Source organism: Zootoca vivipara, chromosome 4 (genome assembly GCF_963506605.1).
Source record: "Zootoca vivipara chromosome 4, rZooViv1.1, whole genome shotgun sequence".
NCBI classification, from domain to species: Eukaryota; Metazoa; Chordata; class Lepidosauria; order Squamata; family Lacertidae; genus Zootoca; species Zootoca vivipara.
This window is the reverse complement of record NC_083279.1, coordinates 79,461,671-79,605,849: the sequence shown is the minus strand read 5'-3', so window position 1 is coordinate 79,605,849 and position 144,179 is coordinate 79,461,671. Positions and strand designations below refer to the sequence as shown.

At 41.2% G+C, this 144,179-nt stretch overlaps 3 protein-coding genes and 1 pseudogene across 8 annotated transcripts in view; 2 read left to right on the top strand and 2 right to left on the bottom strand.

The window, feature by feature from the left end:
• Nucleotides 1-45,118, top strand: part of TNFRSF19 (TNF receptor superfamily member 19) — a 52,871-nt gene extending 7,753 nt beyond the window's left edge. Inside the window, exons 1-10 of one of the 4 annotated variants that reach the window (XM_035115255.2) lie at nucleotides 1-1,107; nucleotides 8,370-8,468; nucleotides 11,047-11,157; nucleotides 19,355-19,533; nucleotides 21,361-21,446; nucleotides 38,275-38,439; nucleotides 39,393-39,518; nucleotides 40,844-40,946; nucleotides 42,034-42,431; nucleotides 43,370-45,118. The exon at nucleotides 1-1,107 is cut by the window's left edge and continues 742 nt beyond it. In XM_035115255.2, coding sequence (XP_034971146.1) covers nucleotides 8,403-8,468; nucleotides 11,047-11,157; nucleotides 19,355-19,533; nucleotides 21,361-21,446; nucleotides 38,275-38,439; nucleotides 39,393-39,518; nucleotides 40,844-40,946; nucleotides 42,034-42,424 — 1,227 coding nt within the window. In that variant the 5' untranslated portion in view covers nucleotides 1-1,107; nucleotides 8,370-8,402 and the 3' untranslated portion in view covers nucleotides 42,425-42,431; nucleotides 43,370-45,118. Of the gene's footprint in view, nucleotides 1,156-8,369; nucleotides 8,469-11,046; nucleotides 11,158-16,957; nucleotides 17,032-19,354; nucleotides 19,534-21,360; nucleotides 21,447-38,274; nucleotides 38,440-39,392; nucleotides 39,519-40,843; nucleotides 40,947-42,033; nucleotides 42,432-43,369 lie in introns of those variants that run through there. The other 3 variants (XM_035115253.2, XM_035115252.2, XM_035115256.2) reach the window with 3 other exon arrangements.
• A 24,236-nt stretch (nucleotides 45,119-69,354) lies between these two features.
• LOC118085631 (rRNA-processing protein FCF1 homolog) lies at nucleotides 69,355-70,060 on the top strand (annotated as a pseudogene).
• Nucleotides 70,061-77,480: 7,420 nt separating this feature from the next.
• MIPEP (mitochondrial intermediate peptidase) lies at nucleotides 77,481-132,266 on the bottom strand. Of its 3 annotated transcripts, none has more exons than XM_035115151.2 (19): nucleotides 131,932-132,265; nucleotides 129,593-129,766; nucleotides 128,866-128,954; nucleotides 128,263-128,349; nucleotides 126,541-126,604; nucleotides 126,023-126,205; nucleotides 125,143-125,299; nucleotides 123,894-123,942; nucleotides 123,312-123,372; nucleotides 121,703-121,755; nucleotides 114,550-114,703; nucleotides 112,945-113,022; nucleotides 112,221-112,425; nucleotides 110,112-110,221; nucleotides 102,828-102,902; nucleotides 97,646-97,765; nucleotides 88,514-88,635; nucleotides 86,114-86,187; nucleotides 77,481-82,275 (listed from the first exon to the last, which is right to left on the bottom strand). In XM_035115151.2, the coding sequence occupies exons 1-19, from the start codon at nucleotides 132,115-132,117 to the stop codon at nucleotides 82,178-82,180; spliced, it is 2,139 nt and encodes a 712-aa protein (XP_034971042.2). In that variant the 5' UTR covers nucleotides 132,118-132,265; the 3' UTR covers nucleotides 77,481-82,177. The 3 variants fall into 3 exon arrangements, with proteins under 3 accessions (XP_034971042.2, XP_034971044.2, XP_034971043.2); XM_035115153.2 differs by lacking the exon at nucleotides 131,932-132,265 and adding an exon at nucleotides 131,716-131,914; XM_035115152.2 differs by lacking the exons at nucleotides 77,481-82,275; nucleotides 86,114-86,187 and adding an exon at nucleotides 86,196-86,929 and having other exon boundaries at nucleotides 131,932-132,266.
• A 1,935-nt stretch (nucleotides 132,267-134,201) lies between these two features.
• On the bottom strand, nucleotides 134,202-136,745 carry LOC118085117 (complement C1q and tumor necrosis factor-related protein 9A-like). The gene is made up of 3 exons (XM_035115430.2): nucleotides 136,543-136,745; nucleotides 135,679-135,741; nucleotides 134,202-135,013 (listed from the first exon to the last, which is right to left on the bottom strand). The coding sequence occupies exons 1-3, from the start codon at nucleotides 136,706-136,708 to the stop codon at nucleotides 134,220-134,222; spliced, it is 1,023 nt and encodes a 340-aa protein (XP_034971321.2). The 5' UTR covers nucleotides 136,709-136,745; the 3' UTR covers nucleotides 134,202-134,219.
• Nucleotides 136,746-144,179: the final 7,434 nt, after the last annotated feature.

The window sequence follows — 144,179 nt, the reverse complement described above, 5'->3', positions numbered from 1 at the left end:
TCTTACTTTAAATGTTGTGATGAGCCTATGCCCTTTTAAAAATGTGGTTTGGGGGGGTTATTAGGGTTGTTGTTTTTATTTTGATGATGTATTTTGTGGTTTTATATTTTGATTCTATTCTGTGAAGTGTCTTGAGACTCCAGGGTATAGGGTGGTATATAAATTCAATTAATAAGAATAAGAATAATAATCCCACTTCCCACCATACACAAGCCCCTTTTTGTCGGTTTACACTGGCATGATTTGCACCAGCTTTCTTTCAACTAGCATAAATAGATAAAACTGGAGGCGCGGGAGAGAGCCGTAGAAGTGAGAGAAAAGAAACAGACATCCTCTCCCATATCCTATCCCTTCCTGCAGCACTACTCAGAAGTAAATCTGACTCTGAATACTCGCATTTACATAGGATTATCGTTGCAGCAGGAATTATATCTTTATATTGCTTTTAATTATCACCTGCCCCAAGAAGGTGACCTTTGCGAAATGAAATCGCAAGGCTGCCGTTGCAAGATCAGAAATTCCGAATATAAAAGTGGTAGGCAAGGGGTGAAGGGTGGCGACAGATGGCTGGCAATGCACAAACTACCGATGCTTCATCCAGCCCACATCACAGAAACGGCTCCCCCTCCCCTTTGCCTTTTAATGTTGGGGGGAGCTGGAGACCCTTATCAGCCACACTCAATAGAAATCATACCCCACCACGTACCCGGCTTTCAAAACTCCCGCTTGCCAAGCGGCGCGTGGTGGTGGATAGGCCCCAACGGCTCCTCCCACCCCCCTTTCAACCGTCACTGCGGCCGCCTCGAGTTTTAAGCGTTGCCGCCTCCCGGGAGGGTCACGTGGCGTGACGGCCTGCGATTGGCCCGTGCTTCCCAGCGCTGAGAAGGAGGTGGAGCAGCAGCGGGTGGTTGCCTAGGTTACGAGAGGGAGCTGCGGGGCAGAAAGAGAGGCGGCGGGTGGGCTGGCGAAAGCGGAGGAGCCACTGTGGGGCTGGATGGGAGCCTCGCGCAGCGGCAACAGCAGCAGCCGGTGGCGGGCGGCTGGCATAACCGTCACGGACACCCCGCCGCCTCTAAGCTTTTTCTTCTTCTTCTTCTTTCTTTCCTGGTGGGTTTTTGCTGCGCTCGCCGAGCCAAGTGGCGGACCACAATGACGGTGAGGCACACGCCGCCCTGGAGCTGAGGGAGAGGGATGAGAGCCCTTCTGCTTTCGCGAGGTGGCCAGAAAGGCGTCGGCAGCAGGCAGCGGGGCTGAGGGAAAGGCGGAGGCGGGAGGGAGGGGTTTGCCTTGGCTGAGCTGCTGGATATTGGGATTTATTTCCCAACTTTTGTATGCCGCCTTTCTCCCGCTGCGCAACCCAAGGCGGAATACACTCGGATGTCCAGTTCTCCTGCCCAGGCGCTGGCGGTTCCTCGTCCCGCTTAGCCCCCTAGAAGGTAGTGGGTGATCGTCGTCACACCGTGCTCTTTGATTGTGTTATGCCAGCCAGGGGAGGGATGTGGTTTCAGTACCCAGGGTGGTTTAAAATCTGTTAAGGTCACCTAGTGAAAGCCTTGTTTGTGGTGGCGCCCTGACTTGAGAAGTCCCCTCCCTAGGGATGTTTCCTCAGTTGTGCTTGATTTCCTCTTCTTATTCTGAGCTTTTAATTTCCGACAATGTTTTTATATGGCTTTGCTATTGTAGTGCTATGGTCTTACTATTGTTCTGCTGCGTGGTTTTGTTTGGGGGGATGTGTTAATGTTTAACCCCAATCTCCCATAGGTTTACCCCACAGCAATCTGTATTGTAAGATGCCCTGTGGGTTCTTATGCCCCCACCTTTCAGTTATATGTCTGTACAATCCTGTGTGTGTTTTCTTGGTATTAAGTATCAATGTGCCCAGTGGGGCTTGCTTCCGGATAAGGATTTCAGTGTGTAACTCTTAAATAGTTGAAACCCTGGTGTGTCGATGCAGTTTGCTGGTGCTGCCTGCTGAATTCTCACTTAAAGTTGCTCTCTTTCCAGTCAAGAGACTTTGAGTGGAATTGTCCTTTCTTCTTTTTACTGTGCTGTGTGACTCTTCTGCCCATAACAAACAACCCCAAAGAGGAAAATATAAATTATACTTACAGAATTATACCCAGTCAAACAAAGACTGTCAATGTACAGATAAAAAGGCAGGTCTTAAATACAGAATATTGGAGTAAGGGTATAACTATACTGTACTATCAAACAAGATAGATGCTTAAGAACAGATAACTTCAGAACTTTAATTTAAACAGAAATGCCTGGATGGAGCACCAGAAGTGGCAAAATTACTTCAAGCAAGTTCAAATAAATGAAGGATTATTTGGCTTTCCAAATGAGACAATGTTGCAACTAGATAGCAGTTAGCCCTCAAATAGTGCAAATTAGCAAAATTGTGTCGAGGGGTAAGAACCACCGATCCAATTGGAGATCTTGTAGCACATAAAGCCTCCCAAACAGGTTGCTTCAAATTGGGCAGTCCCTCCCATGCCAGATGTCCACTGGGAATGGTGTTGGTGGGTGTGGAGAAGACCTATAACTTAGTCAAATAGAGGGACCAGGAATATATGCCTGTACAGAAGAAACTTGACCAAAACTTCCATAGGTATGGTATACCCAGAGCTATGGCGATGGCAACAACAAACCCATGGTTTGAGCTTAACAAAGATAACAGACATGGGTGCCTTCTGTTCCTCTGCCCCGTGCCTTAAATTGAAGGGTTCAAAATAGCTGACATTTGAAATAAGCTCAAATCTGTACATAGATGTTCCTGTTATACATATGCAACCTCCCTTACTTTGAATGTTGAATTTGAAAATTCAAAAGTATCTCTAATTATAAAGTAGACTGCTTTGCCTCTTTTCTTTGGGAGAATGTTTTGTGCCACTGGGGAGGTGGTAATTCTGTATTGATTTGTTATGGATGTTTGTATGTGATGCCAATAAAAGGTATGATGATGATGATGATGATAAAGTAGCCTTTAGTAAATCGGCAGTATTGTCATGTCACTACTTCAAAAGTAAGAAAGAACTGTTTGAATATAGGAACAAAATAAGAGCTTGCTGGATCAGGCCAATGCACAAGGTTTATACCTTATTTCATGGTATGATAAATCATGGTAACAGCTGGGAGTGTATGCTAACTGGCAAGAACTTTACCAGTTGAACTATGACCCATGTGTTGCCAAAGCTGCTGAGTTTTTTTCCTTGCCCTTAACTTGTCAGGAAAAGCCTTAACAAAGTAGTAGTGCTTGGTTAGCTATTTTGTCTGTGCTGGTATAAATAAATCAGACTACACGGAAGTAAGTTCTAAAGGTCTGTGGCCGTGTGGGATCTTGATGTTCCTTCTTTTGGCTCAATATGCTACTTGGCATTACCCTTAATTGCAGATTTATTAGAAGTTGATTCAACAATTTTCAGTTGACTCTTTGCCTTTGCATATTTGCCTAGGTCACCCATTCATTTACCTTTCATTTCTGGAATGGGTTCTCATATTTAACCTAATTTCTTGGAATTTGGAAATTATGGGGGAGTAATTCATTAACTACCTAAAACTTTATTTGTTCAAAATACCTTTATACTTTTTAGCATAACAAAAAGAGGAGCAGAAGTCTTTTGCCAATCTATCAATATAACGCATTAATATATTTTTCATGTGACCTCATATCAGAGCTCAGGTTACTTGAGATCTAGCACCCCAAAGCGTAGGAAACGTGGTAGGGTAGACATGTTTTTCCGGATGTGCTGGGAGTGTTTTGGAAAAAAAGGGATTTGGTATTGGCAAAGTGGGGAAATTTTGAAGTGTGTTGTTTATGAGGAGTGTATATTCATGCAATTATATATTATTGACACTGGCCATCTTCTGCACTTGCGTTGTTGTTGTTTAGTTGTCTTACGGTATTCTTTCCCCCCCCCCCCCTGGTGCCTAAAATAGTATGGATAAGTGAAGGTTTCAATCTTTTCTCAAACATAAGGAATTGATGGGGAAAGTGTGAGAGGTAATAGTTTATCAAAAGCTTATGTGTCAAGGAGGCCAGGACTCAATAGTCAATTATCTTTTTATTATACATTGTTCCTCTTCTCTTTACATGTGAAATCTAAAGAAAATACGTTGGTGATATATGAATGTAGGAGCCTTTATTGATGTCAAGTTTGTGCAACTAGGTTTATAAGTTGAGGAGGCTGGGGGAAGCAAATAGGAGGTGCTGAGTGGGATAAATTAATGCTTTATTGATTTATTACACATTGTATTTTGCTAATTGCAGAAGCTAATCTCCATTACCGGTACATCTGTTTATATTTTCTTGTAGCTACATAAATACATATGTTATCCACCTGAGCTGTTTTGATCTAATAAGCCAGACAACACAACACATAGTGTTTTCCTTGTGTTAACTGTATGTAATTGACATAAATACAAAATATATTGACTGTATTCTGTAAAGTAAGATCAGGAAATGCATAAAGTGAAATTATACCAAATTATCACACATGAATAACTGAAATTAGATGATGGCAGGAACATTTTAGAGTGACAGTACAGTAATTTCAACCATTAATGATTTCAGTGTAGCTAAGCCTATCCAGAACACACTAATCAAGAAACAGTACAGCCATAATAAACTTCCAATACATTTGAAGTTGTTCATATTTACTGTTTCCTCAACAGTGAAAGCTATCCCCTGTTATTTAACCCAGTGTTGTTGTTTTTAAAAAATGTGATATGGTATAAGGGTCTAATAAAAAAAAATTGCAATCCCACTGGGGATGCCAAAGACTTTGGGCATCCCTAAAATACCAGTAGCTCTTTCCTGTGGTCTAAACCACTGAGCCCTAGGGCTTGCCAATTGCAAGGTTGGTGGTTCAAATCCCCGCAACGGGGTGAGCTCCCATTGCTCAGTCCCAGCTCCTGCCAACGTAGCAGTTAGAAAGCACATCAAAGTGCAAGTAGATAAATAGGTACTGCTCTGGCGGGAAGGTAAACACCGTTTCCGTGCGCTGCTCTGGTTTCACCAGAAGCAGTTTATCCCTTGGTAGGGGAAAAAAGGTTATATATTTTTAATTAAAACTCATTATAAATATTAATAAGTAGAAGCAAAATGTCTACATTAGTTGGATTTGGGATACACCATTTCTGGACATATTTTTCTCTCTGTATACACAGGAAAAGGATAGACTGAATGGCTTGTGTCCAACTGACATCAGTACAGTGCCACTTGATAGCAGCAGAGAACAAATTTGCCCAATAGCAGCCTATTATTAAGTGCAGTAATGTCTGTTTTTAAACCAGAAATGTTTGAACTGGAGACAGAAACAGGAAACACGCAGTTGGCACAGTTTCATTCCTTTCAAGATTTGCTTCCAGGCAAGTCAGTCAGTTATTTCTATGTTCCAGTTCTTTAATTTTTTAATCTAATTTTCTTTGTGAAAAGCACTATGTTATTTCTGTGTATTCTGATTCAGGGATCATTACTGCATGCTACATTGAATACTCTTCCTATGTATATTAGCTGAGCCGTCTCCTGAGGTGTTTCTGTGAATTGAAAAGTGCCTATAAAACTTGTGTGATTAGAAAGTTCAGACATAACTGCTGTAAAGTACTGAAGAGAATTTGCAACTGTTGAGGCTAAACGAGTTCTCTGAAATTTAATATCCAGATGTTTGCAGACTTCTTTTTGGAGGTTCCAGCAGTTGTAAACTTCAACTCAGAGCCTTTTGATGAATTGCTGTATTTTGGAGGCTGAGTAATTCTTCAATATATAGATGAGGCAATCGGCTTAGAGTGTACAGCAAGATGAACAGAAGTACTAGGTAGTAGTAGAATTATGTGATGTGAAATGTTTGGCTTTTGAAGGTTAAGACTTAGTTTCTGCATGTGGAATTCCTGACACTGGTATTGGGTTTGGCAATGTTCATAGGAAAATGTTAGATTTGCTATTCAATATAAAAATACTCAAAGAATTGCATAAGAAAAGAATATGTCTGTAGAAAGCTTCATAAAAAATATAAAATAATATGTACATATACATATAGCTTTTTGTATTATTTTGCTGGAATTTGGTAACAAGAGATAATTGGGTACAGAGATGGATTTTAATTTTATTATATTTAGATCCTTCCCTTAGTTATTGATTGGAAAAACTTAGAGCAGATGGCACAAAAAACTAAAGTACAAATGTGTCAAAGCAGGCCAGTGGAAAGAGCCTTTCTGTCTGTCCGACTATCTGAGAAGTGACTAGCCTATTGGGGGAGGGGCACTGTGGATCAGCAATGGAATGATTAGCATTATTTTGTTTATTAAATTTATACCCTGTCCTTCTTTCTGCTCTCCAGAAAGTACCTGATAGAATACTTGCTGTGATGTTTTTTCTATACTAGTTTAATTTCTGATTCTTTTAATATATTATTGGTTAGTCCAAGCCTTTGGATGGGATCAGAAAATAACTGACAGATTGCAAATCGGCCCCCCAAAGTTGGTTACCTCTCTTCTGTTGTACAGTTTTATTATCATAATATTGCCATATATCACAATTGTTCCTATTTAGTTTAGTTTATCATTACCAGCTTTTGGATTCTCAAATAACATAATTAAGCATATAAGTTGTAAACATGCATCACAGTGTGCTGTACTATGAGGATTTTATGAAAGGCCTCTTGAAACTGGAAACCTAGAAAAAAGGAGTGCATTTGGACATTATAATAGTGATTCGTTTTATTTTGCATTACAGTAATTATCATCTAGTCCTTGGGATCAGCAGACCCAGAAATCAATCACATAATCATGTGAGCTGTGCACATAGCTCTTCAGGCAAAAATGAGATGAATATTTTTTTGAGTAGGCCTTGTGGGGGCTATTTTGCATATCTGAAGTTATATGCACTTGTGGTTCTTTGAGTCATTGGAAGTGACTGCTGCAGCTCACCTTGAACCCAAGAGCCCTAAGTCTGAGAGTGAGGAGGAGATAAGTGACTGAAGAATGGGACAGGTACCTGGTATTCAGACATTATTTACATGGCTGCTCTTTTCCAGCCTTGGATATACATATATAAAAGTAGTATATCTGGATCATAATAAAAAGCTAGCCTACCCAGCTTTTAAAGTGTATGACCGATTATATATAAGAAAAGCTGTATCAAAATTGTTGTCCCTAGTTTGCTAACAGTTTTATTCCAGTATACAATAGTTAGTTGTTTTTTTGCTTCCTCCCACATAGTTTTTGCTGCTTTTGCAGCACCAAAATGACCTATCCAGGGAGCAAGCTAAGACAGTGTGTATGGAGGTACAGGGCTGCCCAGATGACAAGCCCCTCTCCTTTTTGCTCACCAACCTCACCTATTCCTCTTTACACCTTGGCAAAACAAAAAACAAAAAACCCTTAGCTCTTGCCATTGCTCCTTTGCTTGCCTGAGCCACTTGCTTGCACATGACTCCCTTCTCTTCTTTCCTCCTCCTCCTAATTTTGTCTTGGCTGCCTGCCCATCCATATCTCCATCCTCCAGATCCCTCCTCTGCACCTTGCCTAGATCACCCTCCTGCTCACATTTCCTGGGTCTCTGTCCTTTGGATCCTCCCACCCACCAGCTCAGCAGCTCAGCACACTGTCATTTGCAGTGCCACTTGTCTGTAGCCAAACTGCAATGTGACAACATCCTTAAGATTTTATATATTAGAGAGATTTGCATGCCAGTCTAGCCAAATGCTGGCAATGAGTTGCTTCCCAAACCAAGTGCATGTGTGCACCTTTAGCTAGGTTCCTTGTGCATCAGGCAGACTTTCTATTTATGTTTATGTCCAACATAGGTTTTAAAATTAGAATTGGGGTTTTAAATTGGGAAAGAGAAAGATTCTGTGCTGAGTTTGGTTTAAGTTTATGTTTGGCTTGATTCTTAGCTCCAAACAAATTCTTTTGTTCATAGCCTGTAGAGATTTACTTTTGATGAGCCAGTGGCTGTGACTGGATTATTGGAGACTTTGCTACAGTTCAGAGTTGCAGTAACTTAGATAGTAATGCTGATTAGGATGTACCACTTTGGATCCCAGGTGAGAGTGAACAAATGACTGAATGTTCCTTCGTACAAAAGCATTTACATGTAGAAAACTATAATGGAGGGCAGGGAGAAAGCTAGGCTAAAAACCCCTCATTCTGTCATTTAGTACATATGTGGAGGAATGTATTTCTCTATGGAGCATGGAAGACTAAAGTAGCATAGCCAAGCACTTCTTTAAGGACTAGGTCAGATTTTCAGGAGTCACCAGTTTTCCCATACAGATATGTGATTACTCACCATTGTGCAGGCCTAGAACCTAGATGCAACACTGCTAGTTCATCCACCCTGAAGTTTTAAAATTATTTTCTTTTTTCAGATTTAGTACTTCGTTAAAGAAAAGACTTCAGAAATGGATACAAAAAGGTCACAGTGGCATTCTAGCATGCTGAAGTTGCTGATACTTCTAATATGTTTTGTAAGTAGACAATTTCTTGATGTGTGTTGTGAATTTATGCACCAGTGGGTTGCACAAGTGGTGGTAGTAGATGACTCCCTACTGAGGGAGTCAGAGACAACAGTGTGCCGAAGTAACAGGAGGTCCTGGGAGGTTTGCTGTCTTCCAGGTGCATAGATTTACAGTGTGATGGAGTTGTTGTCAAATCTTATAAACCCCACTGACCACAACCCTTCTGATTTGTGTGGGTACAAACAATACTGCCAGACACAGCCTTTGACATATAGCATGGGCTTTGAAACTCTGGGCAGGAAGTTGAAGAGCCATCTTTCCTGCTGACATTTGTGGCCTAGGAAGAGAGAGGAAAATACTGGAAGTAAACCACTGGCTGCGCAGGTGTTGTTGTCAGGAAACGTTTGGCTTATTGGACTATGGTCTCCTCTATTTTGAGGGACATCTGGCAAGATATGGGTTGCACCTCACAGCGGTTGGCAAGAATATATTTGCTTAAGAGTCTTGCAAACCTGATCAGGAGAACTTTAAACTAAATCCTTATGGGGAGGGAGATAATTTTGCAGACAGCAGGGGAACACCTGGTATTGGGTATAATAGCCTCATTGATACATAGGAAACTGAGGTGGTGCTCCAAAAACTGCTTAAAGGACAAGAAACTACAAGATGGAAGCAGCTGGAGGGAACGACTCATGATTTCAGTTATTTCTATACTAATGTTCACTATATGGGAAACAAGCAAGACAAATTTGAGCTCTTAAAACAGGATGGCAAATATGACCTGAAATCTGGTGGGATGAGACTGATGACTGGAATGTAGAAACTGCAGCATATAACCTGTTCAAAAGGAATAGACCAAACAAGAAGGGAGGAGGAGTAGCATTGTATGTAAAGGATGTATGCACTTGTGAAGAGATCCATTATCTGGAAGATGGAGGGCAGATAGAAATTATATGGGTAATAATTGTAGGAGAGGCAAGCAACAGTTACCTTAGTGTCTGCTGTAGACAGCCAAGCTAGACTGAAGACTTGGATGCCTTCCTAGAGTAGATTACCAAACATTCAACAAAGAGATATACAGTAGTCATGGGAGACTTACACTTCTCCGATAATTGTTGGAATGCAAAACTCCACCAAGAATGTACGGTCCAACAAATTCCTCCATTGTCTTGCTGACACGTTTATTTCCCAGAAAATGGAAGAAGCAACATGAGGATCATCTATCTTGGACCTGGTCCTCACCAACAGGGAGGAACTGATCAACGATGTGGAAATAATGGGAACCTTAAGAGGAAGTGTTCATGTCCTCTTGGAAGATATTGGATATATTTTTTCTTAGTAATCAGTGTCAATTACAGAAAAGCTGGTCAGAACTAGCATCCCTAATCGTTGACCATGCTGGTTGGGGCTGTTGTATAAAACATCTGAAGGTCAACAGGTTGGGAAGCCTCTATAAGATTATTGATAAAATTCAGCTGATTAAGATATTGTGAATTAGCCCAAAGCAGTTCATGCTTCACCAAGAGGCAATGAATGTAGGATCAGTTCTGAATGTGGTGGTGTTACAATCTTAGTTAAGGTTAGCAAACCTCTAGCTCATATTTGCAGAGTAACAATACTTAGAAGTCACCACCCACCACCCATGTTGAAGTAATATTGAAAATGATGTGTATTTGTCTCACAAATGTGTGTAGGACTTAAACACATAGTTAATTTAAGTACCACTGGTTTTAAATGGGAGTTGTGTAAGGCTGTAATTCTAAATAGATTTCTCTGTAAGCCTTAGTGAATACAGTGGGACTTATTTCTGAGCAAATACATATTTTGCACAATTTCAAATACTAAGATGTAGCATATTGTTTTTGTTTTAGTGATTTTTAATTTTTTTGTAATTTTAGCTTACATAGTTTGTCAAAAGAATTTTGATATTTGTATACTTAAAAAAATTAGTGCCTAATAGTTCCAACTTGCTTCAGTGAGGGGTGGTGTATTTCTGTCAATAGCATCTACTTCCAGGAAAACACTTCAAAAATACAAATGTTAACTATATTTTAAGGTACCACAGATACATATCACCAATTTGACTTTGCTTCTAAACCAATTTACTGTAATTAGATAGATAAAAGTTACAACTATTTCAGTTACATGTCTTAATGTTAAAATGAATCTAAGCACAGATGTTGCATCAGTAATTTGCTTTCAAAGATTTTTCCTACTGGAGGTGATTAGGATAAAGCATTGGTTTATCTATCAGTAAAGAGAGCTCCAATACTTATAAGGCTACTGTTTCAACCAGCAAGATTGGAAGCTACTGCCAATGGTCCTCCCATTGACTATAGCCTGCAAAAAGGCCTGAAATGGAGTGTTTCACAGGGTGGGGTGCCAGAGGCTCTGGATCCTAAGAAGGGCCACATGCCAAACGTTCAATGGCATTTAATCCCAAATAAGTGCATACAGGACTGCAGCCAGGGAGCGCAATCTCAACACCTTGAAAGCACCAGGGAGGAGGAGCAAGACATGTAGGATTACACCAATAGAAACAGATTAACTGAAGCACTATTAATTAAATTTATATTTTCATTTTTAGACAAATACTGTAATTTGTGAAACTGGAGACTGTAGAGAGCAAGAGTTCAGGAATCATGATGGAAACTGTATGCTATGCAAACAATGTGGACCTGGCATGGAACTGTCTAAGGTATGCATGTTTATTCACATTCTCTAAACCATTTTTCTTTTGATCCCATGTTTCGCAGTTATTGAGATTAACTTGAGTATTATGTATTGAGTCACTGAGGGTTGTGAAATGGCACTTAGAAATGACAAGCGTTTTGTTAAAAATATTTAGATTCCCAGTATTAAGAACTTCAGAACAGCCCTGCTAGGTTAGACCCAAAGGCCCATCTAATGAAGCATTGCTTTCCCATAGAGGCCTACCAGATGTCTATGGGAAGCCCACAAAGATGACATGTGCACAATAGCACCCTCACATTTGTGTTCCACAGCAGTTGGTATTCACAGCAACCAATATTCTGTGATACACTTTGGCAGTCATTTTATATAGTTATGAGGCTATTCATAACTTTTAGGCCATTCCTTTCTATACAAAAACATGAAATATGTGATTATATTCTTAGCCGTATTTGGTTCTGGAGTAAAAATGTTAAAACAGAAGCTTTGTGGTTTCTGCTTTCTTTGAACTGATTTGCTCAGAGCATCCACAAACTTAAAATTTAGTAGGAGATTTTATTCTTAAAGAACATTACACCCTTTCTTCACTGCTTTTAGTTAAATGAGAAGCTGTGCATCTTATGAGTGTCATAAATAATGTTTAATACTGCTACTATGTGCTTTTTGTCACTTGGAAGAGCAGAAAGTATTTTCATGCTACGGACTGGTTGCATTTGCATGTAAAGCTAAATTATTATTTGTTGTGACTTGCTTGAGCATCTGAACCCACTCTAGGCAACTTGCTGTTGTTAACAACAAACCAAGAAGTGAATCCATGGTTTGTTGTTAGCTTACAAATTGTGTCTTTTTTAAACTAAAGTTTGGGGTTGTTGTCAAACCCAGCAGTTTTTTCTTAACCATGGTTGGTTTGCCTAATTTGAGCTCAACAACAACAAACCCAAATGCGGATGAATTCTGATAATAGTCGTTTAGACAAGAAGTTTCCCATAGAAAGCAGTGTACACTGAGAGTTCATGACAGAAGTTGAAATATTCTGGTGGTGACTCAGATGGTTGTCTAACCATCTTTTGTGAAAGCCTCTCCCTTGGTTAACTGCTTCTTTTCATCTTTTATCTTTGGATAGATGGTAAATATTAGCGCTTCAGTTTCTGACACCTCAGAGCAACGTTGCTCATTAAAATCTTACCTGATTTTTGTCCGACAACCTATGATACTTAGATCTCCAGGCGCAGAGTCTTCTCCTCCCATTTGCTTGGGTGGCCAAGTGCCTGTAAGTTTGGAAGCAAAACAGGACCACCCAAATATAAAGCCATTACTTCACACCTGCAGGCTATGGTGGAACTCAGGGAATGGTGTCTTTCTGCTCTCCCTACTTCTTCAGAATAAATAACTATTGCTGTTTTACCTGTCCTTCCAATTTCTACCTTGTCTAATTTCCAAATCTTTCTACCGTACCATTGCATAATCCAGACTCTTGTGGTACACAACTGCCTCCATATTAAACATATCCAAAACCACATTCTTGAAGCTACGAACATGAGTTTGTCCAAACTGCGGGAGGCAGTGGAAGACAGGAGTGCCTGGCGTGCTATGGTCCATGGGGTCACGAAGAGTCAGACACGACTAAACGACTAAACAACAACAACAACAACAAAACCACATTTTATTTATACTTGCATGTGAACATGTATATTACAGTGAATACACATGTAAGATACATCTTCACATGCAAGTATAAATCAAAACATGGGCTGTTCTTGTAACATACCTTCCCTTTCCTGCTGGGGCAGGACAGGAGTTTCATTCAGGCTGCAGCTTTCTCCTTTCCCAGCTGATTTGCTGCTCCTCTCCTATGGGCTCAGGTGGAAGCTTACTAGAGAACTCAGAGATTTGGGGAGGCAAAATGAGGAGGGGGCTGTTGCCTTGGTTCTCACACGAAAAGACTTAGTTGAAACAAAATTTAAAAATTCCTTCCAGCAGCACCTTGGAGACCAACTAAGTTTGTCATTGGTATGAGCTTTCGTGTGCATGCACACTTCTTCAGATATACTGAAACAGAAGTCACCAGACCCTTATATATAGTGAGAGTGTGGGGAGGGGTCTTACTCAGAAGGGTGGTGGGAATGGGTGATTGGCTGATAGGTGTGGTAAACCTGTTGACGACTGATAACGACTGCAATTCATCTTATAGGAAAAAGCAAGGGGTGAGATGGCTAAAAATAGCTTTATCATGTATAATGAGATAAGAATCCAATGTCTCTATTCAGACCAGGTCTCTTCATGGTTTTAAGCTTGGTAATAAGTTGCAATTCAGCAACTTCTCTTTCCAATCTCTTTCTGAAATTCTTTTGCAATAAGACAGCTACTTTGAGATCTTGTATAGAATGTCCAGGGAGATTGAAGTGTTCTCCTACTGGTTTCTCTGTCTTGTGATTCCTGATGTCAGATATATGTCCATTTATCCTTTGGTGTAAGGGTTGGCCTGTTTGTGCAATATAGAGAGCTGAAGGGCACTGTTGGCATTTGATGGCATACACAATGTTAGAAGATGAGCAATTAAATAGCCCTGAGATGGTATGTTTGATGTTGTTGGGGCCAGTAATGGTGTTGTCCAGGTGTATGTGGCAGCAAAGTTGGCATCTGGGTTTATTGCAGGCTCTGGTACCAGTGTCCATGTTCAGTCTGGTGGTTGTATTATTGTGGGTGAGGAGTTGTTTAAGATTGAGTGGTTGTCTGTAGGCAATGAAAGGTCTTCCTCCCAGAGCTTGAGAAAGAGAACTGTCATTGTCTAGGAGAGGTTGTAGATCTCTGATGATGCGTTGTACTGTTTTAACTTGGGAGCTGTATGTGATTACTAGTAGTATTCTGTTATTTTCTTTTTTGGGTCTGTCTTGCAGCAAGTTCTCTCTGGGTATCAGTCTGGCTCTGTTGATCTGTTGTTTAACTTCATCGGGTGGATATTTTAGTTCTAAAAAGGTTTGCTGTAGATCTTGGTGAGAGTCTCTGTCTGTAGATTTGGAACAGATGTGGCTGTAACATAGGGCCTGGCTATATACAATGGATTGTTTGGTATGTTTGGGATGGTAGCTAGAAGCATGTAGATATGTTTGTTGGTCATTTGGTTTACGGTATAAGGTGGTGTCTATATGCCCATCCTGTATTTTTATAGTACGGTAGTGTCCAAAAAAAGTATTTCTTGCATAGATTGGTTCATTGTTAGGTTGATGGGGTGAAAGTCATTGAATGTCTGGTGGAAGGTGTCCAGGGTCTGTTGACTATGTGCCAGATAATAAAAATATCATCAATGTATCGCAGGTACAAGAGAGGTTTGAGTGGGTAGGAGTTTAGGAAGCGTTCTAAATCTGCCATGTGGGTGCCCATTGCTGTGCCGCTGATCTGGAGGAACAGGTCATCACCAAATTTGAAGTGGTTGTGGGTAAGGACAAAATGGCAGAGTTTGGTAGCAAAGCCCACTGTGATTTTATCTGAAATGGTGTTCCTTATAGCTTGTAGACCATCGTTGTGTGGGATGTTGGTATATAGAGATTCCACATCCATAGTGGCTAGTATAGTGTTGTTAAGAAGATTATTCAAAGATTGTATTTTCCTCAGAAAATCTGTGGTGTCACATAAGTAGCTGGGAGGACTGATGGCATATGGTTTCAGAACAGAGTCCATATAGCCAGAAACACCCACTGTAATAGTGCCAACACCTGAGATGATGGGGCATCCTGGATTTCCTGGTTTGTGTATTTTAGGTAGAAGATAGAAAGTTCCTGGTTGAGGTTCCGCTGGTGTGTTTGTGAGGATCTGTTCTTGGATGTGTGGGGGTATCCCTTAACAATCTTGTTCAGTTCTTTTTTGTATCTTGTGTGGGGTCTGAGCCCAATTTTATGTAAAAGGCGGTATTGGAAAGTTGTCTGTGAGCCTCCTGGATGTAATCAGTTTTGTTCATGTTGATGACAGCTCCAACCTTGTCCACCTCTTTAATTATAATGTCTGGGTTGTTCCTGAGATTATCTATGGCTCTCCTTTCAGCATGGTTTAGATTTTGTTGTAAGCTATGGTGTTTTCTGGTCACATCCGTTTGGATTCTGTGGTGGAAGCAATCAATGTACAGATCTAGTGTGGTATTACGTCCATCAGGAGGGGTCCATGTGGAGTCCCTTTTTGTGTAACATTTTTTCGGTGGTAGTTGGTGGTCAATGTTCTGTTCATTAATGTGTTAGGAGGGTGGTGGTTCCCCAGTAGGCTGAGAGATGTTATGTTGTGAATATGTTGTTTGTTTTACTTTGTCTTGTTCTTGTGTGTGTTGAAAGCACTCCTTCAGGCGTAAACAGCGGGAAAATGCTTCACAGTCCCCGCAGAACTGAATCATTTGTGGGGATTTGGCAGGGTAGAATGATAGTCCACGTGAAAGGACTGGTTCCTCAGCTGGGCTGAGTGTTTGCTGTGAGAGACTGACAATATTGTTGATCTTGTTGTTTTGATTAGTAGCCTGTAGTTTGGAAAGGTAAGAGAGTTTTTTGTTTTTCTGTTTTTTCAGTAACTCCAGTTGAGAGTGGTAAATGGTTTGTTTTTCCTTGTGGAGCTCTTGCCAGGATCTGGTGACTTCTGTTTCAGTGTAACTGAAGAAGTGTGCATGCACACGAAAGCTCATACCAATGACACTTAGTTGGTCTCTAAGGTGCGACTGGAAGGAATTTTTAAATTTTGTTTCAACTATGTCAGACCAACACAGCTACGTACCTGTAAAGAAAAGACTTGTCATTCTCTGTCCAGCTTCCTTGCTGGAGCTGCTTCTGGGAAGATCACATTTGGTCCTTCATATTCGTGCCATATCCCCCTTCTGCCAGCCCTTTGTGGCCTGGGATATTTTGGTAAGAGAGCAGCAGAAGATTATGAGTCAGTAAGGCTTACTGACTTAAAGGTTATGCCTCTACTCCAGTTCTCTGTTGGATTAATATATCTGAAAAGTCTTGGGGGGGGCATGATACCCCCAAATAAAATACTCAAATGCTTAAGAATACACAGGGTTTTATGTTTTCTTTTACTTTGTCACATGAAGCACTGAGAAGGGGCAGAATGTGGTTGCAGAGAGAAAGGAATGGGGTGGCTCGCCCCAGGTGCCCGAGTGGCTTCCTCCACTGCTGTCTCCAGTTGGTAGATGACATCTTCCAGGGTGGACCCTTGTCCTAGCAATGAAATGACTAGACCAGGCCCTGATAGAGAAGCCAGTAAAGTGGAGTATGGGGAGAAGAGACAGGGCTGTTTGGGAGAGAAAGGCAGTGAGGGAAGAAGAGGAAATAAACTTCATGTGTGTTTGTACTATTAACTCATGGTTATGGAATTCACCAACAATTCATTTTCCCTTGTTCGATGGAGTCACTGTTAGCAGTACACTGTTAGTAATTCACAGCTTGTATCTGTTGGTTCAAGAAAATACAGGTTAAAATTCCTGGTTGCCAAGATCTTAAGTTTGGGGCAAGTACTCTTTGGTGAGAGAACCCTTAGCAGAGATTTAAAATCACAAAATATGCAGCAAACTAAAGCGTGGAAATAAGGACTGTTAGACCTTTAAAATATGCCCTTGTGAGTTCCAAAACATCTCTCTATCCCCAGCATAGGAAAAGACCACAGGTTTGGTAAGTTAAGAATTGGTTTACTTACAAACTGTCTAAAGGTCAGATTCATGTCCCTCCCACAGTTTTTAGCAGGCTTCATTTTGGGAGTGGTTGATGAAATGTGAGCTCTTGAAGAGCCATCAAGGTGGCAGCCACTGTTTTTGTTTCCCTCCCTTAATACAGTGCCTCTTTCTTGGTGATATGGAGGTTGGGGAAGGAATGGCAGCCACTAGCCTGACAGAACTTCAAGAGCGCCAGTGAGTGTTTTCCTAAACCCCAAAAATAATGCCCACTCAAAATACGTTGCCTTTAATGCCTTGTCAAATATGCCTGTGAAATTTGAGGGGCCATTTGGGTTTAGCCCTAGTTATAGCTCATTGCTTGCATCAGTCTGAAGGCTTATAGATAATTTCTAAAGAAATTATTATACTCTGTCCAATTCTCTGTCCATTAAATTAGATACACGTTAGATCATCTTGCTTGCTTTTAACATAGTAATCAGGAAACTGGTTTGTTGTATGTGCTATTTAAAACATATCTTCCATATCTTTGGCAAGTCTTTCAAAGAAACTATTTTGAAGCAGTTACTGGATAACATTTTGTTATCTCTTTCAAACAATATGCTTTGCAACTCTTAACTACAATATGCACATTTCAGAATATGCTTTTTAAAAAGAAACAAATTACTTCATATAAAAATGCTATGTTTTAAGTTTATCTAGTATTTAAGGGAAGGATGTGGGAGAAGTGTCTGTTTCTAAAACTCTTGTTCCTGATATCACCCCTTTCCACTACCATTTGCCAGAACAATATAAATGCAGATATCCCTTGCAGTTTGTTTATGGAATATATTTGCAGTCATGACATACTGGTGGTTATTATTGCAAGAAAGACACCAGACTTGGCAGGTTTTGGCAATAGAAAATTGCAAGGAAGGAAAGGGTTTCCCCCCCCCAAAAAAGGAAAGTATGGGATACACTTGCACTCCCTTTTTAGAGTGAGGACAACTGGAGAACTCAGTGACATCACAGGACCATATCTGGTTAACTACATAGCACTTGATGTCATCATGCTTACTGTATGACCACTAATCATTTGGTACCACACAGTGAAGAAACCAATTCATTTTAAATTTCCACTGAAACTGTAGCTGCAAACCGCCACAAAGATATGCAAGGAAGAGGGTAAGGTAAGGCTTTATCATGAGCACAGGGGCGTAGCAAGGTGGGGCAAAGGGGGCGGGTCACCCCAGGTTCCACACTGGAGGGGGTGACATTCTGCACCCCAGACTCCCAAGCCAAGCACCGCGGTGGCCGCTGGTAAAAAGCCTCGCTCGGCGCGGCAGCAGCTAAAAGCCACCCGCCACGGCACCAAGGGAAACATTTTACCGGGCGGCGCCGCAGCGCTCAGCTTGGGAGTCGCGGGGGGGCCACCCCACGACTCAGCATCGCACGACATCTGCGCATGCGACGCACATTGCAGCGCCCCGCCCCCAGGTTTGCCGCCCCAGGTGCCGCTCTGGCTTCCTCCGCCAGTGCATGAGCACTTTGAAATAGCAACATGGTGGACTCCCACATAAACTCCATGTTTATCTTCAGAAGCCCTCCCCAGCCATCTAAAATGAGTCCCTCCCCTAAAATGGTGACTGGGGAGAAGGCCTTCTTGATAGTGGCACCTTGCTTAAATAATTCACTTCCCAAAGCGCTATAGGTAATGTATCATTCACATCAGTCAAATACCCTTTTTATTTTCTCAAGAATTTTAACTTAATGGTATATTTTATGTTGCTGTTTTTATTCAGTTTTACTTTACTATTTTATTAATGTCATTGATGCTGTATTGTATTTGTTATATCATTTATGTGAACCACCTTGGAAATATTGAAGGAAGGTGCACACATTCCTTAAATAAAGTAATTTGCACTCCAATTTTGCTAAATTAATTACCATAATATTCTAGCTATTATAAATACATAGCACCAGCTCCTCTCTATGTTCTCAGTGTTGCTAATAAACATTGAAAACATGTTAATATTGGTAGTTAATATTTGGGTTTTTAAAAATTGGATCCATGATGCCTTGTCTTTTTAGTGAAAAGCAGGGTTTCGTACTTTATTATAGAGATGAAACATGCATATTTCAAACAGCAAATGGTTATTTACTTTCTTAGTTTAGCTACTATCATTTGATACGCTTTTATTTTTCCTGTTTTGATGTAAGTGTCTAAGAACTTAGAGCTTCTGCATTTTCACATACAGTACCTAGCTTAATTAATAATGGACAGCTCAATAATTCCCATAAGCCTGTAATAATGTAGCAGTGGGAGACCATGGAGTCCTTTATCATTCAAATGCTTAGCCGTTTCTCAAATAAAGTAGATGAATAAGTATTGCTTATAGAAGTAAGGGAGATTATTAGTAGTGGAAGACACATTTGAACTTGCTGAAAGGATTGCTTTTGTCTCTAGAAAGTCTTATTCTCGGAAATAATTACACTGAGTCTTTGCTTCATCCTTGCAATCTCCCTTTATTCACGCTTCTAAATTTCTGAATAGTGTGTTCTTGCTTGTTAATCCCTACAGGAATGTGGCTTTGGATATGGGGAGGATGCCCAGTGCATGACATGCAGACCAAACAGATTCAAGGAGGACAGGGGCTTTCAGAAGTGCAAACCATGTTTGGACTGCGCTCTAATAAATCGATTTCAGAAAGCCAATTGTTCTGCTACCAGCAATGCTGTTTGTGGAGACTGCTTACCAGGGTGAGTTAAGGAATCACAAGGAAACTAGAAATAACTTGTCTGCAGGGTTAGTACAACACAGTTCAGATTTAGAAAACCCTACAGTCTGAGACTTGGCTGGCTTTCCCATCATAGACTGATGACTCTACCTTTTTGTTTTGCTGATTATATCTTCAGGACTGATTTCATGTCCTTGATGAATACTTCAGTGCTTCAATGAGAAACATTACGTTATTTCAGCACTATGAAATCCATTAACCACATGTACAGTAAACCCTCAATTTATGCATATTTAGCTTGTGCACATTCAGCTTTACACACTTGGCAAATAAATAAATAGGGGGTGGGCATCCAGGAAAAAAAGACTTTGGCAATCCCACCTGCCATTGAACCCAGTGTGTTTTGACTAGACACAATTTTGGCTTTAGGCACGATCCCCAGAACATAACCCAATGTAAATTTCAGTCTTACTGTATTCCACATGCTTTTATGGTCATTTTAAAAAGTTGTAAACATAATATCACTCGGACATGAAAAATTCTAATTTTCATGCTACCATGCTTAGCTAGTGCTGAACCAGTTGGTTTATTTCACAGCACAACACGTAGAATTTTATCAGAAAGATGGCACTACTTTTAAAAAGGTAGATATCTGTGTTATCTGAGTGACCACAGCTGCAGAACAAGAGCTTAAAATATTCTCATATATGGTTAAATGTAAGACTTGGTCTTATGTTTGCATATACACAAAACCATGGTTTAAAAATATGTGGATGAGCCTCCATGAGCCCCTAAACAAAGTTTCAAACTCTATTATTTATTCCTTTCCACTCCTGTTCTATGGCTGGAAGAAGGATTTCTGCCAGGTTTGGTTTCAAAGAATCTCAGTTTACCATTACTTTAAAAACATTAAATCATATACAGTGGTACCTTGTTTTGCATATGTCTTGGTTTGCATACATTTTGGATTACAAATACGTCAAACCCGGAAGTGTGTGTCCCAGTTTGCAACCTTTTTTTGGATTACAACCCATTATTTTTAGATTACGGGGGGGGGGGGAATTGGGAGGCCCCATTGGCGAAAGCGCACCTTGGTTACAATCTGTTTTGGTTTACAAACAGACCTCCGGAACGGATTATGGTTGTAAACCAAGGTATCACTGTAATGGTTAGTTGCTAAACAAGCAAACTTCAAACCATGAATTTATTAAGATGGTTGTTTAACAATCCATTTTCCATGAATCACAGTTCCCAGCTTGTACATAACAGTTAACCCAAGATTATTTGAATTGAAACTTGGTAGAAGTGCTCCTCCCAGCTGCATGGGAAGACAGATGGTAGAGTATGCTAGCCTAGTGCTTCACATGGTGTTTATAGAGGCTCACCCACATAACACAGCAAACCATTGTTTATCATTATGTACAGACTGTTGTCGGGGGGGGGGGATGGGCAGAAATTCCATACATAAACTGTTTGGAATGTTGTATAGGTCCCCACACTCATCAGAACCTTTCTCAGAATGCTGTTCTTTAGTGATGCAGTGTTGGAAATTGACTATTAGTACTGTGAAACAAATGGTGGTGGGGAAATAGCTAAAAGGAAAGCTGGTTTCATTGCTCCCTTCTTCCCCCTCCCATTGAGAACTTTAATATCTGTCCTCGGTATTAATAGACATTGGATTTTATCCTCTTAACTTAGTCACTGATTTACTGCATGATGTCACTTTTTTCAGAGCTGTTCTCTAGGTACAGTACACTCTTCCCATATCTATGAAATATATCCGTTTGTCCTGCTATTAAAATTATGTAGACATCATGTGGAATGTGTGATCTGTTCCTCTGTCTTTCAGATTCTATAGAAAAACCAAGCTTGGGGGCTTTCAGGATATGGAATGTGTTCCTTGTGGTGACCCTCCACCTCCTTATGAACCTCACTGTAAGTGCTCCTGACAGTAAAATAGTATGATATTGAATTCAGGTTTGTTTGGGGTTTTTTGAACATGTACAGCTGAATTGAATTTGATAATTGAAATTGATATGTTGCCACAAATACCTCGCCTGGAAAAGCAAATGGAATATCACTAAAATAAAACTGCTTGATAATCCTAGCCTTTTAAAAGAGGCTGTCCAGCCTAGGCCCTGCTGATTTCCCAGTGCACTGTCCCAAGTCTTAACATGGGACAAACACTAGGCAGCCCTTCCCCAGGCAGAACTGCTGGTACTTGAGAGCCTTGTCCCTTGCAGAATGGGGTGCAAGCTTCAGCCACAAATGGATGAATAGTGTTCAAGCATGTTAACCAGTAATTGTTTCTCTCAGAGTGGTTTCCCAGCCCTTGTTCTTGTTGACTTTGGCTCTTCTTCACTTCTGAGCAGAACGATCCCAGATTTGAAGCTGAACCTGGCGGTTGGGATAATCCTGGAGTTGTTTGTATGCCCTTGCTTCCTTGTGGTTTTAATGGATGCCTTCTTTTTATGGCAAGAGGAAGAATGAAATGGAGTAGTGTGCAGAAGGGCATGGCTAACCAACTGGAACTGTGAATGGCTGTGTCCCACACTGCTAACATTTTGCTATGGGTCACATGTGTTATGTTTTAATATTGACATGAACCAACAGTGCCTGTCGTTCTGTTTAATACATCTGTAGTTCTGTTTAATAATGAGTTCTGGTATCAAACTATCTTTCTAGTATTTTGATGCCTTTCATGGTGCAGTTTTCTAATTTGTTTTTATTTGTGTGAAGAACAGTATACATACGTGCAATAAAAATAATAAATAAAATAGTAATATGTGAATAAAATAATGCATTTTTAGTAAGAACATATGTTTTGCATAATAGTTCAAATTCATTCAAGTATTAAGCATACATTTGTACACTGCTAATTCTTTATCTCAAATAGATAAAAGTTGCAAATATTAAGGTTATGTGGCTATATAAATTAATCACAATGTGTATGCTTTGGCAAATTTTTGTTTGCTCTTGAATACAAGTTGAGGCTACACTTCCAGAGTTAAAATCCCATAATATGGTGGGGCATTAATGAGGACTACAGAATGCTGGAAGCAGTTGATTATTACCCAGCTGGCTATAAATTTCAGGGCTAGCTTTCATCTTCACTCTCTCTGTAGACCTCTTTAAAACATGGTTTAAATATTTACTCATGGAAAACCTGCTTGTGAGCTGTTAAAATACCATCAGAAAGTTGAAAGGATTTTGTAATGATCAAGTAAGGGGTGTAAAAGGCCAAGAGAATTGTTATCATTCTTAGGTAAACTTTATAGGGTAAACAAAAAATTCTGTGTCATATGATAATAGCAACTGAAGCCTATTCATTCAAATTCATTCAAAATAGCAAGTCCAAATATTTGCATTTACTTACAGAGAAATTTGATTGTACAATGGCAGTGCAAGTTTTTAAGCAGAAATTAAAACAACACTAAATTAATGTACAATATATTCAATTATTTCTTTCTTGAGGAGAGGGAATAAGGAATAACTATTAATAAAGGTAGGAAAGTGTACAGAAAACCTTGCATTTAATTTTACTCCGTTATCTTCTGGTGGATTTTATTATTTATTTAAAACTTTTGAAAATCAGATGGAATTAATTACAAAAAATAATAATCAAGCCCTTGATAAGTCTTGGCTCTCCAAGACTGGTTGCAGAATGGTTAAAAAATAGCAAATAGCAAAAATAGCTCATTGAGAATGAGAGCTGAACGATTTCACTGGCAGTGCCTATTTTGCATAGCTTCTTTTAGTCAAGATGTGGGCTAATCTTATTTTCACCCCCAATTGTGCAAAGCTGTATAAAACATTTGCTCTTCCACAGTTTTTGATTGCTTCATATTTCAGTGTCTGGAATAAAAAACCATTGATTTTCTGCAAGATTTTCTAACTGAACTATAGCAGTGTTTTGAACTTTAGGCCAGAAGATGTTTTCCTAACACATGGCTCTTGCCAAAAACAGCAGCTGCATGTCTAGTTTCCTGACTCCCTGTAACTTCTAGTACAGTTTCCCTGTTTTCACGACATCAAGACATTGTGTGTTTCTCTATTCCATCACTTTTGACTGCTGGTGATAAAGTCTTTTATCTTCACATAATGTGTTTGCAAGACATACAGTTCCATAATACTATTTTTATATGAAGCAGTGATGTTTATTTTTCCCAGCATTTTGAATTCTGAGGTTGATATGTATCATCTTGTAAACAAATGTTTTGCCACATATCAAGTATATATAGCGGTTTTAGTGAAGGTAAGCTTGGCATGCAAGAGAGGTTTTAGAAAGCTGAAATAACAATATTAAGCAGTTTATTACTTATCTTTTGCTTATTAAATAAGAATGTTAAACAAGTGAAATCAGTTTGATAAATACAATCAGTTGCAACTAAATTGAATTTTAAAAGCATGCCTTGTCATCACTAATGGTTTAATTATACATTATTAGTGTTTAGTTACGAGAGGAATAAATGTCACCTCAGATATTGTAATCATATTTGCCCTTTGTGTGATGTAGTAGCTAGGGTTGCCACATTTCAAAAAGTGAAAATCTGGAAACAAAAGTTGTTGAGCTTTGAGCTTTTTTTGTGGCAAAGTTGAGCTTTTTTTGTGGCAAAGTTGACAACATATCTGTTGCCATTCACCCAGATTTTCTGATTTTTGCCTGGACACTGCTTCCGACTGCAGTCCTAGAGTTCTAGGACTAGGGCCTGGGAGATCAAGTTTCTAATTCCCATTTCACCATATTTCAGTCTAACCTACCTCACAGAAATGTTGTGAGGATAAAATGGGGAGAGGGAAAACCTCTACAGCACCTTGAAGGAAAGGTGGAAAATAATTATTGCTTTATATCAGTCTGATTAGAAGAGAGTCTTCGCAGCATTTTATGTTGGTTACTCTGCTGTTCTATCACATTCAGGTAGGATTGTGAAATATACTTGGAGTCCTTTAGTGACTTCATGCTCTTTATTGCAGCTTGTAAAACAGCAGGGCCAGCTCTAGGTAGATCCCCCGGTGGCGCAGGGCACCGGGCCAATAGGCTGGGCGGCGCAACCATGCTGCGCCCTGCGACGCCGGGGGCGCCGGAGCGATCTCCGCCCCTCAGCGCCAGGGCGCACAACCTGCTCGAGACTGCCCTGTAAAACAGTGAATGGGATGCCCCCCAAACCTCATGCTTTTATATAGAGTGGTAAAGGTAAAGGGACCCCTGACCATTAGGTCCAGTCATGACCAACTCTGGGGTTGCGGTGCTCATCTCGCATTATTGGCCGAGGGACAGCTTCCAGGTCATATGGCCAGCATGACAAAGCCACTTCTGGCGAACCAGAGCAGCACATGGAAACGCCGTTTACCTTCCCACTGTAGCGGTACCTATTTATCTACTTGCACTTTGATGTGCTTTCGAACTGCTAGGTTGGCAGGAGCTGGGACTGAGCAACGAGATATACAGTGGTACCTCGGGTTAAGTACTTAATTGGTTCCGGGGTGGCATTCGCTCCCCGAAAAGTACTTCATCCAGGCGGTAACAGCATGCGTGTGCAAAGCGCCAATAGAGCGCTTCTGCGCATGCGCAAACCACACAAATCACTGCTGTGCATGCATGCGTGGCGGAACTCGGAAGTAAACACTTCCGGGTCCACAGAGTACTTAAACTGAAAGTACTCAAACTGAAGCATACTTGAACCGAGGTATGACTGTACATTATTTACACAACAAGTGCCGTCTGGTTGGCTGATTCTGCTTCCCTCCTGGAGCCTGATTGGTCTTCTCCTGCAAGCAAATCAGTTGTTGCATTCTAGGATCCTACTTGCCTATTGTTCTAGGATCCAAACTTAGTATATAACAGATTACATAGGTCTGTATTTAGTGAGCTGCCTGGAATGGAGTAGCAGTAGTCTTATATTTGGGCTGCACTGAATTTTTGGAAGAGTCATATAAAGTGCCATAGACCTTTTTTAAAAAATCCCAACTTATAAAATCAATCAATATGGCTCTTATAATGGCAAAACTAGAACTGAATTCTGTAGCCCCAGTTCAGAGGCCCTCTGCTTCACCAGCAACACTGAAATACATGGTGGTGGTTGTTTAGTCGTTTAGTCGTGTCCGACTCTTCGTGACCCCATGGACCATAGCACGCCAGGCACTCCTGTCTTCCACTGCCTCCCGCAGTTTGGTGAAACTCATGTTCGTAGCTTCGAGAACACTGTCCAACCATCTCGTCCTCTGTCGTCCCCTTCTCCTAGTGCCCTCAATCTTTCCCAACATCAGGGTCTTTTCCAGGGAGTCTTCTCATGAGGTGGCCAAAGTATTGGAGCCTCATCTTCAGGATCTGTCCTTCCAGTGAGCACTCAGGGCTGATTTCCTTCAGAATGGATAGGTTTGATCTTCTTGCAGTTCATGGGACTCTCAAGAGTCTCCTCCAGCACCATAATTCAAAAGCATCAGTTCTTCGGCGATCAGCCTTCTTTATGGTCCAGCTCTCACTTTCATACATCGCTACTGGGAAAACCATAGCTTTAACTATATGGACCTTGGTGCTGTACATGGTACAGTTTCACTATTCATTGCAGTGTTGCCAAAATTTCTATACGCTCATTTCCTAAGGCCTATCCTATGCTAGCCAAAAGCACAGTGTGCACCTAGCTGACTTCAACTAGTTTTTCCACAACATTGCCATTTACCTTGGGTGGGGGAGAGAGAGAGAGAGAGAGAGAGAGAGAGAGAGAGAGAGAGAGGACAAACCTTCCAAGGCTCCCCTTGGTTTGGCTCAAGTTTCCCAAAATAAAATTTGATTGCCTTGGGGAAGGTTTGCTTACCTCCATCGGCCCCTGCCTGAGCCATGTGCCTCAAACATTCCCCTTCCATCTCTTTACCTGGTGAATTGGCTGGGTGCAGGAGCAGCAAAGGAGAAAAAGGTGGCATCCCTCTCTCTTCTCATTTCCCTCAGTCACTTGTCATCTAAGTGACAAAATGCAGTGCACTTGAGGATCATGCTCCATCGTGGCTTCCTCATGCTGTTAGCTAGATTGCAAGGTGATAGTGGGATGGTGTGTGGTGCAAAGTGAAAAGTGTATTTCTTTCAAGGGCTCTTAAAAGCCAGTTGAATGGGCTTTTAAATGTTTATTTTAGAGGGTTTCTTAAAATGTGAAACTGAATAAATAAATTGAACTAGTAATGCTGTGAATTGCACCATGGGTCCTTCTGCTTCCATAGCATGTCCTTTGTCACAGAGCTGTAGACTTTCCATGTTGGCTGTTCATGGATGATGCTCATTTATGTTGCATTTTTTTCTCCAGCTTCCTTTTGGATCCATCTGGTTGTACTATGGGGGTTAGGAAGCAGGTTTGTATTTTATTAGAATTCATTTTACTAATTGCAGGTAGTAGAGATATTATCTTTTAGGTGACATTAGTATTCCCTTTTACTTTCCCCCTGTGACCTGCCAGTCACTGGTGGCTTTATATTTTTCTCAAGGAAATAAGGCACAATGAATGGCTAGTTTGTTCACTGTACAAACCTCCCTTCCTGCTAGTGTTTTCCTCAAAAGGTCTACAAAAGTCAAAGAAAATAAAAAAATTCCTTCAGTAGCACCTTAAAGACCAACTAAGTTTTTATTTTGGTATGAGCTTTCGTGTGCATGCACACTTCTTCAGATACAGTGAAATGGAAGTTTCCAGGCACTTATGTAGAGAAGGGGTGGGGAGGGGTGGGGATGGGGAGGGGGGATCACTCAGAAGGGTGGTGGAAATGGGTGATTGACTGACTGATAGCTGTTGATGACCGCAAACGACTGCAAATGGTTTTGCATGAAAAAGCAAGGGTTGAGATGGCTGAAGATCGCTTATCATGTATAATGAGATAAGAACCCGATATCTCTGTTCAAACCAGGTCCCTCCATGGTTTTGAGCTTGGTGATAAGTTGCAATTCACCAAGCTCAAAACCATGGAGGGACCTGGTTTGAACAGAGATATCGGGTTCTTATCTCATTATACATGATAAGCGATCTTCAGCCATCTCAACCCTTGCTTTTTCATGCAAAACCATTTGCAGTCGTTTGCGGTCATCAACAGCTATCAGTCAGTCAATCACCCATTTCCACCACCCTTCTGAGTGATCCCCCCTCCCCATCCCCACCCCTCCCCACCCCTTCTCTACATAAGTGCCTGGAAACTTCCATTTCACTGTATCTGAAGAAGTGTGCATGCACACGAAAGCTCATACCAAAATAAAAACTTAGTTGGTCTTTAAGGTGCTACTGAAGGAATTTTTTTATTTTACTTCGATCCAGACCAACACGGCTACCTACCTGTAACCAAAAGTCAAAGACACAGCCTATTGCCTCAGGGCGTAAATAGGTAAAAGGTATTCTTAGAGACTTCTGCATTAGCATTAATCCTTTTGTATCAAGACTCAAGAGTCAAGAAAGAAAAAAAAGGAAAAATAATACGGTATTATCAGTAAAGGAAGGGAGGAAAATGAGTAGCTCAATGCATTAAAGAAATAGAGAAATAAGTAGTCAGATGGGTAGGGTACAAATAATAAATTGTTGTTGTTGTACTTAATTGTGCACAATTAATAACAACAGGAAGAGAATTTTCCCTATTTTTTTCTTCCCTGTGTTTGTAGCTAGTTGCTTTCTCCATATCAATCAGTACACACTTCAGAACCTTGTAATGCCTAGATTATAGCTAGTTCATCTGCCTGGCCTCTCAGAGCTATCAGGCAGAAAGAGGTGTGAGAGAGCATTAGGCAGAAATGAAATGTTTGTGTCTGTATAACAGAAACATGTTCAGAACATTGGATGATGTTTTACTCACAGAACCATTGAAATTAATGAGCATGCCTAAATTAGGTTCATTAATTTCACTGGGCCTGCTCTTGTTGTAAGCCAAAAATGGCTCATCTTCTGAGTTACGCCAATAAAACTCAGAGACAAGGAGTTTAGGAGTCCATTGTTGTTTACTGCAAAGCAATAGGTTACAGTCGAATCTTTTTCGCAAAACTGCAACCCTGCCCAAAGGTCCGGGCAGGGGTATTTATAACATTTCAAACAAAGAATTTAAATTTTAACCAATCATGTACATCATTATCTCATTTCATGTTTAATACGCATGCGCAATAAGCATTGCTAACCAAACTTTGATTCTCACCATGATCTATTACATTGTGTTAGTGTGCATATTGGGAACCTGTGTTACGTGTACCATGTATCAACTTAAGTTCTAGCTTATGAGCTGTATGTTTGTGATTGACATATTAGCTGTCCTTCTGTCCCAGTGGGGGACGAAATCATCAGTTTCATAAAACAACAGGTTACCATAACTTCTCTATTAGAAGCATATTCTAGGATTTATAGGGGTTCACATTATTACATTCATTATAGCCCTTAGGGCAACTACCACACTCTGAGTCAATCTAAGTTGAATACTACCCATTCCTACTGGTTTCTTATTTCTATTTTCTTTTAAAAAATACATCCACGTTGATTTCAGCTGGACACACTTTGAAATAAATGTTCTGCCCAAGTCTTTTTGTCCCCATTATTTTCACCAAACTCCCTTGTTAATAAGTAGCCCTGTTTGGAGGCTAAAAAACACAAGTCAGTGCTTTTCTTTTGACAACCGAGGTGCTTTATTTATCATGCATCATACTGAGTTCCCTCCCCCCCCCCAAAAAAAATTGTGTCTAGACTGCTCCTTCCCTGGAGCTCAGAAGTCCTCTGAAGCACCTCTGAGACAATCAGCTAACATATTTTTGCTACTCATGCTTTTGGCTTACTGGCTTGACTTCTTTCCCTCCAGCTTCTCTTAAAATTACCTTTAAAAGTGCTGCCTCAGTATTTTATTCTCTGACTAGGCCTCACCCTCCTGAGGAGACTCCAGATGACTGAAAACAGTGCACCCCAGGGTTGCCCCATTACGTTTATCAAGCAGGCTGCATACTCAGTGTTTTGCAAGTCAGCTTTGTACATGTTTATTCACACTACTTGTTTAATTTTACCTTGATGGAGAAAAAAGAAAGGTCATTCGTACATCAAAGCTTTGAAGATAGAATATATTCTTCCTGATCAATCTGTAAAAAATGTGCCTTTTTCTGACTGGGATATTTTGTGTGGTATTCAAATATTGTACAACGTACATGAAGCTGGCTAATTTCCAATTTCTTTAGGAATGTTTAAACTGAAAACTGAACTCCTCTTGTGTTTGAATCTCTTTCCATTGGCATATAAATACAGTTATGTTTATTATGTATAATTGTGGATTATTAATATGAATAAACAGTCAGTTCCTGTTTATCCATATTAATTGTTTGTTTAGTCGTTTAGTCGTGTCCGACTCTTCGTGACCCCATGGACCATAGCACACCAGGCACTCCTGTCTTGCACTGCCTCCCGCAGTTTGGTCAAACTCATGTTCGTAGCTTCGAGAACACTGTCCAACCATCTTGTCCTCTGTCGTCCCCTTCTCCTAGTGCCCTCAATCTTTCCCAACATCAGGGTCTTTTCCAAGGATTCTTCTCTTCTCATGAGGTGGCCAAAGTATTGGAGCCTCAGCTTCACGATCTGTCCTTCCAGGGTGCACTCAGGGCTGATTTCCTTAAGAATTGATAGGTTTGATCTTCTTGCAGTCCATGGGACTCTCAAGAGTCTCCTCCAGCACCATAATTCAAAAGCATCAATTCTTCAGCGATCAGCCTTCTTTATGGTCCAGCTCTCACTTCCATACATCACTACTGGGAAAACCATAGCTTTAACTATACGGACCTTTGTCGGCAAGGTGATGTCTCTGCTTTTTAAGATGCTGTCTAGGTTTGTCATTGCTTTTCTCCCAAGAAGCAGGGGTCTCTTAATTTCGTGACTGCTGTCACCATCTGCAGTGATCAAGGAGCCCAAGAAAGTAAAATCTCTCACTGCCTCCATTTCTTCCCCTTCTATTTGCCAGGAGGTGATGGGACCAGTGGCCATGATCTTGGTTTTTTTGATGTTGAGCTTCAGACCATATTTTGCGCTCTCCTGATTCCATATTAATTACTCAGATACATATATTGAGCCCAGAAGATACATATAGGCCACAACAAATCCCTGTCTTATTGCTTCTTTCTCATAAACCACTTATGGCTATTGTGGCCTATCTCGGGGTGTGGGGTATGATTTAACCTCTTCCCTCACAGTGTGATTAAAGAAATCCTAACCATGTCTACTCAGAAGTAAGTTCTTTCGAATTCAGTGGGGCTTACTCACAGGTATGTGGGTTAGTTTTGCAGCCTAAAATTGTGAGAATCCAAGGAGTTTCAGTTGTCCAAATTTCTCCCATCCTACCTGTGAGTTTTGTTCTCAGACTTGCTGTCATACATATCATTTTTATTTCTTGTTCTGGTTGTTGAAGTGGTGGGGTTACCTTATTTTGTTTTTGTGTGTTGACTTGTCATTTTTATTTTTATTACGGATATGGGCTTCAAAAGGGGAAGAAGCCTGGGCCTCTTTAGACCTCTGAGGGAGCCTAATTCTGTCTAAAAGGAGGTCTCTGATATCCTGGCTCAACTTTCTCCATTCTGCTCTAAGACCGTAGAGCCGCACTCCTTCATGGTCAAACTGGAAGGAGATACAGGATGCATACACAGTCCTTCCATTTCCCCTAATAGGCACATCTTGGTGCATATAGCAAAGGTAGAAACATGAGTTTTATGAACTAAAAGGATTATACCAATAGTCTGTAATGTTTTAACTTTATTATGTGGAAAGGGTGAAGAAGGTGTTAATTTGAACAACAGGGATTGAGAATGTCAGTATTTCTCTTAACCAGCCTTCTGCACAAGTTAGCACTAGAAGAAACCTTTCATCTCTTGAGTCAATCCTATAATTAGCATCATTCTTTGCCAGAGGCTGAGTGAGTGTTTGTTTTAGGTATAATATGTCTGCAAGATATTTAACTTAATCATTACTTTTTATTAACAAAGAGCTAGCTGCTCAGTTATCAGATTTAAGTGAACTTGAAATTCCTCAGACAAAATGGGATAATGATTGACCTATGCTGTGTGGATGCTCTTTGTGGTCGGCCTTGTATATTTATCAGTAGGCTGACCCTTAAGGCGACTTACAGTATTTATGCTTTGAATTTAGAAAGCAGTATTGAAGGCTAAGTAGAGACTAATCTGCTAGATGCAGCTCATTGAACAACTAGATTGCATAGATCTTATCTACATATATTCTGTTGGGTTTGTTCTCTGAATTTACTGTATTGCCCATCTCAGTAAAGGAGCATAATTTTTCACTGGCATTTCATTTTTGATTGCATGAGAAGCTAAAATGCCTGAAAACCAGAAATATTATTTTGCTCAGACTGTACATTTCAAACTGCTTAGCTCCTCAAGTCTTTACTTCCAGATTTCTTCTTTTCTGACTTACCAGTATTTGGAATGGAGAGAAGTCTAACATTGCTCTACTTTCTCATCAATTTACTAGCTTCTGGATTTCCCCAGTGAGAAAATATGAGTATTTTGTTGTTGTTTAGTCATTTAGTCGTGTCCGACTCTTTGTGACCCCATGGACCAGAGCACGCCAGGCACTCCTGTCTTGCATTGCCTCCCGCAGTTTGGTCAAACTCATGTTTGTAGCTTCGAGAACACTGTCCAACTATCTCGTCCTCTGTCATCCCCTTCTCCTAGTGCCCTCAATCTTTCCCAACATCAGGGTCTTTTCCAGGGAGTCTTCTCTTCTCATGAGGTGGTTCTCAGAAGTTGTAGGACAAGGTAAAACCTTACTGGCTTCACATGCATAGAACAAATGTTGCACCAACCCTTAGGAGCTAGTTTAGCAATGTGTTGTATTCATGTTTAGCTGCTAATATGCTGCCAGGTGTGCAGCAAGTCAGTAGAATCCAAAGTAAACTTTCAGCACTTCACTTGGGAGCATGCAGCAGCTTGTTCTGCCTCAGGAGCCCAGTGCGTTGGCTAGTCCTGGAACAAACACGTAGATCCTTGAAGAAGAACAAGTTTTCTAGGTGCTCTAAGGCAGGTGTAGAAGGCCTCAACTTGGAGTGTGGAGACTAGCAGACAGTGAGAAACATCTAACAGTATGCTGTAAGCCTGCAGAGAGGCAACACAGCAGGGAAATAGCTGTTGTAGTAACTTCTATAGGATATTGTTCTGTGTCTGAGGGGCCAGCAGGATTACACCCATGGCTGTAATATTTTTTGTGTTAAGTTATTCAATATTCATCTATGTTCGTTCTATTTAATTATATAAAATGATCAGTGCTTTTTGCCCCCGTTTTTAGGGACTCCGATTTAATAAAATGGGGGGAGATACTATCCGTGTATGTATAAGGCGAGCCCAGATTTTGAACATTATTTTAGAGTAAAAAAACATAGTCCTATACACAGAAAAGTACGGTGTGTGTGTGTGTGTGTGTCTGTGTGTGTGTGTTTTTTCAGGGTTTGCAAACACACAATACATTCTTATTTTCTTATGAACATTCTTACAATTTAGAAATAAGACTTCTAAGTGAACATAGTAGACAGTGGAAAGCATAGTCTGATGTAATAAGCAGTTGGATGTGTTCCTTGAATGGCTTTGTGTGTAAAGTTATGAATACTGGAAAGTACATGGCCCCAAAGGAGTGGAGGGGAGAGAAAGAGAAAATAAGATAAAGTAAGGATTTGTGTGTGTTTTATTTCTAATCCAATATATGCATACTGTATTTTTAATAAAATAAAAAAGCTGGGGAAATGTCAACGGTTCTGTATATTGGCAACTGCTTATATTATACAGCTGGGATTACTTAGTATAACCACAAATATTGCTCAGGTTGTTTTGGTTGGTGTATTTGAGTTTATTTGAGTTTATATCGAGATTGCAAAAATGTTATTGGTTTGCAGAATAAAGAATTTTTATTTGAAATAATCCGAGAAACAATCTGAAAAATATTTATTACTAATATTATGTATGTACAAAGAAAAATAAATGTTTGCCATCAATAATAAATCTATCTCACTACAACCACAATTTCACTTAGTTTCATTTCTATAATGAAATAACAACTCAAATATTTCCTTAAAAAGAAAAGCTTTCCAGTGTTTCATTGGTCATATTTTTTTCTGTTCCCTTTATAAACCTAAATAAAAAGTAATATTTAAAACATTTTAAAAGTATGAACAGAGCAAGATGAATTATGTACTAAGGACTCATGAATCATCCCTTTTAACATATCCGTACAATATTAGTGTGGGCAACTTGGATGGAACTTTTGATCCAGGCATGCTCTGTTATTAACCTGAGCTGCCTTTCACATTCTGCAGTTGTCTAGTTACTTCCTTTTCTTTCCTGCCCTTTCATTCCTTCACCCTTGTTTTCCCCAAACATATATTTTTATTCTTCTCTTGCTGCCAGGTTGCACAGGGAATGTAGGAGTTCATAATAGAGGTCATCGCATGAAAATGACTCCTCACTTCAATTCAGTACATTTTGTAGGCTTGGCATAACAGCTTGTTTTTTTACATGTAAGAGTTTTATAGTTATTTTACCATATTTTGGCAGTGCTTGGTCTCCTAACTAGCCATTATGACTACAAAGATCATTTTTCAGGAAATTATAGACTTTCAGTCTTGTTCAGGCATGCTTGTGGGAACAAGCAGATTTTACATGTTTTCAGAAGCTAATATGTTTGGGTTGCTTTCTTCTGATCTTTTGTCTCATGAAATCTTTGTTGTTTTTTGCCTGTGAAGTTGCTGTACTGATGTGGGCTTCTGTAAGCACTGCAATTCATGGTGTTGAACTGTCAGTTGCAAGAAATAAGCCTCTTCCTCATGTTTTTTGCTGCAAGGAGTGAACCCATTTGGGCTGGAGACAGATTATAGCTTGCTTCCAGAGAACTGAAGGCAGTCTGAAAGAGGAACCAATAGTTGTGTGCACAGTCATCTTAGTTTGCCACTGGTGAACAGGTTTTTCATATTTTTATAGAAACCTCTATGAACAGTGGTAATAATAGCTAGCCTTCTTCAATCATCCATCATTCACAATGAATGCATGTACAGGGTGGCATTATGGCAATAGGATCTGCCCTTGACTAATGTTCATTATAACATGTATATACCAACTGTACATACGAAGAAGTGGTCTGAACAACTAAATATGAACATGTGTAGGTTGGACATGACACTTGCACCTCTACATACATTATAGATTCTGTTAAATGTCTGATGAAGGCTAATGAACAAAAGAAAAATGTTTTTTATCTATTCGCAAAAATGTTGTATCCAACTAAGTTCTCAGAGGAGACACAGCTGAAATTAATTTCAGTGGATCTACATCTACGCAAAGTATTTATAAACCATCTTATACCAGCAAGACACTGTACAAATTACAATGAATGCATAAATGAACAGAAAATTAACAATACATTAATATACCAATAATAATAAAATGCAGCCCTAAGTCAAGGGCACCATTAATGAATTATTGACATGAAATGCCAGAAAGGCTTGAGTTCAAAGGGAAATTTTTAACAAGTGCCAAAATATTCTCCCTTGCGCTTGTCAGAACTCTGAAGTCAAGTGATTCAGTAGAAAGCAGGCCGCCACAGAGAAGGCCCCCACCCCAATTGCTGCCAATCAAAATTAGCACAATAAGAGAGTCTCTACAGCAAAGCACCATGCTCTGACAGGACAGCAGAAAGCAAGGCACTCCTGCAGGCATCCTAATTATAATAATAATAATAATAATAATAATAATAATAATAATAATTATACTCCGCCCATCTGGCTTGGTTTCCCCAGCCATTTGGTTCCAAGTTGTTCAAGACTTTATAGGTTTAAACCAAAATGTGAACTTGATCTGGTAGCTTATTGGCAGCCAATACAGGTCCTTTAGGAGCAGTTCAATATGTATTTGATAGAACACCTCCAAGTAACCTTGCTGTAGCATTCTGCACCAACTTCAGTGTATGGATCCAGCTCTGAGGAATCCCCATATAGAGCACTTTAAGGTAGTCCTGTCTAGAGATTACCAGTGCATCAGACACAATGGCTAGATTATTAAAGATTGTTAAAGAATGAGCATCATCATCATCATCATTTACTATTTATACCCCGCCCATCTGGTCGGGTTTCCCCAGCCATTCTGGGCGGCTTCCAACAAAATATTAAAATACAATAGTGTGTCAAACATTAAAAGCTTCCCTAAACAGGGCTGCCTTCAGGTGTCTTCTAAAAGTCTGGTACCTGTAGTTGTTTTTCTCTTTGACATCTGATGGGAGGGCATTCTACAGGGCTGGTGCCACTACTGAGAATGCCCTCTGCCTGGTTCCCTGTAACTTGGCTTCTTGCAGTGAGGGAACAGCCAGAAGGCCCTCAGAGCTGGACCTCAGTGTCCGGGCAGAATGATGTGGGTGGAGACGCTCCTTCACATAGTTGGTATACCAGCCACTGAAGCCACTTTGGCTTCCAGGAACAAATAAGAATTGAAAACTCTCAAGCTGTGTACCTGTGTAATCTAAAACATGCACATTACTCAACCCCCAGACCTGGAAACCACCCACCCACAGGAGCTCAGTCTAGCCAGGATTCATTTTCAACTTATTGACCCTCACTCAACCCATTACTGTAAACCAGTACACAGTCTATAACAGACAAATAAAACTGGGTATCATCTGCATAATGCTGACACTATGCTCCAAACTTCCGTAAGGATCATTACAAGCAACTTCATATAAACATTAAGTAACATGGGGGACACTATAGCCCCCCCCTGTGGCACCCCATATTGCAAGTGGCAGGGACTGAGGTGCAGTCACTCAATGTTCTTTGATGCCAGTCCAGTGGATAAGAGTCAAACCTCTGCAACACAGTGTGCCCAACTCCCATCTCACACAACCAGTCAAAGAGTATACCTTGGTCAATGATATCAAAAGCTGATGAGAGAACCAGCAAGAGTTTACAGGGTTGAACTCCCTCTGTCCCTCTCCTGGTAAAGGAGTGACCAAGGCCAATTCAGTCCCAAAAGCAGGCCTAAGCCTGTGGCTGGAGCTGAGCTGTCACCACTCTCACAAGTGGTCCAGAGTAGGAGTTTTTAAGCAGCCATCATTGCACTACCTTTTCAAGATGGCTGCTTCCTCATTAAATGACACATTCATAACTCCCTGGACCCACCTGGATAATACCCCCCAGCAAGTACAAATAAGCAATGAAGGATCAAGACAGCAAGTTGACTGAACAGCTACAAGCACCTTATCTACAGCCTCAAGCCTCAATCAATGAAAATAATTCTACAGTGTCTGAGCAAATGGTGCATTGGACATCTCTCAATGGCCTGTCACAACTGTGGCATTGAAGTCATTACAGAGACAAACAATTTTGCCTTTGAAAGTGCCTCTGCAGATTTGTCACTCATGCCTCTGAGGGCTGTAAAGCCTCATGTATCAAATCAATGTCCATTGCTTTACACCTGGAAAAGCTCTGTTGGACTACTTAACAATGCAAAGGAAGCTAAGAAGTAGACTTTTTCAGTCTGCAGTAGCATTCAATGATATTGTGTGTGTGTGTGTCCTTTGCTGTTTATACTCAAGCCATCTTTCAGTCTGATTCATTGCATGCAGCTCCCCAGGATACTAGTTTATCTATTATGAGAGAGAATGCTTTTCAAACGACTTTCACCGATCTCTTAAAAACACTATTTTGTGTTTTAATATTGTAACATTTTAATTAACAACAAGAAGAAAGAGAGTTCACGTTTGCAGAATGGAGCTTTCCAGCTCCTTCCTTTTGCAGCCCCTTGCATGCCCTGAAAATCTGATGCTGGGGCTTGAAAGGTCCTTGGGAATGGTATGGGATGCAGGCAGAATTATTGCCCCCCTTACGTGAATTGAGGAACAACTTCAGATCCAAGCTCTGTTTCCAGCTTTAAACATTTTCAGCCCCTGTTGTTTGTGGCATGCTGAAAATAATAACCCCCTTTATTTCTGGCCTCTCACTGAATGGCCCAGATCATTTTCTTGCTTGGCAGGGGGTTGGACTGGATGGCCCTTGTGGTCTCTTCCAGCTCTATGATTCTATGATTAGTATTCAAAGTTGGCAAAAGGTCCTTGGATGAATTCCTTCTGAGGACATTGATCTCCATTTGCATCTTAAGACAAAATGACTCTTGGAACATCCCAAGTATTTTAATAAGTTTCCTTAGCATGGAAAATATGTATGTTACACTCATCAGCTGTGTGGCATATGAATCCTTCTAGTTGTTAAGTCTCTGTGCATAGAGGCTTCCACAGTTTCAATCCACTGTCTTGGATTCTTTTTCTGAAATTGTGTATGCTGTTTGTTCCTCGGGGTTAACTTTGTGGCAAAATATCTGAACATTTTAAAAATGAAACTTTTAATTTAAGTTTTAATAAATGGTGATTTGTGATAAAGAAAACCTTTGGAAAACATACTGTGGCGGACTCTACTTAATATGCTAGATGTAGAAAACCTTTAGCAGATATGAGTTCTAAATACAACTCAAATCAGTAATTGAACCACTATATTTTGGACCACTTGAATTTCTGAAGTAACAAGGTTAAATCCAGGAGCACCCCCAAGCTGTTTTGAAAACAGTTATGCCAAAACAATTTATGTCTGGCATTACATTTATGAATAAGCTGTATTAAATATGCTCATGTTATATTTGTTGTTGAGGATGTTGTTCCTCAGTCTAAGCACTAAGTGCTTCTTGGATGTTCCTTGCATCTGATTTCATATAGCTAAAAAGTATGAGTATGTACTTATCTTTATTTAGGCACTACAAAAGTGAATCTGGTGAAAATCCCATCAACTGCTTCCAGTCCACGAGACACTGCTTTAGCTGCTGTGATATGCAGTGCACTGGCAACTGTACTGTTAGCACTCCTCATCCTTTGTGTTATCTATTGTAAAAGGCAATTCATGGAAAAGAAGCCAAGCTGTAAGTTTTCCATATTATATGTTTAATAATGTTGCCTTTGTTTTCTTTCCCTTTAAAACCAATCACTTTTTCACCTGAATTGTCATAATGAGCATCTTATTATACTTTCGAACTGTTCCCAAAGTATTTTCTTCACCTTGAGTGATTACATCATAGACAATAATTGATTGAAAGGTTGTTGTGTGAATCTGATTAACATACGCCCAACCACCGCATGTCTAGATGCTTGCTAGTCTTGCCTGGCATATGGTGAACCCATTCACAAGACTACACAAACATGCATCAAAAAATGACCCAAACCAAAATCATGTGTGAAAGATGTTCTTTAAATTAGCAATGAGCCAAATAGCAGCAGGTGGACCATAATTTCCTATCAGACAACCAAAAGTAATCCATGCCTGGATTTTTCTTATAGGGGGAAAAAAGCAGACAAAGAACACTTCTTATTCAACAACTTTTGATTGCTTTCAGCTCTACACTAGAATTGGGGTCTACCCTGTACTTCTGGTTGGAAAGAACTTCAGCTTTCTTCCTCTGCAAATGGTTTCTATTACACTTCTGCCAGACTACGGCTGGGTACACACTATAACTTTAAAGCACACTCAAAGCACATTCCCCAACAAAGAATTCTGGTTTAAGACTGTTAAGAGTTGCTGTGAATTGTAATTCTGTGAGGGGTAATGTACAATACCCAGGATTCTTTGAGGAGCAAAATGTGCTTTGAATGTGCTTTAAAGGTATAGTGCATACTCAGCCTAGATAGTTACTTCACAATGCTTTAGAATCTTAACTGTGGACCCAAAAGCAGAGAGATCTGAATGATTCATAATGAAGTGCTTCATCGCTGAATATATTTTGTACATGAATGCGAAATTATGCTGGTTATGATTAGAAAACACTGTAAACAAAACCAAGACAATTTAACCATTTCAAATGTCTTTTCTATTCTTAAGGGTCTGTGAGATCACAGGATATTCACTATGAAGGCTCTGAGCTTTCATGTTTTGACAGACCACAACTTAATGTGTATGCTCATAGAACATGCTGCCAGTGTCAGCAGGACCCATCACAGATATGTCGTAAGTACATTCATTTGGGGGGAGGTTTATGGGGAAAGGAATAGTGCAGGCAGCAGGGACATAAGAGATAAAGAGAAAACTTAAATGACCAAATTCTGAAATTATCCCCTTCATAGGAGTTTGAATCTCTGTAACCAAACATTGCTACAGGGATCTCAGTATTCTAACATAACAAAAACAATTGGCATTATACTTCTGAGTACAGTTCGTTGTGTAGATTCTCAGGAGCATATTTTTACCTGCCTTACATCTTAAGCTTTCCTAGCATTCACATTCTATATGAATATAGGGAATGGAAAAAAGAAAAATATTAACACATTTCTTCTGAGGGTAGTGGAGAATGATGTAATTTCAAAAGGTATCTGGCAAAGAAATAATAATAAAATTGTAGCATATAATAGTACTACATACGGTAAGTTACTGGCAAGCACTTTAACAGACTGTGCATTAGATTTTTATTCTAGCAATTAAGGATTGGAATTCAGATTCTCTATATTAAAGAAGAAATTGGGTCTCTGGTGTCTGATTAAAATGAAACTGAAAGTTTGCCATGTTGAGACAGCTGTTACGTTATATGCTACAAGTGGAACCTGCAGCAAAATATTGTAGTGTGTGGTTCTCCTGCACAGGTTTCCAGTTACTCCATTATTTCCTCCTGTTCCCTGATTTTCAGTCCTCCCACACCAACATTTAGGCAACATTCCATGCCCATCAAACGTGCTTAGTCCTCATTGGACTGTTGTTATTGCTTTGCCAGTGGTGGGGCAAGGGAGTTTTTGTACTTCTGTAAACTTATATGATATACTACATAATTTTGTTCAGGGGTATCTGGTTAGTGCTGTCACTTTAGCTATGACCTGGCTGTAGATATGCTTTACAATCATATTCCCTAAGTGTGGCTACAGAGAACCTTTAAATAGTTGTGTACATGGCTCATGTGGTCTTTCATCTAGAAATGGCTATGTGTCATCCTTCATGGTTGTAGATAGAATAACACTGAATGACCTTTTAAACAGGAAATCCGATATGAAATTTTAAAATGTTAAGATATTACTTTTAAGCACACATAGGGCTGTAACTGGCATCAAAGACCTACACATTGTCAGGGGCAGTTGTGAGCTTTAACTTGTCATAGGTGACCAATTTTATGTAACTCATGCTAACAGTATCCTGCTCCCCCCCCCCCCGCCCGCAAAAACTGTATACTGTAGTTGTTAAAAGCAGTGGCTCTGCTTGTGCATATGAATATTGTTGCACATTGTGTTCCAACACATGTTCCCAGAAGATCTTACATCTGTTAAGATAAAAGTTTTATTTATTTTTAGGACCAGTGCATTTGATTCCATCCCTGTGCTGTGATGAGACATGTAGCCTGGAACACAGCTGCCATAGCTGCCCTTTTCACTCTCGGAATACACTTCATGAAAGGTAATTCAGGACCTTTCTTTGTGTCCGCTGCTAACTAATCTGTTCTTATATCCTGTCATAAATATTAAATGAACTAAAAGAGTGAAGTGAAAAACTTTGAATTGACAAATGTTTGCTGCCAGCTTCGTGGAAAATTCATATTCATGGCAATATCAATATTACTTTTGCTCACTAAATAAAAACTGGTTGTGGGCTACTTTCTGTGGTGTGAATGCTAGCAACTTAAAAAGAAGTTAATTATCTGTTTCTGGGTGGGTATCCATATACCCCTTTGAAGACCCTGAGGTGATTTCTTAGTACTTGATCTATAAAATACTATGCATGCTCATTCTAACAGGCACCTTGCTTGAAAAAAATGTCATTGCCGGTAACTGAAGTTCTAAGAGTGTTTCCAAACAATAATTTTCAGAATTGCTTGCTGACTCAGTTGCAGACATCTTATCTCAATGTAGCACTTCTGTTGCAAGTATATTGCATATTTGTACCACTAAAGCTACATGATTTTGTCGTATGAGAAAATACAAATCTCTTGCTCACCTTGGTTTGCAGGCATTTGCAGCTGAGAGTGCTGTATGAAACATGGTTGCATATCACTGATTCTGCCATATTTGAGCAAAATATTGTTGGGCCCCACCTGCCCTTCTTCCCCCTACCCACACTTCTGTGGAGCACATCTTCCTCTGGGTGCAGGCCTCCCCTTCCCTTCTACCTGTTCACAATACGTTTCTGCCAAACCTCGCCTGCCCCCCACCCCTACTCACCTGCTTGCCTCTCTTACCGTCTTGCCTACCTGTCTCTCCCCAGCTGCCCTGGTTCAGACGCGCTTGGAAATGGCGCCAAAAGTCAGGAGGAAAGCTGGGAAAAGAGGGCGATCCCAAGGGAAAGAGGGAGGTGCCAACTTGCATAAAATATTGGAGGGGGCTGCCCCCCCTAAATTGGGGGAGCTGAAGGGATTAAGATCCCTAGAGTTGACACCTGTGAGTCACAAGTAACATAAGAACACTAGTTCTTACTCTACTTCTTGATTTGTAGTGTTACTTTTTGAACCTTATTAAAGTCATCCTTTATTTCCTATGACTTCTTGCAGGAATTCTAATTCTGTTGGGGAAATGATTCCAGCATTTCTCGGTTCTCTTTCACATTCAACCTGTGGAGATCTTTCAGATGCCTGGCCTCTTATCCAAAATCCAGCTTGCTGTGATAGTATTTCTTTCTGTGAGTCATACCCTGAGCTAACAGGAGAAGATGAAAATTCTTTCAGCCTAGAGACTGAAAAAACAGCCATTGTGGATTCAGATAACGAACAGGATTTAAGGGTTTTCATGTCTACAAAGTCTCATTTTGGAAGCTTGACAGAATCAACTGAACTTTCCAGTAAGAGTCCTTCCAGTATCACTGCTTCATTAAACCAGTTCTTAACTGCTGAACCACTGTCAACAACAGAGCTTGACCAAACAATTAGTGATTCTATAAATTGATGGCCAGGTAAGAACAAAGCAATAGTTGTCTATCAGGTGAAGTACTATGTAGTATCAATTAAACTTTTACCAATACTATCTAGGATAGTTTGTAAATTGTCTAGTTGAAATTAGTGTCTCAAAGATCCTTCACTAATAATTCTGCCTCCTCTTGTATATATTTTACTTTACTGTATATGCTTTATAAAAGCAGATTTATGCAAATTCCTAACACTTTTAAAATCTTACTCTGATTTGCATAGCCAATCCTATTAAAGTCTATGACCCCAGCTCCAGTCACATGTTCACAACTAAGAGCTCCCGAGGAGGGTATGGATCACTTTCTGTGCACCTGAAGTTGAACTCAGCTCATCTGGATGAGCACTGGTTCCACGTCACTTGCATATGGATCCCCCTTGCTGTTTTAAAGTCCATATTCCTGATTTCAATTGTTATCTTGTATTATTTTTGAACAATACTTAAGCCCTTTATATCAATATTATATTTATTATAACTTTAAAAAGGATGTGACAGCATAATACATTTGCAGGCTTATAATGTATAGGCCCTGAATTTAAATAAGATAGTGACAAGATGGCAGACTTAGGAGGGCTGCTGCCTGGACAATCCCTGATTCCTGGACAATCCCACCAGCAGGGGACAGCAGGACAGAGACTGGATGGGGTTGTCAGAAGACACTTTGAATGTCCCCAGAGGGAGCTGGGGAAGCAGTATAGACTTACTCTGTGGGCTGAAAATATTTTTGTTCCCAATGTTTCTGATTGGAATTAACCGGCTGAAAGTACTTTTCCTATTAATTAGAATATAATTAGTATACAAAAGCTTGTGTTCAGCAGTAAATAATAAAAATGACAAAGGCATCTTCTTATGACAGTGACATCTAGAATGTGGCCAGTTGTAGGTTCTGTGCATATGGCTAACACCTGCCATCTTGCTCTCTTTTAGGAATCTAAAGGACCTTTCTTGGCAGCCTTTAAACTGAATGCTTCCCAACGTGCTTCTCTTTGAATGCTTGTGGATGGAATGTGGCCTGGATCTCGATGTTACAAGGTTTCAGAAACAGCTGAACTAAATTGGCAGCATTTCAAAGCTCTCTCGGGCAGTTGCATTTGAAATACAGCAGCTGTATGAGAAAACTTCAAGGAGCAGCTTGGTACTCTGTCTCTTTTCTAAACAGCAAGCTTCTGTGTCTCATTGACACAAGGAAAGTTTGCAGGACTGATCTTACTGCTAAGCAGATTATGTAAATATAAAGAGCAATAGAATTGTGTGTGTGTGTGTGTGTGTGTGTGTGGCTACTAATAGCAGGTGTTTGTCATTTTTTCTGTTAGCAAAAGGAAGCATTTAACAGGATTTTCAACAAGCTGTACTGAGTTAATACATAATAGGCCAAATATACAACAGTAAAAAGAATCTCATTTTAAAAATACATAAAATGAAACTTCATTGTGAACTTGGGAACTTTGGGATCTGCCTGTTACAGTACAGAATGCGTAAATACTTGTGTGGAGAAAACATGCTGTGAAGATTGCAAGACTATACTAAAGTGCTTTTTTCACAGCTATTTACAGTGCAATCCTATGCATGTTTACTTAGAATTCTAAGTCTCACTGTATTCAGAGATGCATATTCCCAGATACATGTGCAGTTCTAATGTGGCAGCAACTTTGCTTGCCAAAAGTTGTTAACTCCAACTCCCAGCCAGGTATTTCTCCCATACTTTTTTTGCATTTCTATGATGGTGTGCTAAAACTGTGGGTACTTTGGCAGGAAAGTTAAATACTTTTAAGTCCTATTGATTTCATTTGGAGTGCTTATGAGTAGTGCTGACTCTCACAATAATACCAGGAGGACTTGAAGTGTTTGCTTTTGGCTAAACTATATCCTGTATATTTTTTAAACTTTGAAACAAAGAACCGAGACTTTTGTGTTATATTTAGTGGAGAATCCTTTAGTACCATTGAAAAATTAAGGCTGTAGTCCTGTATACACACCAATGTGGGAAGCAAGCCTCCTTGAATCATAGAATCAGAGTTGGAAGGGACCTTGAGGATCATCTAGTCCAACCCCTTCCAACTAAAGCATCCATGACAGAAGGCCATTCAACCTCTGCTTAAAAAATACGTGGAGTTTAGTTTCAAGCAAACATCCAATGAAATTATACTATGTTAGAAAACTGTTACAAAATTCATGTTTTTATGTGCTAGTGAAAACCTGCAAATAATACATATACTTTTTTGCATGAAGAACCATATATGTGTGTAAACTTTGTAAATAAAATAATCCAATGTGCATTTCAGTATTCTGCAAAATGGTTAAGACTATGCGTGGAGACTACTGTTTACCTCTAAAAACTGCTTTCAAAAGGCCTGTGGTATGTGCCCCATTGTAATGAAGATCAAAAGTTTGAAGCAAGAACAGGATTTTAAAATGTGCATATTGTGTAAATGCAGTTTACAAAATGTTTGATTCAACCAAATTGGTCTTGATTATGTTGCCTATGGCAAGCAATTTTGTATATGCCAATAGAAAACATACACTGAATTTTTTATACTATTTGCTTTCAAACAAAAATGCTTTCCCAATATTCTTTTACATGCAGGAATTCAAAGGGGTGGACGAAGACTGTAAATTACAATTTTGTGTATATGTTTATATATTTTTCTATTTGTTAATAAATAGTCATTTAAATACTATTTGTATATATGTATGTTTCAACCATAGATCTTCAACTAAATAATCGTTATATTTTAGAAACATGTCAAACCATCTCAGTATGATTCTGCCTACTTTTAGTCTGTTTTTATTTCTTTAGGCTATAAGACTGATTCATGCTTCCTTTATTGCTGCTTCCAAATTTGGAGCACAGCAGGGAGATGCTTGTATCTTCTGTGTCAAGATGCACACTCTCCCTCAAATATAATAACCTGTGCATATGTACACCCACAAACTGGAAGTGACGATGGATAAGTAAGTCACTTAGTTTCCTGTGTTGTCACTTTGGGTGACCATTTGAAACAATCCTGTGTTCACATTTCTTTAGCTTGTGGCCTTCAACTGCTTTTCTCAATTAGAAACTTAGAAGAGGACCCATGTCCGCACATAAATCATTGCCGTACAAAAGCAATGCAGTTAATGAGAAAAGTTTGTACAAAATAGTAACAGAACTGGTGTAATGCAGAGCCTGGTCTCCTTGAGCACACATTACATCACTTTAAATGGAAGGCTCTGCCTGCCAGTGAGCAGATGCACTCACCTAACAACTTTTAGGGTGTGGTAGCATGCTCACCAAACATACTAACTGAAACTGGGTATTGCTTGTCACTAAGGTGGGCTTCTCCTCTGACCACCTGCTCCCCAGCATATAGATCAGTGCCTCCTAGGCCCCTTTCTAGGAACCAGTTCTGAACTCTCGGCCCGTTCCTCCCTCCCCACGGTGATCAACTCAGCCATCTCTGTGGAACTCGTGACAGCAGTCTTCACAAGTCTTGCCCCAGGTCCCTTTGTTTAAACAAGTACCGTATATCCAGTGAGAAGATCTACATAGGAGCCCCAAAGTGTCTGAAGACCCTTCCTAAAGTAGCATGTAGACTCATAGAATAGTAGGGTTGTAAGATGCCAATTTGAAGGCTATTGCAGCAGATCTGCTTGCATATCATTCATAGATGCACACAGTTTTGGGGCTCTTATGAAACTCTGAGCAAACAAGTACAATCCCATAACGAATTCACGCTTGCCTATACAGTACACCACAGTAACATCAAATGGTGTCTTGCATATCTGAAGCAACCATCACAATCAACACAATATTTTGCACCTTGAATAATGTGGTGTTCTCACACTGTAACTACTTGCAAGCAGGATAAATTACTAAGTTGTCTGTACAAGGTGCAGCAAACCATAATGAGATAAAAACATATGAAGCGCCCTGCTAGATCAGGCCAAAGGCCTTTCTAGTCCAGCATCCTGTTCTCACAATGGCCAACTGGATGCCTATGGGAATCATGCAAAGCAGAACCAGAACATAACAGCACCCTCCCTACCTGCAATTCCCAAGCAACTTGTATTCAAAAGTATACTGCCTTTGAAAGAGGAGGGACAACACAGCCATTGTGGCAAGTACCGGTAGCCATCCATGGGCTTATCCACCATGAATTGGTCTCCTCTTTTAAAGACATCCAAGTCGATGGCCATCAGTGCCTTTTGTGGGGGCAAATTCTGTAGTTTATGCGCTGTATGAAGAAGGATATTTCAGTGTCCGAGATTGGTTAAGCACAGTTAACATTTCTCCTTTGTTGTGGAACCTTTTGCGGGCTTTAACTTTGCCTGCACCAAAGTCTTTATGAGCAATATCTCCTGTAGATTAAATTAATCCTCTCGCCTCATCTCTGAGCCTTATGACTAGAGGTTTAGATTACAACCTGAAGCACATTCCAATTCAGTCGCTGTTTGAGTTTTCTTTTTTTTAAGGGGGGAGAAAAAAACAAAGACCCCTTATTTGAGCTAGTGCATGCCCTCTGCAAGAGAATGCAACTGGTATAACTTGCATAACAAAGGAGCACAATGCGCACACTGTGTTAGCAGGGTGCAATTTAATCCATACTTGCTTTAGGCATGAGTGTTGCTGGCACACCGTCCTTGGCCCTTGCAGCACACAGGAGCTCCTTTGATTGTGTCCTGCAAGGCGGCAGCCCCATCTATAGAATGAAAAGGGCTGCAGGTGGATTTGCCAGCAGTCCTGCTGTGGATCACATCAGCAGTAAATGATGGGATTAGAGGAAATGTTCCATAATAGTGTACTGACAGGGAGAGCTGATTGAGGGCATACTAAGGATCAGGGTAAGTGACATCATTTCTCCAGCGAGTTAATGTTAAGATTTCCCTGTAATTTGGTTTTGATAACACAGGGGGGGGGTTGGTGGGAGGGGAAATTATTCTAAAAGGAAATGTGCACTGCTGGGCCCAGTTGACTCAGGTCACAAATGTCTGGAAAAAAACTACCTCTCCTCAGGCCTTTTTAGCTCTTAGTGGTTCCACCCCCCTCAGAAGATGGGTAGTCGTCCTGGGAGAGAGCATTCTCTGTGGCAGCCCCTAAGTTGTAGCACTCACTTCACACTGGCAACTTCAATATACAATTTTGGGCAAATGTTGAAGACATTCCTCTTTAGCCTGGCCTTTGACACCAGAGATGTATATTTACAAGGCCCACTCTATTTTTCTGGTTGTGGGGTTTTTTATTGTAATTTTTAAAATTGTAATTTGATTTTTTTAAAAAAATTGTAAGTTTTTAAATTGTTTTAAAAACCAATTGAGTGACTTCAAGGGCACAATCTCAGAAGAACAGGATCTTGGGTGAGATGGGCCCTTGGCTTGATCCACTAGGGTTGATCTTAGAATCATGGAAGGGACCATGAGGGTCATCTCGTCCAAACCCCTGCAATTCAGGGATCTCTTTGCCCAATGTGGGACTCGAACCCACAACCCTGAGATTAAGAGTCTCATGCTCTACTGACTGAGCTATCCTGCTGCACCATCTTCTGCTGCACCACAAAGTGCAGACTTCCATGAGTATCTGAAACTGAGGACGATGGGGTTTGACAGTGCAGAATGCAATTACTTGACTTATTGACAAGTTCAGAAACATTTTTTACTATTTTTTATTTTAAAAAAAACCTCAATATTGGGCTATTGCCTTTTTTAAAGCATCACCCCCTCCTTTCCTGATTGCAGGTGACCAATAGTTAAACAGAGTCACATTTAAAACTGAGCAGCCTTCTCGCCTGGCGAATGTGTGAACAGAATGTGAAGGCTCTGAGACAAATTCTCTCTCATTTCAAGAACACTTCCTTACAATCATACCAAATTCAAAGGGATGAGAACAGAGATAACGTTCAATTTGACTGAGCTGATTAGTGTCAAGGCATATAAAAAAAAAGTTCAAAGGCATCATTTGTCCAGGGCCTGCGATAAAACTTTGAAGGGAGATTTTGAAAAGCCCAAGAAAGAATCCTCTCAGCTTCCATCCGGCAGATAAAAAGGGGATTACAGACCCATGCTGTCCTTTGAACCTTAAAAAGTCCTGCTGGCTAACAGAATAAGACAGGGTTCAGAATAATCTCCCACTATAAGCTGTTGCTTCACTGACTTCATTTCACTTCTTTAAAATTTATTTATCTACTCATTTGCAGTTTTTCAAAAGGCCTTCACAACCTAAAGTTACCAAAGCGGTGCATGAAAAAATTAGATAAAATACGAAAAGTTTGCAAGCTCAGTAAACTAAAAGCAACGAAACCTTTTAGCGAATGGTGCTCCATAAAAGGACTAGGTCACACTTCCAGGAAAGTCTTCTTGCTAATCTCATAACGGCCCTGATTCCAAGGTATCTGAATGCAGCAGATGCAATGCTTTAATAGACCTGTGCATGAGTTGGTGTGGATGGGCAAATTATGTGGCCACAAGTACTAGGAGAATACACATTTTCATCTGCATCTACAGATCAGCGCATAAAGAATAAGAATGTATATTTTTGCTCTCCCTCCACCCTCAAATACTAAGCAGCTGTCCACAAATGCAACCTTCCCATGCCCACTTACTAACACCTTTTCCTGATGATCCAAGTAATAGTGAAATTGCCTAGACATCTGGTTGGTCATTGTGAGAACAGGAGGCTGATCTCATTCAGCAGGACTGATCCAACCAGATGCCTATGGGAAGCCTTGCAAGCAAGGACAGGAATGTTACATCTCTCTCTCCTCACTTCTGATTCCCAGTATCTGGTACTCATAAGCATACTGCCTCTGACACTACATTTACTCAACGGTTAAGTGATACTCGTTCCCAAGTAAGTGGGTTTAGGTATGCAGCCTAAAATAGGTATTGCAGCTTTAGAAACACCGGTATATAGAAAGCTGCCTTATATTGAGTCAGACCGTTGGTCAGACCGTTGGCAGCAGCTCTCCAGGATTTCAGGCAGGAGTCTCTCACAGCCCTAACTTGAGATGCCAGGGACTGAAGCTTCTGCATGAAAAGCCAAGCCTCGAACACTGAGCTATAACTCTTCCCTGTAACTAAAGCTTAAGGGTGCTGCTCGTCCATTTCTTCTCTGGGAGTTCTGGGCAAACCATGCCTGTCCTTGGAGGCCTTCCAAGTTCTCCTGACTGGAATGGCTGTCTGCGGAAATTAACTTCCATCCTTTCCCCCCACATTGCAAAACGGATAAAGGAAGACTAAAATACTCATCTCCTTCATGGATCACTGCCTTCATGGATCACAGAAGGATATGGCTGTCTCGTACACCCCAGGTAGTGTGGTTGCTGACCTTGAGGCAGACATCCTGGAGAGTGAAGTCAAATGGGCCTTAGAAAGCACTGCTAATAACAAGGCCAGTGGAAGTGATGATAATTCAGCTGAACTATTTAAAATTTTAAAAGATGGTGCTGTTAAAGTGCTACACACTTTTGAATTATGGTGCTGGAGGAGACTCTTGAGAGTCCCATGGACTGCAAGAAGATCAAACCTATCCATTCTTAAGGAAATCAGCCCTGAGTACTCACTGGAAGGACAGATCCTGAAGCTGAGGCTCCAATACTTTGGCCACCTCATGAGAAGACTCCTTGGAAAAGACCCTGATGTTGGGAAAGATTGAGGGCACAAGGCAAAGGGGACGACAGAGGACGAGATGATTGAACAGTGTTCTCAAAGCTACGAACATGAGTCTGACCAAACTGCGGGAGGCAATGAAAGACAGGAGTGTCTGGCGTGCTCTGGTCTATGGGGTCATGAAGAGTTGGACACAACTAAACAACTAAACAACAACAAAATACTCATATTTTCTCACTGGGAAAATCCAGAAGCTAGCAAATTGATGAGAAAGTAGAGCAATGTTAGACTTCTCTCCATTCCAAATAAGTCAAAAAAGAAGAAATCCAACAGCAACAAAAAATCTGTCTGCCAAATGATGTTTCCAACGTATGTTGAACAAACTTGTTCTATTTATAGGCAATTGTCTTCATTAACCACCTTGAGTCTTCTCCTCCCCTTTTCTTATTGTCAGTCATGCCATCACTGCCTAGTGAATTCCCTTACAGTAGGTGCCGGTAGAAAAAGAAACATTGGATGAAAAGGTCAATCAGTTCCCAAATTACACACAGTGTTGTTGCTTTTTTCCTCACAAGGAATGAGTTACAACACGTTACCTTTCATTTCTGCAAAGACAAAAGCACACAGTGCAGATTACTCAGCTTCAGAGAAATTATATATAATTGTACCCTGAGGCCTGGAAATCCTGAAAGATGCTGAAGCACACACGAGCTTGCTCTTTGCAGAAACACCCAATTTAATTTCTCCGTGGAAATAACAGCTTTGATATACTTTTGTGCACCGTGTACCTGCGATCCTGGAAACTGACTCCAGGCTCCTACTGTAGTGACTGAAACATACTACCACCCAAGGAACGTTGTTGTTGTTATTAGGCAGCCTCTGTAAAAGCTGTACTGTGGTACCTCGGGTTACAGACGCTTCAGGTTACAGACTCCGCTAACTCAGAAATAGTACCTCGGGTTAATAACTTTGCTTCAGGCTGAGAACAAAAATCGTGCGGCGGTGGCATGGCGGCAGCAGGAGGCCCCATTAGCTAAAGTGGTACCTCAGGTTAAGAACATTTTCAGGTTAAGAACGGACCTCTGGAACGAATTAAGTTCTTAACCCGAGGTACCACTGTATACAGTAATACTTTAAATCTAAAAGAAATAGCTAAAACCAAAAGTTGCTGCTTTTTGCTGAGCCATGGAAGTCAATTAGGATTCATGCATTTGCACCTTGCCAGGACTGTCATTCACACACACACACACACACACACACAGAGAGAGAGAGAGAGAGAGAGAGAGAGTACTTCCAAGTAACCAGATACAGGATTACTCCCAAGTACCAGGGTATATGACTGCAGCAGCAATTAGGATCTTACCTTCCAAGTCCCGGACTGCAGAATCCGGGACTGGCAGCCGTGTGACACCGGAAGTTGCGTCGACGTAACTTCTGGTGTCGCTTTGCCCTTCTATGGGCACCAAAAATGGCCACCGCCTACACCGGAAGTCGCGTTATGCACTTCCGGACATGCGTAGATGCGACTTTTGAAGCCGGCGGCGGCCATTTTTGATGCCCATAGAAGGGCAAATCAGAAAGAAAAAAATGGCCGCCGGCAGGAGAAAATATCGGAGAAAAACGGGAGATGAAGTGATACGGGGGACCACTGGGAAAACATAAGTAAAAATGGGGGTTTCCTGGGGAAAACGGGGTACTTGGCACTTATGATTAGGATGCAATTCTGTACTGACGAGTCTCAGTTGATTCTGTGGGACTTACTTCTGAGTAACCTACGTAGGATTGCACTGGCGAAAGAGTTGCCAACAATGGCCCTACGGACCCAAAAAATTAATCAAGGAAATGCCTGTTAAAGTGATACAAATGTGCTTTAAATGTGTGGTGGGGGATGCAACATTTGACAGTATTAGAGTGCAATTCTCATCTATATATTTGTGTCGTGGATGAAGAATGACTCATGGATGAGTTCACCCCTTTGCTGAACCACCACTTGGTACATTCCACCTCAGTTCCAGCTGGAACTGATCAACAGCTTCCACAGAGACCTGACAAAACCAAAACAAAAAACCGTGACAATAAACAATGAAAATATATTTATATGCTAAACAACAGTGAAAATAAATACTACAAAATACAAAATGTAAATGCAATGGCCTGACATATATGCTCAATAGTGCATAAATACTACTAACAAATACCAGTCCATAGTGCAATTAAGCACATAAAAATTCATCAAGTGTTCCAGGTGGATGTAAAATTGGTATACAGTACTTTAATATTCTGCTTCAGGTAAAATTCTTCGTCCTTCCTGATGGGTTACCAGCTGAAAATACTCCCGTTTCACTGTTAAATGTCAAGTTTCCTCAAAGGAAAAAGCTATACCAAAGGGAACAATATATAGACATTAAACAATGGCCAAAAGCTCCTGTGTTGCATACAATCCTCAAGGTCGGCAAATGACTCATGGATGAGTTCACCCCTTTGCTGAAGCACCACTTGGTACATTCCACCTCAGTTCCAGCTGGTACTGATCAACAGCTTCCACAGAGACCTGGGCTGGTGTTACAAGCAAAGGAGGGGTCAAAATGCTGTTGCACCTCTTGGGTGCATATGATGCCTGAATAAAGACACGGGCTGTCTCAAGGCAGTTTGTTGCCTGAGGTGAAGGACAAGATGGCGGCCACCAGTGTTCCACATACAGAAGCCGTTTGCAACAGCAGTAAAATCTTACTTCAGTACCGGCAATGGCCACATTCAGCTCTGTCCTCCAACAGATGAATATGAGTAAGGGGGCTCAGGACATGACGTTTCCCCTGCCCCCCCCGGTTACCTCACGCTGTCTAATAGTAGGGCTGGTCCTGATAAAGAAGGATTTTGAGGCAACAGGGAGTGAAGTTGGAGAAAAGAAAAAGTCTCAGCTGCCTGCTGCCAAGGTAAATAATACATCTTAACTATATCCTACAGATGTGATTCGATATTTCCTTCTGTTGGTTCAGTTTACTGCTTTTGTGGCCTACCTTCTAGAATAGAATGTTCTGGAGCAATTCTGCCCCCCCCCCCGCTTAACCAGGGGAGAGACAAAGAAGCACCACTGTAAACAAAACAAAACAAAACAAAACAAAAAAAGATGAACCTCCAGCGTGTTGAAAAACAGTTCTTGAAAATGTTGGCTTGAGGATGGTGGAATTTCCCTTGATTGAAAACCAAAAACTTACTGTTGCCCCTGAGGAAGAGCACTGCTCAAAACATGTCAAGCACAAAGGAGGTTCTTCTGAACCTGCATATATTACAGCTTCCCCCTTAACCAGCATTTCCCTAAATTGTGGGTGCAGGCGGGGAGTGGAGAGAGAGGGTGGGGGGAGAGAGAGAAAGAGAGGGAAAGAGCGCTGTGGGGCTCTGTTCTTCTTCTCCACACAGTTACAATAAGGTAGGGAAACATCTGAAAAAGGGTACATTTCCATCTGTGAACTGGACTCTGATAGCCATGTGTTCAGCATCCTTTCTGGGAGACATCTGCTTCTAACTAGCAACTGCTGGTGGATATAACTGGCTTGCCCTTATTGTGAACCTCTCTTGGGCGCTGCATTGGCTACTAGCAGCAGATTACTGAGGTAGCGGACTGACTTCGTGGCTTTCATGTTTTTCTAGCTCTAGAGAGCCTTTTACTACCATGACTTTGGTACCAAGAAACCCTGGGGAAATCTGCTGAGGAAACTTTGAATATTGCAAAGAGCTGTGAGACAGGGTGGAAAGGAGGTAGGGTGAGATCTAGTGGTAGATTCTGGGCAATCAGCAAGGTTTTCTGATTCATGACTGTGTGACAAAAAAAAAAATACCAACAGCAGCAAAAGAAACAACAGTAAGGTTCCCATCTAATCCTAAACTAGATTGTTAAAATTAAGAAGTGAGAAGCTGTGAAGTCAGTTCTGCTTAGGGGTGGGTGAATTTGGATTTCTCTCATTTTGCCATCTTATATTTAGTTCTCCAAATTTCCACATCACTTTGCGATATATATATATATATATATATATATATATATATATATATTCCACATGAAAATCCATTAGCATCTTAATGCTAATGTCACCAAACTGTATGCAAATATTCTTTCCCCTAATATAATGCATTTTTTTGCATGTTCTCTGTGATTTTTTTATGCATACTTTACCCTGATGTACACACTTTTCCTACACACTGCTTGGCTGGGGAACTGCGTTGCAAAATTTGAAGAAGTGCAAATTTTGAAAGATGGCTGTGTTCATGTGTTGCTTTTGGGACGTGCAGATTTGCTAGGTTCACCTTTAAATGTCAACTGAATTGAATTTCTCCTTTAGCCCTAGTTCTGGTACTGAATACAAAAAGGTACCCTTTTCGTTAATTCCGTATTCCTCCTCTCTCTGTATTTTGCACCTTACTCTGGCTGGTAGATTTTGGGGGTCAAGTAAAAAGACAAGATGGTGGTGCTGCAAACTTGACATCTGCCCACTCCTGTCCTTGGATTTTTGCTGTCACCCTAACATGAACAGAATGCGACCTTAGAAGGCACCCAACCTTCCCATGCATTTGTGCATTTCAGAGGGAGTTTGTTGTTGTTGCTGGGCAAGCTGCCTTTCAGGAAAGCCGTTCTACCATTACTGATCTTTCCACTGATGAAGGAACCTGGAACACAGTGTGAAAACCAGTATTCTAATAAACACCTTTGGTGTGTTACCTGTTGGGGCAAGCCACAATACGGATTATCCTATCGTTTTCTGTAAAGTTGCTGCACATTTTCTGCTCAGCTTGGTGTGCCAAGAATGCTACAGGCTGACCTGGGCAGGTTTTTAAGAGACCTCTTGCTGCTTATTGCCACAGCTGGTGTAATGTGTGGTGTAATGGTTAGAGTGTTGGACTAGGACATGGGAGACCAGGGTTTGAATCCCCACTCAGCCATGAATTTCATTGGGTGACCTTGAGCCAGTCACCATCCTTTAGCCTAACCTACCTCACAGGGTTGTTACGAGGATGAAATGGGGAGGGAAGGGAACCATGTCCACCACCTTGAACTCCTTGGAAGAAAAAGGTGGCATATAAATGCAATCAATAAAAAATAAATACAACTTCTAATATTGGTGGTACCAATATCATGGGTAATGGATTTGAGGCCATACTGACTCTCCAAACCCCTCTGTCTTGCCCTAGGGGCTTTTGCCACACCACACCCCCACTTTGCAAGCTCTCTAGCTGTCTTTTCCTCACTGTAATGTGTCACTGAACCTCTTGCTTCCCTGGATGGAGAATGCAAGTCCCAACACTCCCCTCCATTGCTAGTAAGCAAAAACCACAAATGTAGGAGCTGCTGCCAATCAGTTTGGGCAATACTGAGCTAGAGGGAGCAATGCGCCAACTCGGAATTAATACCCTTCAACATTTCTCTGATGAAAATAGGGACATCCTAAGCGGGACATTACGAGATCAAATCAGAAACCAGGATGGCTTCTGTAAATCCAAGATTGTCCCTGGAAAATAGGGTCTGAGGCCACTGTCTGTTCCTGTGGCCTCCTAGTGCCAATTACAGAATGTTTATTCATGCTATTAAAATAGATTCCGTTTTGATCGTATGTCCCTTTTGGATGCTGAATATTAGAAATGGAGAGAGCTGGGCTCGGAGTCTCCTTCTAGCTTTCATTATGCCTTTCATAACACTTCGCTCAAACTGTGTTGCTCTCTGTTGTTGATTTAACCTTTGTTGGCGCTAAGAGCTTTAATTGGCTGCTCATTTGGCCCTTTTCTTAGAAGCTAATGCACCATTACTGGCGCAGGAAGAGGGGCTCTTTGCCAGGCTAAACAGTTGGGAATTTTCAAAATGACAAAGCATATTACCAATAGTTTGTGCTTTCTACACAAAGGGGCTCTTCATAAGTTATTCCCAGGGCCAAGAAGCAGCAAAAGACCTGGATGTCTCAGCAGCATGTTCACCTTGTTCTGCTGGCTGACACATCACTGATGTGGTCCAAAAGGAAAGCAGAGCAATACGTTTGGCACCAGCTTGGCTGCAGGAGTCGACAGAAGTTGTATAAGGCACCATCCAACCATCTGAGGGACTCCGCCCTGGATTTGTGTAGGGTTTATTCCTTAGCTCTTTCTTCTCTCAAAGATATTGCACAAGGCAGCAGAGGTTTAGGATCAGAGTTTTCCTTGTCCTGGATGGGCTACCTTCCCAGGTTGACAAGCCCCATCTGCCTCTCACTTCCCTCTACAACACATGCAAAAGCCACCTTCTTGACCGTTGAACCCACTATTGGTCTCATCCACTCAATCCGCTGGAGCCTGTCTTTGCATATAGGAGAAGTCCCTAACTCACCAATGGCTTGAAACCCATCAGCTCCCCTCACCTGGTTCAGCCATTTCCCAGAATGTGGTCACTGTCACATGCTAACAGCTTCTAGGAGCCACAGGTGAGAGCTCAGTGCAGGGTGGAGACCACAGGTGGGAAAACTACCCTAGAAGGAGTATGACATCCCCTACCCCTACTTGTAGATTTTTAATTTTAAAATGGAATTTTAACATTGTATTAATCTGCATTTTAATTGAATTGTTTCTTTTATACCTGCATTGATATTTTTGTTGTTAGCCACCCTGAGCCCGGTCTTGACTGGGAAGGGCGGGGTTTAATATTATTATTATTATTATTATTATTATTATTATTATTATTATTATTATTATTTACCAGAGGCACCACCCCTCCCCTTACACCCCAATCATGTGGGTGGATGTCATAGGAGCCACCTCCTATGGGGCCAAGGTCCCTTTGCCTCCCCACCCATAGATTATTTGAGGGGGCTGGAGGCCCTCAAAATTCATGGGCATTGCCACTCAAATAGTGTCCATGTGCTGCATCTTGTGCAGGGTGGGGCTTACCTGCCGCCCCCAATTTTGTATTCAAGTTGACACCCTTGGTGGATGTTAAATAATTCTCCCTTGCCCCCCAAAAGGCAAATGAAAAATGTAAAGCCTTTGCAAAGCGTCGTGACTCCTGCCTCTTTGCAAAAGTTTAACATACTAAGGGCCATTTACTCACCAAGAAACTTGCCTGGTTCCTTCAACCGCTCAGAGATTGGGGTGGCAGGCCACAATATTATTCTGCTCTGCAAGAGTTGCATATGTTCCACATGCCTCTGGAGCCCTACATCTCCTCATAGGAGAGAGACATGAATTGCCCTTTAAGTATCCGTTTTTCACTTTTAATTGCACTATCTGTAGGGCGAACCTATAATAAAGTGAAGAGAGAATGAAATTATGGGTGGATGATCCGCCACTCCAAATCCCTGCTGGCTAGTTTCGTGGGAGCAGATCTTTGCATTCTGAAATCCACTCCTGTTGAAACCAATGGGCACAAATTAGCTACGTAAGCTCCAGCCTTAATATAGTTGATGGGCCTGATCCTGGGGCCTCTTGTGTGAATGAAAGAAGCTTTGGCTCCAGCAGATGCAAGACCACCGGCAACCTGTGCTAGAATGCCTTGTTTTGGGGCTAACTGCTTGTGGAAATATCGCAAGGGGCAGGTTTGCCCCTGCCGAGATCTCTGCAGGCATACAGAGACCTTCTGCGATGAGTGCACACAGATGCATATTTATGGAAGGGCAAACACAGAAGTTGTCCATTGTGCCAAATTTGAGGCAGCAGCATTTTCCTGCCTTACTGGCTGCCCTCCTCTCAGACTAGATATATGCACAGGAAGGCATGTGTTGTTGTTGTTGTGCTGCTGCCACCATTGCCATTGAATAGGAGCAATTTGTCTCCAAGGGGAAGCATAAAATTACCCATCGTGCAGTAACACACATTGCATGCTGGTTGACTTTGTGCCCAGCCACCAATGGGCAAGGGATGCCGATCGCTCATATTCCAGAAGGGCAGCGACTGCACTGCACACCTTCCCACCAAAAATTAATGGTGAAGGAGCAAGTGGCATAGATCACTTGCTTGCTCACTCCTGTTCAAGAGCATTGAGAGTGGAAGGACAGATCCTAGTGGTGGCTTTTGCACAGGCTGGTAATGCATTCTCTTTCTCCCCTTGCTGGAGTGATAAACACTTCAGGGTTCAGGCGAAGAAAAGGTCCGAGAGGATCTCCTCTCTCCACCCGTCCAGGACAGCTTGTTGAAGAGTAGGAAGAATCCCTTTACTTGTGTAGTCTTTGAGATCAAAATGTGGCATAACACTATTATAAAACCTTTATGGGAAGGTCATCCCCCCACCCAAGGCCCCTTGAATGCTCAACTTGGCTCCCACCCTTTTAAGTGAGTAATTCCACAATGGGGCGTCATGCCACAGTTAAGAACTGCAGCTAACTCCAAAGGAAGTTGGGTTTTTTCTTGGATTAGCTGCAGGTGTAACCTGTTATCCTTGTTTCACCAGCCTTTAGCCATCAATCAGCAGATGAGAGAGATGGTTACAGGTAGGTAGCCGTGTTGGTCTGGATCGAAGTAAAATAAAAAAATTCCTTCAGTAGCACCTTAAAGACCAACTAAGTTTTTATTTTGGTATGAGCTTTCGTGTGCATGCACACTTCTTCAGATACAGTGAAATGGAAGTTTCCAGGCACTTATGTAGAGAAGGGGTGGGGAGGAGGCAGCCTTCATTGAAAAGGACTCGTTTAAAACTGAAAATATGAACAGAGAGTGTCAGCTACTGCTTTGGTTTGTTTTTTGTTTAAAAGATCACTGTAAAAGTGTAGGATCGGTTTTAGTGTGTTTGTTTTGTTGTGCTTTTACTCTCTTTCGTATTTGCATTGTATCTCCCCTGTAAATTACAGTATATTCCTGTGTATAAGACTACTTTTTAACCCAGGAAAATATTCTCAAAAGTCAGGGGTCGTCTTATACGCTGGGTCATATTTCTTATACAGTGAGTATATCCCAAACTCTATATTTTAACTGGAAAAGTTGGTGGTCGTCTTATACACCCAGTCGTCTTATACGCCGGAATATACGGTACCTATTTTTCTCTATATCATGATGAAGAAACAACAATAATAACTGAAGAAGTGTGCATGCACACGAAAGCTCATACTAATGACAAACTTAGTTGGTCTCTAAGGTGCTATTGGAAGGAATTTTTTATTTTGTTTTGACCACGGCAGACCAACACGGCTACCTACCTGTAACTAGAACAATAATAACGACGATACATTTAATTATTAATATGACTAATAATGAAAATAAAATACAATAATAATATTCACAATAATGTATATGGTTACTTCCAGAAGGTTGTCTTGTTTGCCTGAACCTCTTACATGCCCCACATTTTAATAGTTCTTTCGTACATTCCAAACTTATTAGGTGAACATTTGCTCCTTTTAAAGATGTAACATCAGAATATAAATGTCATAAATTAAAGGATATGAGGGAGACATCTAAAAGACATCTGCAAGCCTTCACAATCTCCCTTCCTATCTCCTCCTGCCCTTAACACACTTATTTGAATACAATTTTTCAAACTTTTCCTCTGAAATGCTGCATAATACAGTATATGCAGAATCTTAGCCGTATCTTTCTGATACATCTTGAGATGTTTTTAATTCACAAGTAGAGAAACCCTTTTCCAGGTACTGCTGAGCTGCCTGACAGATTTAATTAATTTACTGACAAGGGCAAAGACAATAGCTGTGTGTTGAGCAACTTAATGAAAGCTGGATTATGTGACGTCTGCTCTCGGGTGGGTTATATTGATGCCTTTTGCATGGGGGCACGTCAAGCAGGAGACCTTTGGCCCTGGAATCCCTCTTGGGGGGAATTCCTGGGGTTCTTCTGATAGCTGGAGAGAGGACAAGTAGTGACCTGAGCTCTTGCCTGAAGCCATCGCTTTGAAGAGACTGAACGTCTCACCCCTGTGTGAATCCAAAGGGAACTGGCCTCCGTCGGAGGGTCTCGGAGGGTAGCAGCTCACTAGCACTGGTAGAATTGACTAACCAAGATGACAGTGGCCACAATAGGTGAGGGCTTTCTATTACCTTTACATCTTTCATAAATACACACACACACCTACAGGGGTACCTTGGTTCCTGAACGGCTTAGTTTATGAACAAATCGGCTCCCGAACTCATGAACCTGGAAGTAACTGTTCCGGTTTGCGAAAGTTTTTTGGAAGCTGAACGTCCATTTCGGCTGTCGGCATTGTTTCCGGAGCCAATCAGAAGCCGCGCCTTGGTTTCGAGCATTTTGGAAGTCAAACAAACTTCCAGAACAGATTGAATTCAACAACCAAGGTACCACTGTATAGTTACATAGTTATAGGTAAAGGTAAAGGGACCCCTGACCATTAGGTCCAGTCGTGACCGACTATGGGGTTGTGGCGCTCATCTCACATTATTGGCCGAGGGAGCCGATGTACAGCTTCCAGGTCATGTGGCCAGCATGACAAAGCCGCTTCTGGCGAACCAGAGCAACACACGGAAACGCCGTTTACCTTCCCGCTGTAGCAGTACCTATTTATCTACTTGCATTTTGACGTGCTTTCGAACTGCTAGGTTGGCAGAAGCTGGGACCGAGGAATGGGAGCTCACCCCGTCGTGGGGATTCGAAACGCCGACCTTCTGATCAGCAAGCCCTAGGCTCTGTGGTTTAACCCACAGCGCCACCCGCGTCCCTATATAGTTATAGATTTAGGATAAACCCTAGAAATTAATAAATTCTAGGATTGTGATTATTTGGGGTGGGAAGGGAGAGAGATAAACTGCAGAGGAATTCCTGGCTAAACTGGCCAAGCTAGGGCCATTGAGGGGCCATTGTGGGTTGTTGCCAATGCAAGAAAACTCCCCACACCTGCTCTGAGGTGTGAACAGAGATGGGGTTTGAAAGGTTTGAGAGGTGATGGGCTGTGCCTCTGAGGGGATAGAAAAAGGGTTTCCTGGGAGGAAGAAACAGGAAAAAGTGGGATTCATCTTGGGGAAGGCTGGCAACAGGCAGCTTACACTGCTGCCTCTGGGAATGACTATGCCGTAAGATCTAGACTCCCTCCATGCAGACTGAAGGTGTAAACAGGTGAATAAACTGTATTTCTTAAAGCACGACAGTCTCCGCTGTGTCTTCTGTTCTCCAAAGTGACACAGTGTGCTCTTGCCATCCACCGCTCGGCGCAGAGAGGAGCAGGCACCCAACTTTCATAACAATATCGTGCAAGAAGGAGCTAGTAATATGCTCTGTGAGCTTCATCCATCAAACCAAAACTTCCCTATACAAGGTTGCCTTCAAATGAGCAAGGTTGAAAATTAAGATAGGAATCTGAGCTGAAGGGGGTGTTTATATGCTCGTTGTGAGCTGCTGTTGCAAACAGCCGGTGTTAATGATGCAGTTGCGAGTCCTGTACTGTCTCTACTTACGGTAATTTCCATTCCTTCTGACCTTGCTGACTCCACACACACACACACACACACACACACACACACACACACACACACACACCAACACTTAAACTGCTTTACACTTACTCTTTCAGATGCCACAAGATAACCTTGCTTCTTCAGAAAAAGAAAAAAACACATTTAGGAGTTCATAGGAACATTGATATCAACTTAGAAAAGGTCACTTGTACAGCCAGTGCTATTTTTCTAGAAAAAGGGGAGCTGGAACTCGCTATGGAAGGCCTCCCTTGTTCTCTTAGAATGGCAATGGCACCCACCTGAGAGGTGCCAGAACTGAGTTCCGGCTGGGGGGGGGGAAGCCCTGTGTGCAGCGTTACTTGTCTGGCATATATAGCAATTGAGGTAGAAGTGGGGAGCAATGTGCCACAAATGGGGAGCAGGGACACCGACACAAAGCAGGTTAGCTTCCCCAGTCTCTGCTTTAAATCAACACACACACACACACACTTTGTTCCCCAATCTCTGTACAGGCATTTAAGGCACAGGATGTGATGGGAAGTTGCAGCCCACCAAAGTAAAAAGCAGAAGGATCCTCTCTTCACACCAAGAACACACCTTTTCAAACCCCTACTTTGCATACAGACATTATTTATTCCCCAAGCTCTGCACTGTTAGTGAAGAGTTTCTGGAAATTGTAACTCTTGTGAAGTATAAAACGCAGTGCCCAGAATTCTTTGAGGGAAAGCATGTTTGTTTTTAAAATATATATATGAATGAATAGTCGTTACACAGGCTAAAATGTCTTATTTCCAGCTTTTGGAGTGGTTCCATCAAACAGTAGACCACTGCCATTCATGCATAGAATGAGTCATAGCATAAGACAACCTATAAAACGTTTAACACCAGTTCAAGAGGATGGAAGGGCGTGCCTGCGAGCCACACCTGTGTATTATTTACCTAGACTTGTGTGGATTCCTCCCCCGCCCTGGTTTCACTTACAATTCAAAAGTATCCAGCAGGCAGGAAGGTTAAAGACACGGGGAGAACAAGCCATATCCAAGGCTGGCTTTGAACTTAGCAGCCCCTCTCCCTGTTCCCGCCCCCCTCCGGCACTATCAATAAGCAGCAGACATGTGCAGTTAAAAGAAGAAAGGTATAATTACCATTCCCTCTCCCTATAATCTGCCTCTCTCAAGGTGCAATTGGTTTATACCTTGGTATGTAAATTACTAGTTAAAGACGTTTAAACTGGTCACATCAAAGATCTTGCCTAAAAAGAACATCAAAAGAGACTCTTTCAAAATTAGTACTAGAATGAGATGTTCCCTTTTAAAAGGGAAAAAAAAAGAAAAGATGGAATGACTTGATCCCATGAGCTGCTTCTTGCTCGGGCAAGTAAAAATGCAGGGTAGAATAAGCCTCCACAATGTGTGGGTCTCTGGACGTTGAACAGAGCCCACTAGCCACAAAATAGACTTACTCGCCAAGGGGCTGATGAATGTCATATGTTTTATGCCTTGCATGGGAGGATGAAATAAGAGTGTTACAAAAGTTGGCTGCCACCTGCACTCTACCGAGTGATAGCAAAATTCCAGGGGGTTCCAGGCACTCACCCAGGTTCTGTGTTCCTTTGGAGAATTGAACACGGCGGAGACTGTCATAGTTTTAAGAAATGTGGTTTATTCACCTATTTGAACCTTCCGTCTGTGTGGAGGGAGTTCAGATCTTATAGCATGGCCATTCTGAGAGGGGCTTGCCATGGAGTCATAAAATCATATAATCATAGAGTTGGAAGAGACCACAAGGGCCATCCAGTCCAACCCCCTGCCAAGCAGGAAACACCATCAAAGCATTCTTGACATATGCCTGTCAAGCCTCTGCTTAAAGACCTCCAAAGAAGGAGACTCCACCACACTCCTTGGTAGCAAATTCCACTGCCGAACAGCTCTTACTGTCAGGAAGTTCTTCCTAATGTTTAGGTGGAATCTTCTTTCTTGTAGTTTGAATCCATTGCTCCGTGTCCGCTTCTCTGGATCAGCAGAAAACAACCTTTCTCCCTCCTCTATATGACATCCTTTTATATATTTGAACATGGCTATCATATCACCCCTTAACCTTCTCTTCTCCAGGCTAAACATACCCAGCTCCCTAAGCTGTTCCTCATAAGGCATCGTTTCCAGGCCTTTGGCCATTTTGGTTGCCCTCCTCTGGACACGTTCCAGCTTGTCAGTATCCTTCTTGAACTGTGGTGCCCAGAATTGGATACAGTACTCCAGGTGAGGTCTGACCAGAGCAGAATACAGTGGTACTATTACTTCCCTTGATCTAGATCAGGCATCCCCAAACTGCGGCCCTCCAGATGTTTTGGCCTACAACTCCCATGATCCCTAGCTATCAGGACCAGTGGTCAGGGTTGATGGGAATTGTAGTCCAAAACATCTGGAGGGCCAAAGTTTGGGGATGCCTGATCTAGATGCTATACTCCTATTGATGCATCCCAGAATTGCATTGGCTTTTTAAGCTGCTGCATCACACTGTTGACTCATGTCAAGTTTGTGGTCTACCAAGACTCCTAGATCCTTTTCACATGTACTGCTCTCAAGCCAGATGTCTCCCATCCTGTATTTGTGCCTTTCATTTTTTTTGCCCAAGTGTAGTACTTTACATTTCTCCTTGTTAAAATTCATCTTGTTTGCTTTGGCCCAGTTTTCTAATCTGTTAAGGTCATTTTGAAGTGTGATCCTGTCCTCTGGGGTATTAGCCACCCCTCCCAATTTGGTGTCATCTGCAAACTTGATCAGGATGCCCTCAAGCCCATCTTCCATGTCATTGATAAAGATGCTGAATAAGACTGGGCCCAAGACAGAACCCTATGGCACCCCACTAGTCACTACTCTCCAGGATGAGGAGGAGCCATTGATGAGCACCCTTTGGGTTCGGTCAGTCAGCCAGTAACAAATCCAATGAATGGTAGCATTGTCTAGCCCGCATCTTCAGCCAGCATGCCCAAGACAGATCGCAGCCTTTTTTCTTCTCTTCTTCTTCCCAGCACACTTTGCTCTAAAGCAGGGGTCAGCAACCTTTTTCAGCCGTAGGCCATTCCATCGTCTCTCAGACCATGTGGTGGGCCGGACTATTGGGGGGGGGATGAACGAATTCCTATGCCCCACAAATAACCCAGAGATGCATTTTTAATAAAAGCACACATTCTACTCATGTAAAAACACCAGGCCGGCCCCACAAATAACCCAGAGATGCATTTTAAATAGAAGAACACATTCATGTAAAAACACACTGATTTCCAGACCATCCGTGCGACTGGATTGAGAAGGTGATTGGGCCGCATCCGGCCCATGGGCCTTAGGTTGCCTACCCCTGCTCTAAAGACTCTATTTTCATGTCATTGCGAACTCATACCCCCATGGAGACACCTGGTATGAACAGAGACATAGGATTCTTATCTCATTATATATGATCAAGCTTTCTTTAGCACCTCAGCCCTTGCTTTCCCCCCCCCCCCCCGCAAGATCAATTGCAGTCATGAACAGTCATCAACAGGTTTACCACTCCTATCAGCCCATCACCCATTCCCATCACCCACCCCCCCACCCTCTGAATATACATAAGAGTCTGGTTACTTCTGTTTCAGTGTATCTGAAGAAGTGTGCATGCACACGAAAGCTCATACCAAAATAAAAACTTAGTTGGTCTTTAAGGTGCTACTTGAAGGAATTTTTTAATTTTGTTTCATACCCCCATGACAACCTTTGTTTGCCCCGGCTCTCAGATGAGCCATCAACACCTTTTGTCATGTTAATGCCTCTATCCCAGGTGAGGCCCTGTCTTGGAAAGGAAGCTTAGCCTGTAATTTCCACTGGCCTCCAGTCTTCCCTTCAGTACTCCAAATAATCAAAATCATTTATCATTTATTATTTTTCTGTTTTTCTTGTTTTCTCATGAGCCACAACCCACAATACATTGGCTGGATTGCAATGGTCTCATTAGGTCATAAATTGGCATGGGGCTCGGTTGAAGGCTCTTGTGTTGATATACAAAGTCCTGAACTTGTGGTGTGTCCAGGATACCTTACGGACTGCCTGGGCTCTTATATCCCTGATTGATCAACAAGTGTTGCTGGTGTCCTCCATGTTGCAAAGGCCCGATCTGCCTTGACTAGAAGCTGGGCATTTAGTGACGCCATCTCAATGCTGTTGAACACTCGTTTAGCCGAGATGCAGCCTGCATCCTCGCTTTTGACATTCAGACATTTCATGGAGATTTTTTTTATGCCTACATGCAACTGTTTAAAACCTTTTGATCTACTGGTTATTTTAATTATTACTTTGTTCTGTTGTTAATGGCTGTTTCTTAATGGCACACAGCTTGTTGGACACCGCCCTGGTATAGTAGGTAGCTGCTTTGTGCGATCAGACACCCCATTCGGGTGGATCTTCTCCTCCTCACCCAGGTGAATGGAGAAGTTGTTGCTAGGAACAGTCCTGGGCGCATGTTCGAATTCCTGCATTCGAATGGCCTGATTTACAAGTTTTTGGAAGTGATCTTTTACACTGGGATTTTTGTTGGCATCCATCTGCCTCGGGAGACAATGAAGGAGTGCACCTTTGGGATGAAATCAAACTGTTGGGAGATTATGGTGTCTGCTGTGGCTGAGAGACCGATAGGGGAGAGACATGTTTTGCTGCAACTGGGGCAGATGAAGGTGTCTGGTTGTGCTGCTGCAGATGCACCATGGTGTTTCTTCTCTCTGAGCTCCTCCCAGCGGTCATTCCTCCTTTTGTCACTGGCCTGGATGTACAACCGGACTTGTCTATCTCCAGGCACTGCAGTCGTCTACAAGGGATTCCCGCACAGCAGGGTTGATGTTGCCAGCCCTCATGTCACATTTGCAGACATCTTTATAACCCAGAGCTGGTCTGCCTGAAGCCAGCTCTCTGTAGAGCACATCCTCGGGGACCCTGCCATCTTCCATTCTGTGGAAACATCACTAAGCGGGCTTGGGAGAGCAAATCTTGGGAGAGACGCTGTTCTGCATCTGGAAGGCATTGAGGTGTCGCTCTTGATGGTTGTAAGTTGCTCATGTCTCACTTCCATAAAGCATTGTGCTCAACCAACAACCTTGGTAGACCTTCTTTCTTGGTATTGGACATTAGCATCACATTCTTTTGCAAGGCAGGAATTCTTCTTCTTCTTCTTCTTCTTCTTCTTCTTCTTCTTCTTCTTCTCCTTCTCCTTCTCCTTCTCCTTCTCCTTCTCCTTCTCCTTCTCCTTCTCCTTCTCCTCCTCCTCGATGCCATTATAGCTAATGTATGTCAGTTCAAGTATCTTGCTGCACCATCTCGTTTCTTTTTCTTTTTCTATATACTTTTTTTTAAAAAATTCTTTTTTACAAATTAGAATATTCATTTATGCAACCTTAAAATATCAACGACTTCCCTTGGTTCATTTTACATAGCATAAATCCCTGCATACATTTTATATAAACTAAACCATTCAGTATCCCATTGCTACTTCCATCAAAACTTATTTACACTGTTGAATTTATCTTAACACTGCCAACTTTTTCAAGTGTACACAATTTTCCCCCCATAGATTCAGTAAACATTTCCCAATCTTTTTAAAATGAATATTCTTCTTGTTCTCTTATTCTATACATTAGATCTGCAAGCTGCACATATTCCACCAGTTTAAGTTGCTATTCTTCTTTGGTAGGAACCATGCTCGTTTTCCATTTTTTTAAACAATACACGGGCCGCCATAGTGGCATACATAAATAGCCATTTTTTTGACACCTGGGAATTTCCATCTGAATTATCCTCAGCAAAAGGACTCTAGTTGGGTTTTTTGGGGGGTTGGGGTTGGGAAGGTGCTTTTGAACTTTTTTTTCAATTTGTTTTAAATTATTTCCCAATACTCTTTTACCCTTTTACCGGTCCACCACATTTCTCGTAACATTAAGAACTGGTGCCTGGGTTTGCTTGCATTCCTCTTCCCTCCTCTTCCCTTTCCCCTTTTGTGTCAGGTCTTTAAAAAAACATTGTATGCCTGAGGGCCGTGACTCTATTATCTTCATCAATTCATAAGTCATGGTTGAGAGCTTTTCTTTCTGAAGAGTGTGGTAAAAATGCTCTGAATGAATGAATGTGTTACAAGGTTAGCATTCCAGTGAATTGTGTTCTCTGCTTTGATTATAATTACGTCTAACAGCTTCAACTGGTTTATTAAGTGATTTGAATCAACAAGGCCAATTTATCAGTCCTGATTTTAATTGGTTCAGCTGTGAATTAAGGACACAACCCTAATTTCCTAAGCCGTTTTTTGTGGGGTTTTTTTTTTTTTTTTTTTTGGAGGGGTCCGTTATTGAAGTTGGGCATGAAAAATAAAATCTTTAAGTGAATTTTCCTTCTAACAATGAATGGTATCATTTGATTGCTGTTGAATTATAAATACTTTTGACACTTCATTCAGGATCTCAAAATTAATGCCTATTTAAATTTAATTCATTAATGAAATAATCCAACAGCTGAAAGGTAGACAATTGATCAACTTAAATAGTCTAGCTGAGTGACAGCTCCAGTTACACTTAATTGATTTTTTTAAATTTTAATTAAGGCACAATCCTTCAATTTAATTCAAGGAAACATAATGTAATGTCTAGTTCCCTCCAGCTAGTTTGTAACAAAAGCATTTTTTCTGACTTAAACAGTTTTTTATTAATTATTATTATTCTGGGATTCAGAGTTTCCTGGCTTAGGTCTAGGGAGTGGTTCATTTCTGTCACTGTCAGGTGCATTCCTGAGTAGGTATTAATCAGGGCAGGGAATAAAAATCCTGGCTATAGGCAGGAATATATTTGTGTACTAATAATAGTTCTGGCATTACTTGACAAAAACCAGGAAGAGGAGAGGGATGGAAATCCAAGGGGAGCACAACTTCTCTGGCCCTCTATGCTTTAGATTCCCCCATTGCATATACATATTGTTAACTTTCCTGTATTTGGCACTGAAGCTAGACTTCCTTCTCCTCAGGTAAATACCGGTAATAAATAGGGGGTTTGTCCTTTCTAGTTGACAATGGGCAAGGGTAGAAGGTAGATCTGGATCTACTGGTAATAGAGCTCTATGCGATTTTCAGGAAATCAGCAAATATTTCTGATTCCAACTTAGCAACACCCAAATTACTCCCTCCCTCTTAATTATACTGCTGAAATGAAGAAAGTGTGGTGGTCACCAAAAGTTAACTCAGTTGTTGTTGTTTAGTCATTTAGTTGTGTCCGACTCTTCGTGACCCCATGGACCAGAGCACGCCAGGCACTCCTGTCTTCCACAGTCTTGGTACTCAACATGAATTCTTGGGTTGGGATTCCTCAATTCTAATTTTGTCTTTTGCACCAAGCACTGTTCTAGTTAAATCAAAGAAACCGCAAAGGAAATCGTAGAAGCCTTAAGTCTGACCACCCCTAATCTAAGCAATCTTGGTCCTATTCAGGTGTTCAGTTCCTGTTGTGGGTGCCAGATTTAGTTGTTGGAGAAATCCGACGAAAATGGAGACAGGAACAGGAACTGTTGGTGTTCACTTATTTGTCCCATTTCCAGAATGTAAATCAATTCAGCTAAATTGGTTGAGCTGTGATTCCTGCATTGCAGGAGGCTGGACTAGATGACCCTTGAGGTTCCTTCCCACTCTACAATTCAGTGAATACAATTGGTATTTGCTGTGGGTTGTTTTCCGTTTGCAAATGATGCGGAATTGTTTATTTCTTCCTCTTTGCAGTGTGTTTCATTTGCATTGAAATGAATGCTACAATGAAACAACATAACAATAACGCAATTAAAGATGTAAAATTCTGCCATAACAGATAAATAATGTAGTTTCTGTTGGAAGCTGAATTGCAGTGGAATAGAAACAGTGCTGCATGTGGTGAACATGGGTCAGAATAGAAATCAGTGCGGGGGCTATCAAAATGGGAAACAAAAGAAAGCAAAGAAATATGCTGCCATGAAACACATTATCAGCCTCCGTGACCAGCGCATCAAAGAGGCAGACCGAGCAAAACCTAAAGAGAAAAAGGATGATTCCAGTGCAATAAGAGAGGTCCCTAAATATCCTTCCTGTTTGTTCTTCCAATATAATACACAACCGGGGCCTCCCTACTCCATCCTGGTTGATACCAACTTCATTAATTTTTCCATTAAAGCCAAACTGGATGTGGTGCAGTCCATGATGGATTGCCTCTATGCTAAGTGTATTCCGTCTATCACAGATTGTGTCATGGCTGAAATTGAGAAACTGGGGCAAAAGTATCGGGTTGCCCTAAGGGTAGCAAAAGACCCACGATTTGAACGCTTGCCCTGCACTCACAAAAGGAACCTATGCTGATGACTGTTTGGTGCAGAGGGTCACTCAGCACAAGCGTTACATAGTGGCTACTGTAGACAGAGACCTCAAGTGGAGAATGCGGAAGTTCCTGGGAGTCCCAATAATGTATATATCAAACCACAGATATAACATTGAGCGAATGCCTGATGACTATGGAGCCCCCCGATTTTAACCACCTGTTGAAAAGCATCCAAGATAAGTCTGCTGGGTCCAACTGCCAATTTTTACAACACTGGGCCTGTTTCAAGGTTCCTATTTCTAATTTATTTCCTGCAGTGTTTGAAGCTGAACTGATTTCAAACTTTGGACTAGATCAGGCATAGGCAAACTTGGCCCTCCAGATGTTTTGAGAATACAACTCCCATCATCCCTAGCTAACAGGACCAGTGGTCAGGGATGATGGGAGTTGTAGTCCCAAAACATCTGGAGGGCCAAGTTTGCCTATGCCTGGACTAGATGACCTTCATGGTCCCTTCTAGCTCAACCATTCTGTGATTCTTGCATCCTTAGTGACAAATGTGCAAAGAAGCTAGTGAGAATAGCTGAGCTACATCCCATGAATCTAGTTACAGGTAGGTAGCCGTGTTGGTCTGACGTAGTCGAAGCAAAATAAAAAAGTTCCTTCCAGCAGCACCTTAAAGACCAACTAAGTTCTTAATTTTGGTATGAGCTTTCGTGTGCATGCACACTTCTTCAGATACTTTCTTCGGATACTTTCATCCCATGAAAATAACAAAAGCACCGGCTTAGCCTCTTGGCCATCTGCATGGCGCCACTTTGAAGGGATGAGAGCTTTCTCTGCAGGGATGGGGACCCTAACTGAGGGAGGCAGACCCCTGCACCTTTCAAACTGCTGCTGCACAGGCACCAGGTGTTATGCGTGGCATTCTCATCTGCACGCCCTCACCAGGCCCCTTCAGTGTGGTTGATTCCCTTTGAGAGTCTCACTCAAAAAACAGGCCGCCTCGTGCTTCTTTCCCTTCCAGCCTGCAAAGAGAATTTGAGGAGGAAACAGTTGGGGCTTCCTTGTTCACGCACCATGTTTCCCCTCTGAGGATGGGTGGGGAGGGCCTTCCCCTGTAATTGCATCGAGTAAATTAAAATCCTTCTTGATTTTAATAAATAATCTCTGGGAGGGTGGTGGAGACTTGGGAGGGAATGGGAGCTTTTCCAGCTGTGATGCCTTTCTAAAAGGATTAGGCCTTGAGCAAGCCTAGGGCTTTTTTTTCTGCATGGTGCATCCCATCATTCAAATGTCCCAGGGAATGCACACGATCCAGCCAGTCCCTGTTCCACAAGAAAAGGCTCCTTCATAATTTCATTTATGCTGGGGGGGAGGAACATGAGGAATCAGAGGTGGGGTTTTGATGAGTGGAGCCATTCCCAACACACACACACACACCCCGACTCAGCTTGCTCACCCTTAACCCATGTCAGGTGCCCGGCTGTAAAAGGAGCCAGGTCTTTCACAGCTGCGTTTGAGGAAGGAATCTCAGCACCCAGCGCTTCTCTCCTTTATGCATGCCAATGTTGCACACTTACCAAAACAAAGGAGAAGCCGCTGCCCATTTTTGCTTTTGATCATTCCAGTATCACAGCCTTAGGATCCCCCCGTCCATTCTTTTTACTAAACCAAAGTAAAAAGACCCGAGCTGCAGGATTCCCAATCCTGTGGTCTGTATATTATAAGCAAATTGGCATGATTTCTCTTTACTTTGCATTAACTTATTCTGCAGTTTAAAATTGTTTTTAAATTAAATATTCAATAAAAACAAACATTTTTTTTAAAAAAAATAACCACCAAACAATAATAAGGAAAGATTTTACTTCGCTGGAGCATCTAGCTTCGTATCTATCGTCAGCTCTAATTGGTAGTGGTTTTCCAAGGTCTTTCGCACCCCTTGCTACATAACATTTTGAATGGGAGATGCTGTGGATTCAGCCTTCAGCCTTCTGCATGCCAAGTACATGTCCTAATTCTCATATCACCTGTATGGGTGGCTGGGGAAACCCAGACAGATGGGTGGGGTATAAATAAATTATTATTATTATTATTATTATTATTATTATTATTATTATTATTATGGTGTGAAATAGCACACTGAGTGTCCATGCACATGCATTTATACCTATTTGCATTAGAGACAGGATTAGGGTTGCCAGGTCAGAAGCATCCCTGATCCTGAGATTTCAAGGCCCAAGCCTTAGACCAGGCATATAGGCAAACTCAGCCCTCCAGATGTTTTGGGACTACAACTCCCATCATCCCTAGCTAACAGGACCAGTGGTCAGGGATGATGGGAATTGTAGTCCCAAAACATCTGGAGGGCCGGGTTTGCCTATGCCTGCCTTAGACCTAGGGGAGGCCCCATGTGATGTCATGGGAAGGTGACTGAAAGCATGGCACTATCATCAGCGCTGTCAGGTGCATGGCATGTCTATCTTGGGACCAAGTTTAAAAGGGAAGACTCTAATTTTGCAGATCTAGCCATGACTTGAGTTCAAACTGCTGCAATGGGAGAGAGTCTTCCTTGTTCCCACAGCTTGAATTACTGCTGCAAAATTAGAGGGTGCTCCCAATGCATCCATTTCCATTTGTCCCCAATATGGTGTTTCCTGCTTGGCAGGGGGTTGGACTGGATGGCCCTTGTGGTCTCTTCCAACTCTATGATTCTATGATTTACTGCTAGGAAGAGTCCCATGGATGCAGGAGACAAAATGGATTTGCTTAAGGATTGTCCACATTTGAGCATTATTTAACGGCCAATCCACCCCCTGCCCCCCCAATTCAGATTAGGCAGTAGCAGGCCACACCCACAGGTTTTTGAATATGTATATGAGGAGCAACTTTGATCCTTCCTGTTCATAGGCTTTCTCTTTTGTGTTTGTCGCTGCCTTCTAATCTGATTGTTCTATTATGCCTGTTAAATAACAATAGGCATGAGGACAGAGATAGCTGTGAGCACATATTAATCAATCAATCAATCAATCAATCAATATCCACCCCAAAATGTGTGCAAAACCATTGCAAAGTTGCATGTGCAAATCTGTGGGCTCAAAAGAGGGGGAGGGGCTCAGTTCGGGAGCAAACCAGAATTAGTTCACGGTCACAGCCAGACGGGAAAGCCTTGAGGAAGTAGTGGGCATGGAAAGGGGAGTGGCAGAAAGTGATGGTGGATCCACTTACCCCATAACTCCAAAACAAGGTAGCTCAGTCTGTAGCATGAGACTCTTAATCTCAGGGTCGTGGGTTCGAGCGCCACATTGGGCAAAAGATTCCTGCATTGCAGGGGATGGATTTGATGATCCTAGTGGTCCCTGCCAACTCTACAATTCTGTGATTCTAAATCATCCATGAGACTGTGACCCGAGTGGGACAGTTTGGAGCCCAATTTCTCCCATCTTATCTTATTATCCCCACTATCAGGTAAACCCAGGTTTTAAGAGAGAGGGCACTCAGATTGTGTTGTTTGAGGGTAATATCATGTGAACCACACGAAGTAAATGTGAATGCAAACAGCTGCAAACACACAGTAAACTCTGGTGGGCAACTTTTCTGCTGGAGCAGCACCTGCACTACAGCTATTTCTTTAAACTGAAAATTCAGATTTATATGTTCTGGTGGTGGTAGCCAGCACACAAGCTGTGTGAGAGAAGGATGAGTTCAAAATTATAGCTGCAGAACAGGACGTCTGTGGATGATGGAGGTGTTAAACATAACAGACTTTTACTGTAGCCAGTAAAAGTCTAGTATTTCTTTAACTAGCGCTTCGATTGCCCTTAAGCATGCAAAAATATATACAGGTGCTTGCTTGATTTATATCCCTTCCAACAGGCTATTCGCAAAGCACATAAAGCTGAGCAGCTGTTTAAATCTTTGCAGGATCTTTGCCATTGTTCCCTTTAGCTTTGCAGCTGTATCAACTGATGGCAACAGAAGGGATTTTTAAAGATGTTTTAAAATGACCCCACTGAGAAAAAGCTTTACCAGTTGGAGGGCTTCAAAGCACTTCTAGAACGTAAAGAACAGCAACAGCTTCGAAAAGCTGCATGAATCATAATATTCCTTCACAATGTCATTACACACATATAATTTACTTTATTGCAGAAGAGCTTTGAACCCCCTCTCTCAGTAGCTGTTCCCAACAAGAGTCCAGCTAATGAAATCATGGTGCCAAGCAGGAAAACTTTTTTTGTACATACATAAAGCATATGTCCATAAAGAAATGCAGTGAACTCAGCTGACTACCCTTTCCTGTAAACACCATTCATGGGAAAGATTGGCAGGACCAAGAAACTTCCCAAACCTTGAACTGTTTCGCCAGCAAGAGAAGCAGGTAGCAGGTAGGGTGAGCGGAAACGGGCTTGGTCTCCCTTTTGTGACTTTTTCGGGAGCTCGAACTACCGGAAGGTGGTCACCCACCCCCCCATAACCGAGAGATAAATAGCAACTTCTAACACCTGAGTGTCAAAAATGCTGTTAGTAGGGGCGGAGGAGGAATCTGTTTTAAATGTATTTATACACAGAATTGGGTGATTCTGACTAGTCAAGCTAATAATATGCAAGGTCATTGACCACCACTAGTCATGATGGCTATGCTCTGTCGCCATAAGTTGGAAGTAGCAATGTTTCTGAATTCCAGTTGTTAGACGCCACCGGAGGAGAGTGTTTTATGTTCAAATCTTGCTTGCAGGATTCCCATAGGCCTCTGGTTGGCCACCATGAGAACAAGATGCTGGATTCGATGGGTCATGGGCCTGATCCAGCAAGCTCTTAAGTTCTCACATTTTTATGCCCTGAGTGGTACTATATATTTTCAGCAAATTATTTAAAGTATTAACACATACATATTTTAATACAGCTAGATGCATTGTTATATCTCTTTATGTGTTGGCTACTTGAGAAAACTTTATAGTGCCAATGCATATAGATATGACATTTTTATTATTATTTTATTAGTTAACTTTGTATACCACCCTTCACCTGAAGGTCCCAGGGCAGTTTGCAACAGAAAAATACAAAATCAGATTACAAAGTATATAATAAAAAGCAAAAGCAAACTGATATCCAGCAATCCCATGAATACATTTTAAAAGTCCTAGAACAGGTATCCCCAAACTGCGGCCCTCCAGATGTTCCGGCCTACAACTCCCATGATCCCTAGCTAACAGGACCAGTGGTCAGGGAAGATGGGAATTGTAGTCCAAAACATCTGGAGGGCCAAAGTTTGGGGATGCCTGCCCTAGAATGTTAATCAGCCTAATGCCTGTTAGAAGAAAAAAGTTTTCACCTAAAGACGTGTAATGAAGGTGCCAGGTGAGCGTCCTTGGGGAGAGTAATCCACAAAAGGGGAGCCACCACAGAAAAGGCATTGAGAAGTATTCCTATCTTTAGCAGAATTGGTAAAAAACAAACAAACAAACACCTCCCTTGCTTTCTTATTGAGCTCAAGAAAGAGAAAGGGATGGGGGGGGGAAGACGACTATGTGCATAAGCTTTCATGTGGGTTTCAGGAAATTCCATCCCTAGCTGCCATTTGAGAAGCTGATAACCATAGTAGCTAACGAGCTCCCTGGCTTTTTTTTTTGATGCTATGGTTGAAGCCCAAGGTGCAAAATCCCATTTCCCCAATGTACTGTATGGGAGATGATTTCTGGTGGGTGGGCTGCAAGCCATATTATTCAGATATTTGTTTTATATCATTATGGAAGGTTCAGCCTAATTTATACACAAGAGGTAGGACCCTCTAGCCCAGGGAGCCCCAAACTAAGGCCCGGGGGCTGGATGCAGCCCAATCGCCTTCTAAATCCGGCCTGCGGATGGTCCAGGAATCAGCATGTTTTTACATGAGTAGAATGTGTCATTTTATTTAAAATGCATCTCTGGGTTATTTGTGGGGCTGCCTGGTGTTTTTACATGAGTAGAATGTGTCCTTTTACTTAAAACTAGCTGGCCCTGCCATGCGTTGCTGTGGGTTGTTTGTGTGATTTCCCCTCCCCTGTGCCGATCCATGATGCATCCCTGTGATTCCCCCACTCCTCTCCTCACCCCCGGCTTATCCCTGTGATTGCCCCCTCATCCCTGTCAACCCCCCAACTCTGTCCTGATCAATGACCTATTATGCCCCCTCTTCCCCCCACCCCGTTTATCCCTGTGATTTCCCCCCTCTCCTCCACCTAACCCCCCCACTTACCTGTGATTTCCCTCCTCTCCTCCGTCCAAACCCCCCTCCCCGGTTATCCCTGTGACCCGTTCATTTTGCAGACAATCATTCCCCAAAGCGGGTGTTCTGTAAAATTTTGCCCTGTCCCAACCCTGACTCCCCTGTGTTTTATGTGAAATAACATTTATTCTACCCAAAGGCACGGCCCTGTAAAAGGCCCATATTCAGTTGATTCTATGCTGTGGCCTATTTGCCCCCCACCCCCACCCCAGGCAGGCCCCTAAATCCACTCAGCCTAGTCTGCAAAGCCGAGGCGAGATACTGTGGAGAGGGCAGGTTTCATCCCTGTGTCCCCCCCCACCCTGTTCTGACCCATTACCTATCCCTGCCCCCTATTCGGCCCCCCCATCCCCCCCAGGCAGGCCCCTACCTCCACTTGGCAATGTTGGGCCTTGTTGCTGCAAAAGGCCTGTTTTCAGTTGGTTTGGCCTTGTTGCTGCAAAAGGCCTGTTTTTTCAGTTGTTTGGCCTTGTTGCTGCTTACCTTTAATTTCCATTTTTGATTGTAGAAGTTGTAGTATTGTAGAGGGAAAGGATCAGAGGACGTTGCTGTAGAGGTTTGGAGGACGTTATTTTATAGTGGAAGGGGACGACAGAGGACGAGATGGTTGGACAGTGTTCTCGAGGCTACGAACATGAGTTTGACCAAACTGTGGGAGGCAGTGCAAGACAGGAGTGCCTGGCGTGCTATGGTCCATGGGGTCACGAAGAGTCAGACACGACTAAACGACTAAACAACAACATTTTATAGTGGTTTAAGATGTCGGAAAGAGTCTATGTGGTGCTGTGGGGAGGGGTTGAGAGGGAAAGACTCAGAGAATGGTGGCAGTGAACGGATTGGAGGGTGCCCGTGTAGAGGATCTGAGGACGTTGGTTAGAAGGATATCAAAATGGCGGAATGGGTATTTGAGGGCCTGTGGGGGGGTTATGATTGTGAGAGGGTAAGGAGCGGACGACAGTGAGAGAATTTAAAGACGTATTAGGATGATTGAGGAAGTGTGAGAGGAAAGGTTTACTTCTGGAAGATTTTAGGAAGCTCGTAGGAGGTCAAGACGTTGATGTCGTGTGTTTCTGCTGAGGTCTTCGACACCTCTGCCGGATGGATATATGTGAGTGGTGGATCTCGTGGTGGAGGTGGGGTTTGTGGGTGTGGTGTAGATTTCACAGGAAGGGAGGGGGTGTACTGTGGGAGGAAATCCACTTGAGGGCGCTGTTTTACTTTGTTGAAAAACAGGTTTTTACCCGTGGAGGTGTGAGATGTGTGGGTTTCTTTCCTAACAACACTTGGGGAGTGGCCTGGATCATTGTGTCAAAATTTCAGGACGATCCGTCAAGCGGTTACGGAGAAAAGTGGAGCCCACACTTTCATTATTTTTACATTTTTATGTATATAGATGCATCTCTGGGTTATTTGTGGGGCATAGGTATTAGTTCACCCCCCCCAAAATACAATCCAGCCCCCCAAAAGGTCTGAGGGACAGTGGACCGGCCCCCTGCTGAAAAAGTTTGCTGACCCCTGCTCTAGCCTATGCCATTTAGGGCAGTCACTCTACTCTAGTTCTTTGCCCAGTGCTTTTTCAAAGGCTATAATAAACCATAATGTAAACATCCACTCTGCAATAAACACCTTTTACCACTGCCTAGTATCAATTAATCTGATATAACTTATTTTATTGAGGGTTTTAGTGTGGCATAAAAGTTGTTAGTTCACCTGTATTCCCAAAGGCTCCAGTGGAAAGTGTTGCAACAAATTTCCTTCTGGATTTGACACTTAGGCATGGTATATAGGCTGCTGCAAAAAGACATGCCCTTTAAAAGGACCTTGGAGACTTTTAAGAGCATGATCCAGCAGTTTCAAAAGGAGAGATTTAAGCATTTGCTGGATGGTTATCCCACTGAAATCATTGGGATGTAAAACACCCACCCACCAACCCATCAAGCAGCTTACATGCAATTCCAAGGTGACACTTACTGGGCCAGATCTGCTTAGTTTCAGCAGCATAACCTTCCATCAGATCAATATATGATCTGCACAAAATTTGGTGTTGGCCAGCAGCAACCCTAACCCCACTTACGTGAGAGTAAGATCCATTGAATTGAATGGAACTTAGAAGTAGACATGGTTAGAATTCATCCTTAGCCATTTTTACCCCGTTTCACCTGCTGTTTTATATGGTTGGGTTATTGAGAGTGCTGTTACTTCTTACTGCTTATATTTTAAGATTCCTGCTATTGCTTTTGAAGAGCCCTTTGCACCAAATGACAATATTAAAAGTAAAGGACAATTATAATTGCTCTTTTGAGAACCCAACTGAGACAATAAGACAGGAGTGCTACAATATGACTCCTTCTTCCACATGGTGCTATTTGCCAAGAGTTGACTGGGCAAGCACAGACTGTGGGTCACAAGAGATTGCTCCCAGATCTGTAGCTGTGCTCACACTTTCATGGGGACACATGTAGTTGCTAAAAGGCTCGTTTCTGAGAATTCTCAATATTACTCTTAGGACATTTACTAGAAACGATTGCATGCACACAGAATTGCATTGAACTTGATGACTCTGCTTAGTCTGGATGATTGATCAATATTAGTGTGCTTGCCCCAGAGGACCAGCAACAATGCTAGCACTGCAACTGTAAATTAATAGGTGTGAATAAATGTAAACTGGGAAAAGATGAAATCCCCCATCTTACACTAGTGCTGACTAATTGCCTATCCACCACAATGATACTTGGATTGCTTACAGCAAAGCCAAATCACACACACCATTATGGGGCATGTGCAGAGTTTCAACTGAATGGAGCTACTCAGTAAACATGGTCTACTTACAATATTATGAAGACCTGGTTAGCATGTTGCGGGAAATTTTGCAGTCAAACCTAACAACCCATGTCTATGCTAGTTAGTAAATGTAGCTGTTAAGGACCACAGAGCTGTAAATTGCTAGAGAAGGCTCAGTTTGGTCATGACCCGTCAACCCCAGAGAGGGAGGACATAAAGTTTTATTTTCTTGTTCTCTCCCTCTCTCTTCTTCTTGAAACATGTAACTAACCAGACATATTATGCTTGAGTTCCCATGCCCAGACTCCATGTTTAAAGATACTTTTTGTATTTTGTACTCAAGAAGTTTTTGCTTGTGTTGTTTCTGCTGTAGCACTGAACGATGCTTCTGCTCTTGAGGGTAGTATCAAACCAATGGCTTCAAGTTACAAGAAAGGAGATTCTGTCTAAACATCAGAAAGAACTTTCTGACAATAATATCCTTGTGGTCCCTTCCAACTCTACAGTTGGAGTGAGTGAGACCTTTGATTACTGTAAGTAAAGCATTTAAACTTAAGTAAGTTTGTAGTCTATTCACTGCAAGAGGGATAGAGATGTGGGGAGCACATTGTGAGCACTTAATACTGGGACATTTAAAGTTCTAACAACCTAGATGTCCTGCACTTTGCAAATGCTGCATATTTTAGTGCTGGGAGTTCTTTTGACTAGAGAGTGAGTCAAACACCACTCTTCTTGAATTCAAGCAGTCAGCCATTTTTTTCTTTTGTGGCTTCCCACACATGTGGGACCTCAGAATTAATTGGTATTCCCTAGTTATTTCCCAACATATGTAATATGAAGACCGTGGCTTGTTGCAAATGGACAGCCTGCTTATGCAGGCTGCTCATTCACACACAACCCCTTCCTCCCTGGACTGCATGGGAGAGGAAACAACCCAGAGCTCTGGCTTAGTTTCATGCAAGCTACTGCTTGTTTCTCTCCAAATAAGCCGTGAGTGTCCGTTTGCACATAACACTAAGCCAATCTTCTGATTTGTTTCCACCCTTGCAATGCATGGAGGTGGGGGCAGGAGCAAATGAACAGCATCCGTCAGCACACTGCTCATTTGCAGTAAGTCTTTCACTGTTTTAGATCATGACTTTTGTTGCATGTTAACCAAGCCAGTTTCAGTGATCTCTGTAAATCTGCACAGAATAAATGGCTAATGTAGTTATGACATCCAAACAGCTGGAAGCATTTTTAAAGCTAGCAGATGACGGAGAAATCTTTTCAGAATACTGTTTCCTTTTGAGTAAGACAACAAAACAATACATTAGCAATACATCAGCAAGGAATTAGTTTCAGTGCCATGTATATTTCATAGATAAAAATAATTTGAACTGACAAATCTTTTGTAACATTTGAAAGATCACAGCATATGGTCCTGAAGAAACCTTGCTAAAGTTAAGCAGGATTTGGTCTGAGTTGATGCACGGGGAGAGGACCATCTGGGAACCTTGTACTTCTGACTATAGTAGGAAGTAAAACAGAGCCCCACCTCTACCATCAATTTTTTTTTCTAACAGGTGCCCCTCATTCATGTGGAGGAACAGCTCATAAATTGAATAAATAGATTCTACTTTTTTTCTAAGCCATGGCTTCTTAATAAGCCATGACTTTAACCACACATAGTCTCACATATAATCAAAGAAACCATGGTTTGCTTCTCCAAAGTTTGGTTTCTTTTCCAGCTGTGCTTGCCTTTTTAGTTTAGAGAGCACCAGGGGTGAGGTGGTCAAGCAAACATGTGATGCCAAGGCAACTGCAGGCTGTGATTTTTTGGACATAAACAAACCATAATCAAGCTACTTGTAAGGGTTCACACAAAACACTAGGCAATGGTTTGATAAACGGAGTTTAGAAAACCATGGTTTATTATGATGTGCAAACCAGGCCCTAGTATATGGGCTCTTTTAATAACAGTTAACCTCAATAAACTTTCCTTCTTCCAATAGAGAATTACAGAAAGTAAGTTCTCCAAGAGCAAGGAAAAGTCCTAGGTTAATATTCCAGTAAGCGGGATAATTCCTTTTCTTTATCTGTATTGTAACAATTCTTTATTGGCATCTTAATCCAGAGCAATTAGTTTAGAGTGCATTTTACTGTTCATAAAAATGTAATGCCTACAGGAGGATACAATCTGATGACTTTTCCACACTCGTGTGGTTAGAGCCAAACAAAATGCAAAACATTAATGTGTCAAATTACATCTTAGTTGCAGGAGTTAGTACAGTGGTACCTCGAGTTACAGATGCTTCAGGTTACAGACACTTCAGGTTACAGACTCCGCTAACCCAGAAATAGTACCTTGGGTTAAGAACTTTGCTTCAGGGTGAGAATAGAAATCGTGCGGCAGCGGGAAGCCCCATTAGCTAAAGTGGTACCTCAGGTGAAGAACAGTTTCAGGTTAAGAACGGACCTCCAGAACAAATTAAGTTCTTAACCCAAGGTACCACTGGCACAATGGTCAAAACACACTCCTTAAATGTCTGATAAATGTCTGACTTTTAAATTAAAAACACCAAAGCAAAGCAAAGCAAAGCAAAGATGGTTTAAGGATAGCACTATAACAACTGAAAAGCGTATCCTAAATTATTGTGCATTTTATTTATTTATTATGCATTTTAAAATCCCAAGTTCTTTGGGAACAAAGACTGAGGTATCTTGAGTCTATTGTAGTTTTGCCTACTGGCTCCTGCTCCCAAGGTTTAAACAGCAGTTTGATACACAGACATCAGCAATAAATAATGCTTATCTTATGCTATGAAAACATTCACTTCCTGGTTTTTGTCATATCAACCTCTCCCAGGCCATTTTTGTTCCTCTTTTCTTCTGATTGGTTGGCAATTCTTCACTTCCCATTTGCAAATGTTACTTGCTTTCTGTTAAGTTTAAAATCATGGGTAAACAGACAAAAGAGGCTTCCAGTGTAATCACATAAGAGGTTTGTACCCTCCCAATGCATTCAGTGAACTCATAGAAGGGTGGCCATGCCCATTACAGCACATACCATTAGTACCTACTTAAGGCTGTCGAATGCTATCGGCTGTATGCATACTAATGGCTAACATGCAGCACAGGGCGAGCAGAAACTCACCTGCTCACTCCTCCTACATTCACTGAACACACGTGTTCATATAAGAATACGTTTTCAAATAGGTTAACAGGAATGCAAAGCATACCTGTTTCAAAGCCTTGGCTATGACGATCTTTCTGTAATGAAAAAACATTCTGCTCTTCAGGTAAACCATTTATTTTACCCACGCACTCGTGAGGATGCAGCAGTGCAAGCCACAAGAGTTCTGTGTACACTGTTGATGGTACACGACCTTTCAAAATTATTCACCGGAATGTTTAATTTTCTTCTCTTGCTATTCAGAATCCATGAAGAATGTTTCAAAATCCTGATCCAAGTCTGAAACAAGGGCATCCACAAAGTCTTCCACTGATGGACGTTTCTGAAGCATACCTAAGGGGGGTGTAGTGGAAACACAGGTCAGGGAAAAATGGATTTCACAAGCAAGGCAGCCCTGAAGTGGAAGGAAATTGTGTCACATCGAACCACTCCAATATAGCTGTCAAGAGCATCAGCCAAAATACATGGACTCAGATTATATGGGAATTGATTTAGAAACACCACATGATCAATCAGCACTTCACCACTCCCCTAAGTATGAAAGGAACAATGTTTCTATTTGGAAATGCCTACTTATCCAGTAAATGTCCAGCAGATATGTATATCTAAACACATACATACAGTCATACCTCAAGTTACATTTGCTTCATGTTACTTTTTTCAGGTTGCGTCCCGCGGCGACCCGGAAGTACCGGAAACTGTTACTTCCGGGTTTCGCTGCTTGCACATGCGCAGTAGCACTAAATCGTGCTTTGTGCATGCACACAAGCGCCAAATCGCGCCACGCACTTACGCAGATATGGTGCTTCAGGTTGCGAGCTTTTCACGTTGCAAGCGGGCTTCCGGAACGGATCCCATTTGCAACCAGATGTACCACAGTGGTGCCTCGCTTAACGAATGGCCTGCTTAACGAAATTTCTGCTTAACGAAAGAATTTTTTGAGCAGAGGTTGCCTCGCTAGACGAATTCGTTTTATGAAAAATTCATCTAGCGAATCACGGTTTCCCATAGGAATGCATTGAAATTCAATTAATGCGTTCCTATGGGCAAAAAAAATTCGAAAAAATTCAATGCATTCCTATGGGATTCACTAGACGAATTTTTCGTTATAAGAAAAGACCCGTGGAACGAATTAAATTCGTCTAGCGAGGCACCACTGTATATCAGAAAGCGTAACCTACATGTGTACTTACTGCTGTGGTTTTAAACAGCCATGGATGAGTTTGTGTGTGTATGTTTTCTTTCCCATAGGGGAAAAATATACAATTGAATATATACAGTTTAACATAAGGATGTGTCTTTTTCATGTCATTTTAAGTGTCAGATTAGGAACTTTCCAATATTGTTTTGCACTGGACAAAGAAAACACTCAGTGTAAACTTGGCTCTTCTTTTAGGTAAATCACTCCGCCAGAAGTGCCAATGTAAATATGACCTTGCTGTACCCTTTTACTGTAGGAGTACCTAGTACAATTACTTTATACTCCTAACATGCCTCCATCTATTTGGTTTCCATTGGAATAACAACAACAATACTTGCTGCATTTAGGGAAACTGAAATCTTTCACATGAGCCTTTTAATAAGTTTCTACAAGAGCCAACTGGTTTGATTAGGTATTTTTTGATGTACAGTAACAGTTCGCAAAAAAGAAACACCCAATCAGGGAAAGAAAGAGCCCAGATCTTGAGGCAATTTGAAGTTCCTTGCTAGGATCTCAGCACATCGTGATTTTAATTAAGCCTAAAATATGTACACTGCAAGTAACAACAAGAATGCCCATAAAGAAAGTTGATGAATAGTGCAGAAAAAGAAAAAGGAGATTTAAAATTTAGTCAGATCAAATTTCATCGTCAAATGCCTTTTGGTAGAATAAAAAAAGTTAATACCTAGATGATTAAAAATATGACATGCTTTAATACAGGCATTTAGTTATCTGAGGAGGAATATTAAGGGAGCCTGTATTTCTAAAACTCAAATGAACTGCAATAAAGATGGGGAGGGGAATGGACTCGTGAGATTTTTACAGAAGCCGGCAGCCTGCATCAGCTATAGGGCAGTGATGACTCTTTGAACCCCCTTCACTTTTGGTAACACTTGTGGTCTTGACAATAAATTTCCATTTGACACTGATAAAACAGTTTTGTAATTTCCAAATACTAGTTCTGCCCACAGCCATTTCCCCACTTTTTCACAATATGCCACTTCTCTCCTGCCCCTGAAACCACTGCTCATCACTCCTTGTTTCTCTCTAGAAGTAAAAATCTGTAACAGAGTTTACAAACACAGCCAAAATGAGGACGTCTTGAGCCCTGTAGTATGTGTGGGACGAATGAGGGAAGTTGTTTCTTTTAAAAAAAAGAATGTTATTGATATACAGTAAAATTTTAAAAATCATACTGAGTTCCAGGTTAAACAGCTAATTGCAGGTACCAGTATATACTGTACAGTATGCCATATTATTCAAGTCAGTGATAAATTTATCAACATAATCATTTTACAATCCTAAAACTGAACTAAATTAGTCTCCTGTCAGATGTACTTAAATCAAACATTTTCTCCATCTTATCTTAATTGCAGCCTCCAGTTATCAAACTGCTGATAGCATAACATAATTTTAACAGTCCCTTCGGGGAATTACAGGCAATCCTCATTTTGCATAGGGGTTACATTCTGGAACTCCACTTTTGTGGAGCACTTAAGCCTGCACCACTCGCCCCTTTTCATTGAGTCTTTATGACATTTGGGGGCAACTTCTGGGTTCGGCACTGTGTACGTGTGTGCAATAAAGCATCATTCAGATATGCCTAAACCAGGAGTTTCCTGTACAGTTAGTTAATATTTTTCACATTTATTTAAGGGCTTGTATATACAGTCATACCTTGGTTGTTGAATGCCCTGGAACTTGGACTTTTTGGCTCCCGAACGCCGCAAACTCAGAAGTGATCGTTCTGGTTTGTGAACGTTCTTTTGGAACCCAAACATCTGACGGGGCTTCCACGGCTTGCAGAAGCTGCAATTTGGTTTTCAAACCTTTTGGAAGTCGAACGTTCAACGTCCAAGGTATGACTGCATTGCTAGTTCTAGTAATGCATCAAAACCAAAACCCTGTTTCTTCTTCCTCAATCCCAGTTAAGCTTCTGACCAGCTACAGCTCTGTTTTCTGCACTAAGAGGTCTCTTTCCTAAACCTCAAATGACCCAAGGCAAACACTTCCATTGTCTCAACAGAGAAACACTGAGAGCAATGAACAGCCTGCACTATAGTCATATTTACGAAACACTCTCTTCAGTCTTTCAAACTTAGGTTAATGTTACAAATTCATGATTTACCAGACACATAAAAAAATCCACACCCTCCAAGCCAACATTCCTGCTGTTTGAAAACACAAGGATCAAATGTCTACAGTAACAACAATAGTTCCTTAGGGACTATAATGTATGTGATATATACAGAATACATGGCTCTTGAGTTCCAAGAAATCTAACAAAGGCAGCTGCTGTTTTTAAACCTGTGAATTTATTTTAGGCATAGGTCTGACTGTAATTTTGACTCAGTCCCTCCCAAGCCTGGGGCAAATATGGAAGTCGCCTTCTTTGAAGTCCTGCACCTTCCATATTACAATACTAGGGTTAACCACACCTTTCCTAGCCTTCAAACGCCAGCAATTGGAATAGTGTAAATACCATGGCGAAATGTTGCTGTCCTGTTCCTTTCATTACTTCATAATGATTTTGGCTCCGTTAGCTTGTTTCATTAAGTTGGTGTTATAGCAACTTACAGCTAAGGCTGCAATTAGCCATTACACCTGCAAAGTAATATATCACATTAAAGTGAATATTCACAACGTCTAACATGACATTACTCAAAACTGTATTAATTAGCTTTATCAAAATATTGAGGACCAGTTAGGGGCCAGCTCCCGTATTCAGCTTCCTCTAAAAGCAGATAGCTCCATTCATTCCTCACCAAAGAAGAGTTTTAAGAACTGGATGGCTGTATTGTGTGTGCCCTTTTGCAAATGCTATCTAAAAGAGCAGTGAAAAGGGCACAGTGGTAAAAAGTTTACTTTGCAGGGTTATTGTTGTTGTTTTGTTTTTAAGTACAAGCAGTAGTCTTTGCCCAAATAAGTGTACTGGGGGGAAAACCAGCCTGTGACAATATTTTATATTACCTTGAACCATGAGCATGGGTTCTTTTCCTCCACCATGTGCTAGCATTTCTCTACGGTAACGTTCACCCATTGCCCTGAAGGAAGAGATGGTATTGTTATTACAGCCACCTGCAATCACAACCAGCTCGGATTCCTGTCACACCTGTCTCCGGATTCCTTGCAGATAAAGATCTAATGAAGCCTGTCGCTTCAAACTCACATGTCCAATTTCAGAAACGCACACTATAAATAAAGTTACACTAGAGCAAGCTAAGCTTGAAAGATTGGAGTTGTAACCAAAGCTAGCTATATATATATATATATATATATATATATACACACACACATACATATTCATTTCATTCATATATATATTCATTTTGTTGGTGTTGCCATTCGCAACACATACACCAAACAGTAAGCTTTCATTGTGTTGAATCGGAAAAGTGTGACACGTCTATGTTATCTTTGCTTTACAGAACTGTAAGAAATTCAGAGGCTGAAATTTCACGTTTCAGTACACAATCGTATCATTCACACTAAAATAGGCAGCAGAGAAAAGACCTGGACCAGTTCCAACATTAATAGTCATGTGGTTTTGATTTTGAACACTCACCGACAGGAAGTTCTTTAAATGACAGCAACTTATCCCCTAGAAAAATCCAGGTTGAGTTAATGGGATTAAGAAGGAATGGATGATTGGCATGTGCATCACCACATGGGAACTGCATTTCTGTAAGCAGATAGGCATCCAAGCAGGTGCAGGTTTCCATGCTATGTCAAGGGTAAAGTCAGAGAATCCCAGTCTGCCTCCAGAGCTTGGAAAACATGCTGCTCCTAGCAGGAAGAGAGGCCCCTTGAACATGCTCTTCAGACTTCCTCCAAGCTTCTCAACTTCCTACAGAATTTTCTACCTGCCTCAAACCTTCATTAATTTGAGGCATTTCCCATCCATTTGGGGATGGCTCCTCAACATGTGTGCACTGGTGAGTTCTGATGTGGCAAGTTTAGCTGTGCAAAATATGTGTCTTTGTTAAATGAAGTTGAACAAGCCTGTTTCTTAAGAGTCCTAAAGGTCCACGGGTTAGAATGACAAATTCCACACGGGACAAACTTCCTACAATATTCACAACTGACTGTAATGGAGGCATGCAGCCTTTCAGCAGGTGCTGCTTTTGTGGCTGTACTGCTGCAATGGCAGCCACCTACGAAAAGCACAGGCCTGAGAAGGAACGATGCATCATGTATGGATGCGGGGAAATAAAAAAATTCTGGAGTAGTATTCACATAGAATTAAAAAAGATGTTTAAAACATCATTCGAGGAAAAAGCCAGAAAGGTTCCTATTAGGTATGTAGTCTCAATGGACATACCTAATGACAAGAAAAAAGTGTTTTTATGTGCTACAGCTGCCGCCATAATATTGATTGCTAAAAATATTGATTGTTTTGCCACTCAATAAGGGAGTGGCAAAACAAACTCTGTGAGTATACAGAATTGGCCAAAATGTCGGCAGCTATTAGATTTCAATCCAATCAGAAATTGAGGAAAGAATGGGAATGTGTAGAAGAATATATGGCAAAACATTGTTCCAAAACAAAGATATTGATATGCATTGATAGAAGTTTGTAAAGTTAAGGTTAAAATATGGAAAGATGGTCATTGGGGAATATGTAAACAATATGTATAACACAATATAAAAGTAATGAAAAACAAAAGAAGCCAAGCTCGGGTGGACGGAAGTCACAAGGATAGGAATGAGGAAAATATATAAATACACATAGATATAGATAGGTGGTATAATGTGGAATAAATAATGAAAAAATGTGTAATTGAATGAAACAATGTAAAAAAATGTGTAAGCAAAGCAAAGCAAAGCACAGGAGGCCTGTTCAGAAAGCTATCAATCAAGCGTACTGAAAATGGTTTTACTTCACAACTCAACAATGGCAACTACCCAACCCTCTAGCGGACGGCAATCCATAGCACTCTATTGTCATTAGCGGTTCTTAATCATGGACAATGGAGGGATATTTATTCTCTGGTGCTCCCCCATTCCATTTTATCCCCTACCCCATCATATCCGCAAACGTCAGAACGAGAGGTACAAAAGGTGGGGAAGCAAATCTGGTGCCAGAGGTCTAAACTGACATCTACCAAGAGTGCAAGTATGGTTCCCTGGTCATCCGGAAAATGCTCCTGCTCTGCTGTGCCCTGAATGTGTGCATACACTGGCTGAGGTTCCAGTCTGCTCTTCCCGCAGTCCTTACCTACTCATAAACACAGACAGGAAGCTGGAGAACCCAATGCATTTGCGATTCTTTAAAACAAACCACTCCTCATCTCTCCACATCTATCGCAGGTAAAAGAACCGTGGCAAAGATGGAAACTGCACAGCAACACACTTTCTTTTCTTTTGTACCTGTCAAAGGGATCCTGTACGAAACATTGTTTCCAAACCATGGATGCGACAGCCCTGGACATGAGGTAGGAATAATACTTGGCCCCATAGCCCACAAGATGGTTGAATCTGAGTTGCCAAGCCTGTATGCGAGGGGAGGAAAAGAATAAACTCTGTCATTCTTCAGAAAGTTTGTTTGAAACTAAAGCATCAGTTTAAAAAAAATGTTATATCTCATGGGTGAAAATCACCCTTTAAGTCGTTTGTGTGTGAGGTTTTTTAAAAAACAAAATGGCAACACCTCAGCTTTTCTAATCTTAAGGAACCATTATAAACAGTGCAAAAGGTACTGAAGAACAATTGGCTTGAGAACTGCAGGTGCATTTCATTATAACCATCTTTGTTTCTTTTGGGGGATTAAAGAAAAACCACAGTTTACATGTTATAAGTGTCACTATGTTTTATTTTCCATCTAGGTACATATAAGGTTGCACCTGGAAAAGGTAAGCCTGCAACAGTCTGCCAAAAACAAAATCACAGCAGAGACATGTCCTGTTTTCCAGAACATCTTCCCACATGTCAAAATACAGACTCAGAGGTAGGCAAGATGAACACACAACATGCCATTTTTCACTGCTTTGTTTGTATATTTAAAACAGATTACTATCATCTGTAATTCTGCTGCTATTTGTCCATAAACTGTCAGGGATTTATGATTCATGCTTTGATTTTTTCCTCTAAGTACTGTTGTTAAATAGCAATGAGTGCTATGCTATTAAAATGAGTAATATCTCTCGTGGATAAGGGGGTTGTGACTTTGCAGAGTCCAAAAAAAAAAGGCTCATTGGCTTGCCCAAGTTTCCACTGAATCCAAGTGGAAACAATGAAACTGGCACCCCGAAAATTGCACACAGGCTCCGGAGCTCTTTGAATTACTTAATGAAGAACAGACTGGAGTCGATTTACAGAGATGACTGGTTAGAATTACTGTTAGGGTTTGCATTTTATAAAAGCCAGAAAGGTAAGCCTGCAGAAGACCACCAGAAACAAAACAAAACAAAACAAAACAAAAACCAGATTGTCTCTCAAAGGATTTTCAGCACATTTAGTAATGATTTATAATAAATCTTACTTGGCATTTATAAAGAACAAATTCATATATACATTTTAATGCACTTATTTGGTTTTATTTTAAATCTTATTTGAAGCTAGCTGGGTTAGTATACTAGTCAATTCATTCAGAATTTATTTTTCTAAAACAGAATATATATTTAATACATTATTCTTTAGGTGATGTGAAGCACAATCCTATGTAGATTTAACTGGAAGCAAGTCTGATTCTATGCAGTGAAGCTTACTCCTAGGTAAGTATACGCAGGATTGTACACGCTAACGAGCTAGAACTCAAATAGTCGCTCTCAAATAATTAATGGGAAAACGCATCTCTTTTCTTCCTACCAAGCAAAATTCATGCTCTGCCACAAAGGGACTAGATTATTCCTATAATTGTTTGCAGGTTATATGCTACACTAGAAGAAAAACATGTAATGAAAATGGTCCTGTAGCTTTTAAATTAAGTTACCAAACTTCAAGCTATACCCTAATTCCCTCTAAACTAGATCTGAAAAGGAGTTAACCTTCAAGTCCGATTATTCTACATACAATGAAGAAGTATTTTGGCAACAACATTTGAACTTAACATCTCCCCCCCAACAAAAAAAAACCCCTCCACTCCCTTAGCTATAATCCACCACACAAAACACATTTAAAACATATTGGGAAGATAGGCTGAATTATTAAAACATGTTGGTCTTTCATCTGAGGATTTGAAGTTTCAGCTTGAAAGGTTTCAATAGAACTATTCTTTACATGCCCAGGATCTGAACTACTTCCAAACAGACCTTCTTACCAAAGTGTGAAAGAATATAGATGTTTTCCCTACTATTTCAGATTTCTCTCTCTCTGAGCCTCTAAAAAAGGATTATTCTGATCTTCTGGTGCTGTGGTTTTCAGCTACCTACATACTGTGCAGGAACTTCTTCTTTCAATACTGACTTGCCTGCGAGGAGCCTCAGCATATCTACATTCAAGTATTGCAGAAGAGTCTTAGGGAGGTGTATGCATGCTGTTAACATAGGACATTGGTTGAGTTGTGTTATCACTCTGGATACACATTTTTTGAAGTTGGGCCCTTCTTATAAATTGGCATTGATTTATGGGGAAACACCTTCCCATCCCTAATGTGGTGTTTCTCACTTAATGTGAGAGACTGCAGTTTAATTGTTATTAAAAGGCACTGAAAGGGGATAGGAGTGCCACCTCCTTCTCATCTGTGTTGGCCCCCTTTTTCTTGACTAACAATAGGACCACAGGTTTGCTGCTATATGCACTGACTGGAAAGACAGGAACTGATCAGCTCCATACTCCAGTTGAGAAGGAAGAAGAAGAAGAAGAAGAAGAAGAAGAAGAAGAAGAAGAAGAAGAAGAAGAAGAAGAAGAAGAAGAAGAAGAAGAAGAAGAAGAAGAAGAAGAAGAAGAAGAAGAAAGTACAGTACCTATCTATTGCATTCCATTAGCAGTGGATCACTTCCGAAGTCCTGGCATTTGTGACTTCGTCCAACTGATTCCAGACAAACGCATTCTCATGAGGAATCTTGATTGCAACCAAGCCCTCAGAATGATTTCAAGGGAAGAGCTTTTGGCTTGATCCTTTGATTAATGTGAGACAACACCTGCTTCACTAGTGTGAAATATGAATGTGTTGCAGGTTGAGTCAGTTTGGCGCACCGTCAACAGCCAGAGTCTCCAGATGCACCACAGTGATATCACACAAAACTGTTGTATTGTATGAAACTAGATATAGACATGGACACGGACAGGATGGGGATCTTGCATGTCACAACATCCTAAAGGCATTTTTTATCATCACAGAACTTTTTCATGCATGTACTTTTTTTATTATAACCATTCATTTAGAGTATTGCAGATTAATTGGTTGTGCTGCAGGATTCACTTCCCTCACTACACAGCCGCAGGGTATGATGCTAATGTCACCATGATTAGGCAGCCAAGAGCAAGCTGTTGAATCACATACTGTACTTGCTCCCACCTAGCTTAGCACTGAAAAGTCTATAGAGCTGAAGGAGGAAGTGCGAAAGAGTGGTATTCTTCCCATTTCATACTTTAACTCTCATTTCAATTGCGGCTTATATTCCACATTTCTGTCACTGCACAATGTGATCTTTTCAACTATAAAAATAACCCTCATGTTTCAAATTCCACTTGGGAACTCACCCAGCCTGCAGCTACATGCACAAATAAGTAAAACCTACACCTTACCGAAGGTCATGTTTCTAACTTGCAAGCAAGTTGATGAAGTCTTCAACTATATCAACTGCTCCGTTAAATATGTAATAAGTATTGAAAAAGCTGCAGGAAAACATTCCAGGAGTTTATTAAATCGTGATGTGCTCTATAGCATAGCCATGGGGTTGTGATAACATGCCATTTGCAGGTCATGTTCCTTCCTGTTTTTTCATATAGTATACCAGACAGAAATAAAGGTGCATGACTGAGCTACAAAAATTAATACTTAAAGATGCCTGCTTCCCATCAACATACCATCAATCCACCAATGATTATCTTGTCTGAACGTTTTCCAAAAACTCCATACATGATTTTTATTAGAAAGGATGAAAAGCTAACTGCTCTCTTGTGGCCAAGAGTCTTAAATAAAACACACATTTGTTATATTCTAGGACTATAAAACATAATTATAAGTGCATTAATACAATACCCTACGTTCAATTTAGCACACACACAAAAAGCTTTGATTCAAACTGCAGCCATATGCTATCTAAAGGGGTCAGTTAAACTTTAAAGCTGTAAGCAGTCTGAGTTAGTCAAATCTTGATGGAATTATGGAGCAAAATGTTGGAGATCACTACATCAAATTATGACCTAACATTTGCAAAAGCAGAGAGATTTTAAAGGGAAACTTTAGCTGAAGATAGCTGAAGAACTTAATACAGACCTACTTAGGGCTGTGTGCTGAAAGTACTAATTGCTTTGCATGAATCTTTTCAACTGTCAGAAAATGATGTTTGGTAATTTTCTGATTCCTTCAAGTATATGCTTATTCAGGAAGCACTGCTCTCACTCAATTGGCTTGAGAATTTAGGGAAGGAGAGAGTTGCCTGCTGTGATTTTAGAACTCTAAAGCCAATTATTTAAAAATAAACTTTTTTTAGCCAAACATGCTTGTGAAAGAGTTTTCTACCCTTCAAGTTAAAGATAATTAGTCCAGAATGAAAAATATGCTAATTTCAGGTGAGCCAGAATGCTTTTATATGGAAGCAAATCTTTATTCACATCAGTAGAATGTTTATTAATATGTACGGAATGGGGCTTAACTATTTAAGCTGGCAGGCAAATCAAAAGTAACAAGACTGTAAATCAGAAGCTATAATTTCTCCTAACATGACATCTCCCTATTGATCTTCATTCATAATGAAAACTTCGACAATATCCTTAAAGGGTGTCCTGGGTAATTAGAAAAAAGTACTGTACCACATGAAGTATGGTTTAAAGAGAAAGGCTTTGAAACTGGGTGTACAGCCTCCTTCAGGATAATTAATTGTATGTCAAAATGTTTTGATGCATGAAAACGTTTTGGGGCTACTTTACTGTTTTCATTAAGGAACAGGTAACATGAAAGCAAATGTAAGGACAGGCATACCAGCAGATGTGCCAGTAACATAATGGTATTGTGAAACTTGTAGAATACTGTGGGTGATATTCAATCAAGTTTTACTCAGAGTAGACCTTTTGAAGTTAATGGACATTAGCCACATTCATTAATATCCATGGGTCTCTTCTGAATAAAACATAGTTCAATACCTTCCTATGTTTTGCAATGCAGCGCCTGCAAAGGGATGGTCTGCTTCACTATGTCTTGGGCTGTAAAGAGAATTGCATTTCATTAAAGGTAACCTGGCCCTGTATGTGATGTACGGAAAAGGCATTCTAGCATAACTTGAGATGAATGCTTCAAACTCAAGGAAATTCATGAATGCTATGCTTCAGAAAGCAGGAATGAACAAGATGAATCAGACCAGAGATACATGCCTTAGGCAAGTGAACTAAGAAGGCAAATGCTGTAAAAGCAAGTTAAGTTACAAGTAAATAAATGATAAAAGCCACGGTTGCTGGCAAGGACCGCTTTCCCAAGCCAAAAGATGGCAATCTGGTAGAAAGTGAAGCAAAACCTATCCCGAGTTACCTAAAGGAGTGAAAATGTCCTTGAGTCTCCTAGAATCCCACCCTGTACAACATTCCATTAGACGAGACAACAACAAAACTGCTTCCTGGTCTCTGATCGGGGGGACGAGGTTGCCTCTGATGCTATCGCTCTCCTTGTGTGAGTGCATGGGCATACAGTATTATTAAGTTATTGCAACATTTTATAATCCCCTGTGGGTCATCCTGTTCTGTATGTTTATGAAATGGTAAAGATTTTGTGATTAGCTTGCTCATTCTCCCTGAGAGTCTTCTAGGTAACTCAAAGAAGCTTACATGTTTAATGAGGTACTTTCCCTTAGCTATTTTATAACCCAAAGATGGTGATAAGCACAGAATATCTTAAAAATGGGAATTCTGCCTCTTCAGTAAATGCCCTGTTTGCCTATAGGGAAAGCAATCTACTCACTGGGATTGTTTCTAGCCATGGTGGCCATATGGTGTCTCCAGATTGAGAGGCAGTGTGTCTCTAAAAACTAGCTGCTGGACAGCAAGAGCAGGAGAGGGCTGCTGCCTTCATGTCCTGGTTCACAAAAGCATGGGGTTGGCCATTGCAGGTGAGAGGATGCTGGACTAGACGGGCCTTTGTTCTGTTCCAGCAAGGCCCTCCTAACATTTTTATGTCCTCTTAGTCATAGACAGTGGATTTAAGCCTCCATTTAAGTCTTCTGGGCAGAATGGGTTATCAGCAGAAGCATGGCCCCAAGCATTATTTTCCATTTTCTGCTAACTTGAAAAATTGCCTTTTAACAGTGCAAACCCATGCATAGCCAGTGTAGAGTAACAGTTATAGAGTGTTGGACTATGACCTGGGGGCACTAGGGTTCAAATCCCCCCCCTCAGCCATGAAGCTCACGGGGTGACCTTGGGCCAGTCACTGCCTCTCAGCCTAACTTACCCCACAGGATTGATGTGGGGATTGAATGGGGACGGATGGACCAAGAATGCCACCTTGAACTCCTTAGTGAAAAGGTGAGATATAAATGCAATGAATAATTGCATAAATAATTTAAGTCCAGAAGTAAGTCCAACTCTGTTCTATGATGTGAACAGATGTGAACTGTGCACACAAAGGTAAGTGTGTACAGTTGCAGCTTAAAATAATACAGGAAGGAGATATTCTAAAGTCAGGAATAGGAAAGTAAAAAACAAAACAAAAAAAGCACCCTGAGATTTTGAAAAGTGACTCAAACGAGAGATTAAAGTTTCAATTTATAACATTTCTGTGTTTTTATTACCAACTCATAAATAAACCCAGCAAGACAAGGGATATAAATATTTGTGTAGTAGTTTATATTGGAGAAGAGGGAAGGAATTTCACATTCAATTAACCACTTAGGTGTTTCTGGAAAGATACCATATGGTCCTTGAATTATTAATTATAGCTTTTTAATGGATTATTGCATGTCAGGGCTGAAGGAGCAGTGGCTCTTGGGAACTGGAGTCTTCCCAAGGCATATCACATGGCCATAGTGCCTGGGATGAGTGGCATATTGGGACAATACGGAGGGCCCTCCCTTCCTTCCCAAGCCCTTTTGCAGTTGCTGTGGCTATAAGTAAGTAAAGGAAGGAGAGGAGAGGTCACTTTGGTAGCTAGCATGGAGAGACTAGGAACTCTTCTGTGACCCAGATATTGATCCAAGTTAGCAAAGGGTGCTAGGAATCCAGGGATTCCTAAAAGTTAATGTCTCCTTTAAGGCACGCTTTTAAGTATCCTAGAAATTCATTTCCAAGCCAGGCTCTGGCAAAATCTAATCACATCCCTGCTACATGCACACCAATGAGGTCTGCAGGCTTCAGAAGAAAGCTCCCAAATTGTATAGAATAGAAGAAGAAGAAGAAGAAGAAGAAGAAGAAGAAGAAGAAGAAGAAGAAGAAGAAGAAGAAGAAGAAGAAGAAGAAGAAGAGTAGTAGTAGTAGTTTGGATTTGATATCCCGCTTTATCACTACCCGAAGGAGACTCAAAGCGGCTAACATTCTCCTTTCCCTTCCTCCCCCACAACAGACACCCTGTGAGGTGGGTGGGGCTGAGAGACTTCAGAGAAGTATGACTAGCCCAAGGTCACCCAGCAGCTGCATGTGGAAGAGCGGAGACGCGAACCCGGTTCCCCAGATTACAAGTCTACTGCTCTTAACCACTACACCACACTACACCACATATGACTTGTATCCAAACTCCCCATACATTATGGGGAAAGGCCATTCAGTCACACAGAAGGTAGGGGAGGGGGACCCCAATTTTTTCCACTGCAAACTTTGTTCCACACTACATAGGATCCCAGGAAATTCCAGCCACCCTGAGCGACTCTTGAGGGTAGGGGGATGCAGTCTGAAGGGGAAAACCAGCAACCCCTCAATATGTAAGCAAAATGCTACGTTATTACCAAAAGGCAAAGTACTGTAAAGGTAAAGGACCCCTGGACAGTTAAGTCCAGTCAAAGGCGACTATGGGGTGTGGCGCTCATCTCGCTTTTCAGGCCGAGGGAGCCGGCGTTTGTCCACAGCCAGCTTTCAGGGTCATGTGGCCAGCATCACTAAATCACTTCTGGCACAACCCTATTACTAAAAAGCACTAATGTTACAGTCATAAAGGGCTGAATTTCATGAGGTCAGTTTTTCCTTAAAAACTTCAAGTGGTTTACAAATAATTCAACAACTTCCAAACATTCTGCTTCAAGAACTGTGAACTCTGGGAGGAAATGTTTCCTAAAAACTGTTGGCCTCACTTTAAAGGAAGATTGTTGGCTTAAGCTCTACTAAATTAATAGCTCCAGTTAGTCACAACTAACTTGCCCCATTGGGATTCAGTTTTCTTGTGATCATTATCTGTAGCTTTTCTGTTCAAATGAAGAAACGAAAGGGCTTCTTCTTAAAAAAAAAAAAGCAATCCAAGATTCATGTGCTGGTTTTCAAAGTACTAACTTTGTTATGGTTTTGAAATGAATGCTGAGTTTATGAAACCACCTTTATAAAACAATAACCAGAGACTATTTACAGAAAAATCCACAAAGGGTTTGTTACACATTCATTTAATTTTCCTCTTCCTACACGCAGTCTCGTAAAACCTGGTTTTACAGTGTACTTTAAGATGACCCAGTTGAAAGTTAATCCAAGGGTATACAATTTGTATAAACAAACGGGTTTTCCACTTTGGCTGAAGCAGCAAGTTACAAGCATTCCCAAACTAAAGGATGTTTTCACAAGCGTCTCTAAAATCTGAATTTTTGAATTTTCTGGGTTTGCAAATTGAATGAAAGAGCCACATTGACCACAACATATATTTTACTTAAAAACGACGCACTTCTGCTTTCTGTACAACATTAAAAAAACACTCAGAAGTTCTTCAATGCATATTTAAACTGTTTGTAGCCTCACTTGTGTAAAATGCACACAGGCTAATGATTACATTATACCCTTTAGGAAATTCAACAAGAAGTAATAGCCAAACATTTTGAAGTAGTCTCAAGATTTTTTTCTATGCTTTGCAGTAAACCTAAACTATGCCTGGGATCCACAGAGCTACCGTACTTTAGGTGCATCCAAGTCACTGGTCTTATCCAAGGACGTTTTTACTTTCCCCTCCTATTTTGAATGTTAGACTCCTCACCTCAAGCTGTATTATTACTAGTAGCATTTATTTCACTTGCAAATTGCTTCCCATGAGTCATCCCAAAGCAATTTACAATATAATAACAGATATAAAACAGTTCCACATATAAAAATTTTTAAAATGATAACATAGAACTATTTGGGTGGTAGTCAACTAATTTTTACTCAGAAATTAATGACCATAACTAAGTCCATTAACCTTCATTTTCTTTTAAAATATCAATCTGCATGAAATATGGTACTCACGGTATTAGGAACGTATGGCAATCCATAGAATTTCTCTTGAGTTTCCTTCAAAATCTCTGTGGTTGACTTCTCTAGAGGATGTTTCCCATGGTATATTTGGTCCAAGACAGCATAAAAGATCTAGACAGATAATATATATACTGAGCTATGGCTCACTCTTGCTATCATGTGGTTAACAAATTCAGACATGCAGCAGAATAAAAGAGATTAAAATACATGCATTCCCTTGCTTTTCTTCATGAGAGTAATATAGAATAACGTTCAGAATAATAATACTAATTTTATTACTATTTGTACCTTGCCCACCCGCCCGGGGTGCCCCAGCCATCTGGGCGGCTTCCAAATATATAGGTAAAAGGTAAAGGACCCCTGGATGGTTAAGTCCAGTCAAGGGCGAACACCGACTATGGGGTTGCGGTGCTCATTTCACTTTCAGGCCGAGGGAGCCAGCGTTTGCCTACAGACAGTTTTCCGGGTCATGTGACCAGCATAGCTAAACTGCTACTGGCCCACGGAGGACCATGATGAGTGCCAGAGCGCAGAAAATGCTGTTTACCTTCCCGCCACAGCGGTACCTATTTATCTACTTGCACTGGCGTGCTTTTGAACTGCTAGGTGGGCAGGAGCTGGGGCAGAGCAACGGGAGCTCACCCCGCCGTGGGGATTCAAACCACCGACCTTCCGATCAGCAAGCCCAAGAGGCTCAGTGGTTTAGACCACAGCACCACCTGTGTCCCCTGCCCCCACAAATAAAAACATAATTCTGTTCATATGTTCAATACTGGGTTCAGTAAAAGAGCATATGGGTTGTATGGAGAAGACTCTAGCTACAGTCCCAGGCATCTCCAAAAGACCTCTGTCTGTAAACCTGGACAGCTACTGCCAATCAGCATAGATAATACTGAGCTAGATGGTGATCTGATTCTGCCCAATACACCTTCCTATGATGTTCCCATTCTCAAGTCTTGGGTATGCACAAAAATCCTGGTTTTTCAAAAGGAAGCTGCCATACATCCATAGGACTTCAGCCTGATCCTTAAAAGATACCATACTGTCACATCAGGTAGGTATGTGCATGTGTCTTATTGACTCTTGTATTACAACAGCACCCTCCACACAGCCCTCAGGATCTTTATTTCTGCATAGCTGTTATAAGCTAAGCCTGAGCAAATCTAAGGCTTCCACTTCTTGCGTCAGTACTAATTTCTAGCTAAATACCTGGGGTTAATAGGAACAAGTCAGGGAGACAGGAAATTAGAGAAGAAATCAAGCACTATGCTGGATCCACCAGCATATTTTTGCAGTGTTATTTGAACAGCAGCAAATATATTGAAGGCAGGCTGGGACACATGGTTGGTTTCTAGCCAAATTTTGATTGAGGCCATCATTGATGTGCTATTTATAAAGAAACATTGCAGAAACCCCGGGGGGGGGTGTTACTCCATTTTTTGCTTTTGCATCTTAATAACTGGTCTTATCAATCAAAGCCTAGAGCAAAGTTATAAAGAATCAAATTATAATTAATTTGAGACATGAATGGTTGCTGTACATGAAAAATATACTGTCTTCTTTTTTTGACAGGGTGGCAGTCATTGTCCCCACTGCAGTCTTTGTGGGAGTGGCAAGATGTGGATTCCAAGACATGAGAACAACATCTTCAAGAAGAACCAAACCCCAGTATTGCACCACATAAATTCCCATGGAAAACTATAGTGTTGGGGAGAATTCCTTTCCAGGTCCTTTTCAAACTACTGTACGTAGTCTTAGAACAGTGTTTCTCAACCAGTGTGCCTCCAGATGTTTTGGGACTACAACTCCCATCATTCCTGACCACTGGTCTTGCTAGCTAGGGATGATGGGAGTTGTAGTCCCAAAACATCTGGAGGCACACTGGTTGAGAAACACTGTCTTAGAACATAAAGCCAGGGTTCTGGTGTCCTCCCAGTACTGCCACAATCTCTCATCCCACCAAAGAGCTAGCACTAGAAATTTGGATAAAAAGTAACATTTTGTAAGATAGTGTATCTAAAATGAAATGAGAGGATTGCTTCACCAGAGTTACTGACTTTTAGGTCTCACGTGCTTCTCTTTCCCAATTAAGGCAACATGGCTGAAAAGTGCTTAATACTGACTGAATTGCACCAAGTTATTTCTTGGCACAAAGAACCACCGATTTATCAGTCCTGTGGAACTTGGCACAGAACATTATAACATGACTTTGCCACCCACTTATCTCTCATCTTCTGAGAGGCCTGTAAAAAATTACTTTGAAGCTCTTCAACATTTATAGATATGCCAGTAATTTTGCCTGGAGGCTCCCTTATTCTGCTTTTTGGTGGAGCAAAAATTAAATTACTTCAGATTGCAGGAGGGTTATTCTATTTTGGACCACCTCATCTGTTTTTTGTTTTTTTGTTTGTTTTTTGTTTAAAGATCCTTGCACCTAAAAATATAACCCATGAGGGAGAGAGCTGGACTGTGTGCAATGAGGGTTTAAATGCAACTACCCATGTGAAACAGTACAGTTCAGAAAAGACGCTTGTGATATGTGAAAGAAGAACTAAAAGCCTCTACCCTAGATTTGGAATTCCAAATATTCCCAGTCAAACTGTGGGTTTGGAGAGAACTGAAGGGGAAAGAGCTAAGAATTTAAAGTTATAATTATCTAAGCCTTGATATCCTGTAGAGGCTTGGAGGAGACAGACATTTAACCACAATTATGTTTCAGACTGTCCTTGTTCTTTGTGGGATGAGGTGGGTGACCTATGCCTAACTCTTAGTCACCCTGCAATTTCCAAAGCAAGCTTGGTGTTGGATAAATTGCTATGAATGCCAAGGGAGAAAAAAGTGACTACTATTACAGCTCTTGATGTCATGACAGGAGGGCTCAGCATGTTCCAGGATGGTATATTTTTTTAAGCAGCAAACCTGAGAAAAGTCAGGACAGTTTTCTCCATCACTGGGACCTTATCTCAGTTCAGTTAACATACAGCAAGGGCACAAGAAAAGCATTCTATGTACTTGCTCTCCACTTGTTTCGTTCATTCATTCATATATATCCTTCAAGCACTGTATCTCATGTTAAGGGAAATAAATGAAAAGGGAGATACTAGGTGATTTTCTTACCCAATAAGCTAGAAGTTGTAATTATTTCATTCACTGATTAATCTCCCTAAAAAGAGCTCTTTTAATAATTTGAGAGCCATAAACAAACCAAACGCATTTTCATTAAAATAAACACAACTGAAAGCTTTATTCAGTATTTTCTTAGAGATGAACTTCCTTGGGGAAGATTTTTTTTAATGATTAAGCCAATATGTTATGTGCATAAATTCCCTAAAATAGAATCAGTCCTCGTTTAGAATGTTCAAATGCATTTCCTCTTTGGGTAAATTAGATTTGGGTTCATAAATAAATAAATAAATTTACACACTAGATTAGCTTTTGATTTTTTCCAAAATGCATTTATTTGCTATAGATTTGTTCCGGCTTATGCCTTTATCAGAGTCTTTAGAAATAAGCATGTAAACATTTCTAAAGGATTATGTTGCTTCTGTTAGAATGATTAGTTTTTGGAAAGGCACAAGGCAACTTGCAAACTGTTGAAGTCCATTGCCAGAATGAAAACTCTGCTTGCATGCTCTTGTTCTGCATGTTTATATTTTAGCCTGACAGTTTCCAGTGCCTTTTATTTAATGGAGCCACCAAATAAAGCTGCAACACCATGCACACTTAATTTGGAGATGTCCCACTGAAGTTAGAAGGTCTCTCTCTCCCTCTCTCTCTCTCCCTCTCTCTCTCTCTCTCTCTTTCTCTCTCTCTCTCTCTCTCTCTCTCTCTCTCTCCCCCACACACACACACACACCAAGAAAGAAAGAAGAAACAAAAAACAAAGCAAAACACAATTTGGCTTTGATAAGGCCCTACATTATTTGGCCTCATCCTCCAATCCAGAGGTCACAAGCAAGACATTTAGATTCAGGAACCCACTAGAATCTATCGTAAGGAAGTAGGAACAACCATTCTATCTTTGCACCAAATTTAGAGATCAAAGGCACATCATGGGGCTAGTGCAGATGTAATGCTGGCTCTTTGTTACCCATGGCCAAGAAAATTGGGAGGCAGCTACCCTCCCATCTTCTCTTCATTCCCACTCTGCCTTAACTATGGTTCAGATAAATATTGGCACTGACCTTCAACCAGTTCACACTAACTAAATTTGCCCTTAAACTAGGATCTGAACCCCAGTTTAATCTGCAGTTTCAGATCCTGATTAAAAGGAAACCTAGTTTAACACTAGCTATGGTCAACATCAGAGGCACATTAAGGCAGAGAATTCACGCTAGTGTTTGGAAGATGTGCTTCTGAAGCTGGCTGTTTCTTTTTTAATTGAAGTCAAGAAGAAACCAGAGTTAAAATTCACATCATTCTATAGAAGTAAGTTTTCACTGGTTGCTGCACAATGTAGAAATCTCTTTCCCTACAGAGTTCCCTGAACTTTTTCTAACAGCATCGCAGACTTTAAAAAACTTAGATTGACTTTTGACTGTCAAGTTTTAACTTTTAGAAAAGTTTATTTGGATATGTATAACTTTCAAACTGCAACTCATTCTACACTTAAAAGTAAGGTAAAGGTAAAGGTACCCCTAACCATTAGGTCCAGTCACGGACGACTCTGGGGTTGCAGTGCTCATCTCGCTCTATAAACCAAGGGAGCTGGTGTTTGTCCGCAGACAGTTTCTGGGTCGTGTGGCCAGCATGACTGAGCTGCTTCTGGTGAACCAGAGCAGTGTACGGAAACGCCATTTACCTTCCCGCCAGAGTGGTACCTATTTATCTACTTGCACTTTGATGTGCTTTCAAACTGCTAGGTGGGCAGAAGCTGGGACCGAGCAATGGGAGCTCACCCCGTCATGGGGATTCAAACCACCGACCTTCTGATCGGCAAGCCCTAGGCTCTGTGGTTTACACCACAGCGCCACCCTCGTCCCACACTTAAAAGTAGGTAACATTAAAATCCCATAAAGTTTTAAAGTAATTCATTTTAAGTATTCAACAGTTGTACAAATGTGGCAAAGAATCTGCATCACTGAGTCATAACTTTAAAATGATGCGGTGCTAATCTTAAGATCTTTCATAACTTCATAGTAAGGTTAAAGTCACATAGAATCAAACAACATACCTGAAGCTGCATGTCGGCAGCAGCACAAACTTTCTTAGATTCGCAGAGTCTTGACACCATATGTTTGGGCAATGGCTTGAAAAATAATAATAATAAAGATGGAGGGGAGTTGGAAATCTTTTAAACAATTTTTAAACAGACTCAATGAACAGACAAAATAACAGTCACATGCAAGTAAAATGTGTATTTAATTGTATGCTGGAAAAGAACATGGCTTGGGGCTCTCTGTTGCTTCTACCACCTATTTCACATCTTGATTGTATAATGAAAGGACACTTGGCTTGGCTTTCCTTGCTACCTCCTAGTTTGGAGAAGGCAAATGGTTGTGCAAGTAAAAACATAGCCAGGTGCTTGCTTAGGACCTGGAAAAGAAGTAGCAATAGTTGGATCAACCTGTCACACAAAATATCTTCTTCCAGAGGAAGAGACAGAGGAGAAGAAAAATTAAGGTTTTCCTTTTGTGAATGTAATGTGTGCTGTTTGCATTGCAAGTTTAGCGGTCACTTTGGAAGAGATGATGAACGGATAAAAGAATCCCATATATATAAGCAGAAAAGGCAGGTAAGAAGAAATGGAATCTCTGCTCCAGATTTTTGGGGGGATGAAGAGGTAGAAAAAACACAAAAGGAAAGGAAAGGAAAAACCCAAAGGGGAAACTTGAGATCAAAGCCAGATGGGAAAAAAAGAGAATCCCTGTCTGCTTTGGGCAAAGGCATGGGCAGAACTGAAAGAGAAGCTACAGGAAATCAATCACATCACATGTTCCTTACTTGGGCAAACAATAAGACACAACCCAACATGTGGATGTATCACTCTAGTTCTCTTCTCGTTACAAATCCATACCATGTCAAGAGACACATACAGGTAAACTATTCCAGGCAAACAAACACTCCGTTTTATGACAGGAGAAAGTATCTATTGCTAGCTATGAGGAGAAAGGGAAGAAGAAAGATGCTTCATTTGATATAGCTTCTCATATAAAAAAATGGAGCGAGAATAAAATAAATTAGAAGTCTGAAGACAAAACTATATGCTACTAACAACACTGCCCAGTTTCCCCCTCTCCTCTATAATACAGCCTATCTCCTGGGGTAATCCTAATATGTGTTTACTTGGCCCTAACAACATGAAGGAACAAATTAAGTTTTTCTACACAATATAGAGCGAAGTGCGAAGACTGAACATAGAATGCTTCTTACTAATTTATACTTGTGCCCTGAGTGTCAGTGTGACCAAAGCCTTCAAATTGTTAAAGAGCCTCTGTAGCTTCAAAAATGGAATACAGATGTCTGGCATTTACAAAGAGCTCTTCAATCATGCCTGAAGCTTTACAGTTGAAGTGTTTAAGAATTGTTCTATCAAAGCTTACAAAGTAGCAAAATGTTCAGGTTCTGTACCGATTATGACATCTAGAAAAACTGCTCATGTTAGTAGAACAAAAGCAGCTGCATCAAAGTTATTGAGAACCAATAAAAACATTATCAGCAAATTAGATGGAAGTGAAAATGGGCAAGAAATGCTCCTAGACTGAAATGCTTCACTTAGTAGTTAACCACACAAGATCTATAATTTTCCCATCCAGAAAATAGCAGTATAGTTTTGAAAACTTAAGAATATCCAGTGTGCAAAGCTGTAATTTAAATTGAACCATTTAAACAACAGGCAATTATTCCACACTGTAGTACAACTGCTATTCTGGGACTCAGCCCCCAGACGTGGACCCCTTGATTAGAATGATTTCTAAACTAGGGAAAAAAACCAGATCCCTTTCCCCACTCCCTCCCACCCAAAAAAACCTGTAAAGAATACAAACATAAACATATAACAGAGATGTACATGTTAGACCACACACAGGCCTAATCAGCACCAACTCAGATAAAAGGAAGACAGGTGGACCCAAGGCTTTCCTCTTCTTAATTATGAAAGAAATGTTAAACTGAAAATATAACTTAACTCCCTGAAGCTGGTAATTGCTACTATGCCAGTTAATCCATTTTTACTTCTCTGAGCTCTAAAGCTGTATCCCAGGTGGCATCTAATGCTTAAAGGTGTGGGGGGGGAGAGAGAGAGAGATAAGAGGCTCAAAGAACACTGCATCAGCTCATCCTAGCATTCCCCCTAGACCACATCTGTATAACACAGGATGAGCAGAAGCTGTGGATGAGTGGTTCTGCCTATTCTGGAAAATTTAATGTGAGAGTGGCAAGTGATAGTCCAGAAAGCCCACCTTTAGGCAGAGTGAGGCAGCCACTTCAGAAGGCCTAAGGCCAAGTGGGGACTGCTGCCATTGCCTGCCTCCCGGGCCATTTCTTCTACTTCCCTCTATTGGAGAAAAACTGTGGGTGGGATTCATCTAAGAAGCCTCATCAGCGGAAGTCCTGAGCAAGGACTTCCACGTGCACAACAGGGTTTCCCCCTCTCCCCCTGAAATTGGCTCAAGGGGGGGTGGGGGGTGGGAGAACCCCCAGAACATGAGGGGAGCTGAGGGCAAACGGAAATGCTTGCACAGACTGAATGTTCCCAATGGTGCAATGCTGAATCCCACCCTTCGTGTGCCGCACTTTCTAAGAAAAGCTTACAAAAGGAATCTTTTAATTAAATGAATAAATTTGCTGGAAACCAAGTGTTAGCTTGTTGAGTCTATAGTCTGATTCGGCAAGGCTCTTTTTATGTTCTAAAGCAGGGATGATGAACCTGTGACCCCACCTGGATGTTGGTGGACTACAACTTGCATCAGTCCCAGGCTACTGGACAAGGATGCTGGGAGTTGTAATACAATGAGCTCTATAAGGATACAGGTTCCCCATTCCTGAACAAAACTTCCTTCTTCCCAGTCACGACCCACAACGGTCACTAAACACCTGAGAAAGAGTCCCCCATTTACACATTCAGTATACTCATAGTTTTTGGGTTGTTGTTGTTGTTTTTTTAAAAAAGAAGTCTACGGTACAAAATATAAACATTTAAAAACTTGGCAGGAGGGAATGGTTTTATTTTATAGGGCTCTAATTTTTAACACAGTTACAGCCAAATTGGCTCTTCTAGTATAACTTTACTTTTTTGCAGTTTTATACTTTGGCTGTTTCAAATCACATCAAACAGAAACTGAGCCTCAGAGCTGTCAAGTGGTATCCTGTTTTAAACAGAACAAAATAGCAGAACCCTGCTAATTGGTATTTTGGTAAACCACAATCCCACAAATCCTCGCTGAAATGGAAATCCAGGTTTGCAGTTCAGTGAAGCACAGAGCAGGAAGCCCTTTGTTGTCAGGGAATGAGAAACACAACTAACCATGCACCTCTCTGGGATAGTAGAGGGGTGAAAGCATCCCTCCTGATGCAGTTAAAGCACCACTGCAGGTAACAGAACAAGGCAGCACTACACATATTTCCCCTCTGCAGCAGGAGTGGGGAATCCCAGGCCCAGGCTCAAATGTGGCTCTCTAGGCTTCTTCATCCAGCCCTCAAGACTCTACCTGAGGCATACCTCTTTCTTAGGTCTCAGCCCTCACTAGGCTTGCTCTACACCCTTGTAGACTTCAAACTTTTCCTTGCATGGATGGAGAGGGGTGTGTGTGTGTGCGCGCGGAAACCTCTGCTTTTGGCATGACCAGAATATACAAAGGTAAGAGTCAAATTCATCGCTGACAAATTACAAATTAATATGTCCCTGGGGCCAGATAAATTTCACCTAACTGTCTTTAAATCATTGAAATGGTTTTTAAAAATGCAACTTATTAAAATTAGCCATCTTGCCAAATGATTGGAGGGCAACCAATTGGACACTTTTTTATTTTAAAGATAGTATCTGGAACCTATGGTCTGCTAGCCCAGAGGTAGCCAATGTGGTGCACTCTTGGTGTTGCTGAACTACAACTTCCATTATCCCTGACCACTGACCATGCTGGCTGAGGCCAATGGGAGTTGCAGTCCAGCAACATCTGGAGTGCACCACATAGGCTAGCCCAGGGTAGCCATTCTTCTGCCTCATGTAAATGGATTATTAAAGCTAGCATTATTAAACCCTTGCTGAGAATTAATCCACATGGTTTCTGCAAAGGGTACTCCTGCCTCAGCAATCTTTTATAATTCTTTTAAAATGCCAACCCGTGACAACATATCACTATTTCTAACCAACAGCTCAGATGGCAAATGCCAACATGATTGTAGCCAAAACAGGGTTACTGAAGAACAAAGGGAGAGGGGAGTTATCAGCATGCTCAGGGGAACCTTGAGATAAGCAGAAGTACAAAAGTTCTTTTTTAAAAAAACAAAAAACCTAAAGCCTCTTCCAAAACATCCCAGTGGAGATTGACTTTACTTTATAGCCACAGTCTCTTGAGAATTGGCTGGAAAATGAAAGTGGAGGGGAGGAATGGGAACAGCCAATGAAGGGGGGGGACATGGCCACAGAAGTCATGGGACTTCAAAACACTGTCAGTCGCTGGTGGGCAGGAGAGGGCTATTTGATAGAGACTGCAAAGAGGGGATAAAGAGAGGAGAGGAAGATGAGTGGCTATTTCTATGTCTTTTCCCGAGACTCAGTTGGGAATTGTGTGTGTGTGTGAAAGAGAGAGTGAGAGAGAAACAGACAAAGACAGACAGACAGAAAGACAGAAAGACAAACAAACAAAGAAAGCTGGATGGAGATGCAAGGTCATGATGATTTTCAGGTCATCAGCACCTAACATAATCAATCAGTCACACCCCTATCCATCCCATTCCCTCTTCATTTTCTCTTCCTTTCTCACAAAGAAAGTAATTGAGAAAACATATTTTAATGATTTTTGTAAATTCCACTAAATCAGTGAATGTTCAAAAGGCACCAGACTTTTCTGGTTAAAACCTAGCCCCAGTTTTTTGTTCTATAACCAAAAATGCTCGGTGAAAGCTTTTTGCTTACGTTTTACTAAAGCTGATATAATTGAGAGTGCCAAGTCAAAGCAACAGTCCTCAGAAAGAATCAAATATGGCAAGGAAAGTGAGTAGAATCTGGTCCTCCTTCTAAGCACATGAAAACAAGTTTCCTCCAGACAAAATAGGTCACAACCAGTTATTAACATAGCAAACAACAGGTCTGCTCTCAAATTTTTATTCAAAATTACAGGAAATAAAAGCATTTGTTATCAAACCCTTTAAAACCAATCACCCTTTAAAAAAGAAAAATAGACAGCTGAGTCAAAAATAATTTTTAAGCTATTCAGAAATGTGAAAGAAATGCACATTCAGAAACATGACATGAAAACAGTTGTTTAGGCTCAAGTCCTAATCCCACATTACATTTTATCCTGTCTGCAAGGATGAATTAAAGCTGACTCAATTACTTCCTGGTACACAATGATTCTATGCCAAACGGCTTCCATCACAAAACAGGCCAGGAATATTTAAGGAATGGGGCATACAGTGCCTGGCTCCAAATTTGTGAGCTAAAAAGAGACAAGCTTTGTAAAGTATCTGGAAAATAGAAGTAGTATATTATACCCTTAAGGCTGCGATCTGAGGCACACTTACCAGAAAGTAAATCCCACTGGATTAGTGGGACTTACTTCCAAGAAAACATTTTTAGGATTTCATTGTAAGTATCTTTCTTAAATGTATTTCTCCCTTAAGCCCACATCATTCTATAAATCAGTTCCACAAGGCTAGACAACAGGGCTGGCTAAAAAGAAACAAAAGCATCTTTTAAAAGTCAGTATTAAATGTTGAGGTGCCTGGGATATTTTCAACTCTGCAAAATAATATTAAACAAATAAATTCATTGAAATGCACTGGAAACAACCATCCCAACCGTATCTTTCTATCACCAAGGAATTGCGTGTTACTGATTCTTTTAAGTGATGGCAGCTCCTTGTTAAACACTGAATATCCTGAATTCCCACTGCTGTTTTACAGATTTGAAAGCTCCTAGTTCTTTGAAGAATCATGTAGCACACTTAGGACTTCAATTTTATTGTTCTAGCCAAAGGCCATGACAAACCTGCATCAACAGTACCAATAAAACAATACGGATCATACAGTCATAATATGAGTCAACATCCATGATGTAAAAGAGGGGTTACCAGAGACAACAACAAACTCAAATTCAGCTTGATATCAAATTAATCCTCTGAATCACAACAACTTATAGCAATTTTATCTAACTCAGTCGGGGACTGGCTGGATGAAAAGGTGTGGTGGGAGGCACCAGCTGGGGGACCCTCAAGAGAAACCCCAGAGGAGGAAAGCTCAGAACCAGGTTGGATGCTGAGAAAAGTTCAGAGGGAGAAGATGGGGAGCAGGGGCTGGATGCTGAAGGGGCAACAGGGTTTAGTAGAGCAGGAAGAGTCTGTGACAGGGAGCACTTTAGACTCTGAGGCTGAAGCAGAGAAGGGGAGTCAACAGGCTGCTCAAGAATCCAGGGAGTCTCCCTCTCCTGCTGCACCAAGCTCCCCTCCCTGCTGGTCTCCAAGAAAATGCAGAATAATGAAAAGAGCAGAACAGAGGTATGCAGACGCAGTTTGACACTGCTTGGGAAACATCTGAGAGAGGAGTCTTAGAAAGTGTGGAAGGCAGGGACCTTCAGTCCTGGCAACTGCTCCATAGAGCAAGACCTACTAAGAAGTGTCCCTGGGGTTGTATGCCATTTCCTTGAATAAAGGGTTAACTTCACTGACAATGGAGCCCTGCGTCTTTTGTCCTGACCTGCGTCTGACTCCAGCCCTGACATTCAGTTTTCCTCAGCATCCCTGTCTGCACTGGGCCCCGCAGAGGGGAAAGGAAGCAAAGCCTTGGAAACAGCAGCCATAGTTGAAATCTGATCAGGCAGATTCCTGGAAACCTTTATAATCCTTCCAGGCTAGGGAAGGAATGGACCACTTGACGAGGAAGAAGCACTGGAGTAGGCTTTCTCCAACCTGCTGCCCTCCAAATGTTCCAGACCACAGCTCCCATTAGCCCTCTCCAGTACCAATGGAAATTGCTGTTCAAAATGCCTGAAGGGCACCAGGTTGGGGAAGGCTGCCCAAAAGCCTGAGGACGTCTCACAGCACTTAAGACTTAATATTTCCAAAGGCTCAAAAATAAAGTTTTTAAAAATAAAAATGGCAGTCTCAATCATTTTGTTTCTATCACTCAGTTACTTATGGGAACATACAAAAAGGGGGCCATGAGGTATGAGTCTCATGACAAAATATTTCTCCACCTAGCTTCATACATCTGAATCTATTCTGTTGCCCCCCCAAAAAAAACCTCAACAACCCAAAACTCTTATGTTATTTACAATCAGCCTGCTTTTTAGTTATCCTACCTGACCCGTTTTATAGTGCCTTGCAAATTGGTTCACCACTCGATAATCATTTGCAAAATACTCCATCAAGATAGAGGGAACTTCAGCAAAGTCTGTAGAACATCTTGTCCCTATAGAAAAGAAGCAGAAGCATTAACATACAGGTAGCCATAAAGTTTACATAAATTCTTCTGTCTTCCCCAAAGTTCCTCTTAGCTTTCCATCTGCACTTTTGATGAACTGTGGTAAATCATTCATTAAGTAAATATTTCATTTCTGTAATGTTATTGTACAAACTGGCAGAAAAGCTAAATTATAATCCTACATGTTTTACTGCAAATCGCAAAGTAAATACAATATTTGAACAGCTGGGTGAGGCACCCTATAAAGCTATGGCTCACACCCTTTATAAACTTAAACCAGGCTACAGCCAATCTGGCCCCACTTTAAACACTAAATCCTTAATTGTGGTTACTTTATACCTAATTACAATAAAAATATCAAACTGTGCTTAAAAATTTAATCCCATTTACAAATATTATCATCCCATCTGTCTGATGAGCTAGCACAATTATTGTCCATATTTGCTTTCCTTTATTGTTCAAGGTATCGGTCACTGAAAAGCAGTTTTTTTTGGGGGGGGGTTATAGATTGTCACTTTCTGGAGCTACAAATATTTGTATATTACTATTCCTTGTGTGGAAGGGGGTAGGGAACTAGATCCAGCTGGTGGATCCAGTCATGTAACGTAAGGTGACATCATATAACATAAGGTGATTCAAAACTCAAGCTGCAATGGAAAATTCAATCTGGGAATGAAAAGGACCTTCCTTTGAAGTTGCAGCATGTTCAGACCACAGTTGAAAGGAAGAACCTTTGCATCCTTGGCATGAATTCAAGCCGAGGTTCAAAAGGTTTTTCCTGCAACTGGCGCCTACAAGAAAGGTGGGTGTGATTTGCCCAAAGCCACTTGGCAAGCCAACCTCCAAAACCTGGCAAGCCTAATTAGGCCTGAGGGCTGGAGGTTCCCCACCACTTTGTACACAACCTGGACTTCTTTCCTCAAGTAGATGGGGGATCTTGCATTTTTGCAGCGCTCAAACCACAACATGCTGCGACGACGTTTTGTTTCCTTAGCCTTAGCTAGCAGATCCACTGTGGTCTGGGAGGCTGTGTGTAACATGAGTGTCATGAACATCTACTGAACAGTGCCAGGTTGGGGGGGATGCATTGTACATTTCTCACTCCCAGCACTTCTTCATGAAGCTCGTAGTTAAACTATAGAATGTGCTCCCACAGAAGGTAAGTGGTGGCCACCACCAACTTGGATGGCTTTAAAAGATGACTGGACAAATTAATGGACGATAAGGCTTTTAGTGGCGACTAGCCATGATGGCTATGTTCTACCTCCACTGTCAGAGGTAGTATGCCTTTGAATACCAGCTGCTGGGAATCGCAGGTGGGCAGAGTGCTATTCTGCTCATATGCTGCCTGCAGACTTCCGACAAACACCTGGTTGGCCACTGTGAGAACAGGATGCTGGACTAGATGGCCCAATGACATGATCCAGCAGGCTCCTCTTATGTTCCCCCACCTCTTGCATGGGATGAGAACTAGTTTAATTACATCATTTAGAGGAGAATAGAAGGAGGAAGAGGAGTAACAGTGAAACTGAGGAATCACAAAGAGTCTGAAGGAAGGTTAAGCACAACAGAGTTCGGGGAGGAAGCTTCTGCAACATACCAAAATTTCTAGCTCACCACTTACTACTGATCTGATAGATTTAATGCTAGCAAAATCATCATTAACATGGATGCTACTGAAATGGAGACTAAATCTGCTTCCTGTCTCTGCCCACTACTCCACCTATCAAGAATTAAGTCTGTTCCTGCATAGTACCATCCTTGTTTCTGCTCCTTATTCACGCAAAGTATGATGGGCAGTTGGGAAAAGGCTTATATGTAATATACAGAAGATAATTTGGAGTAGTTTTTAAAGGCCAGTAAGAAAATTGCTCTCAGCTGCCTTAAAGACTAAAACCTCTACTTGCAGTACAACCAGATACATAATGTGCAAACTATGAAAGGGTTGCACTGAAGTACTTATTTGACTTTTAACCAGTAAGCTTACCAGTGACATGTTGGTATCGAGTCCTTCCCAGCATAGAATGCATGGCATGTCCCATTTCATGGAAGAGATTCTCCATCATCCCAGGAGTAAGCAATGTTGGTGAACTACTAGTGGAATGGGGTAAACTTAGCATAACGACCACAACAGGAAGCTGGTATTCTCCATTTTCTTTTAGTCTGCCTCCACGTATTGTAAAGTGGCAATCCTATAAATATATATTTAGATCAGGAAAAAACACTCTTTTTCGACAATACTTCAGCATACTAATATAATTTAAGACATCCGCATGGTTTCAAGCAGTCACAGAATCTGCTTACAATTATAGAATCATCTGAAATCAAGCTGTTGCACCGTACCGGAACAGATGGAGTGGCTAAGCAAAGTGAAGCCCTTTGGTTTAACTTGATTGTTTGGCATTCTGTTTATAAGTTTGTTTACTGGTTTATTTTAAATGTGGCAATTCAGTTGAACACTGAGATACCAGGATCAAATTGGGTGCACGCTTTCAGGGCATAATTCTGCTTTTGAAGCTGAAATACCAACTCAACCCTTTGAAGATTTTCCATGATCCCCTCTCCACTAGCAGCCCCCAGTACCCCTGGTTCTACATCCCTTACAAAGATCTCCTGACCAGAGATGTGTTTGGAGGGCCACAGGGGGCTTTGGGATCATATTTTGAGAAGAAAAAAGGCTCATATCGTTTGTAATGTTAGGGAGTTGTTACCTGATAAGGCTTGTCTGGTCTTTGAAAAAAATCACAATAGATGTATCCCAATAATCCCTCTTGTTCATGGACAACTGCCTAAAAATAAAACAGGAAAGGACAAAGTGAAAGACCCAATAACCGGTGATATGCTACTGTAGGCTTTATGGGAAGAACATTCCAAATCTGACCATTTTATATGATTTTACAATTTTTTCTCTTTGTTGTAGAATTCAAGCTACTACTAGGTGATTCAAGTCTCATTCACAAGATTGCTAAAGGTTTTAATATACAAGTTCTTCCGCTTATCCAATTGGTGACTCATGAAGCAATACAAAAATAACCAATACCTTTTAAAGCAATATTTGAGTTTTAAATCTGTTTCACACTACATATATCACAATTAAGCAATATGAGCAAATGTCTAATGGGAAGCAGTTATGAAAGATGAGACAGGAATAGTTTATTCACTTTACAGATGTTTGATGAATGACAGCTCCTGCTGTTAATTGGACTTTGAAGTATAAGAGAGAAAGATGACCCACTAGCAAGCATTAAGAAAAGGAAATAAAAAGATGTGAGAAAACCAGCATGCCCTAGACCTGATAAACCTGCTTTTAAATGTTTTCTTAGTCACAGTACTGATTTTAATATCACATTTTCCTACATGCATGTTTTAGATATTGGAAATACCGTAGAGAGAAGAAAAGCAGGATACAAGTTCAAGCATTAAGAAATAAATTTAAGTTGTAAATATTTAATTTGTTTTGCAAATTTGTTTTCCCATGATCTTCTTTAAAGTTTGTTCCAACTCAGAATCTGAGGTTGGTTGTTGCCCATGAAAGCTCACGCCATTTTGCAATAAAAAGCTTATTAAAAGTTAGTCTCAATGTGCCATCAAACACATTTTCTTTTGAAGTCTGTGTAGCTCATTCTTAGGTCTTGGCTCTTTCAACTTTACGAAATTTTTGCCTGTAGCCATTTTCAAGCTGCTTCCTTAAACATATTTGTAAAATGCAAGGCGGGAGATGTGGCACCAGAAACAAGCCCTTCCTCAGTGGCCTTGGGCAAATATTTATCTCTGTCATCACTGGGTACCAAGGAGAAGGGAACTGCAGGCAGTTCAAGCTTGAAAATTCACACCCAACAGCCCAGAATCCTCCTGGCCCAGGAAATCAGATATTACCAAATGTCCAATTGTTTACCACTATCTGATCCAAAATTCCCAGAAATGCTGCCCTTCCTTGATCTAGATAAGTTCTATATAGTGCCACCAGAATCCACCTCTTCATTTTGCTGTCTGTTCCCTCCCTTTGGTCTAAAAGCCTGACATATTTCTCCGTTCTTTAAAATGGAAACAAGAGAGATATTCTTAAGCACCAGCTTGGGAACAAGCCCTTTTGCATTTATAGGTGCTATACAAAATGATTGTTAACGGTAACAAAGACAATGCAGGAATTAAAAACAAATAGCTATATATTGCCCTACGAGGTGTGTTTCGGTGTAATTCAGAAAACTTCCTTTCTAAGCATCTCGTGCTTTGCTCAACAGTGGGATTTACGGTACTTATTATCTTTATTGTTTTTGTGCACAAGGGGTCTGAAATTCAGGACTCTGAATTCTTACCAGTTTGCGAACCTCCTCACTCCACACCTCTCCCTTCATGGTCTGTTCAGCATAAAGAGAGATCCCTAAGAGTTTATTGAACAAGATGTTCAGGCCTTCCATACATGCTCCAAGAGAGAAAAAGGGGCAATACAGGCTGGGTTCAATATTATACCTAAAACATACAAAATGGAAGGAAATGAATTATGAAGAGCTACAACATTGTCCCAATTTAAACAGTTTATATCATGCAATCCACAATTAAATGAATTAAAACATCACACTTGCTAGAAATAGGGCATCTACTCGGATCGAACACTTAGGCAGAAACATGGTCTCATTCACGTGGCATGCTAAGGCAAACCTTGACTTAGTATGTCAACACAAACACGTAGATTCCAGAAATGAGCTTGCAGCTGCTTTCCTCGTCCCGGTCCTTTTTGCTGCTGAGTGGCCCTAAGCTATGCCAAAGTTTGGCTTAGCAGGCCATCCAAACCAGGAGATGTGGCTAAACGCTCTCCTTACTAACCGCAAGCTGTAGCCAATGTTTGTTCTTCACCCTAGAAGGTGGCCTACAAATATTTTCAATAAATAGATCAGGTGGATTGCACATTTGGTACCACAATTTTATGTTTGCTAGTTAAAGGCAAACGATTCCTGTGTTCTGGGGTTCAGCTACAATATTTGATCCTAGCTACAATATTTTACATTAGGAAAATGACTTTAAAAAGCCAGCCAATATCATAGTGTGGTTATACATATCTATAACGTGACCACACAAAATCAAGCAACGACTGGTTGTGATGCAACCTGAATTGTACACAGGATACAGCTAAAGTATACAAAGTTTGCTGACAGTTTTACTGCTGATAAATATAAACATATTTCATACACCAGGTTTCTTCCAACTCCTTGGTTTCTAGAGGCAAAGCTTGACATGTTACATCAGGATTACCATTGCACTGTAATAAGAAGTTTCCCCTATAACACATTTCATAAGAAGGTGAATGTAGGGTTGAGAAAGCACAACAAATGTACTAAGAAAGTTGATAAAATGATAGAGGGCATTGGTTTCTTTATTTGATGTGAAATCCTGTTTTAGATTAAAAGGATGAGTTATGGGAAGCAATCCAATGACCTTAATCATACAGCATTTGACTTACTAGTATTTTGAAAGGCAAGACACCAAGCCAGCTGCTTTAAACATGAAGTTAAATGGTACAATGAGGTGTTCATTATTCTTCATGAACAGCACGATTCAAATTGGAAAGAAAGTACTTCTAAAGAGCAATAGATGTAGTGTGCCATTGTAAACAATTATTTCTAAGCCTAGATGGCTTCATTCAGTCCAAATAAAATGAAGGAGTATAAAACTGCATTCATTTAAGTTGTACATTTGGAAAGAAGTTAAGACTCTTGTGTATTATGACTGTCATCAACTTTATTCAAAATCTTTTTGATAGACCTAGTAATTAAAGGAAGGGTTATATTTACTCTATATCATTAATCACTGAACATTCAGAACTGTAGCTATCACACGGGGAGATAATTTCTTGCAGCATTCCTTAACCATAACATATGCCAATAAAAGGGGGAAATATAATTACCCCATATATAATTACCCCATGTTTGTTTGATTGTTGAGCATTTTGAGATTTTGTTTTAACAACCAAAACACTGGAATACATTAGCCAAAGAAATGACTTATTTAAATCATTTCTAGCCTTAACTGCATGCCAGACAACAATACTTACAGACTTACAGCTTAGTCCTAAATCGGCGTAATCATTTATTTCTCATATTCTGCATGTCTATGCTTTCTCCAAGGAGCTCAGGGCAGTGTACATGGGATTACCCATTTTATATTCCCAACAACCCTGTGGCATAATGTAGAGTAAGAAACAGCAATTGGCTCAAGACCACCCAAGGAGTTCTATGGCCAAGGGGTGTTTTGAATCAAGTCTTCCCAGTCCAACACCAACACTATATCTGTTTTACATGCTGGCTCTCCTAGGTGATGCGTACTTCAGATTGCAGTTTTATTTGAAACAAAAAAAAATTCCTTCCAGTAGCACCTTAGAGACCAACTACGTTTGTCATTGGTATGAGCTTTCGTGTGCATGCACACTTCTTCAGATAGCTGAAGAAGTGCGCATGCACACGAAAGCTCATGCCAATGACAAACATACCGTGTTTCCCCCTTTTTAAGACGTAGCCATAATATAAGACATAGCAGGATTTCTAAGCAGTTGCGCGATATAAGCCATAACCCAAAAATAAGACATAGTGATAGACCCTTCCCCCCTCCCGCCAGCCAACTCTCCCCCATAAAAATCTCTCCCCATTTTACTGTCGCTCCAAAGACACGTATTTCTTTTAAAAGCTTGTAAAAATGCACCGTAGAGCCGTTCCTGCAGCCTCGTGATTCCCCCTCCTGTTTCTGTAAGCATTTTTAAAAATACCTGTAAAAGGATTCCAAAATATTTTTTTTTAGCTAGGCTGTGTGAGCTCTGCTTGCTTGGTGAAGAGGAGAAAAGTGGCATTTGCGGTGGGGAGAAGATGAAAGCACGAGGGAAAAAAGAGGGGCGATTGAAGACGCTGCCTTCCCCTTTAGGGAGAGACTCTGTGTGCGCGTCTCTCTCTCTCCCCCCCCCGCCTCTCTCTCTCTCTCTCTCTCTCTCTCTCTCACACACACACACACACAGCCCACCTTTCCCCCTTTTAATAGCCTTTTAAAAAGTGAGGATTCTTTTTTCTTTCCATTGCTTGTCTGTAGAGCTTCCCCTTTAAGGATTTGTACCCGGGATCGCTGCCGGTGGCGCAGTCCTTGCCTTGGGGATTAAGGACTTTCCCCTTCTCGCTGTTTAGGAGCTGCTAAACACTGCCCTACACCCTACACAAAAGTTAACATTTTGTGGGTAAGAGAAACACGGATGGGTTGTTAGGACCAGCAGATTATCTCACCCCGCTTTCCTGCTGGCTCAATTGCTACTTAATTGCTACCATTTACCATCTTAATTGCTGCTCAGCTGGCTTCTTTGTTTTCTACAGTATCTCAGCCGGTAGCCTCTTTGCTATCAGTGCTACAAAGTGCTACATTGTTGGAACTTTCGCTCTTAAGTCTTGGGCAGTTGGCTGGCTGGTAGAGATCCTTATTTGCTTTAGTATAGGCTACTGCTACGACTGCAGCACACAGATAGATTCCATTATACTGTACTGGTTTAAATTTAAGAAGCTCCAGTGTAGCAGATTGCTATTAAGTGAGTCCCCACCTGGGAGGGGAGAGAGAGAGAGCAGCCCTTCGGAGGAGCTCCTTCCCTCCCTCACGAACATCCCAGGGCCGGGGAGAGAGGGCTGGGCCAGCGATGCACACACCTCCCTTCCCTCAGACTCCCTCTCATGGAGCTTGGTGGTGGCTGTTGCCCGTCATTTTCTTTCAGTCAAGAGTCCTGCCCCGCAGGGAGACAGGAAGCAAGAGGGGCACTGCTCCTGATGTAATAAAAATACCGGTAAGACATTCCCTGAAAATAAGCCACCCAGTGTTTTTTTGAGGAAAAAAAGTTATAAGACGGTGTCTTAAAATGTGGGAAAGACGGTAGTTGGTCTCTAAGGCAAGGCTGGCCCTATGGCCAGGCTGGGGGGCGCAGGGCACCAGGCTGCCAGGGGGGTGCCGCGCTCCAGCCGCGGGGAGAAACGGGGCAGGGAGGGCACCGGAGGGATCGCCGCACCATGGCGCCCGGGCGCCCGATATGCTTAAGACGGCCCTTCTCTAAGGTGCTACCGGAAGTTATTTGAAGAAAGAGACAAACATGGATTTAAAACTTTCAGATTGTGTATGTGTGTGTGTGGATGTGTGCATGTGGATATGTGTGTATGTGGTGGTAGTTCTGCCCACGACTGGCATGCACCAGTGATGTGATGTTTTGTTTTTATCATGATTTCAGTTATTTATTTTTTTGTACAAATGACGGCCCTTGACATATTTCAGAATTTGAGATCCAGTGTTCCAAACATGCACTGACGTATTCATCATGTCCATATAAATGAAATGGCTACAAAAACATATAGTCAATACAAATTCCGCATCACAGACAAAACTTCATTTTAAATGACATATATCTATATATATACAGTATAAATGTAGGCATTGCGCGCGGAGATGTAACAGCCTTTCTCTGTAACCGCTGAACCGTAATATAACAAATTTGGCCACAATGTTCCATGTCCATCAGGGAGGGATCTGGCGTTAAAAAATTATCAAAAACCCACACCTTTCACACCTAAAATAATGATTAAACACAAAAAGTGGCGCCCAAATTAGACGTCACCACCAGAAGCTCTGAAAACTCCAGCAGCATCCAACAGAAAGGCAGATTGCACCCTGCCGCCTCCAAAGCTGCGCTGCCAGATGACATCACAAAATTCCACAGCAACCAACTGAAAACAGTCCTTTTACAGCAACAAGGCCCAGCTTTTTCAATAGGCCGCAGTATTCCCAAGCAGGAAAAACTGAGTAGACCCAGGGCCGGCTCTAGATAGACCCCCAGTGGCATGGTGAGGCAGGGCGCCGGGCCGGTAGGAAACCATGCTGCGCCCTGTGAGGGCAGGGGCGCCGGAGCGATCTCCGCCCCTCAGCACCAGGGCGCACGACCTGCTCGAGACTGCCCTGAGTAGACCGCACCATTCAGTAGGCCACAGGCAAAAACAAACAGAATAGGGCCTTTCACAATGGGGGGGGGGTAGTCACAGGGATGAGGCACAACAAAGGGAAGGGAGAACACATAGCCATTGTGGGGGGGAGAACCCTGAGTCAGCCCAAGCAGTGGGGGGTGGGGGGTTGGGACAGGAAAAACTGAGTAGGCCGCAACATTGCCCAGCAAAAGCAAACAGAATATGGGGCTTTCACAATGGGGGGGGGTCACAAGGATGAGGGACAACAAAAGGAGGGGGGAACACATAGCCATGGGGGGAAGGAAGAACCCTGAGTCAGCCAAAGCAGTTGGGGTGGGTTGGGACAGGGAAAAATTAGTAGGCCGTAACATTGCCCAGTAGGCCACAGGCAAAAACAAACAGAATATGGGCCTTTCACAGGGTGGGGGAATCATAGGGAAGAGGCACAACAACGGGAGAGGGGGGGGACACATAGCCATGGGGGGGGAGGTAGGACCCTGAGTCAGCCAAAGCAGTGGGGAGTGGGGACATTTTCAGGTACACGCGTGGGTGGGGGAGTCTTATTTTTGAAACACACAGTAGGGGAGTCAGGGTTGGGACAGGGCAGGTGAGGGGACTCTGAAGGGAGACTCTGAAGGTCAATTTAACAGAAAAGGGTCCATTTAACACAAAAACCCACAGCAATGCGTGGCCGGGCCAGCTAGTCTAATCATAAAATGAAAACTATTGCTGTTCTCTGACGGCAAAGCTAAGAGGCAGCTCATCTTTCCAAAAGAAAACTTGACAAAGCTATGCAAAAAAAGTGGCAAACTGGTGCAGGAGCTCCCCCTGGTGTTTACAAATAGAAATGTTACTCTTAATAGGCCTGGACACAAAATCCTGCTGTACATGTGGAAGGGCCTCAGGCTGCAGGACACACCTTCCCACCCCCAAATTCATCTGTGCCCCTGCACCCCTGAAGACTGGCTCCAAGGAATCAAGATGCCTTCTACCTTAGTTTTAGGCCAGGGGAGCCGACGATGGTGGGAGGTGGGCTGGTAGACTTGCCCAGGACACACACAAGTGCTTTCTGCTTATGTAGCGGAATCTTTAAAATCACACAGTTAATAATAAACATTAAAAAGCACCAGTAAAATCAGGGCCGAAGATATTGAGAAAATATATTTCATTATGCAGAATCTCAAATCACTGATTACATGGCAAATTTTTATATAGGGTATTTGAGGTTTTAAACAGAAATTGTATTGACATTCAAACTATTGCAAATGACTATTCATAACGGGAACTGAAACATGTATTGAGACACTACAGGCCGCCCCCCCCCCCCCCGTTTACACACATTCAATTTGCGTGCAACTGAACCTGGAAGTGACCCAGAAACATCATAAAGATGCCACCGAAAAGTCACTAAAAGGGCAGAACAGGGGTGGAACAGGGTGTTTGCAGGCTTTTTCAATAGGTTTCAATTATATGCGATTTCACCAATGTGCACAGTGTTTCCGAATATAACCCCCATGTAAATAGGGTGGAGCCACCTGTATTTCTAAGAAATACAGTACACATTTTGCTTTAAAAAACCTCAAACATAAAGATTGTGATTCAAACTTTTTGTTGCAGCTTTGGCCATCTCACCTTCCTGCTGCATCCCACTGCAACACATGCCATTCTGTTTCAGCGGGTTCCCCAATCCCCCTGGGGGGTACATTTGCAAGGGGTGCAAAGCGAAGTGTGGGGTGTGAAAGTATGCTTTTCTTCATAAAAGCCATTCTCCTTAAACTCCACTCATTAAAAGTATTACTCAGGTTCAATTTTATTTCCTAGAAATATGCTTAACATAGACTTTGCTGAATAACTATGCTCACTGACTGTAATGTGTCTGTTATGGTGTAAGATGATAAACTAACCACAACATTATTTTATTACAATAGCATAAGGTATCACAATGCCTCTCTTTAAAGATCAACTGAACTAATGAATTAATTAGGAATAATTATTAACACGTACATGGTACGTATGTGTTTTGCTGGCTTCAGTGTGATTTTAAAAAAATGTATGTTCAATATTTAGGATGATTATTATCTGGGAAGACACTGGCACATTTTACTTTGGGAGGATTCAGTTATATCCATTAAAAAATCCAACAGATAGCAGAGGGGTTTAAACGCTTATTTTTCCAGAACACGCACATGGTTTTGGAGAAAGGTGACCAATACAAATAGATTCCTAGCCATACCCTCCTTCACAGAAAAGAAAACTACAACCTGGTGATTATCTCAGCTCTTATATAGAAAATATATACTGTACATTGAAAAGTTGTGGCTGGCTCCAATGCAAGCTCAAACAAAAACACGCATTTCAAAACAATACAAAAAGGTAAAGAAACAAGAATTTGCTATGGGAGTATATATAACTATAGCAGAACTTTTAACAACTAAAAATCAAATTTTAGAATGCAAATAAAGTGCTAGATACACCAGCTGCAGCAGAAGGCCATAACACTGACCTCTCAGCACGTAGGACACCACTGTGGTATGGATGATCCCAAGGCATCAATTTCTGAAAATTAAAGCATTCACGTTTTCAAACACAAAACACAAATCAGACAAAACAAGTCAGATACAACAGCTTTCTTTCCACAGCAGCATTCCTGTAATGACTGTTTCACAGAGCTTTAGGTGCTATCTTACCTGCCCTGTACACATCCTGGCTATTTGGCTTATGCATGGTGCATGGAAACACAATTGACAAGTTCTGGACGTGTTGTTTTTCGAATGTATATATCACTTCATTGCCAGTGTTATGGTTTTACATAAAAGTGTATCGACAATAACACAAGAAAACAAACAAAAATAAAGACCAAAGCAAGAATTAAGCAAATAATCCAGCTAAGCACGCTGCTAACATCCTAATATTTTAGCAAGCCAAACACCCTTTGAAAAAGTATGGTTTCCACCTGCCATCAAAAGATAAAGAAGGATGTTAGCAGGTGAGCCTAGGTACAGAATTCCTTAACTGGGTGCTACTACTGAAAAGGCCCTACGTCTTATAGCCACCCCTGTAACAAATGAAAAATATGTGAATAAACACCAAAAAGATAACTGGGAGCACATGATACCTGTGTTTCAGTGATGGCAAGGGCTATCCATGAAATCAAAGGCAAAATTCAATATGCCTTTTTTAAAAAACAACAACAACAATAATATTTGTACCCTGCCCATCCGGTGGGTTTCCCCAGTCACTCTGGGTGGCTTCCAACAAAGATTAAAATACATAAATACACAATCTCTTTAGTAACTTATGCCAAACATCTCCTCCCACATGCATCCGCTCTAAAAGGGGCATGTTCAATTAAGTATCTCCAGTTTTCTGGAGCGGGGAGAAATACAAAGAAATGATGATCAGGAAAGAATTTACCTACCACTTCTGTGTATTTTACAAAAGAAAGCACAGATTTAACACATCTACATCATTTACAGATGATATGACCACATCAAAGTACAAAGCAGCAAGTGAAAAGTGGTGCTAAGTGAACTTGCCTTGAGCATCCAGGACAGGCAACTAGAAGATTTAAATATTATCAAATAATGTGATCTAAGACTTAAAAGGCTTCAAGATGTCCACTTGTATTTATCCAACCAAAATTCATTGAGGGGCATTTGAGGTCCCAAATTATACACTGTGAGGCAGAACTATTAGAATAATCATGCAGCAACCCAGTTATTGGAAAAACGGTGGTTTCTGAACAAAAATACTGATGCCTGCCAACATACAGGCTAGACACATGCAGTTTTTCAAATCTGGCCTCTGCCTTTTCAAGCTTGCAAAAACTAATTGAACAAAATGTTTGACATACTCAAGAGAAGACATTACATTTTCCATCTTAGGTTTTGGCTACCACTTAAATCACTGTGTTTAAACCAATATCTTCTTTTTAGTGGTTAGTTTCCCTTAGAGAAAAGAGCCTTGAAACCCAACACCGTTATAATACAAAGCCAAGAGAAAGAGAAAGCTTAGATTACATCAACATAACTCTGAAATTATAGAAAGTATTTTCTCAAACTAGCATTTAACTCATTCAAGTTGAGAAAAAGTAAATGCTAAATATAACTTACTGATTTTATAGGATTTAGTTTCATTTTCATGCCCTTCATCATTTCAAAATCCTTTAGAGTTCTGAAAAACAATTTCACCATAAAATTTTGTTAAAGTGCTTTTCAAAAGACCTTGTAGTATAATACAATTACTAGACAACCATTTGTCCATTTTGCAAAGAAAAGTATCATTCACACAAGCAAACAAACAAAATGTGCCATAAAGAGTTGTGATTCTTCTCTGCTTTTTTAGAATAGGTTTTTCAGTAAGGGATAATACTTTGCAATATCCAGAAAGTATTTGGCTGGTTTCCCTCTTTACATCACTGGAAAAAAGAACATTGGTACATTTACTGTACCATGAATGGGCCTTTTGGCTGGCAGTGAGACATCCACCGTTCAGAATATTTTTACAATTATGACCTTAGTCTGCAGTTGATTACTGTAGATATAATTATTTACAATAATCTTGCAGCATTAAGATGGGGGAATTAATTATGAAATCTAAGGGTATTTTTATTGATTCTACAAGTAATATTACAATATTTTTACATTGCAGCAAGGCAAATTTGTTCTTTTAAATCTTATTAAAAATAAACTCACCGACTGAATAACTTATCTGAAAGCTTCACAAGAAATTGCATTACTTTCTCTAAAAAACAGAATGGAAGAAAATATTGGTACAGTAGCCAGAAAGAACACTTAAGAAATAACATATACAGCTGTAAACTTTTATCTAGTTTAAAGTAATCTACTAAACGATTCATAATTCAGAAGTGAATTAAGCCATAGTTTTTTTTAAAAAAAGGCTGAATGTAGTGGTTACCTGTTTTATTTACTAAAAAAAGCTATTAAGCATAATTAAACTTGAAATTTCTGACTCCCTGGAGACATTAATGTAGGTTCATTTTCAGCCCTAAAAGAACTACAGCAGGTCATAGCTGAATAAACAGAGCTGACTAGTGCAAGGTTTCTAGGTTCCTAATCTTAAAACTGACGGATAACAATTAAATCATAATGCAGAAGTTTGAGTATTCAACTTTACTACGGCTGAGGAACCTGTGGACCAACAGATATTGTTTGACTCCAACTCCTCTTAGTCACACAGCAAGGATGGCCCGGGATGGTCAGAGATGACAAGAATTGTAGTCTAACAACACCTGAATGTTCCCCATGCAAAGTTCACTGGAACTTTGAAACAATGGGAATATACTGAATAAAGGAAGTTGTACATTAACAGCAAATAATAAATACTCATGGACGGTCAACATAACTAAAATAACAAGCAGCAACATTTCTTTAACATAACGATTTCACTGAGACATCATTCTATGCAGTGTATTTCGTATGAGGGTGTAATATATTTAAAACATTCTGACACTGCATAAATTAGTGTTTGGGAAATCATGTTCCTTGGGAGAGTGTCCCAGGACCATAGGATTCTCTGATATCCCTTTCAGAGGATGGAGAGAAACAAAGGTCCACCCTTGGAGAGGGAGATCCAACCTCGTATGCCACCCTCATGAGGCTGTGAAAAGGTCCACATAGTGCCCCTCGGGTGTTAGGAGAGGGCAAATATGGGCCTTGCAGGGTGCTGTCAGGGGCATGCCAGGAAAGGCTGTAGATCCACAGGATCCAAAGGCATCCCTTTTCCCTGAAACAGAGCTAGTGTTATTTCCCTCCCATTAGAATCAATATGAGAGAAACTGTTGCCAGGGGGTGGGGGAATTGAACACGAAGGAAAATGTTCCCCTCCTACTTTTCTCTCCTCCCGTGTACTACTAATCTCTTGTAACAATCTGCACAGCCTGCATTTATCCTGGCATAATTCACAATGCAAGCATTACTGTACCTGGAGTTTTGGCCATTGTCCCCTGAAGAGCCCGATGAGCAAATGTATCATATCCTACTAACTGGGCCAGAAGGTTTCTGCTGGTAAGAAGTTCCTCTAAACAGTGTAATTGCTGAGCATTTGGGTACAGGAAAATCTTGTAGGCAACTTCACGTACCTAAGGTTAATTCAAAAGAAAAGCAATATATGGACAACTATAATAGCAAAATGCAGAAATGGATGAAAAGACATTTATATTATACAGTATCACCCAAATGAAGGGAAGAGACAGTAGGAATATTCGCTTCTTCCCTAACTGGTCAATTTCTGAATCCCTTTTCCCGGTCATTAGATGGAGCATTAAAGAAGATAGCTTTAGCAAATTTAGTCATCACACCTATGGCTTAGGTGTGGGGTACACTGTACAGTTAAAAGACCTCCATGCAGACAAATGGAGATGATTGAAGGTTTTCCTCCCTCTCACGTACTTAAAGAACCCAGTTGGAAGTTGGAAGATCCCAGACAGACAAAAAGAAGTCTTCTTCACATAGCACATACTATGGAATTGGGGTGATGGTCCCCAACTTGGATTACTGGGTTTTCCCAGTGCGAAAAGAACTTTTCAGCTCCCTGCTTTGCTTGCTTGGCAAGTCCTGCTCAGCACATCGGCTCCAGAAGGCTAGGGATGCTGGCACAATACCTCACAGGAACAAGGATGACTCCAAGAGATCTCATGAGAGCATCCTAGAACCGATGCGCCAAGAGGGCCTTGCTTGCATTTAACTTGTGGGTTTCAACGAAATGGCCTTCAACCACATAGGGTTGAACTAACATGAGTTAAATGCTTGTAAGATGTGATCGTACTATATATGGTGCTGTAATGTACTTCATGTATACATACCAGATCATCAGGACTATCAGCATTGAGACCACTGATTTGGGCATAATTGCCTTCAACTGCAAAATGATGCCGAATGTGTTCTGGTAAAATGTGCTTGTCAACCTTGTTTGGAAGATGAGATCCTATGAGAAATTCATTACACAAATCCAATATTTTGACATTGAGATTTACTGCTCTCCTTCGCTGCAAATGAGAAATAAACAGAGTAATAAATATTTCTTTAAAATATAGTTTCCGTTAACATCTTTCAAACTTTAGTTGAGATTCCTGCATTGCATTGGTTCAGCAATCTGTGGGAATATTCCCATGCATACATATTCCTTATGAAATTAAGATGTTTTAAAAACTAAGGCCATAGTATCTTAGCTGTAGAAATCAATACCATGCTATTAAGGTTAAGGATCATTGTATTCTGTAAATCTTGATTATGGTGGTTAATCAGCAGATTATGCTTGGGATATGGGCTTAGTTTTTAGAAGGCTCAGGCAATAGCCTTTCTTATAATGGAAATAACTCACCTTTTCTTCATCCAAATGAATACCACTGATCTCAAAATCAAACATGAAAAGTTCCGCCACTCGCCTAAAATAATAAAATCACATTAAGTCCAGGACATGTACTGTTATAGAGTCATCCCTTTTACGAATATATATTACATTTTGCAGATTATTATATTGCAGACCATAGGGACCCAGGTGGAGCTGTGGGTTAAACCACTGAGCCTAGGGCTTGCTGATCAGAAGGTCAGCGGTTCGAATCCCTGCGACGGGGTGAGCTCCCGTTGCTCGGTCCCAGCTCCTGCCAACCTAGCAGTTCGAAAGCACGTCAAAATGCAAGAAGATAAATAGGAACCGCTACAGCGGGAAGGTAAACGGTGTTTCCGTGTGCTGCTCTGGTTCGCCAGAAGTGGCTTTGTCATGCTGGCCACATGACCTGGAAGCTATATGCCGGCTCCCTCGGCCAATAATGCGAGATGAGCGTGCAACCCCAGAGTCGGTCACAAGTGGACCTAATGGTCAGGGGTCCCTTTACCTTTACCTATATTGCAGACCAAGTTCTAATTTGTCAATGTAGGGAATTATCAATACAATTTATTCATTATTTAATATAATTTCTATCCCACTTTTCACCACAGGACCCCAGAGAGTGTTACAATTATTAAAATATGTTTTACAAAATCAAAAGCAATACACAATTCAATTTTTTAAAAATCCTCCATCACTATTTCTGTACAGGCAAATTGCCCTGAAATATCCAAAGACCTGGAGGCAGAGGAAAGTTTTCAGCTGGCACTGAAAAATGGATAGTATCAGTCCCAGCCATGCCTTAGAGGGAAGGGTATTCCACAAACTGAGTGTGGCATACAGAAAATATTGAAAATCATTAACAATGACATACCAGCTGACTTCACAGTCAAGCCAGCAGAATCATGAAGTATGCAATTTACTCACTAATTGCCTGGTGCTGATGAAAACAAATAGTAACATGGATCCAATCTCACAGCAATGGAACATCTTTTTTTATGAAAATAGCTTTCCATATGGCATATGTACAAAACAATCCTAACCATGTGCTCTCAGAAGTAAGTCCTGTTGAATTCAATGGTGCTTACTCCCAGGTAAGCAGGGTTAAGATTGCAGGCTCATGGTAACCTTCATGTTCACAGGGAAGACAAATATTTGCATTGTTTAATTCCTTCTAACAATAGATATTATCATGTCTTGCTTGCAAACTTTTTTTGTGGCACACTGACCATAAGTCTGATACAGCTCTGAGGCCTTAGATAAAAAAGTCAAAAGGAATTGAAGATGACCATGATAATTGGGGTGTTAGGGTTACCAACCCTGACCAAAGCATGGAGTTTTAAAATTTCCAGAGGAAAGCACAGAATTTTACAAATTTTACAAAAGTCCCTTCAGTTTCAAAGCAGCGAGTAGATTCTGTATTGAGGAATGTAGATGGAAGCATGGTAAGTCTATGAAAGGACAAGTCTGGATATATTGGGTATATATTTCAAAGCATGAAATGGCACCTGTAACCATAGGTTACCTAGACCACTAACACAATGTGTTCTATAGTTAAAGACTGGAATTAGACTCACAAATATGGTATACTATGGAAATAATTTCACCGTGTTTTGAACTTCCTATATTGTAATAAGGTATATGCAGAACATTAAATAGCCAACATTTTGAGTATCATGAAGAAATATCTACTGAAACAAAATTAAAAATGTGTACCTTGTTTCTGGATCAAGGGACGCCATTACACCTTTATCAGCCAACAACTTTCTTAGACTTTGGCACAAATCTACATCTGTATTTAATCTAGAAATACAGAAGATTAAAGGATCAGTTGCTACTAATACAATTATTTCACAATACAATAACAAAAACATTTTTAGGTTTACTATTTCTGCAGAATTTTTCTGTCATGTCTTTTAAACTGTCAGGTTGGTTTTTTAAATGGAACTCTTGGATTTCATTTTTATTAAATGACCACTCATGTAATATGGACCATTGCTTTCCCCACTGGTATGGACAGAACATAGAAAAATATAACACATTGTAAAAGGACAATATCTCAATTATAATTAGTAACACTATTAGATGTCAGTCTGGAAACAGCCCTAGTAGTTAGGAAACATGTATTTAGAATTGGAATATCAGGGCTGTAATTACTATAAACTAAAAAACATTTCTAGCAGATTTCTTAATTGGAAGAGATTCTCCTTGTTTCCATAAAGACTTTAGAATACATAGGAAAACAAAACACCTTGTTATCTACTGTTCATAACAGCATTCAATAAACAGATAAGCTGTAACATAATGAATAAAACATACTTTTCTACCATAGTGCCAATGCTTCTGCAGGCTTCCTCAGCAGCCTCTCTGAAAGCAAAATCTGGATGGGCAATTTTCACAAAGTCAGCCTAAAGCGGTAGAAAAAAGAAACTATAATAGTGATAGGGAAATGTTTGTTTTGATATTTAAAGAAAAGTTATAAATTCTAACTTAAATTGCCATGTGCATCTTTTTTTGTAAGTGCATCTTGTGTTTCATAGCAGTACAATCTATTGATACTATTTAACACGGCATTTTCCTCACCCAGCCTCAGGAAAAAGCACATTTAAATTATTTTCATACACAGATGAACATGAGAGGAGGAAAGTCTTTGTACCACTGTGCTTGAGGATCAGCCACATGTCTATTCTACTGTCTGTATACGTAATGGGAAGCCATAATTAGCAGTGGGTTACCAAAATGTATAGAACAAATACATGCACTATCTAATATAACGGCATAATCCCCAGTAAATCAATTACTGCCTAAAAGCAATGTATTAACAAGCCCAGTGTTCACTATACAGTATTGGGCACTACATTTTAAAAAAGAAATCAAGGAGTTAGAGCAACAGGCTTGTCTGTTTTAGCAGGAAATCTCATTTAGTTTCATTGTTAGATTCTAATATTGATGTAGTTCCCACTGCATTTGACAAAGTTTATGAAACTGGAATCTAGAAATGTGTTAATTAACAAATGACAATTTCAAAGTTTCAAAAGTATCTTACCAGATCTGCTACTCTACACAAAGCATCTGAGAGCTGATCAAAGATCATGACTGTCTCCTTCCCAGGCGGTGTAGTACATGCTTTTTGTACTAGTTGTTCTGTTTCTTGCAGTGATTTTTCTTGAGCTTCTTGAAATCCTTCTGGACAACTCAGCTCTGGTACACCAAACAGACCCTAAAACACACGAGAACAGGTCCCATATAAATAATAAATACACCACAACTTTTCCTGTTCGCAGCAATGCTACCGTATAAATTATAAACCCGCTTTTTACAATTAAGCTGCATTTGTAAAAAGACATGAAGTGTGAAAATGTTTCAGCACACTTGATTTAATCACCAATTCCACAACACAGCAATTATGTTTTTATTTGGATGCCCGAAGTAGATTCCTAAATTAATATTACATCATCTTGCGTTTAAAGTACAAGTGGGAATCACTGGTATGATTTGCAACAAAATGTTGTTGCTTGGGATGCTGCTACTCAGTTCACCGGTGAGCCATGCAGGATGCTCCATTCACCCCATCCCATAGGCCAGTCAGCATCCTGTATCCACTGAGCTTATTCAGTTATAGGGATGTTTTGGGGCTTCCCCCATAGGTTTATATATGCATGTGTCTGCAACATATGTGTTTATGTGTCATATATAATATGTGCGTCTGTGATGTACATTATACATACAGAGTGGTACCTCGGATCTGTTCCGGAAGACCATTTGGCTTCCGAAAAGTTTGAAAACCAAGGCACATCTTCCCATTGGTTGTAAGAGCTTATTGCACCCAGCGGAAGTCATGTTGCATGTTTGAGTTCCGAAAAACGTTCAAAAACGGAAGCATTTACTTCTACGTTTTCAGCGTTCGAGAACCGAAACGTACGACAACAAAGGCGTTCGGAAACCGAGGTACATCTACATCTGTACGCATACACAAAACCTCAGTGTTGGAAACTGAGATGCAGTATATAGATTACAGTGGTACCTCGGTTTATGAACACAATTGGTTCCGGAAGTCTGTTCATAAACTGAAGCGTTCATAAACTGAAGCGAACTTTCCCATTGAAAGTAATGGAAAGTGAATTAATCCGTTCCAGATGGTCCGCGGAGTAAGCGTTCATAAACTGAAGCAAACTTTCCCATTGAAAGTAATGGAAAGTGGATTAATCCGTTCCAGACGGGTCCGCAGAGTACTTAAACTGAAGCGTTCATAAACTGAAGCATGGGTGTAATTGGTTCCGGAAGTCTGTTCATAAACTGAAGCGTTCATAAACTGAAGCAAACTTTCCCATTGAAAGTAATGGAAAATGAATTAATCCGTTCCAGATGGGTCCACGGCGTTCATAAACCGAAAATTCATAAACCGAGGTGTTCATAAACCGAGGTTCCACTGTAGTGACTTCTTACACCAGGTTACCATAACTTGCTAATCACTTTTCAAAAGAGAAAAAACTCTTGAATGGGTCACTAATTTCCAAATGCCACCATTAAGCCGAAGGTTGTCGCCTTTATGGATTATTCCTGTGTTTTACTGACAACTCTCGCTGGCTTTTCAGGTCAACCTGTGCTATGTGACATGTTGCTGATCCAGGATTAGTTCAGAGTTAAAATTCAGCTCATCCAAAACCAGCAGTGGATACATTAAATTAACTGAGCCCTAACGCCAGTGCTCCAAAGACTTAGCAGAACAAGGAGTGCGCAGGTATGCTTTAACAGTGCACAACAAGCAAAGAGCTTGGAAAGCTTGTCCTTGCATAAAGAGACAGAGGTGGAAAAAAGGTCCTGCTGGATTTCTAGCTCAGCTACTATGCCATGAAGATCTAAGGGGTGAGGTGTTGCTAAACCCCTAATTCAAATCAAGGACTATTCTGTGGGGAAATTCAGTGAGACCCCAGACACTGGGAACCAACCAGGTGTAGTAGTTAAGGTGTTTTATTCAAACCTGAGGCACTTTGGGTCAGATCTCCACTCGGCCACAAAACTTGGGCCAGCTGCTTAACCCACCTCACAGGGCTGTTTTATTTATTTAGGAGCGGTAGTGGATGTAAACCACTTTAAAAAAAACCTTTAAGTAGCATACAATAGTACAAAACCATTATGCACAGGTAAGAAACAACACACTACACAAACCGCTGTGGTGAGGATAAAGGGATGGGTGGGAGCAGCTATCTATTCCTTTCGGAAGCAGGCATGAATAAAAATAAAATCCTGGCCGTGCACAGTCTTCGCATCGCTTGCTCCGGAGTCTTGGCACCGAAAAGAGGTCCTGGGGCTCAGAACAAGCCCCTCTCTCTCCGACCCCATGAGGGGGTCGCCGCAGCCTCCCCGGCCCATGCGGCCTCTCACCGTTTTCTTCCCCAGCTCCCACCGGTGCTGCTGCTGAGCGTTAAAGGCAGCGCCCACCGGGGACCAGCTGGTGCTGACCCATCTCTGGGGACCGGAGCTGCCGTTGCTGCTGCTGCAGCCGCCGGCCCGGCCCCACCTCAGGCCGCTCGCGGCAGACCGCGCCACACGACCGCAGCCGGCCAGCATGGCGGCACCGGCCGGGCTCCCCGCCTGCCTGCTTGGCCTGTACTCTTTTTCTTGAGGGGGGAAAGCTCCCTTGGCTACACGCCGACCAGGCCGCTAGAGCGCCTCGGCCTCGCTTGTTCCTGGTTCCGGCGGCGACCTCTTACGCGGCCGGGCCGTGAGGAGGAGCTTCGTCGCCTCCTCTCTCGCGTCCTGGAGGCAGACATTCGCCCCGGTGTGGCGGCAAGAGGGATTTCCCTAGCGCTTCGGCTTTCCGCCCTTATGTTTTCAATTATCCTTCACTCCGAGGCGGCGGCGGACAGCTGAAGGAGATGATGGTAAAGATGATGATGCGCCGCCTCTGCTAATGGGCTCTACTTAATTTTTTTGAACGCTGCTTTAATAGGGAAAGCGAAAGAACTAGTAAATAATGCAAGCAAGCAAGAATCCTCCTTACAAAAAAGGGGGTTGCAACTTTTCACGCTGCTCTGGTGTTGCAAGGCATTTTGTTTGCTGGCTTTTTTTAAAAAAAAAACAACCTGAAATAATATTTTAAAAAACGACGCCCCATCTTTGCACATTGCATGGGCGACATGTATTTACAGATCTACCACTTTTAGGTGTAAATGCTACACCCGAGCCACAGTTTGCTGTGCAGGCTGATTTCATCTGAAGTGGGACTCTTGCTGAGACGAATGGGCAGCCCCAGGCCCCATTTATTTTTGTGCCTGAGGTAGATCATAAAATGGCCTCCCCCTCCCCGCCGGGGAAAAGGCCTGAGTGAAGATCATTCTACAGTACATCATGAACAAGGGGGTGGGGGAGGAATAAAGACCCACATCTGGATCTGCTGCCCCTGCAGATCCTGCTGCCCGAAGTGGTTGCTTCACCTTGTCTCATGGGTGGGCCGAACCTGCTGATGGGTTTTGCACTCCCGGAAATGTGAATTCGGTGGGGTGGTATAGTGGTTAGAGCGTGGGGTTCAGAGGGAGCGCAGCCAGCTTCAAGGTCAGTCTTGAAACTTGCTGGGTGTCTCTGGGCCAGTCACTCTCTCTTGCAGTAAGCTATGTCACAGAGTTGATATTAGGATACAAGGAAGAGAGACGCTTCAATGTTGCCCAGAGCTCCTGAGAGGAAGTAATAAATAAGGGTACTGTGTATTACTAAATAAATGAATTAAATAAATTCGGTTAGCAGTCTTATTGCTACGAACATGAGTTTGACCAAACTGCGGGAGGCAGTGCAAGACAGGAGTGCCTGACGTGCTATGGTCCATGGGGTCACGAAGAGTCGGACACGACTAAACGACTAAACAACAACAACAAAGCAGTCTTATTGCCCTTCACTCAAATTAGGCATCAAGGGATATTCCTCTCCCCTCTGTCTCTCTCACACATTTAGAATTCCAGAGTAATGTGTAATAATTTTTTATGCCCCCAAAGATAAGATACTAAATAGGTAAAAGTATGTTTTATTCCAGGCAAACATTGTCCAATGTTCAGAAACATTGTAGCATGTTAGGGGAAATGCCAGCTACAGCACCAACCATAACAGGGAACCTGAATTTGCTTGGTTCGTCACCACTGCAAAACAGAAAACCCAAGTTCTACAGACTAACTGGGAACTTGAGAGGGTGGGGAATGGCAGAAATAGGATAAATTTCTTCAGGTCCTGATGCGGCATCTAGCAAACAAGCTCATTGCATCTTGGCATGGGCATGCAAAAGTAGGTTGCACAATTTAATCCAGGTCTAGCTATTCTGGCAAAAAGTATGGGAGCTTATTCTTCTCATTTAAAACAAACAAACAGCAACACCCTGTTCTCCCAAGGTAAGATGATTCTCCACATTTGTGATTCTGAGTGTTACATACAGTGTTGCAGGCAGAATTTTGTATAAATTGAGATATGGACTAGCCGGCCTAGTTTTCAGATTTTTTCTTCAAAACCAACAAGACTGCTCCTGGGAATAATATAAACAAAGTAGTGTGCAAATGTTTAGCATCAAGGACTATGTCACATGCAATTAGCTATTAATATGCTCTTGTAAGCTTTGTTGCCATACAAATCTCGATGTGAGAAATAAGTAATAGTATGTATAATTGGCATCACATTAGAAACAAAACAGATCACAAACTAAGGAGTGGTATAGGAGCTGCTGTCTCTGAGGTACTAAATATAAGGAAGCCTGTGAAGGTTGTGTCATCATCAGGGTCTGCAAACAAACCATTAGAAGTCCCATGGGTCTGCAGCCATATCTGATCACCTTTCTGCAGCTCCAAGATGGTTGCTCCTGAGGCCTGGTCTTCACCATTCTGGTAGTGGTCAGCGGTGTGGAGCATCCTGTTCCCATTTTTAATCAGAGCTACCTTAACGTTCCTTGAATAGACAGTGATGTGGTAGGTGAAGTAATAGACACCAGGAATCTGGCAAGTGAATACCCCAGTGGCAGTGTTATAATGGTTTAAGCCGTTGTACATCACTTTGTCAAATTTGATGGGAACGTTGAGAGGAGGAAACTTAGTGGTAAGACCTACACTGAAGGCACTTCTCGGGATGACTGGGATACTACCAAGTTTTCCCTTTTCTCCCCTGTCTCCCTTCCATCCCCTTTCTCCCTGGATTCCTCTACTGCCCTTTGGACCTGGGCCTCCCACATCTCCTTTTGGACCAATGGGGCCAATTGGTCCAATGGGACCCCTTAAGCCTATTTCGCCTTGGACTCCAATTTCACCTTTGAGTCCTTTTGGGCCAATGGGCCCAATGTCCCCTTTTGTCCCCTTTTGTCCTTGCAGTCCTAGCTCACCCTTTTGACCTTTATCACCAACAGGACCAGGAATTCCCTTAGGTCCAAATTTCCCAGGCCAGCCTCTTGACCCTTTATTGCCTTTGTTCCCTTTCTCTTCAACTCTGCCATCAGCTCCTAAAAGCAAAGGAGAAACAGAGAGATTTCTTTTATTTAAGAGAATGGATTAATTATCTAGTATAAGATTGTTACTGTAGGAACATGTGTGCAAGATAACAGGGGAAACCAATGTCCCCACTGTGGAAGGACATGTGGATCCAGATTTGGCCTTCACAGTCACTTATGGACCCATTGTTAAGATCGTGTTTATGGAAGACAATCTTACTCAGCTACGAGTGATCACCAAAGAAGGAGGAGAAATTAGCTAACACTGCCCTGATAGGAGATGAGAAGGTCAAGGACGGCCTTGGAATTTTCAGAGCATGAGAGAAAGTGTTGTGGGAGAAAAAGAGATTTTCCAGAGCTGCAATTTAGCTGTCAGTTGGGATATATATATATCCAAACATATAGGAAATGGGAGGATTCCACTTTAATTATGATGTGCTCAGTGAAGTGCTTAAGACATAGAGTGGGAGACAGTGACCTCTATTCTCCAATAGTGGCACTTTTTAATTCACTTTACATTACTGCAGATTAAATGCCCCCCCCCACAATTAGGTAGGTTTGCATTAAAATCTTAGCTGAACCCCATTCCTAACCCATGAAAATTCAGCTGCATCTATCCATATCCCCTCAGGAGCAGGTAACAAGCTAAAACAAGCAAAACCACTTTTTGCTCTCACCTGAATCTCCCTTTTCTCCATTTATGCCATCTGTGCCTGATTTTCCAGGATGTCCTGGTTCACCTAGCCGCAGAAAAAGGCAGTGTCAGTTCTGTTAAGCATTTCATTCTAAAAAAAAGGTGATGCTTAAGCTTTCTGCTTTTGGACTGCAAAAATGACCTCACATCCTGCAACAACACACAATTCTGCTCCATTAGGGAGAACTGGAATGCACAAAATCAAAGGCAGTGCAAGATAATGTTCCTGCAAGCAGCACCACTGGTCATTGCTTGCACAGGTACAGCCATATTGAGTAGGTGCACTATTACACTTGTTCATATTTGTTACTGATGGATTCTAAGTTAATGGCTGGGTGATTTTGGTCTTCTGTAATTAGCTCTGCTTTTTAAAACTGGAAGTCCTACCTCTTTCATTATCTCTGTCAACCAGCCATTCATTAGCCAACCACTCACACTCAGCAATATTACAACTCCCATACAAAGGATCACTGCTGGGTATACACATATTAGAGACTCATCCCATCTCTGAAACACTAATGTTGGAGTCTGGACCACCAAATACTGCTTTCCCATCTCTCACCTGAGAGGGGCTCACAGCAGGCTCTAATCAGGGAGGGGATAAAACTTCTTCCATTCATAAACTTCTTCCATTCATAAACTCCCAACCACATAATTGTGCTACACATAGTACTGCACAGCCACAACTTCTGACAACCCATCAGCATTGATTGCAGACGCAAACATTAACCTCACACCCAAAGTAGCCTTGAAAATCATCGTAAACTCAATTGTTACAGTGAATCAGTGGCTCCGCTCTCCTCTACCTTGGCACATGGGGTTCTCGTGATGACAACACGTGTGATACCTGTGTCTCCTTTTTCTCCCTTTGGTCCATCACGTCCGTCACGTCCCGGTATGCCGTTGTGTCCAGGATTCCCAGGGATCCCAGGATACCTTTCATTGCAGCTGTTCTGTCTTTGTATTTCTTCTGTGCTGACTGCAACAGCCAGCAGAATAATCCAGAGTTTCATGCTATCTAATTTCAGCTGAAGGAATCAATATATTTAAAAGCAAAAAACCAACATAAAACAACCAATTAATAGCATGCTTTGCCAAATAAATGCTATGTTTTAATCATAAAGTTGTTGTGCAACTTCATCTTGTTTTAAATGCATTTGAGAGTTCGCTAACACATGCTGTCAATTGGGCACAAGGTTATGTAGTGTAGGGTGTGTGTGGGTAAAATTCATTTTGATAACAGGAGGTTACTGTGAACATACAAAGTTGTCTTATACTGTCAGACCATTAGTCCAGCTAGTACGGTGCTCTACACTCTGTCTAGAAGCAACTCAGAGATCTCAAGAGGAGTAATCAGGGGTTTTCTTTTGGGGGGGGGCGCGAGGAATAGAGATGCCTGCATGCAAAGTCTGTACTTTGTCACTGAACAAGTCCTTATAGGTTGCTGTAGTCCATAATTCGTTTAGATTAGACTTCCTATGGGAAGTCTATAAACCCCTTAATCAAGAGCTAGTTTTAGCAGCGAGCAAATATTTTAAGAGAATACAACTTAATAATGTACTGGCAGGGGATGGACACCAATGCTTTTTTTAAAAAATTACATTTGTTCAGTTTGACACTGCTCATCTCATTCACATATGACTCAGAGCATCTTTCTTACTGTTCTCAGTTGTTTTTCCATTCAGAGAGCTGGTAGGGCCAGGCTACCTTTGCTCCAGAGGCAGAACTTGGATCCTGTTCTCCAGGTGACCAGAGGGAGCCTTCTGAGTGGTGGCACCCCTGTATAGAAATCCATCCTCAGGGAGGCCTACCTTGTCATCCTTTGGGCATCAGCCAAATACCTTTTTATTTTCAGAAATTTTACTGTCTCTCATTTAATGTGTTGTGGTTATGTCTTAATAGTTTTTTTACTTGTTTTATACTGAAAACCGCCCTGTGAGGCTCAGATGAAAGCCACACCACTTAGAGCTGGGAAACCCCCCCCCCCCCGTTTGAAAAGCCACTGCTTAGTCCATAGACAATTCCTGAATTGGGGGGACCAACAGTCTCACTCAGTATAAGACAGCCCCCTTTGTCCCTAACATACATGGCAGATTTTTTTCTAAAAGGAGACTTTATGTTCAACCTCTACATATTTGCTCATCTACTCCCCAGGCATAGTTTGCATCCAAGCCTTACCTTTTCCGCCACTGCCTATCAGGATATGTTTTTGGGTATCTTGTGCTTAACACTCAGGCACTGTATGTGAAGCTAAAGCAAGGGCAGCTGGGGCGTAGGTTACTAAGTTCTAAAAGCTGTTATCCAGTTTTCAGATGCGCTCAATGATTAATTTGGAGGCAGGTGCCAAGATATTTATGTGGAATGATTCCAGCACTTAAATATTAATCACCAGTGTACAGTGTTTTGTCAGTTTTCCACTTGAACCCCCAAAGTCCGTCTTTGTTAACTGCACACAGCTTTACCATGGTGTCAACTGCACTATGCATTTAAAGCAGTATTGCATCACTTTAAACAGTCATGACTCCCCCGACAAAGAATTCTGGGAACTGTAGTATGCTGAGGGTGCTGATAGTTGTTAGGAGACCACTATTCACCTTAACAGAGCTCCAATTCCCAGAATTTCCTCTGAAGGATTAGTGTTAAACCACTCTGAGAACTGTAGCACTGTGAGGGGAACGGGGTCTTCCAACAACTCTCAGCAGCTTTAACAAACTACGATTCCCAGGATTCTTTGAGGGAAGTTTTTTTCAAGGATCTTTTAAGATTGAAAAATCCCTGCCCCACTTTCAAATAATGCATCCCCTCAACTTTTCCCATTAATAATATCACCTTACTGTATTTTACTCATCCCATGAATAGTTTGCTTATAACAATGGAACCTTTGTCCAGAAACCTTTGGACAGTAAGTGGTTTAATAATTTTTGGAAGCTTCATAGAATCAGAGGATCGTAGAGTTGGAAGGGACCACAAGGGTCATCTAGTCCAATGGATTTAAAATCTACACCCACACAAAGTACACTATCTAATCCTCCACGTGGCTTTTTCAGATGTGGTCATTGTACTTCCTGTAAATACGCACTGCAGGTAAAAGAATTTACCAACAAAGAAGGTTTTAAGTTTGTTTTACAGGCATTTGCTACATGTGCAGCAGTGACGTAGGTGACCAACAGAGATTGGAACAGAAATCAGTGTATTCTTGCCTCCCTATCTGTAGACCAAATAAACTGAACTATTGCTATACTGTATTGAGATCATTTTCAGTCTTACAGGGAACTCTGCAAACAAAACTCCCTCCAGCATGAAGTTTCACACAGTATTTCTTGCAGAATGGAATTCTCTTTTAGATTTGCCTTACTGGCCAGCTCTGGGACAAACTAAATGATACGTTAAATAAATGTTCACATTTGCATTTCTCCAATCTTACACGTTTTTCTACATTAGCCTTGGGTAAGCCCTGATATAGATCAGAACTGCAGCATCAAAACATTTTCCAGGTGACTTTCCCTCCCTGCATCCCTGAGTGGTATTTGCCCTGGGAGGGAAACTACTATGGACATAAACACTTCATTATGAAGTATGTATGAACTGGGTGTGCGGGTAAAGCTTTTTTGTTAGAAAAATGGCATGGGGAGTGCCTGCCCCTTCCGTCCATCCATCCGCTCACAATATAATCCTGGTCTTTGGGGGAAGGGGGATGAAATTTTATCATGTTTTTGACTTATATTCTAATATGGACCATTTAGTTGCTTTCTTGGAAATTCAAATTTACAGTACTTGTTTCTGCAGTACCAAACCCTTCTAGCTATCATAATGCACAGCAAAGTGGGCCATGTGTTCTTTCTGAATGTATCTTTAGCCAGCAGTTGTGTCTACTTACATTTGCATGAGACATTCAGGCAGCTGTACCCACCTGCAGATAGACATATGCATGTTTTTGGCTTGTGCACAAACATCACATACAGTGACTGAGAAAGAAGCCAACCTTTCCACCTCTCTCAATTTGCTCTCTCTTACAAAACGAGAAAAAGATGCAATCCTATTTACAGAAGCGGCAGCAGCAACAGCTGTTGGTATCTGTCTTGGGTCCAGATTGATCTTATGTATGTTTAGTTTTTTAAAGCTGTATTTACCAGTTTATTTAAAAAAATTGTTAGATGTGCAATAAATGTTATTGTAAATTTCTTTTGGGATAACTCGTGCAAAATGAGAAGTTATGCAAGCTAAATGTTAACTAGATGTTGCGGGGGGAGGGGAGCCTTAGGTTCGTAGAGCAAGATTATAAATAGACAAAATAAACAAAACAGATGATATTTTGCTGTCAGATAATGTTCAAATATTTAAAGCTCACATACAATATTTTATATGCTATGAAAAATCACAAACATTGAAACTGTACAGTTGAAATTATGTAAGACACAGCTGAGAAATGTTAAGTTATGCACATTCTTAATCAAAACATATAAAGTTAGAGCAGGGTACAAGGAATGTACGTTTGTAGAGTCATTCCCAGAAGATATTTTTTAAAAAGATATAAAACATACAGAATGCAAATAAATCTGGCAACAAATGATACAGCAAACAACATATGAAGGTAAAGAGATCCTATACATTATACCTTTAGCTGTCAACAGCCAAGTAATTTTTTTTCTGAAGCCAGGAATTCTGGCTTGAAACATATGTAGCAGCACAGAGCTGTTAAGATGCATAAGAACATATACAGAAGGCGGGGAATTGTTAGAGAACACTTGTCAAAATATACAAGCAAGTTGAACAAGCAGGCCTAATATTTATCAACAATGTTAAATCACAGAATCATTCAGAAGGTGTCTTCAATATGCAAATGCCATACACACTGAGAAAGAAAAGGCAGTCAACAGAAATATACCATTAATTATGGCTAAGGTCCTTTGGCTCAAACTCCAAGCTAAAATCTACAATATATTTAAAAAGTAAAAAGAATGCCCCACGCAAAAAATGTTTCAGTTAAGCTCCTTCACTTTTGTATATTGAAATGCAAGCCACTGTAAAACCTAGATATTTATTTGCTAAAAGATGCTAGCAGCAAGCCAGATAATTAAGGAGTTTGGCGCTAGTTTAGTCCAGTAGAAACAAGGAAAAGTGTGCTTTGAGGGTTATTTGCACCAACTCTCTTGCTAAGCTGTGCTTTAGCATTGTGAGGAACCTCATAATCAGTCGAAACAAAATAAAAAGATTCCTTCCAGTAGCACCTTAGAGATCAACTAAGTTTGTCATTGGTATGAGCTTTCGTGTGCATGCACGCTGCTCATACCAATGACAAACTTAGTTGGGCTCTAAGGTGCTACTGGAAGGAATCTTTATTTTGTTTTGACTACGGCAGACCAACACGGCTACCTACCTGTAACTCATAATCAGTGGTCATACGAGAACATGACAAAAAAAACAACAACTTACAAGCATTGCAGTAGAAATTAACAGCAGTTTGGTTTAGATTGGGGGTGGGGGTGTTATGCAAATTTAAACTCAACAATGTTATTTAAAGGGACATTAATTTGATGAAGCTCAAGGTCAGCTTATGGTGACCTGCAAACACAATACTGCATTATTAAAGCCCACTTCCCTACAGACCCAGGCCACAAACTAAAGGCAATGATGGGGGAGCCTGTGGTTTTCCAAACATTGTTAGACCCCAAGTTCCATCAGCCTCAACTAGCATGGCCAATGGGCAGGGAAGATGGAGAGTTTGGAGTCCAGCAACAGGTGGAGGGTGAGAGATTCCCCACCTCTGATCTATTTTGGTCCTGTATTTCATAAATAGCAGGTCACTAGGGTGAAATTGGAAAAACAACTTTTGACACAGTTGCAGATGTCTCTGCTGTGATAAACCAGTTCTTAAAAGAAATAGTGTAAAAACGGGGGGGGGGAGCCCACTAGAGTGAGATCAAGCCTTTGGACTGGTCTGAAATGGCTCTTTGGATTTTGGGCTGCACAATTATATAAGGTCTGATTTAGCAAACCCATTCTGCTAGCAGTAGCCAGTGTGAAGACTCCCACTAGCACAATGAGGACTCCCTACTCTCCTTCCCCAAATCTGCTCTGGAGGGTCAGGAAACACCCCTGCCAACAGTGTTGAGCGGGAGGGGATATTGTTCCATTGGGCAAGCAAAGCTGTTTGCTGTGACAGAACAATCTCCTTGGTGCTCCACTGAATTCCACCCACTGAATTTCCAGGATAATTTGAGAACATGTTTAATCACAACCCCAGAGTCGTTCGCAACTGGACTTAATTGTCAGGGGTCCCTTTACCATTACCTTAAGTCCAATCTATTCTTCCAGCCTTCATATTTTTCAAAGTCAAAACGTTCTAAACCAAATTATTAATATTAAAGCAGCCCCACAGCCTTAATATGCTGCAACCACTACCACCTTCATGCAAAGCAAAATTTGGCTGCAAAAAGGGGTCAAGGTGAAGAAGTTCATTAAATAAAGCGGCTTTGGTGTGCAAGGTACTGTACATAACATTGTTCCTGAGTAACCTGAAAAATGATAAACATTTCCCTCTCTTTGTAATGTTTTGCGTTTCCTGAAGGGAGTAACATCAGTGCATCTACAAGTAAATCCAAAGCATTCCAGTGGTAAAACAGCAGTGTTCCCTGGGCACAATTCTGCAGGTATCAGGGCACTGAGTGTCAGCTATAGCAGTCCATTCTAATCCTTCTGTCTCCTATCAAGCTGCCATAATGAAGGTACACTCGTCAGCCAGGCAATTTGTGTCAGTGGGAGGGTCAAACGTATCTAGCAACACCTGGAGAATCTCCTGGGCTTCTACTCCCTGTTGTAGAAACTAGGGTGATTCAATGCTGTGAAATAAGGGGAGAGTCAAGTCAGGCAAGAGGAAATGCTTCTTCACAGTGCATTCTCAAGCTGGGGAATTCCCTTCCACCAGCAGTACTGAGGGCCGCCAACATGGATGACTTAAAAAGGGGGATTAGACACATTAGTGGAGGATAAAGCTATCAGTGGCTGCTAGCTGCAATGGCTACAATACATCCAGTATCAGAGGTGGTATGCCTCTGGGAAAGATGGAGGGCACTAGGAGAAGGGGACGACAGAGGATGAGATGGTTGGACAGTGTTCTTGAAGCTACGAACATGAGTCTGACCAAACTGCGGGAGGCAGTGGAAGACAGGAGTGCCTGGCGTGCTATGGTCCATGGGGTCACGAAGAGTCGGACACGATTAAACGACAACAATGCCTCTGGGCACCAGTTGCTATTGCATTTATGTCCTGCTTGTGAGCTTCCCGTAGTCATCTGGTTGACCATTGTGAAAAGCAAGATGCCTGACTAGAGAATACCTTTAGCCTAATACAGCAAAGTTCTTTTTATGCTCCATGGACCAGGAAAGGGGGCTTGGGAGAGTGGCAGAAGCATTGATGCAAATTGCCTGGTTCTGGCAGAGAGCAGACAACATAGCAGCAGCTGGAGCACTTCAACAGGAGCAGAGAATAGACCTTGGCGACCACTGTTTTATTTACCCTGCTTTCTATACCCACAGGGTCACAGGACTACAACACTGATCAATGGTCTGTTAATCATGTAGGACTAGCACATATTCTACAAATTCTTTATCACGGCATAGGCACCTAGACTATGGCAGACACAGCCATGTGAGTGGGTCCATCCAGCTTTCTCAAGTTTTGTGGTCGTGCAATGATAAATGTGAAAAGGTTTTAAAACTGTAATCAACCCTGGTCCAGGCACAGTGCCCGAAACAGGACCACTGAAAAACTGGAGAGAGGTGGCAGCATGCTTGGGGAGGCTCTGGGGTATGGAGAAGTACCCAAAAGAGATTTTTAAAACTCATAAACCTAAGGGGACAACACGGCTCAGAAACAGCCCATTGAGGACTGAGCAGTAGCTGCAGAGTGCTATCTATCAGTTGGAAAGGAAAAATGGAAAACGAGGTTGGGAGGTAATGGAAGGTCTTGCTGCATGGCTGGCTGGTGAATGCATTGCAATGTTTTGCTGCATGTTCCAGTTGTTGAAAATAATTTTATGCTATGTTTTTAGAGTGAATGGAATAATATAATATAATATAATGATAGTAATAGTTTATTATACCCCACCCATCTGGGGAAGGGAGGCTGTGCCTTCAAAAATCAACTTTTGTACTTGCAAAGCAGGTGACTACAAATCAGGTGGGCTATCACAACAGTTGTTTTTGTCTGTTGAAATGATTTTAAAAAATACTTTAACAACTGCTATGACTAAAATGCCAGTCTGTAATTCCATATATCCAGTTCTCAACTATTTCATTTGGGGACAGGAAAAGAATATTATTGAAAAGCAAGCAATGAGGTTCACAGCATGCTGGGCAATCCAGTTTAGCATCAGTGTCTTTTTACAATCATTGCTGAGCTATGTACAGGAGGCATATCTAATACGACAGTCTTCAATGTGCTACTTCCACTTGCCTGTTAATAAAAGATCCATTTTCAAAAAGG

Bases quoted from the DNA above. Each gene is read 5' to 3' on its own strand.
- MIPEP (XM_035115151.2), bottom strand. From the start codon at position 132,117: ATGCTGGCCGGCTGCGGTCGTGTGGCGCGGTCTGCCGCGAGCGGCCTG. The intron at 102,903-110,111 runs GTAGGATAACTA...TTATTTTTCAAG, and splicing joins GGCACTATAAAACGGGTCAG to CCATTGCCCAAACATATGGT. The intron at 86,188-88,513 runs GTACAAAAGAAA...CTCTTCCTTCAG, and splicing joins GTACAGGATCCCTTTGACAG to GGCAATGGGTGAACGTTACC.
- LOC118085117 (XM_035115430.2), bottom strand. From the start codon at position 136,708: ATGAAACTCTGGATTATTCTGCTGGCTGTTGCAGTCAGCACAGAAGAA. The intron at 135,742-136,542 runs GTATCACACGTG...TTCTGCGGCTAG, and splicing joins GGGAGAAAAAGGAGACACAG to GTGAACCAGGACATCCTGGA. The intron at 135,014-135,678 runs GTGAGAGCAAAA...CTTTGCTTTTAG, and splicing joins TGGAGAAAAGGGAGATTCAG to GAGCTGATGGCAGAGTTGAA.